Here is a 120,515-nt window from a genome sequence, read left to right as displayed (position 1 = left end):
TTTTACGAGGTGGCTAATTCGTACGAATTTATACGGTTTTTTGCTAAATCGTACATATTTTACGAGTTGACTTTTTGATGCACCTAAAATATTTACTGCATTGTTGTCAAATTGCTTCCATATAGGCTATTATATTGTAGACTATTGAGTGGATAAAATATAGAAATCCTTTTAATTAATATATATATATATATATATATATATATATAACCCCTCCCCCCATCATTCAGAGGCGATGCTTCTTCACTGTTGCTTTGAAAAGTGTATTGGGAGAACTCTCTCTGAACTGCACGCGCGGCACACACACACACGTCCAGCTACAATAATGTATCATATTAATTTGAAACAGCAACCCAGAATATTTGTCACAAGCATTGATTAAAACAATGATGACAATAATCACATAAAAAAAAAAATAATAAAAGAAAAACTTAAATTCTGGACCTTTGGCAGTGAACAGAAAAATAATGATCAATGATGCAAACAGAGTTCAATTCCACTGTAAAGCGCCTCTAAACAGAAAATAGAGTCATTGTTCAGCTGGCGACAGCTCAGTATTGATTCATTTCCATTCAATAATTATGAAATGAGTTCACTTCTGCTATAAGGAAGCTCTGGAGAAAGCAGTGAAGTCATCGGACAGTTCTGGGGTGCGTTTCCCGTACAATATACGGGATAAATTACGGACATGGCTTCTGAGGACTAACTATTATTTTTCTCAGTTACTCTTCAAAAACGGTGCTTAAAATCTCTTGGCAAACTAAAATATGTAAATGATATTTGTATATATTCTAAATAAAAGATATAGCCTACATTGTACTTAATGTCAGCTTGCTTATTTTGCTCAAGATAACGATTTATTACATGTCTGGAGAGCTGTCGTTCCAGCCACACAAGTTTGCGAATGTTCGTTTGAACGATGGTTTCAGGAAACACCAAATCCCTGAACTATGTTAGTAACGACAGAACTTGCGATGTTAGTTGGCTAACATGGTTGCTTTTGGGAAACGCACCCCAGTTCAGTTCTCATCTAATAGTGTCAGTGCAGTCAGACCAATAATATTGCTGAGTATTTAGTGTCAGAAATCAGAACGATACAAAGAGGCAGAATAGAGAATATTAAACACTTTTGTATGCATTCAATAAATATCTGTCCATTAAATTGGACATCATGCATCACTAGGCTATATATTTCAGATACAATTCATACAATTACTGTGACTGTTTTTTTAAAAATAATAATAATAATAATTCATCTGCAGTAACTTTTTTGATTGTTAATAAATGTATTTGTGTTATTAGAATGTAGTTTGCATTGACATCAAAAAAGTAATGTGATTATGTAATGTACATTACAAGTAATGTACGTTATTTGTAATGCATTATTTTGCTTGTTACATCAAAAAAGTAATCTGATTACGTAATGCATGTTACTTGCCTGCAGCTTTAAATACGTAAAGTATATTTGTGTAATTTAATATAGTTAATTATTAGGCCTACAGGTTTGTGTAAAATTCTGAGATTGCATTTCACTGTTTTTATTCATTTTGAGGAATACTGAATGTTTTCATGCAAGTGAGATGAGTAAATGCATGTTCACATTTAGTCTAGAACTACAAAAACCATCATGTTCACACACAACACCTCTGCACTTTATTTTTATTAACATGGGGACAGGAGAGCTGTCAGTCAATAAATGTGAAAAAGTAACTTGCGTTACTTTATTTAAAAAAGTAACTTAGATATTTTGTTGTAAATTGAAAAAGTAATGCGTTACTATGCTAGTTAGCTTACTTGAAAAGTAATCTGATTACATAACGTAAGTTACTTGTAATGCGTTACCCCAACACTGATCATTAGTGAAATGCTGCAATGTCCACAAAAATGTTGGAAATTATGCAAATGTGAAACATTTTTGCATTTTGAAAAGCAATTTCAGTTTCAGTTATTGACAAAGCAGTGTCGCAGATCTTTTGTGTAAAAAAAAAAAAAAAAAAAAAAAAAAAACCGTTTACCCTGATCATCCAATTCAAAAGGTTTATATCCCCAGCTCTTAATGCATTGCGTTTCCTTCTTCAGCATCAGTGAATGTTTGCAGGTTTTGTAATAGTTGTGTTTGAGCCCATCAGTTGTCCTCAGTGTGAAAAGATGGATCTCAAAATCATGTTCACTTTTGGAAAGAGTTCAAATATGCAGAAGATGCTAAAAAATTTACATGATCTGAAGGATCTAAAGAGCAGTAGGTAGTTTAACTGCTCTGGACAAACAAGCAACTCATGAGCAATTATCATAAACCTTAAAAACAGGCATTAATCATGTAATGCACAGTATTAAAAGGTCAATATGTAAACTTTTGAAATGGTTAATTTATGTAAATTCAGTTATTATTTTGTTGTAGACCATATGTAAACTGTTATGTGATGCAGCTTATTCAGAACAGTAGGCTAAATAAAAAACAACACATACGTTTTATGTTCCCTCTTATTTTGTTAACATCTTGCATATTCTGCTAAGGGGTATGTAAACTGGTTCTGTGTGTATTCTTAATAAGCTAACACACAATCAAATGCTCCGAAATTCTGTAAAAAGAGAAGCTGAAAGCTGGTTTTAGTTCCCTGTTTACTAAAATGAAATGGTTGAGAAAGCACATGAATGGAGAGGGTATATAAATGTCAGTAAAGTGAGGAAATTATAGATGAGCAGGACTGGTGAAAACAAGGTGTGAAGGATATCACATGCATAATCTAGTGGTGAGTAGCAGTTTTTGACTGGATGCATCTTTAATTTCATTGTTTAATTGTTAGTATTTGTTATGCTATTTTAAGTTCTTTTTATTGAGCTCAGTTTGTTTGTTACACCTGTGTTACGTGATCCTCGTTTTTGCTACCATTTCACATACATAGTCCAGCAACTGATATTTGCGGAATTTGTAAAATACTTTTAATAAGTTTATTGAATATGGGTGAGATCAGCATGGAGATGTTGTCACAAGGGCTATATCTCAGTAAACATAAGGTTTATGAGTTAAAAGTCCAATTACACAAATGTAGTTGTTGTAGCACCGTAATAAAAACAGACAAGTATACATTCAAGCAAGTGTCAACTATATAATGATGGTAGATTTTACCCAAAGTTTTGCCTGCAATCAGGTTGTAACAAAACGTTCAATGCATGTTTCATTTTTTTTTTTCTTTTCTGAGCAGTAACAGTGGAAATGTTCAATAGTTTTTTTGTAGGCAAGAATTTATTTAAAAACCTGAAAAATATTTAGTGAAAAGAGGTATCTAGACCATTACAAGTTTGAAGGGTTTAAGAACTGCAAAACACAAGGACAGCTGTACATTGAACCTCAAGTAAAGTCAAATTGTTTCAAATGCATAATATGTTTATTTTATTTGTTCTTTATAGTGACTTTTCTCCATATTGTTTACAAGGACTGCTCTTCTTTTTGACACCAAAGAAAAAAGCCATAAAAACTGACTAGTCAATTAAAAACAAAAGTTTTATGTTGTTTTAAGTTTTAAATTGGCTATCTTCACACTGATTCAAATTTCAGCTCATTTCCAACCTTAGAATGCAGTGCCTGTCAAAAGTTTGGAAACATTATAATTTACAATTGTATTTATTTAATAAAAAAAATACAGTAAAGCAGTAAGACTGCAAAATATTATTACAAATTAAAAGAACTGAATATATTTTAAAAATGTAATTTATTCCTGTGATGCCAAAGCTGAATTTTCAGCATCATTACTCCAGTCTTCAGTGTCACATGATCCTTCAGAAATCATTCTAATATGCTGAATTGCTCCTCAAGAATATTTATTATTATTATCAATGTTGAAAACAGTTGTGCTGCTTAATAATTTTGTGGAAATGGTGATACTTTTTTCAAGATTTATTGATGAATAGAAAGCTCAATGAACAGCATTTATTTGCATTTATTAAGATTATTTATTAAATGTTTAAAACATATAAATCTTTTGTAACATTATAAATGACTTTACTGCCACTTTTGATTAATTTATTACATCCTTGAAATTTTTTTTTTTTAATTTCTCCTTTTTTTTAATACCACAAATGTTTGAATGGTATCATTGTTTCCACAAAAATGCTTTCAACATTGACAATAATAATAATAATAATAATAAATGTTTCTTGATCATGATTTCTGAAGGATCATGTGACACTGAAGACTGGAGTAATGATGCTGAAAATTCAGCTTTGATCACAGGAATAAATTACCTTTTTAAATTTATTAAAATAAAAGACAATTAGGCCTATTTTAAATTGTTATACTATTTCACAATATTACTGTCTTTACTGTATTTTTGAATAAATAAATGCAGCTTTGGTGAGCAAAAGCAAAGCCTGAAGACATACAAAAGAAAAACACTTTATCTGCTAGACAACACTATAAATACAGGCTATATATAGGGCTACAGATATTGTTTACTTTAAAGGGTTCTCTTTTAGTTTCATAAATGAGCTTACACATTACACGGACTAAGGAATATGTTTAAATGTACTGTAGCCTGTGTTGCCATAAGGAGATATGTGGTGGATCAAGTTTGTGAGCCTCATTTCCTTAAAAGTATTCATGGACAAATCAGGAGGTTAGAAATACTCCCCCATTTCACTGCAACACCAGTGTATCCTTGCCTGTGGTGTTGGTATACTGTAGTATTTGTAGAACTGCATTTGGCCTTTACATTTCATATCTTTCATAGCCTTTACACAGAAGGCAGGTACTGTGTATCATGTTTCTTACATTCTCGCGTTATTGTTTTTTTCATTTAACAGGTTAATAGCTTGGTCTTTGGCTTGTACTGCTAAATTTGAGGTACATGTTTATTTACAGTGGGTACGGAAAGTATCCAGACCCCTTTAAATTTCTCACTCTTTGTTATATTGCAGCCATTTGCTAAAATCATTTAAGTTCATTTTTTTCCTCATTAATGTACACACAGCACCCCATATTGACAGAAAAACACAGAATTGTTGACATTTTTGCAGATTTATTAAAAAAGAAAAACTGAAATATCACATGGTCCTAAGTATTCAGACCCTCTGCTCAGTATTTAGTAGAAGCACCCTTTTGATCTAATACAGCCATGAGTCTTTTTGGGAAAGATGCAACAAGTTTTTCACACCTGGATTTGGGGATCCTCTGCCATTCCTCCTTGCAGATCCTCTCCAGTTCTGTCAGGTTGGATGGTAAACGTCGGTGGACAGCCATTTTTAGGTCTCTCCAGAGATGCTCAATTGGGTTTAAGTCAGGGCTCTGGCTGGGCCATTCAAGAACAGTCACGGAGTTGTTGTGAAGCCATTCCTTCGTTATTTTAGCTGTGTGCTTAGGGTCATTGTCTTGTTGGAAGGTAAACCTTCGGCCCAGTCTGAGGTCCTGAGCACTCTGGAGAAGGTTTTCGTCCAGGATATCCCTGTACTTGGCCGCATTCATCTTTCCCTCGATTGCAACCAGTCGTCCTGTCCCTGCAGCTGAAAAACACCCCCACAGCATGATGCTGCCACCACCATGCTTCACTGTTGGGACTGTATTGGACAGGTGATGAGCAGTGCCTGGTTTTCTCCACACATACCGCTTAGAATTAAGGCCAAAAAGTTCTATCTTGGTCTCATCAAACCAGAGAATCTTATTTCTCACCATCTTGGAGTCCTTCCATGTGGGCTTTCATGTGTCTTGCACTGAAGAGAGGCTTCTGTCGGGCCACTCTGCCATAAAGCCCCGACTGGTGGAGGCCTGCAGTGATGGTTGACTTTCTACAACTTTCTCCCATCTCCCGACTGCATCTCTGGAGCTCAGCCACAGTGATCTTTGGGTTCTTCTTTACCTCTCTCACCAAGGCTCTTCTCCCCTGATAGCTCAGTTTGGCCGGACGGCCAGCTCTAGGAAGAGTTCTGGTATGGCAGAGAGCAGGCAGAATCGTAGTCGAGGAACAGGCAAAGGGTCAGGGCTGGCAGATAACAATCGTAAATCCAAAACAGAGCAAGTAGTCCAAAGGGCAGGCAGCAGAGAATCGTATACGGGGATCAGGAACAGGATCAGGAACAGGATCAGGAACAGGATCAGGAACAGGATCAGGAACAGGATCAGGAACAGGATCAGGAACAGGATCAGGAACAGGATCAGGAACAGGATCAGGAACAGGATCAGGAACAGGATCAGGAACAGGATCAGGAACAGGATCAGGAACAGGATCAGGAACAGGATCAGGAACAGGATCAGGAACAGGATCAGGAACAGGATCAGGAACAGGATCAGGAACAGGATCAGGAACAGGATCAGGAACAGGATCAGGAACAGGATCAGGAACAGGATCAGGAACAGGATCAGGAAGACAAGATAACAAATGCTCGGAAATGCAACAAGTGTAAACAAGACCTCGCAAAGTGTGTGTGGAAGTGAGTGGCTTAAATAGTCCGGGTAATGAGCTGCAGCTGGGTGTGGTGATTATTGATTGGTGGAGTGAGTGCAGGTGATAGGCAGGGAGGATTGTGGGAAATGAAGTCCGGGAGTGACTGGAACTGTGACAGTAAGGTCTTATATAGACAGGTGTGTGGCTTTCCTAATCAAGTCCAATCAGTATAATCAAACACAGCTGGACTCAAATGAAGGTGTAGAACCATCTCAAGGATGATCAGAAGAAATGGACAGCACCTGAGTTAAATATGAGTGTCACAGCAAAGGGTCTGAATACTTAGGACCATGTGATATTTCAGTTTTTCTTTTTTAATAAATCTGCAAAAATGTCAACAATTCTGTGTTTTTCTGTCAATATGGGGTGCTGTGTGTACATTAATGAGGAAAAAAAATGAACTTAAATGATTTTAGCAAATGGCTGCAATATAACAAAGAGTGAAAAATTTAAGGGGGTCTGAATACTTTCCGTACCCACTGTATATAGCCTATTACACAATATAAGTTGTTATAGCAGTTATAAAAATTATAGCATGGTTGTTGTTCTTGCAGAGATCTTGATAATTCATCATTTCATCCTCTTCATCATGACGCTGCTTCTTCATGTGCTGATGCTGTTTCTTCTCTCCGGTGGTTCAGCCAAAGTTGTGCGGAATTTTGAGCATGAGTGTGGTCAATTTTTTGCAAATGGAAAATCCCCAACAACATTTACTGGACCACAGTACAGGCAGATCTGCCAAACTCGAAATGATGTTGCTTATTTTGCCACATATTATGATACATACAACAGGATCCCAGTGTACTCAGCCTACAAGTTTGAAGGGTTAAAGCACTGCACAAGACTTAATGAGTGGTACATTGAACCTCAAGTAAGTGAAATATTTTTACACTCTACACTTACACTCTTTCAGCTAAAAGACTTGGAATAGCACATAGTGGCATGCATAATAAGCTAGGATAAGAGAAAGTATTTTACAATCATTAAAGAAAATAAAAATCATAATACCATGACAATACTGGAAAAGTGCTATAATGACGACAAGAAGACGAATCTGTAGTGCTTCTGTGAAGTGCTATAAGTCAAAAGAAGTGACATTTAAGACATTTCAAGAAACGTTTCTGAAAACCACACACATAAGCAGTTGATTTGATAAACTCGGCTTTCACAGACAGGGCTTAGACTAAGCCAGAATTAGGCCTTAGTTGAATTATTTTTTATTTAAGTAGCTTTTATAAATGTGCCCTAGATAAAAAATAAAATAAAAAATAAAAACATTACTGGTGTGCATCTTGAGACAAAACTATGGCACTGACATATTTTAAGATATGCAAGTTGCATTCAGTTAAAACAGCTCAAACATTTAGTCTAGGACTAGCTTAAGCCTTGTCTGTGAAACAGGGGGTCAGTAGACATGATTTCAAGGTAAAGAGAGATTGCTAGTCTAGCATGAGTGCTTACACAAGTATGTTGTAAAGCAGGAAAAGGAATGCTGCCTGTGAATAGGGATTTACAGTTCTTTCTTCTTCTATCCAGCATTCTCAGTTGTATCTTTTCTATGTTATATAATATATAAAATATTATTGCAGCTTGATGATAATGAGGCAGGACTAAACATGGCATTCCAGAAGAATGTAAGATATTGTGGAGAACGTCAAGCTCTCAATGGAGATTATGTGAAGTCTGGCTTCCACAAAGGTCATCTGGCACCAGTCTATCACGCAGAATCACAGGACTGTGCTGACGCCACCTTCACTCTCACCAATGCTGCTCCACAAAACTCCTCTTTTAACCAAGGTCAATGGAGGAAGGTAGAAGAAATGTTGGCAAAAGATATTGAATTCAAATGTCAAATTCAACATGTTTACATTGTTACAGGGGTGGTACCAGGTAAAAAATTTTTACCAGATGAAAAAGTAAAAAGAGTGAATGTGCCTAGTCATTTCTGGACTGCATTCTGCTGCTTAGACCATAAAAACCGATGTTCACACTCAGGGGGAGTCATTGGAACCAATGACAAAAACTCCTTTATTGTGGGAATGACTGTGGCTTTTTTAGAGAGAAGGTTGCAAAACCTTTATAGAACAACAACATTTAGGGTGTTTCAATAAAAATATCAAAAACAGACAAAGGTTGCTTCAAAAGCCTTATTGAGCAAATTAAACTTTGCAAAAATTTTTAAAGGGAACTATTTTGAGTTGTGTTTTATGCAGATTAGTATAATTTCATTATAACAAATCACTTTAACATCCCGTGTTTGAATTTAAAACAATTACTTTCTAATGCTGACAGTAATACTGTAAACCTTGTGCTGGATGTCAGCTGATTTAGAGACAGACCTGGGCAAACTTAATGGAACAACACTGAAGTTGTTTCATTAAAAAGTTGTATTAAAGTTTGCAAACATTTTGGGGGAATCTATATTGAGTGTTATGTTTTATGTCTTAATCAAATGACAAATTAGAATGACAATCTTATCTGTAAAATTATAACGAAAATGATTATCATTTCTCTGTAACTATTATCATTATAATGTCTTAATTGTATTAACCTTTGATACCTCTAATAAAAATCATTCGGTTACACTTTATTTTACAGTGCCGTAATTACACTGTAATTACTCAAATAAGTACTGAGTACTATTAATTAACTACGTGTAGTTATTATAGAGTTACAGTTAAGGTTAGGGTTTGGTTTAGGGTTAGTTACTTGTAATTATGCATAATTTACTGTTATTACTATAGTAAGTACATGTAATGTGTAACTACGGCACTGTAAAATAAAGTGTTACAAATCATTCATACTGCAAACCTTGTATTGGATGCTTCTAGAAATATATATGTGCATTTGCACCATGTTTTGCACCTGATTACACACGCAAAAAAAAAATTAACACAGTTTTTGTGATATATTACAGTATCAGACAATCATATAGATCATACCTGCAGCTGTCAGTGACAATAGAGGCTCTGATACTTTAATGTCAATGGTGGAAAACAAACATAGACAAAAAGTTGTGAGAATTGTCAGTTTAGTTTATTAGAAGAATCAGTAAAGATTTCATTATAATGGGCTATTTTATTGGACTGAACTGGTCTTGACTCTGAACTGGTCACAGACAAGCTGCAATTATTTGGCTAAACAATCTTCAACAGAAACTTAAGCATAAGCATACGCATAAGCGCTCTCAAAATGACAAGCTCCAATCTTTTTCTAGCCTTTTTAAGACTTTTATTGTCAGAAACAGTGTAAAAACGACAGTAAATGATGGGATGATGAGGGGGTAAAGCTCCACGACCCCAACACAAGCAATGCAGCTTCCCAGGCTGCTACAATAGTTGCTGTATGTGGCAAAGTTTGAGAGATCTGTGGCATCAAATCTTTTGGGGCCATACACACAGAACGCATTTTACTATTTCACTGCACTACTTTTCCATAGTTTTTCAATGTAAACATGCTAGACAGACGTGTTTGACAGTTGCGCTTGTGCCTTGCATCTTTTGCAGCATCTTGTGCGTGGGAGTTAAAAACACTGCGTTAAAGTTAAAAGATCAACTTTTCCCCATTCCACCTTCAGATGTACCTGTCCCTTAAACATTACATCAAAAAAGCAAACAGTATATAGTCAATTTTACATGTCAGTCAAATGACATCTTCCTGTATCAGTGGGTGCTTTTTGTCCAGAATAAGACTTTTTGCGAATAATGAAACCTATCCTTGGTTTGAATAGGTGAAAGTGGAAGGTCATAAACTAAAACTAAGACACCAACAAGACTTTTTTCAACCAGTCATAAAGCATATCCATCTTACAGTAAATTACACATGGTGGCCGTACATTTAAACATGACAGGAACAGTCATACACCAATTTATTTAACAATTTGATGGGTTTTCATATAGTTTTGGATTATATGCAAATGGATATTTCAACGCACTTTATCAGAGCTAACATTCCTGATGAAAAAAACAGCATAGCTGTTCACCAGCATATGTTGTGTTTTGGATGCTGGTTCCCAGAATGAAATGCTAATATGCTGGTGTCCTAAATCAGAATACATAGACTTTTCAGGATACAGACTTTCCTTGCAAAACCCAGCCTGAACCAGTATGCAAACTCTGGTCTAAGCTGGTGTTTTTTAGCAGGGATAGAGTTTGGAAATGTTGTTTATTCTTACATAATTAACAGTGTACATGTGAGAGAGACACTCAGTGGCCAGGTATATAGCTGTGTAATGTGAGTGTGTTGTTGAGTTTCAGCGTGTGAGTAGTGTGTGCCTGTGAGGTCAGACTGTATGTGGAGTAAGACACTGCAGACCCGAGCATCAGTCCAGCCATATATGATACAGTCATGGTGTTCCCTGTAAAATAAACATTGAGAAAACAAAATTAGTGGAGAAAACAATCACAATAAGATTTGCTTCTCCAATTGACAGAAATGAGATCAAATGGAAAGCAAATGGAGAATTTTTCTCCCACTTCTACAATTATTGTCATGAGATAAAGCCTCCAACAATTCTTCCAAAAACAAATTATTTGAGCTATGCTATCTATATGATTTTTTTTTTATCTATCATAGATTTTTGAATACTGGGACTTTGGAAAATATGTGTGAAGGGATTATATTAAAGTTACACCATGTATGTGTGTGTGTGTGTGTGTGTGTGTGTGTGTGTGTGTGTGTGAAGCATAAAACTGCAAGCTGCTTGTGGAGGACGGGCTTTAGCTCTGCTCTTCTGTGCTGATGAATCTGATGGTTTGAGACAAACCTGTGTTATCATCTTATCAGAGTGAATGCCACTATGACGACTTCAACACTCTTCCCTCTCTCAATAAATATATTAATACATAACGGAAAAGATATAGATGTTTGAATAATATATCTTTAGTCTACTACCACAGCACACTTATCTTTATTTGCGAACATGGCCTAATCACACACGAAAGACGAAAATATGCAATTTCTCAGGAAATCCATGGCAAAAACTCTAAAATATACATGATTACTATTAGGCTTATTATAGTGAATCAAGGTAGGACAAAAACACATTTCTTTTTATGTAGGCTACTTGAATTTTGTGGCCACGTCTTAAAAACGTACAGAGTAGATTTAATCTGTTTAAAAACATTTTTATATATTAAGTATTCACATTTTGTGCAACCTACTGACAGAAAATGTGTCAACTGCATGCTTTATATTGCATATCACACATTTATTGAATACAGTAGCCATTTAGATGACTTATCGTGGTGATTGTGACAGAAAATATAAGCACAATTACTTAGAATTACTTAAAATAAATAAATAAATAAAAACTACCAAGTTTACCAGGGTATCTGTGCTTCAAGATTCTGACTTTTGACTTTGAAGGTTTTCAAAGGAAGGTTTTTTACTTTGGAGTGTTAACAAAGTATTAAGTGATGATTTCTGATCTGAGGACAGGTGGTTTTAGGGGTAGTGGGTGATAATGTCAGGACTTTGATAAAATAAAGAAATAAAGAGTTGGTATTAAGTTTGCATTTGTATTAAGTACATTCTAGTGATCATCTCTGACTAATTTTAAAGTGGAAAAGCTGCTGTTTTAAAACTAATCTGAAAAATTTCAAACTAACAGATCTGTACTCCTTTGCTATGTCAACAATTGCCTTTGCCTATTTTGTCAAAACATAATTAATAACACTTACAGCCCTATAAGTCTCCTGAGTAATAAAAGTTTCCTCTAGGTGTTTACTTTTTCGATGGCTACTGTGAAAGTAATTTTGAATTAATCATAAGTAACATTGGTTTTTCTTGCAGGATTAACATTTATATGCTTTTGAGAATGAAACGTCCCTCAACATTTGGGCAAAAGTTAGTGTGTGTTGAAATAACAAATGCAGATGGACAAGACTAGACGGCTGTCTGAATATATATATTGTCATGGGGAATCTCTCTGGTCTGAGATCATCCTGGCCGTGATTAAAAACTTCTTCGAAAGCATTGTCTGGTGTCTGTCTGATTAATTCTGCGCAGCATGCTAAACACTAGAGATCATATTTCCATTCCCAAGTGATAGTGTTCATTGAAGGCGAGACATCATCTGACTCTGAGGATAAATTTGGATTGGTGGTGCCAATCGTAGGTGTCTGGAAGATACAGGGTATTTAACTTAAGTCAAGTGTGCGTAGGTGATTATCTACCACATTACACATTTCTCTCACTCTATATGTGTGTCAGCCATACTCACCCGCCACTTCTCGCTGCTGAAGTGGCACCTTGCCGGCCGCCTGTATCATTGGTACTGAGCCGAGGTATCCGTTACTGATACCCAGCATCAAGGAGAGGCCGCAGGGCCAGGCTGGGTGCGCCAGCAGGGGGTGCTGCACAGGAGACACGCACATTACAAACAGGGGCAGGAAGAGAACACGCAAACATGACCAGACTAGCAGCTGAACACCACCCCACTCGTACGGACACGCTGCCAAGATCTAAAGAGAGTGAGAGAGAAATAAAGAGCTTTAAAGTCACCATGAAATCAAAATAACATTTATTGTTTTTTATGGATTACTGCATTGTTTAAGCAGTTTTTCATAGAAAACCATTATAAATAAAATGCTTAACCACATAACACATTGCATTCATATTCTGGGCTCATCCGCTCATATAGTAATAAGGTATATACTGAATTTGATCTTTTAATATTACTGTTTTAGTACAGTTTTAGGCACTTTAGGGGTTTTTGCACATTAAGTGTTCTGAAATGTCTTGCTGTTTTTAGTGATTGAAATACTGCTGCAGGTGCATTATATGGATTGCAAGTGCCCAAACTTGCAAAAATGGACAAACTCGTGCTACAGTTCTATGAATGTTTTGCCCTCCAGGCCTCCATGCCAGTCACGTGACTGAAAACTATAAAAAGCAAACCACAATAATCCAAACATCCAATCAATTCCCAAAGGACGAAATCAAGTCCCATCCTACATTTTTTCTTGTTCAACAAGCCATTTCATTCAGATATACACCGATCAGGCATAACATTATGACCACCTTCCTAATATTGTGTTGGTCCCCCTTTTGCTGCCAAAACAGCCCTGACCCGTCGAGGCATGGACTCCACTAGACCCCTGAAGGTGTGCTGTGGTATCTGGCACCAAGATGTTAGCAGCAGATCCTTTAAGTCCTGTAAGTTGCGAGGTGGAGCCTCCATGGATCGGACTTGTTTGTTCAGCACATCCCACAGATGCTTGATTGGATTGAGATCTGGGGAATTTGGAGGCCAAGTCAACACCTCAAATTCGTTGTTGTGCTCCTCAAATCATTCCTGAACCATTTTTGCTTTGTGGCAGGGCGCATTTTCCTGCTGAAAGAGGCCACAGCCACCAGGGAATACCGTTTCCATGAAAGGTTGTACATGGTCTGCAACAATGCTTAGGTAGGTGGTACGTGTCAAAGTAACATCCGCATGGATGGCAGGACCCAAGGTTTCCCAGCAGAACATTGCCGAAAGCATCACACTGCCTCCGCCGGCTTGCCTTCTTCCCATAATGCATCCTGGTGCCATGTGTTCCCCAGGTAAGCGACGCACACGCACCCGGCCATCCACGTGATGTAAAAGAAAATGTTTTCATCAGACCAGGCCACCTTCTTCCATTGCTCCGCACTGTGCACTGTGTATTCTGACACCTTTCTATCAGAACCAGCATTAACTTCTTGAGCAATTTGAGCTACAGTAGCTCGTCTGTTGGATAGGACTGTACAGGCCAGCCTTTGCTCCCCAGGTGCATCAATGAGCCTTGGCCGCCAATGACCCTGTCGCCGGTTCACCACTGTTCCTTCCTTGGACCACTTTTGATAGATACTGACCACTGCAGACCGGAAACACCCCACAAGAGCTGCAGTTTTGGAGATGCTCTGACCCAGTCGTCTAGCCATCACAATTTGGCCCTTGTCAGACTCGCTCAAATCCTTACGCTTGCCCATTTTTCCTGCTTCTAACACATCAACTTTGAGGACAAAATGTTCACTTGCTGCCTTATATATCCCACCCACTAACAGGTGCCGTGATGAAGAGATAATCAGTGTTATTCACTTCACCTGTAAGTGGTCATAATGTTATGCCTGATCGGTGTATGTCACAATAAGGAAGAAAAGACAGTCGCAACTTCCGTTTCACGTCAACTTTAAACATTTACCTTTTTAAAATGATATTATATGCTCATAAATGACATCGAACTGTTTCATTTCACCTTGCCCACAAAGTCTGCCATGTTGAACAGAGCCATGGTGAGAATAGGCAGCCATTCTCCCAGTGTATCGTTGCGTAACTCTGACTCCAAACCAGGGAACAGACACAGTGTGATAAAATATGTCACCAGGATTGAGAGCATATAGGGCCAGATCATCCGAGCAACAGCACACCTCCGACCTAGAAGCTCTGTAAAAAAACATCATGTTAGAATACTTCAGTGCTAAAAATGTGACATTAATTGAACTCAACTTTATTTTGTAGTCTGTACACAGAATAGCTACAGGCGGTTGTGATAAAAACGATGGCTCACCCTTCACACTAATCCAGGTTCTTTTGGTTTCTGGTTTGGGTACATCAAATCTGACGTATATTCCATCTCCATGGGAACCGTTACCAAGATTTACTGCATCAGCGTCATCAACTGTGCTTGACACCACTCCATCCTAATTTGTGGAAATGCCATGAGTCAATGTCAACTTTTTCTTTAAGCAAACCATTCTAAAATCTGGTGAACTGTCTGTTCTTACAACAAATGTTGGGGGAAATAAAACTTTTTATATTGACAATTGACCATTTTCTACAAAAAACGTCTTAGGAATGAATCAAAAATATATATTAATAATCAACAGTTCGCTAGACTATCCTTGTGAAAATAAAGCACACTTTAGCATACTTTTAACAGGAGTATATGGAAAAAATCTTTAAAAGTGCAAACTGGGTGTAATGGGTATGGATACTACAAAGGTATGTCTACTATCGTGGATAAAAGATAGTAGACATACCCATACGCTTTTGCTGAGATTTGTTACAATACATTGTTGGATTTCCTTGTGTCAGAACTGTGCATAAATCCAAAAAGGCTATCTAAGTAGGGAGCTCATTAGTTTTTGAAACACCTCATACACCTAATTTTTTGCCAAATAACTTTTCTTGAAATGTAAGAAGGAAAACAAACAGAAGCCTTTTAAAACCTGCCAGTAACCTCCATAACTCACAAAAAGTCACTAAAAGTCAAATTCAAACCAGTATATTGATGTGTGAATTTACCTCTTCCTCTGCACTGCTGTCGTAATGTATCTGATAGCCACTGTGCTTTTGTGTCGTAACATTATTAATCTGTCCTTTGAGCCAGCTGTGGCTGTGACGAGCTCTGTCGGTGTGATAACGGACAAAGTGGGTTTGTCGCACCACCACGTGTAGCAGAAAACAGAGCGTCTCTATTGAGATGGAGAACAGGAAGAAGATGATGGTGTTGTTCTTCTCGTCTTCCACCAGCAGCTTTGTAAAAATCCGACTCAGAGAGACAATAACTCCCGCAGTGCCTAAAACAACCATAATTGACAAAAAACACATCAACTGCAATACAAACAAACACCCACACATTATGTGTAAAAATCTTGTGAATTCATATTTCAAAGAAATTATATTTTCAAAAATGTTAAATTAAATTAAAAAGTATTTAAGGACCACTGAGATTTATTTTAACTGTGACATTATCTTCAAGACAAATAAGCACATTTCCTCCACCAATTCGAATTACCAAAATGCACAAAAATGACTGTAATATGAAAAATATATTATTATTTAAATTCTATCTTTAACATTTAAGATATTTGATTTCATTAAATATAATTTTCTTAAGTTAAAGGAGATATATGTAATTTATTTTAATATGTAATTGATTTTCATGTATTAAAGGATTAGTCCACTTTCAAATAAAAATTTCCTGATAATTTACTCACCCCCATGTCATCCAAGATGTTCATGTCCTTCTTTCTTCAGTCGAAAAGAAATTAAGGTTTTTGATGAAAACATTCCAGGATTATTCTCCTTATAGTGGACTTCAATGGCCTCCAAATGGTTGAAGGTCAAAATTAGTTTTAATGCAGCTTCAAAGAGCTTTAAACGATACCAGACGAGGAATAAGAGTATTATCTAGCGAAACGCTGTATGTCCTACACCTTCCCTATTCAACTTACGGAACAAACGTGGTGCCAGTTCCGTTTTTTCCATAAGTAGAATAGGGAAGGCGTAGGACATACAGTGTAAGCTTTTTGAAGAATACAGAAGCCGGAATGGCGAAGCACTTGCAAGGCGATCATTTGTGTTTATAAAGCATATACATTTGTATTTTTTTTAAGAAAATGACCGATCGTTTCGTAGATAAGACCCTTATTCCTCGTCTGGTATCATTTAAAGCTCTTTGAAGCTGCACTGAAACTGTAATTTTTACCTTCAACCGTTTGGAGACCATTGAAGTCCACTATATGGAGAATAATCCTGGAATGTTTTCATCAAAAACTTTAATTTCTTTTCGACTGAAGAAAGAAAGACATGAACATCTTGGATGACATGGGGGTGAGTAAACTATCAGGAAATTTCTATTTTAAAGTGGACTAATCCTTTAATCATTTTTATTACCAATGTGTGAACAGTTCGAAACGAAACCCCGATTTGCTAAGTTGTCTCTGAAAGCCTGTAGACTGGTTTTTATGTGAAGGACTCGTGACATTTTTGCCGGGAAAATCAAATGGATGTGACAATTACTCGCACCCCCAAGAGGATATTTTTTCATACTATAGCACATGAAATTAATGCTTCTACAATGTTCAGGATAAAAAAAAATTCTGTACTGTAATGTCAATGTGTCATGCAAAAAAAGGACTAATTCAAACTATAGTCTCACATAGCCAGATCTATGTGGTCTATAGCAGGGGTGGCGAACTTCGGCCCTGGAGAGCCACAGTCCTGCAGAGCTTTGCTTCAACCCTAATCAAACACACCTGAACATGCTAATCAAGGCCTGAAGGGTTGCTAGAAAGCTACAGGCAGGTGAGTTTTTATCAGGGTTGGAGCTAAACTCTGTAGGACTGGAGTCTCTCCAGGACCAGAGTTTGCCACCCCTGGTCTATAGTCTCAATATACTTTATAAACAAACTATCACAACAGTGTATAATTTAATTACCTCATCTATGAATTGCAAAGCCTGTGCAAACATATCCACATCGCAATGATCAGATACTTTCTTGACTGCCACTTTTCACCGCTGTCATTTTTGTTGTCTGTTTATTTTTTTACTGAAAATTAAAGGTAGGGTAGGCAATTATTTGTATAACCACTTTTTTTATACTGGTTGAAACTCTCTTCACATCCTGATAGCAATAAATAATAGAAGTGGTCTAAATATTAAAACATGTACATATATCTTCTGTGGAAGTCTCAGGATCAAAAAATGTTCTTCCAGCCGAATACAATGACGCAATGTCCTACCTGTCAGTCAACATATGTATTTGCAAACCTCCGCGCACCCTGTTCGCACAGACATCAGACGTCATCAGCGCATTCTGTGTAATGTTATGTGCTTTGAGACATGAGTTAGTTTAACGCCATCTCTCATTACGCTTTGCAGACTCTGCTGTGCACGTTCATGTCTTTTAAAGGAGGCGTGGTTTTAGGTGCTGGCTGCAGTTCAGTTAACGGCCACCAATGTCACTAATAACAAGGGTTTCTGAATTCTACATATAGCCCCTTTAAATAATATTTTTTTTCGTAAATTATCTGTATTTGTTGTACTGCCTTTAATTTAACCCTTGTAATACCATATTTTTACGATATAACTGGAAAACTTAATTTAAGAATTACAAAAAAAGTATTTTATTCTAACACAATGATTATAATTTCAGTCATGCAGTAATGGAAGTTCAGCTCACTCTCTCCAGTCATCACGCCCTGTGTGTACCTCTTGGGCAGCATCCCAGTGTAACCATAGAAACTGGACTGCTGCACTGCAAAGGTCAAAAGGACAATGTGATCACAAAAACACCATCTAGGCCAAATGCAAGAACATGGTTGCTTGTATATATGTACCTGTGCATCCAAATGCAACAATGGCAATTGCAGCCAGAGTAACAACATAGGACTGCTGAGTGTCAAACAGCTCCAACCAGACGTCAAACACACTCACAAACACCAAAGGTCCCAATGCAAATAGATATCCTATATACGCAAAATAAGAAATTTAGTGATATTGCAATCAATAAGTACAAACAATGTAATGTGCATGTAGAAAATGGTGCCTTTCATTGTTGTATTTAGAGGCGAATTCTGCATGTTCTCACCCACACAGATGCGAGTGTGCAAGCTCAGTCTCTCCACGAGTGCATTGTTCACAATAACAGCACTAAGAGCCACCAGTATGTACGTCAAACTCATGTCAAACACAATAGAGGTGCCTGACAATGGAAGAGAGGGGAATTTATATTTTGACTGTGCAATGCATATTTGTTACTTATCCACCCACAGCTCTGGGAATTGATGTGCAACAGGTTGGTTTTATCACACCTTTGAATTTGCGGTGGAGGTAGTCCACATCGGTGATGAAACTATTGTATGGCAGTAGAAAGCCGACACCAGCCAACAGCATGGCAAAGTAGATGCCATGGTAGCGATCATCAGGAATGGATTCCTCTGAGTCTGAAATAAAGACATGAGCTTGAAATAATACCAACCAGAATGACAGAGCAGCTTGATAAACCTGAGCCCCATTTTTAATTAATAGAACATAATCACCATTCTCAAACAGTAAAACATGGTGCTACAATGCCAAGGTCATGGGTTCCATTCCCAGGGAATGCATACACTGATAAAGTGTATGCCAAAGTGTCTGCCAAATGCATAAATGTAAAAGTAATGAATGTGTTTTTGTATTGTATATGACTAATGCAGTGTTTCTCAACCTGGAGTTTGTGAACCCCTAGTGGTTTGTGAGGGAACTGCAGAGAGTTTGAGAGTTAAAGGGTTAGTTCACCCTAAATTAATTTTCTTTCATTAATTACTCACCCTCATGTCGTTCCACACCTGTTAGACCTTCGTTTATCTTCAGAACACAAATTAAAATATTTTTGATGAAATCCGAGAGGTTTGTTTTTATCTCCCATAGAAAGCAATGTAATTACCTTCATTCAAGGTCCAGAAAAGTAGTAAAAACATTGTTAAAATAGTCCACGTGACTACAGTGATTCAACCTTAATTTTATGAAGCGACAAGAATACTTTTTTGTGTGCAAAAATAATGACTTTATTCAACAATATCTTCTCCCTGTCTTTCTGCTACGCTGTTTACGTCCAGCGCTTCCAGGTTCTACGTCAGAACGGCGACTCAGTATTGGCCGCCGTTACAGGTGTGCAACGACATCAGGGTAAGTAATTAATGACAGAAATTTCATTTTTGAGTAAACTAACCCTTTAATGAAAAGCAGATGATTAATTAAATCATAAAAATGTAAAATTAAAACAATTTTAAAATAAAACACTTACTAAAAAATGAAATGATTTTATTGTTTACCTGCATGTCATGTGACCATTAACCAACATCAAAGAACTGTGATGTGTTGTTGAAACTGAATTATTGAAAAATTAACTTAAAATCTCAGGGGTTACTTCAAAATACATATTTTAAATATTTTATGGGTTGGACTGGCAAAAAAAGTTTGGGAATCCTTGCACTATAATTTGTGCATTATTTCATAAATGCATGCGTCATATCCACATTTATACAAACTCGAAGACCTTAATGCATGCATCAAATACATCAATACACCCAGGCCATTTTGCATGTGCAATTTAATGCATTTTGTATGCACAGTTTTTATGGCATATTAATTCTGTGTGGTGCATATCTGCAACTCACCATGAGCGCTGTGATGTTTTATCCTACCCCTCTTCTCCTCCTCTGGCAGCTGACTAAAGCTGAAATTCGTGATCACAGCCTTCTCTCTACCCTGCCGATTCCTGCTCCACTCCTCAGAGTACATGACTGGAAAAAAATGTCAGAATTCACACATGGGTAAATTCATACTGTCAAGAGGCAGTTTGCCTTAAATTCTTTATACACTTACATTATATTATATTATAGCTCTTATATTATGTAAGTATGTGTGTGTGTGTACAAAATATATATATATATATATATATATATGTGTGTGTGTGTGTGTACAAAAATGTATCCTAATGTCCCTGAATATTGAATATTGACATTAAAAATACACCTTCTCTAAAAAATACTTACTGGAGTAGGCCTACTACAGGCGAAATACTGACAACTTGCCCCAGTATCCCTGGTATATTTATATGCTGTGGAAGAAAAATCAGTTATTTTATGCAACCAAGCACTGCAGTGGTTCTATGTTTGTTGAAGCATATGGGCATGAATGTTTCTCCCTCACCAGTTGAATTTGGACAAGCGCGCGCGGTTTAAATTTTACGGCGTTATAAAACACTGTGAGTCAGTTGGTCCAGGTGATAAACGCGAAATTAACATTGACACGTCGACGTCACCTGACAGATTCACCAAAGCTATTTTTAGAAATATCGAGCCTCAATGTCATTGCCTGTGAAATTTTAACGGCGGGGATATTGAATTGAAGTAGCTTATCACGTTAGAAAGACGGATCATTTATCTTTAAGGTCATTTGACATCTGAATGTCCTATAACGTTACATATTCGCAACTAATGCAATAGATTTATGCAGTATGATAATCAGAACATCAATCAGAGCTGTCGCGCGCTTTCATGAAAGGATAACAGGTCTCTTACCTGATGTACTAATGTCATTCACTCTCTCACAAGCGAATTATTTTTAATCACGATCCAGTGTCTCGTCTCCAAACGGTGTTATTTAAGGATGCTCGTTTTCTGCTCCTTCGTTCTCTCTCGAGGCTCACCGCCCTCCTGCGCAAGTCACGGAATCTTCACGCGCTTCACGATTGATCACCGGGGCTAGTTGTCACACTAAGGATGGGGTTCATTTGTATAGCCTATATAAACATACCTTAAAATATTTGCTAAAGAAAAAAACCCTATTATCGCCCATGAATAAAAGATTATTATGCGTATTGATTCACAAATCAGTTCACTGTTCAACAAACGCTGATAGCGGGGCATGTTGTCACAATGAAAATGTTTTTATTATCTGATTCGAAAAGAATTCCCTGAATTAATTAATTAATTAATTAATTAAATTTATTTATTTTAAGGAATAGGGTTAGAATTGAAGTGACTACACTCTAAAAATAATAGGCTAACTGTAAAAAAAAAAAACCGAAACAAATTTACACAGTAAAATACCGTTTTCCATCGAAACAGTAATATACCGTAAAAACAATGCATTCTGGGTAGTATTATTTGTTGTTTTCGAGAAAGTAACCTATAGGCCTCTTTTCTTAAAATGACAAATATTACCCAGAATGCATTGTTTTATTGTAGTATATTACAGTTTCAATGGAAAATGATATTTTACTGTGTATTTTACTGTTATACTTTGTATAGTTTTAGAAACTAACGTACAAAACCACTGCCAGTGAAAACATATTTGTGTAACTTTGACAATTGAAGTTACCGAGATACAACCACTGTGACAACTAGCCCCGGCCTCCCATATTTAATTCAAAGCCACAGATATGCAAATCATCACTTCTACATCTGGATTTTCACCATGTTCAGTTTATTTATTTACTTTATATGCACACATGAAAATAAAGGTTCTATTTTTTGGGGCAGTGATACTGTATAGAAGAACCCTTTTTGGTCCCCTAAATAATTTTTTTTGAACAGTCCTTATTTTTAATTACATATAAAGAGTGTTGAGCATTTGCATTTCAAAGAATGGTGTTGAACCGTTCTCTTTTCTTCAAAAACCAACATTTCTCTTCTTTTGTCGTTTGAAGTTCTTGCACTTTCCGATGGCTTGCTCCGGGGCAGAAAGACCTCGGGAGATTTTGGAAGAAATGCAAAGCTGAACCCTTAAATTATCTATTACCCTCATTTAGGTCACACTATAAAACCTCAGAGTTCTCATCTTTGTTAAAAAGAAGCAGAAGGGGATTCAAATGTAGGAAGGCAAACACATCTACACACAGACATAAAAGCAATTTTGGATGCATTGGAAGATACTGTTAGAAACATATTGTCTCTGATTCTGTCTTTTATTCCTAAATGCACAACACACAAAAGAACCACAAAAAGTGTCATTTCCATGGAAACATTGTGTGTGAGATCTCTCAGGAGATGCTGAGGAAACAAAACCCTTCGCCCTCGTCTTCTCTGCAGTATGTGGGTGGGTGCGCTCAGCAGTCTTACACGGGGGTTACAGTTAGCAATCCTGCACCGCAGTCTGTCATGGAAGATAAAGAGAGAAATCTACTGACACGATGAGCAGATACACACACTCTCGCACACATACACACAGCTCAGTATGTCACTATTACATTCATCTTGTTTTGGAATATACTTACATAAGCAGCAGCAGTGGGAAAGCCAGAGAAGTTAACCAGAAGTGAATTTAAATGTCATGAATGATCATTTCATACGCTGCAGCAAAGTGTCTCCATTTATACACATCTATGTCTGTAAACCCTTGTGAAAATTAAGTGCACTTAATTGTATTGAATGTAAATCCAGCAAGCAATTTTATGTCTAAAAGACGTCTAATAGCCGTCAAAACACAGCCCTGACGTCTAAGCTAAAATGAGGCAAAATTTGGGCTGTTAATGAAAATCTAATAGACGTCTAACCATAACCCAAGAGTAGTCATCAATTAGACCGCTATTGAATGACTACATATTTATGTCTAATAGACAGTGAATATGGGTCTAGGCTAAAACAAGGCTGAATTTGGGCTGTCAGTGAAAATTTAATAGACGTCTAACCGCAGCCCAAGAATAGATTAGTCATCAAATATACAGCTTATGAATGACTACATATATACACATGTTATAGACAACAAAATAATGTCTAAAGGATTCTTTTCACTTAAATATAACAGGTTCTCATAAATGACAATTCATTCAAACAAATTAAATATAAAGGTTTTATTTAGAAAAAGAACTCAAGATAATATAAAATGAAAAAGAAATAATAAATACAATTTTACAAATACAATACAATTAAATATATATATATTTTTTATAAATATGAAACATTTTACAACTTTACAAAAAAGACAAAAAAGTTAAATAAAAAAGGTTAACAATGTTTTTTTGGTTTATAAAACAATCTGATGCCGCTGGAAAGTTCATCTACCAAATAAATAAAAAAATGCATGAGAAAAGCATTGTTGACATAAGTAAGTCATTCTCTTTTGTTTGGATGCACACTAGGGCTGGGCAATATAGTTTTTAGGAATATATGGATATATTTTTCAAAGCAATATACAGGTGCTGGTCATATAATTAGAATATCATCAAAAAGTTGATTTATTTCACTAATTCCGTTCAAAAAGTGAAACTTGTATATTATATTCATTCATTACACACAGACTGATATATTTCAAATGTTTATTTCTTTTAATTTTGATGATTTTAACTGACAACTAAGGAAAATCCCAAATTCAGTATCTCAGAAAATTAGAATATTACTTAAGACCAATACAAAGAAAGGATTTTTAGAAATCTTGGCCAACTGAAAAGTATGAACATGAAAAGTATGAGCATGTACAGCACTCAATACTTAGTTGGGGCTCCTTTTGCCTGAATTACTGCAGCAATGCGGCGTGGCATGGAGTCGATCAGTCTGTGGCACTGCTCAGGTGTTATAAGAGCCCAGGTTGCTCTGATAGTGGCCTTCAGCTCTTCTGCATTGTTGGGTCTGGCATATCGCATCTTCCTCTTCACAATACCCCATAGATTTTCTATGGGGTTAAGGTCAGGCGAGTTTGCTGGCCAATTAAGAACAGGGATACCATGGTCCTTAAACCAGGTACTGGTAGCTTTGGCACTGTGTGCAGGTGCCAAGTCCTGTTGGAAAATGAAATCTGCATCTCCATAAAGTTGGTCAGCAGCAGGAAGTATGAAGTGCTCTAAAACTTCCTGGTATACGGCTGCGTTGACCTTGGACCTCAGAAAACACAGTGGACCAACACCAGCAGATGACATGGCACCCCAAACCATCACTGACTGTGGAAACTTTACACTGGACCTCAAGCAACGTGGATTGTGTGCCTCTCCTCTCTTCCTCCAGACTCTGGGACCCTGATTTCCAAAGGAAATGCAAAATTTACTTTCATCAGAGAACATAACTTTGGACCACTCAGCAGCAGTCCAGTCCTTTTTGTCTTTAGCCCAGGCGAGACGCTTCTGGCGCTGTCTGTTGTTCAAGAGTGGCTTGACACAAGGAATGCAACAGCTGAAACCCATGTCTTGCATACGTCTGTGCGTAGTGGTTCTTGAAGCACTGACTCCAGCTGCAGTCCACTCTTTGTGAATCTCCCCCACATTTTTGAATGGGTTTTGTTTCACAATCCTCTCTAGGGTGCGGTTATCCCTATTGCTTGTATACCTTTTTCTACCACATCTTTTCCTTCCCTTCGCCTCTCTATTAATGTGCTTGGACACAGAGCTCTGTGAACAGCCAGCCTCTTTTGCAATGACTTTTTGTGTCTTACCCTCTTTGTGCAAGGTGTCAATGGTCGTCTTTTGGACAACTGTCAAGTCAGCAGTCTTCCCCATGATTGTGTAGCCTACAGAACTAGACTGAGAGACCATTTAAAGGCCTTTGCAGGTGTTTTGAGTTAATTAGCTGATTAGAGTGTGGCACCAGGTGTCTTCGATATTGAACCTTTTCACAATATTCTAATTTTCTGAGATACTGAATTTGGTATTTTCCTTAGTTGTCAGTTATAATCATCAAAATTAAAAGAAATAAACATTTGAAATATATCAGTCTGTGTGTAATGAATGAATATAATATACAAGTTTCACTTTTTGAATGGAATTAGTGAAATAAATCAACTTTTTGATGATATTCTAATTATATGACCAGCACCTGTAGATTGAGACTATATCATTTATATCAATATAGCCTGATGTCACATTAAAAGAATTTATTCAACCAGTTCTTAAAAAAAAAAAAAGATAAACATTGTGTATCACCATTCAGCCTAAAAACAGAGATAAGTTGTCTGGTCAATGTTTGCACGCACACATATATCTCTAATGACCGAAAACAATGCAGTGTTCTCAAAAGCCTCCTTCTGCAGCGGACCACCCCCCTTCATATTGAATTTTGACATGAAGGAATTTTTTAAAACCCTAAAATATAATACAATTTAAGGTGGTTAACAGTTGCAGACAAAGACTGACATTTAAAAAATGACCGGTAAAGGACATCTTTTTTTAAATTTCTGATTTGTGTTGTGACCACATTAAAAAACACATTTCTGATCTTTTGCTACGTTATGAACCATCCAGACCTCTCAGGTCATCTGGGGCAGGTCTGCTTTCTATCCCTAGAGTCAAAACTATGGTGAAGCAGCATTCAGTCTTTATGTACCATATATCTGGAACAAACTCCCAGAAAACTGCAGGTCTGTTGATGTCGAAAAAAACCCCATCAAATTGACATCAATTTTTAGACGTCAATTTGATGTCCACACACTGATGTCCAATTGATGTCGAAAAAAACCATCAAATTGACGTCAATTTTTTGCCGTCAATTTGACGTCCACACACTGATTTCCAAGTGATGTCGAAAAAAAAACATCAAATTGATGTCAGTTTTTTTACATCAATTTGACATCCACACACTGATGTCCAATTGATGTCGAAAAAAACCATCAAATTGACATCAGTTTTTTTATGTCAATTTGACGTCCACAGACTGATGTTCAATTGATGTAGAAAAAAAACATCAAATTGACGTCAATAAGATCTGCTACAGGTAATTCATGTACGCTATATTGTACAGTAGCAGCATGTCTTACTTGCTCACAGCAGCGTGTTGTGTATGTATTGGCAGCATATATTTACATACTACAACTAACCTGACAGTCGTTTAAACAGATTTTGTAATGACAACTAGTCTAAAATTAAGAAACCCTTAAAAAAACAGTAAAAACATTGAGTTTACATGTGTTTCATTTAAAATACTTAAATGTGCTAGTCATCACTTATCAACATGGGTTTTAATTTAATGGCAATCAGCCCATGCTTTCAGTAATATCTCACCCCAAGAAAATAAAAAAAGCTTTTAAAAGGATAGTTCCCTTTCCCCAAAAATGGAAATTTTGTCATTCACCCTCAAGTTGTTCCAAATCTGTACGAGTTTCTTCTGTTGAACACAGAAGAAGATATTTTGAAGAATGTCGGAAACCAGACAGTTGACGTTAGCCATTGACTTCCATAGTAGGAAAAAAAATTACTATGGAAGTCAAAGGCTACCATCAACTGTCTGGTTACCGACATTCTTCAAAACATCTTCTTTTGTGTTCAGCAGAAGAAAGAAACTACTACAGGTTTGGAACAACATGAGGGTGAGTAAATGATGACAGAATTTTTGTTTTGGGGTGAGCTACCCCTTTAATATTAATACAGGAACAATGCATTTTGCAGTAAGAGAGGGAATTATTTTTTAATCTTCAAATTTGTCTATATTATTTTATTAGTTCTATTCAAACTGTGCAAGCAGGCCTCAATGCTTATAGAAACAAATTCATTTTGGAATGTAAAAAGAGTGGGATTTTTCTTGCATATATGTATTAACACACTTGTATGTAAGTATTTTGGCAAAATGACTTGTCCTTGTCACGTGAAATTTGTTATTTCCATACATATTTTCAATTCTAGTCACTAGATGGCAGTTCCATGATAAGCGGTGACATTGCTGCAGTTTCAGCAGTGTGAAGACGAACACACGATAAGTCCTACTAATCGATCTCGCTCATCTTCATAATTTATTTCGTTGGATAAAAGTCAGAGTTCGTTCGTTAAATTGTACATTTAGATCAAAATTGAGTCTCACTATAAAATACTCAACCGAATATTACATGGAATGTGGTAAATAAATATCTCGATTATGTTATTATCTATTAGTAATGCCTTGTTAAACTTACGTTATGGGCATCATGGCGACTTACTGTAGAAACATCATGTGTGGAATATAGCAGCGGTTTCTATCTATCGCCAGTGACCAAGAGAATAAGAAGAAGAAGCGGGTTCTATCACAGTTTATAAGTTTTGAAAGGGTGATAAATGGAGTAACTAGGTTTTCAAGGTTCAAGGTTGATGGCGAGAATGTTGCGTTCTGCACTTCTGAGATGTGTTTTCACACGGAACACCAGTGTTAATGTTATAAAGTGTGCGTCAGCATCCTCAAATGTGCGCAGATCAGCCGTCCGTCCTTCTGAGCGAGTGCATCAGGGACCCTTGAGATGTTTTAGTGAATCAGTGACTTTAACACCTCCGAGATGGACTGACAGCAAAACTACTAGTTCAGACGCATCTGATCATGTGAATGAGGAAGATGCCAGTGATGTGTTTGGTGATTATTCCAGAAATTTCTCCTCCAGACGAACCTTTCGCAAAACATCCCCAGAGCTGCTGGATACGAAATACAGAGATGCGGATGAGGAGGCCGCGCCGCTGGTGGAAAAGTTCAGGTCCAAAACGGGCCGGAAAAATACAACATACTGGTATTTCCTCCAGTGTAAAAGGCTTATCAGAGAGGACAAAGTACGTTGTCCAAAATACATGATTTTCATAACACTTATCCTTACTGTGGTGCAGTGACCGTCTCAGTACTGTACTCGTATAATGTTATACTATATTGATCAAATAGAAGTCACTTAAGTGTACTTAAAGAGACACTTTTATTACTGTTTTAAAAAGTGCACTTTGCAGAGGTTTTACTGTAAAGTTTATTTTAAATCATGTTCTAATAATGTCATGCTTTACAGAAGTACACTTATTTTTGATGTTTTGTCTAACATATTAAAGAACATATAGTTTTTATAATTTTAACTGTAATGTGATATTTTATTACTAAATTGCAACTGCATCATTATAAATGTTTAATTGCAAATACATTTTAATACATGACATACAAGTTTCAATAGAAATTGCATTAAAGTATATTTTAGTTGTCCATAAATGCATTCTCCAGTACTTTCGACAGTAAGCTTTAACCATATTTCAAAGACAAAAGAAGTAATTATGAAATTACATATAAAGATGTAGTCCTACTTAAAGTCCTACTTAAGTAGGTCCTACTCTTAAGTTCAACTGACTGTATTACAGCTAAAATCAATATTAAATGCATTTTCATCTAATTTCATTTAACATGCAATTAAGTGCCCGAAAGCATAATTTAGTTTGCACTTAAAGGGATAGTTCACCCAAATATGAAAATTCTGTCATCATTTACTCACCCTCAAGTTGTTCCAAACCTGTATGAGTTTCTTTCTTCTGTTGAACACAAAAGAAGATATTTTGAAGACTGTCGGTAACCAAACAGTTGATAGACCCCATTGACTTCCATAGTATTTTTTTTTCCATACTATGGAAGTCAGTGGGGTCCGTCATCTGTTACCCATATTGTTCAAAATATCTTCTTTTGTGTTCAGCAGAAGAAAATTTATACAGACAACTTGAGAGTGAGTAAATGGTGACAGAACTTTCATTTTTGACTGAACTATCCCTGTAAGTATGTTCCTTAAAAGTATATTGTTTCTATAGGTACTTTATTACACTATTGCCATGTTTTTTTGTGTGTGCCATGTAAATACATATCAGTGTGAGCATATGTCAAAGTATGTTTATCTGTGTCATATAAACCAGTACACACTTTATTCTTTTTTTGTCTAGCTGGCTGAGGCATTAGATCTTTTTGAGGCTGATATGCTCAAAGGTGAGAGGTTACGGCCTGAGGAGTACAATTACACCGTTCTCATCGGCGGATGTGGACGTGTGGGCTACCTAAAGAAAGCCTTCCAGTTGTACAATAAAGTAAGATGGCATTATGATGATCTTTAATGTCATTATTTATATTAGGTGCTGCTAATGATGTATAAATGACACACTTGATCTTAATTTAACCCTATTTCTATGTTGTTATGTTATGTTATGTTATGTTATGTTATTTAATGTTATGTTATGTTACCACTCAGATGAAGAAGCGAGGGATAGAGCCATCAGATGCTACATACACCGCGCTGTTCAACGCTTGTGCGGAATCACCATGGAAACAGTCAGGGCTGGACCAGGCAATGAAGCTCAAGCAAGAGCTTCTCAGGAAGAACATCCCTCTCAGTGCCATAACATGGCATGCTTTGCTCAAAGCAGTCGCTCTTGCTGGAGACCTGAAGTCGTGCTTTCAAATTCTGCGGGTACTAACTAATGTCACAAAACATTTTAGTTTTGCATTTTAATTCTTTTTGCACTAACACCACAGTAATATCATTTGGTTTGTGTCTAAATGCATGTATAGGAGATGCTTCAAAATGGACACCCCATCACACAGGAGACATTTCACTATCTGCTGATTAGCTGTGTGAACGACAAACAGCATGGGTTCAGGCTGGCTTTACAGGTACTTACACACAGCATTGGTGCACCGAAATAGTTTTCTAACGAAACACAGAAAACCAGAAATGAACATTTTCATTTAGCCAAAAACTGAAACTGAAGTTTTGGTAATTATGTTTGGGTATTTGAACTCTAAACTGTTCAAAACGTTGTGTTATCAGTTGATAAAATAAACCGGTCATAGTAAAGTTCTTCAGAAGGTAACGAGCTGTCTATCAATATTTCAGCTGAACAGATTTTATATACTGCTACTCTTAAGCCCTGTTTACACCTGGTATTAAGATGCGTTTTGATACATGCTAAATACAGGTGTAAACGGGCTCTAAAACATTTTGAGCTTGTCCACTTTCGACCATTTCCAGAGGTAGGTGAAAACGCATTCAACCGGATTGCTTACGTAGTGTAAACGCTCATGTGGTCGAACAGCCACGAAAGACCGCCTGCTCTCTGCCTACTGACCTAACACGTAAACATTATGAGAAGCGCGCTAGCCAGACGGGATTTAAACTTTGTTTGCCGAAGACCCAAGTTTGGTTTGAAAACGAAAAATGTACCAAGCACAATGTTCTCTCACCATTCCTGATTTCTAACATGCACTCACAGCATTTGGCTGATCTTGCGTCTGTCGGAGCAGAAACAAAAGCTGATGCTCCGTCATCACACTGGTTGCGTTCATGCGTAAATTGCACAAGCTTATTTCATCCATTAGATTGACAGATCTGAAAAAAACCATACATTTACCCACCCATAGACCCTTCCCTCAGAGAAATAAGGACAGATGTGGTCGAAAGTGGGCAAAAGAGACAGATTAAAACACCAGGTGTAAACGGATATGTGTCTTCCTCATCTACTTGTGATTTGATCGACCAAAATCATCTTAATACCAGGGGTAAACAGGGCCTTAGGGCGTTTTCACACCTGTAGATCATTTACTTTCTTCTGAAACAAGGATTAAAATTGTTACAATGTTGCGATTTCTTCTTGGTTCGGTTCGCTTTCACAAGGCAACTTTTCTAAATGGACCAAAATTAGTTAATACGAGTCAAGTGCGAGTAAACTCTCCTCTCATTGGTCAGTGCGCAACTGTTTATGTTCCAGGATTCGGCCGATAGCTGTCGTCTATCTATCCTGACTGATAACTTGCGGCTTTCTTTGTAGCTGTCATTACATTACTTTATCATTTTTAGCAAGACTCGAGACTTTGTCTATATTTTTATGTTTTGGACAGTTGTTCTGTAATATGTTCGTCCGACCAAATTTCAATAAGGCATTTCACTTCGTCTTTGCTCCAAGTTAACCCACGATTCATTTTAAGAGGCAAAACAAACACTGCTGCTTTTCATGCAATGTACGTACTTACCCATTATATATTGTGATATTATTATTATTTTGGTGCGGATCCGAGCGCGATTGCTTTGTTCACATACTGTATGCCTAAACGAACTGAACTAAGGGAGAAAATGAAACAAAAGCTCCAAACGAGCCAGGTGTGAAAATGCTCTTACATCATGTTTGGTCACGGTGAAGTGTCCACACTGCTGACATGTTTTATCTGTTGTAGCTTATCCACATGTTTACGAAATAGTCAAAACACGTCATCTGAGAAGAGCTAATAAAACGCAACTTTGGTCAATTAATTTTTTACGTATTATTGTATTGTTATTTGTTTTGTAGGTGTGGCACCAGATGCTTAGGATTGGAATAAAACCAGACACTCAAAATTACAACATACTCCTGCGCGTAGCACGAGATTGTGGAATAGGTGATCCTAGTCTGGCTTCTGCGTTACTGCTGAAGAGAACGGAAGAAGTGACCCCAAAACTCACAAGTGGAAAGAAAAGCCGTCGGACAAAAGTCAAAGTGGAGACGTCATGTCAGCCTTTAGATATAGATGCATTTGAGAATGAGCTGTTTGTAGACACACAGAGCCATGGACAAGCCAAAGAGGATGATTTCACCCTTTTAAAGGAAAAAGATCCATGCAGAATAGACACATCTCAAGATGAGACTCAAATGCTGCCTGTATTATCAAGTGGCTCTCTGACCTGTCAATCACAATTATCAACACAAAGTTCCCACCTCCCAAACCTTCTGGACCCCAGCACTTTCCACTCAGGTGTGGTTGCCTTGGGGCCTGTGAATAGTGCTTCGGATAGACTTGCTCTGATTGGAAACCTTGATGGTTTTTTGGAGAAAATGTCCAAAGATGGACTGGAGCCAAACATCAAAACCATCACACTATTGGCTGATGTCATGGAAGCTGGCAGCCAGTCAATGCAGAGTTTGATTAATGTGGCCAAAGAGAGTGGTGTCAAGCTGGATGTGGCGTTCTTTAACACTATGATCAGAAGGATGGCCAAAGCTGGAGACTTGTATGGGGCTAAGGTTAGAAACACATTTAATCATCTGTTCATAATGTTCCAGTAATGTTGCTTTTATAAAATATATTCCTGTAGCTCAAACAGTAGAGCATGGTGTTAGCAATGCAAAGGTCTTGAGTTCGATTCCTGGGGAACGCATGAATTCACATAAAAGCATCTGTCAAATGGGGATCGACAGTAGTCAGAGATATCGCTGATGCCTTTTGACGGTAGTAGATGGATTATAAAAATGAGGATTAGCTACTCTTCATTGAAAATGTTTTTAAAACAGGCTACAATCCCACATCAAAACTGATTTTCAAGGTGATAGACCTATATTCACAACCAGTGTTGGGGTAATGCATTTCAAGTAACGTGAGTTACGTAATCAGATTACTTTTTTCAAGTAACTAGTAATGCATTGCTTTTGAATATACAACAAAATATGTTACTTTTTCAAATAAGTAACGCAAGTTAATTTGTTTTCCCATTTATTGACTGACACCTCTCCTGTCCCCATGTTGAGAGAAATGGGAGTGCAGAGGGGTTGTATGCACTGTGTGAACACGATGGTTATTCCAGACTAGTTTTAGACTAAATGTGAACATACGTTTACTCATTTACTTCTTCTCCTGCATCCTGTATTCCAGAATTGCAGCACAGCTGAAAGACTTGTTTGTTTGAGCGGCGCCCTGTACTGTACAGGCGGGAATTTACATTTCCTTCAGCCTGAGTCTTATTTATTTCACTTTTGGTGTGAAAGGGCCTTTACATTTGCCAAAAATAGAACTTTTTTTGTTGTTAGAAAAACAAACGAACAGCCCAGCCCAGATGAGAAAAAGTAATGCAAAATTAACGTAACGTATTACTTTCTATAAAAAGTAACTAAGTAACGTTACCGCAATTAGTTACTTTTTTAGCAAGTAACACAATATTGTAATGCATTACTTTTAAAAGTAACTTTCCCCAACACTGTTCACAACTTATTTCAAGAGTGCTTGTTGTAAAAGGCACATTCTTACAGCCTACAGTTGTTGTTTGAGCTATGGCGAAATAATACATACATACAATAACAAATTGCTATTATTATATAATTAAAATTGCATAAATGTAAATAATAAACAAGTTAAAGTAAATAAAAGCATTTGCCAAATGCATAAATGTAAAAGTAAATAATAACTGCTTTCTCTCTTTAGGCTGTAAAAGCCCTTATGGTCGACAGAGGACTGGCTGCGAATACACAGACGTTCTGTAGTATTGCTCTGGCTTGCCACAGACAGAAAGATGCAATGCAACTTTTTACTGATATGGAGGTACTGTAGGAAAACCAATTTCATCTTTTTATTATTCATTTTCACTATTAATATGTCTAAGGACTCCTCTTATTACGATTATCAACTCTTTCCAGCTTTCTTTGAGTTCATTTTTTATTTTACTTTGATTCGCTCTTATTTTTTGTTTTGTTTTTTGCAGTCTTGTGGACTGGTGCCGAATGCTCATGTGTACAGTGCCCTGATCAGCCAGGCATTTAAGCGTTTGGACTATGCTTATCTACATGAACTTCTTCGACACATGCACAAACTGCAGGTGCCACCCAATGACGTCATCATCAGACAGCTGGAGTTTGCAGCTCAGTATCCTCCTTCTTATGACAAGGTTAGAAACTGAATGAGGCAATCTCATATCAAACAAGATTCAGGATTTGCATGTCACATGTTATATACAGAATGCAACTTGCAGTGAATATAAACATGGTCAGTTTTACAAAATAGCAATAAGGTAAGTATGATTACATGGTATTATTCTAAAGGTAATTTAATTAAATGATTATTTAATAAAATAATTCAAGTTTCAGTGAAAGGAGTTCAGTAAAATCAAATACATTGTTTTTCAGCATGTTATTAACCTATGAGCAAGATTCTATTATGGACTACCATGGATTAATTATGCCTGGTTCCTTTCTTTCTTCAGTTAAAATCACGGAACATATACCTGGACAAGATCGATGGTTTCCGTGGTTTTTACAGGAAATGGCTGGAGTTCATGCCTGGCCAGGAAACTCCACACCCCTGGGCAAAGTATCGATCCCCCAAACCAGAAGCAGAACAAGATGGAGTCACCTTACAAAACCAAGTTTCTGAATAAACCAAAGTCCTGAACTGTTTTGTAAATCTGTGTGTTCAAGTGTATGAGGATAATCTGAGGCTGATTTTGCATATGTCATGTAATAATTGTAGATATGGTTCATACATTAAATCATTGTATTTATTTTTGGTGCTGTTTGTCTCATTAAAATACTATTATAAAATCATCACCACACAATGACACAAACCTTTATTAAGAATGTATGTAAATTTGTGAACTAACAGGAGACTTCAGTTTGCTCATGCTTTAGCCTTGAAAGGCAGATAGCTTTTTGTCCAACAAAAAATTATATAAAAATATCAATTGCAAAAGGCTTGTAACTTTCAGGATTTTTGTAATTGCTTTCTCATTAGCTATAATAGAAGACAAATCTAATATAAAGATAGAAACTGCTACACTGAAAAGTCTACACTTGTAGTGCCTGTAAAGTTGTTTATAGATGGCCTTTATGTGGTGCTGTTCTGTTGTCATAAAAAATACATGCAAAAATATTACAGGTATGTCAGTTTATGCAAGTTTTAGTATTTTATTTTAGCATTTTCATTAAGATTATGTTAATGTAACTAAATGCAAATAATTTTAAGATGTATTGGGGCCCTTGTGGAAGTTTGCTGAGGACCCCAGATTGAGAACCACTGTAGGGGAATTTCACAGTTAAATACCAAAAAGACCAGATATGATGAATGAAGACCCAGAGTCAGAGTTTAAAAAAGAAAATTTTACTGAATAGTTTGCAGTTTCATCAGCAGAAGCCAGCTTCAAGTCTCACACGGAGTTTGTAGGCCGCTCTGCGTACATTCACATTTCCACAACAATTATACTCTAACAGAGTCCACTAACGACATAATTACTTCAGGTTGAATGATTCTAATTTGGCTAAGAAAAATAGACAAAATTAGTAAGCTTCCACACATGGACAGATAGTTAGAAACATATCTCTATTCGTCAGGATGCTGACGAGGGGACCCTGGATTTAGGTACTGGATGTTCTGTTGGGTCATGACATGGCATCTTCAGGTCTCCAGCCAAATGTCATCTGTCCACTGATACCAGTACAGGACCTACACACAGAACACTAGCACACATACACGGATACACTTGATTCACAGCGTCTTCAAGGTTGAAGTTGGTCTGAGCTCTGCTCTGAACAGGAAAGATTCCCAAAACATATACTGATAAGTTGTACTTTTCTCTCAGTGAGAGGTACACACAGTATTCATCATTATTTTCTAGTGTTTGAAAATGAAAAGGAATATTGTTTGGTTAATCATTGAACATGTACAAGTCTATCCACTGTATGGGGATATATTGCATCTGTATATGCTTATTTTACTTGTATTTTCTATCAGTATTGGGAACATTTGAAGTATAATGTTAATAAAAAAATAAAAAATAAAATAAAAAAAAATAGCTGTACATGTGCCACTATTACAATGAAAGAAAGAAGATAATGAAGTAACTGTGGCAAGTGTTTGGGAATGAACCAAAAAACAAAACAAAAAACAAAACAAAAACAAAAAAAGAGGAGGAAAACACCTGTGAATGAGGTCATTGATTATGAACTGTATAAAAATGGAAGCTGCGATTGGGACTGTTTGATGTTCTGAAGGCATCTCAGCTTTGTTGTCTTGACCAATAAAGTCTGAGTCTTGGAATCTGGAATACAGTATATATTTATTAGAAATATAGTAGACGTTAGATGAGCAAAACCAGGAAACTTTAACCTGTTTTCCTAGGGTACGAGGGTATTAGGCTGCTCTCTGGATTTAAATGTTGTATATGATTTTGGACATATCAGTCTACCTGGGGTAGCTACAATTTAAATGTTCTTTTGACATTTTTTTAATAGAGTTGGTAGTGTGCCACCATTAAAAAGAAGCTAAGAAGGTGGAGAAATAAGTGTAATGGGGATGGGCCAAAAAAGAAAAAGTGGAAAATACCTAAGTTCCCTATGGCAGAACAGGATGGAAAAACTGTATGAAATAGAGAGATATGACTGAGGTGGTCACATGTGCAGCTGGCATCTTGGCTTTGTTGACTGGAACAATATACTTTGGCATCTGGAAGTCAATAAAATCTCTGACATCTAGAATTTCTTTTTTTTCTTCTTTTGCAAAGAGAGAAGACTTTCTACAACAGAAGTAGGTAGTAATGCGGAAAGGTCTATTTTTTTCCTTAAACATTAAATTAATATGTTTTTTTCTAACGCTAGACATTTGCGGAGAATCATTAATTTGTTTAATTATTATTTTCGTAAATACATGACAAGATTCTGTAGATATACTGTACTGTAAGTATTTATTTTATCAACATTACTGGCTACCTGTTGTGTATTATTGTATTTATGATTTTGTAATATATTATCGACTGGGGGAGGGTAGGATACTGACAACATTTCCGATTTGTCAGAGTCACGTGATTCAGCGGAAGCGCCAAACTTTGAACGCGCGCGTCCAAGGGTTCATTTCGACAAAATATGTAAGTTTAATAATCAAAGTTACAGAACAATCGAATAAAGTAAATGTTAAAGTTTTCTTATACGAGACGCACGCAATGTTAGTTGAGTTAGGTTGTTATTTGAGGTCGTTTCTTCTCATTTTCTGTCATGTTCCGTAGGACGCAGCACAACATACCTATAATCATTTTGAGCGATGAAGATGATGATGAAGGTGACTCCTTGATGTCCCACAACGATTCCTCTGTGCTCATCGTTGAAAATGAGAGGAACGAAGCAGGTAGTCTGCGTTACGTAGTTTTTTTAAAACTTGACACTAACAAAACTAAAAGTTACTATTGTCATCATTCAAGTGTACCATAAAACAACCGTTTTTGGACACGTAGCATGGCAATACCATGTTTTCTTTAACATTAACTGTAGTAATGCAATGGGTTTTAAAATTTACCATGGTAATACGTATTTTTGTTTCATATACCATGTCAGTACCTCTTTGAAGCACCTTGGTATTCCATAAATACTATGGTTGTCATTCAGTAGCATTATCATCTCTCTGCTTCTCTTTGTTTTCTTTTGATCTCAGATATATCCAAACATATTGAGGAGCTGGATGAGGACTTGGCCATCACATACTCCCAAACTGCAACAGTGCTTCCACATGCTAGATACGACTGCACCCTGGCTTTCTGGTCAGTACAATAAACAAGGCCACTGTCATGTGAAGGACTTGTGTTTTCTGTGATTGTTTATGTGCCATTGTGTGTTTGCTTGTTCTAGGCGAGCAGAGCAGGACGTCTCAGGACCTCTACAAAATAATGCAAAGCACTGCGATCAGTGTTTTTGCTACATCTGTGACAAACTGGCCTCCACGGTGAGTTCGCTAGCTTAAAACCTAAATCAGACTCTCATCTATAGAGTTTGTTTGTTACTCACAAAAATGTCAGAGTGTTATGTCCCCCAAATCAGAAGGGGAAAAAAAGCTACTTATATTTTGCATACAGAAAGCATATTTGCATATTTTAATCCTGTTCAGACAGACAGAAATTATTATTATTTTAGAAATTAAAATTAGCATTAAAAACTGATATTACAGTTGAAATAATATACTATTTTTGCCGTATTTAGTTAACTATATATTCTAAAATAATTTAATAAAAATGTCACAATGCAAAAAAAACCTAATTTTTTTTAAATATTAAGTTTTTAATATTAAGGCCTGAATTGTTATTCCCTCTATACTAACTGATTTAAAGGATTAGTTCACTTTCAAATGAAAATTACCCCAAGCTTTACTCACCCTCAAGCCATCCTAGGTGTACGTGACTTTCTTCTTTCTGATGAACACAATCGGAGTTATATTAATAAATATCCTGATGCATCCGAGCTTTATAATAGCAGTGAGCAATACCAATGAGTATTAGCTGAAGAAAGTGCGTCCATCCACATCCATCAATCATAAATGTACTTCACATGGCTCCGGGGGGTTAATAAAGGCCTTCTGAAGTGAAGTTATGAAGTAAAATATCTAGCTTCCAACAGACAGAATGCATGCAAGAAAGTGTAAACTGGCATCACGTCAGTTAAGCTGTTTCTGTAAGTTGAATACGGAAGGTGTAGGATGTAGCATAAGCGTTTTAAACTGCGAGAATTTTCTGCGAGATTCTGGCGGAAGCTAGATATTTGATTTCATAACTTAACAATGGATATTTTATTTTACACAAACGCTTCGCTTCAGAAGGCCTTTATAAACCCCTCCGGAGCTGTGTGAAGTACGTTTAGGATGGATGGATGGATGTAGATGGATGCACTTTCTTCAGCTAATACTCGCTTTTTTTCATTATAAAGCTTGGATGTGTCAGGATATTTATTAATATATCTCTGCTTGTGTTCATCAGAAAGAAGAAAGTCATATACACCTAGCATGGCTTGAGGTGATTTTCATTTGAATGTGGACTAATCCTTTAATATATACCAGGATAAAAACAAGGCCACTTTTGTGTTTGTGAAGCATTGATAAAGCACCATGTAAGTAAATGAGGCTTGACTTGTGTTTTAAAGTGTGAGTTTTGGACTATCCCTGGCATTTGCCACTGTAATGCCCATAAGCACAGCGTCTACTGGAAGGCCCTCCGTGATAAGAGCCTGATGGGATATCTGCATGAGCTGAACTTCACCTTTGACCCACTGGATATGGATGCAGACCTACGACGTGCAGGTATGTTCTCTCATGTGATTAAACTGCAGATGTATTGTCTCTTTGTACCTTTGCCAACCTAAATCTTAAAATTGTTTGTGTGTGTTTGTTGTAGAGACTTCATTGCACAAATTTGCTGGTAGTTTGGCAATGAAATATGCAACTTTCTTGTTGGGGTTTGAGAATTCCAGCCGTCAAAAAAACTGTCGGTGCAGCTGTCACCACAACAATAACAGCACTATACAGAGTCAAGCCATCGGATGTAAAGGATGCCATAAACATCACTTAAAGATACTGGAGTACGAGTGAGTGGTCCTTCTTTTATATTACTTTTAGTATTATTTTGCAAACTGCTTTATAAAATTGGAAACTGGTCACAATTTGGTTCATTTAGATAATTTAGGTATAACTGATGAACTGTAAATTAATTTAAGAATTGTGTTTTGGGTAAGAGATTAACATATTACATGGAGTGTTATTATAGTAACTAGATTTTTTATCTAAGCATGACGAATAGTAATAGTGATTCTTAAGGCTGGAATACACAACACAACTTTAGCTCAGATTTTTGCCCCGATTTGCAGTCTAGGTGAGTCAACAATAGTTGCCGAAAGTTTGCACCAGTCTGCAGATTTTGGGCTGTCGGAGTTGACAGAATTCATAGAAGATAGTGTAGTGTATGATGGGTACAGACGTTTACAGATTTTTAGCTTCAGACTATGATTGTTTGACATGTTTCCATCCAAAGTTGTGAATTTAACTTGTGCGCAAAATTGGAATATCGCATAAAACATTTGCAAATAAAACACTGTTTCCATCCAGTGAGCTGAAGAAAACAAAGTCGTCACTTCCTGATAAACTGGCGCTAAATATCACTAAGAAAAATGGAAATTGCTGCAGTAGGAGAAGCTGCTGTATAATAATTTCGTATATAAATTACTTGCGCCTTAGAGTGTGCAGATGAAACGCAATAAAGTTATCTTGCTTTCGGAGGCAGATGCCTGGCGTTTTGGGAACACAGTCATGTAAGACAGTTCTGGGAGGAAATTATACTGAACTACTTTGACGACAGACTTTGCTCAGGCATTTCAGAACAACCAAAACAGCATTTCAGAGGGTGTGCAACGAAATCGGTCCACTGGTTGGTCCAGTTATGCCGTCCCATCGCAAAGTCACGTGTCTTTTTTGATGCTCATTGAGGAATTTATTTGGTAAAAGTGTTTCCATTGTAGTTTATTAGAATGTTTTCTTATCGGAACAAAAGTTTATCCGACTCAGTTGAGCTCATAATTTATTTATTTTTTATGCACATTTTTAGAATCTATGCGCATCTTGGTGTTTCCATCCAGCGTTCAGTATCCCAAAATGCGCATAAAAATAGGTGGATGGAAACAGATAGTTTTTCAACATAACACTGGTAACAGAACATCAGATTAGCTTCAGTATTTAATTGGACTCAGCACAGATAAAACAACTGACTTTGGTACCAAGGTACTGAAATTTAAAAAATGTGACGATATTACCAGCCATTTCCTCTAGTGTTTTGAGCACCGTTGAGCGGATGCTTAAACGCCTCTGACTGTCCATTGTGTTCGTGTGCTCAACAGATATGTCTGTGATTGGCTACAATGATCAACGCTTCAAAAACATGTTGTAAATAGACATCTTTGCCACTCATCACTGAGTGCTTATAGGATATATTAGGGATCTGCTGATAGACACCTGCGTTCAAACGCTCCCGTGTGTATCTGTGTAAGCTCTCAGTGAAGAGCACCAAAAATATCTATTTACAACGTGTTTTTGAAGCGTTGATCATTGTAGCCAATCACAGACATCTCCTAGCAACGAGGCTTGTTTCTATGTGCGTTTGTTGTGTTCGTAATGATTTGAAAGTCTGGAAGTGTGTGATCCTCAGTCGTTTAGTGTATGATGCCCAGTTTTTCCTCTGTAACCATTTACAAAGTTGGTAAGTGTATGAAGCCTAGTGTTTTAAAATCTGATCAGATTTTTAAAAGTTGTGTAGTGTATTCCAGCCTTTAGCAAACACCACCAATTATAATCACATTTTGTAATCAGTGCAACTTTGGAGTTGAGTATGTGCTATACTAAAGTTGTTTCTTTTCTCTATTTTTTTTGCAGTTACACTGTTGTGAGTCAGCATATCAAAATGTTTTTGAATGAAGCAAAGAAAGAGAATCCAAAGGCTTCTGTTGTGATGCTATTAGGGGCTATCAAGCTTTTCGTCACCCACACTGTTCCTGGGTAAAATACTATACACTATTACATATTCTGACTCCTATTTTCGGTATGTAATGTATAATTCTTTGTGTTATGTCTCCCTTGCAGAAATATACATGCTGCTAACACTGTATTTGAAACTGTGTCAATGCTCCTGTGGAGGTAACGCTACACACCTGTTCTTTTATGTGTTTACTTGGAGAGTGCCTTTTTGTTTTGTTTTTTATAGACTGTCTGTGTGTTTGTCTTTCAGATTTATGACGAAGGTGTGGACGCTTTTAGTTGACTTTGATTTTTCCAGCACTTTTATAAAGCAACTGGATTTTTTCTTCCAGAGGCTTCCTCTGCCTTCAACCTGCACACTGCCAAAAAGGTAACAACACATGTGCTGTCACTTGGGTTTGGAAAAGCCATGCACTTTTTGAAGAATATTTCATCCAAGATAATTTGTCATCCTTATGAAGTTTCCTAGTTTGAAGTTTTAGTTTTTAGTTTTTTAGAAATGTTTCACATATTTTGTTTGTTAATGCAATAATTGTTCAGTTGTGGTCTGCCATTGTTTTGTTGTTTAATAATTAAATTTTCTTTTCTTTGGCTGCAGTCTGAGTGTGCTACCTTGGGATGATCCCTTGCTCTCTAGTGTGATGAAAGGTCAGAACATCACTGGAGAGAGGCAGGTCAAAGGTCGAAAGCTTCAAGTCTTGTATGAACCTCTGAGTGTAATTCAAGCGAGAGTCTGTAAACTTCAACAACAAAACAAGTAATGGCCCTTCCTTAGTGTACTTTTTATGCTTTATTTACTGCTTATTAAACCTCTCTTCATTTAATGATATGTGCAATAAATCATATGGGCCTGCACAGAATCTGCACATGCAGAATTTCACAGGAAGAATTCATACATCTGGCATTCACAAAGTTTTATACATACTTAAAGGTAAATTTACCCAAAACTGTATTTTGTTTTTTTCCCACTACTCTGAAACATTATTTAAATGATCCAAAATATTTAACAGTGATCAGTAATAGTGTAGCACTGTGTTTAACACATTCTGCCCTATTTAAAGAGGACCTATTATGCTTTTTTACAATTTTAACTTTCTTTAGTGTGTAATTTTGCTGTTTAAACATCTGCAAATTTACAAAGCACAAATTTCACTTCAAAGGAAGTTATTCTCTAAATCAGTGCGCACTGTTTCTGAACTCCCTGAAACTCCTCAATTGTAGTCTTGAGTTTTCTTCCGGAAACGAACACGTCACTATATTCCTCATTTAAATAATTCCTGCCCAAGGCTGGTTTAGTTGTTTTAGTGATGTGTTGAAACTGTTGCTTATGGTAAGGAATGTGACATTTCTCAAACACGCTCAAAGCAGTTTACCAATCACAGCACACTGGTCCAGCCGACCAATCAGAGCACATTTTGCTTTTTGGAAGGAGGGGCTTCATAGAGACAGGAACTAAACAGGGCGTTACAGACAGACTGGGAAGAGAGGAGCTGCAACAATGTAAAATATGTGGAAAAATGTGTTAGACCCCAAAAACAAAATCAAGACTTTATAAAAGGGCATAATATCGCCTTTTTAAATCCTTTCTGGGAATTTTGTAAACAGCACAGAAAATGTAGGGAAATTTTGCAGATTCTGTATAGGGCCAATGATTATTATTTGAGTTATTGTGTTAAGTGTCATTGCTTTTGACCTTGCCGACCTTAATAAAATAATAATAAAATATACCTTCTTTTTTTTTTTTTAACACATTAGGTACCGTGAACTGGCTCGCTATCTGAAAGTTGTCAAAAGTACCAATAATCCCACGTGAGTGCCAGCTGCATATCATGAACATTGTTGTGTTATATAAGCAGAATATTATTATAATATATGGTACAGTCTTTCATTGTCTGTCTGTCTGTCTGTCTGTCTGGGATTTAGGCTGCAGAGAATGAGAGACTTGGTTCCCCTCTACCTGTGCAAGGTACATCGGAATAAAGCCTTTTCCTTCAGTGCTTTCTACCATATTTAATGTATTTCAGTTTTATATACTCACTTTGGACATTTAAGTCTGGACTCTCAGGAGTTTTCTGACTTTTTGATGCAGAGGATTTGTGGAGAGTATGATGATCTACATGCACCTACAAGGACACCCTTCTTAAAATTTAACCTTTCTTAAAAAAAAAAAATTCCTCTCAAAAATTGAGGAAAGGCAGTGGTTGTTAAATGACACATCATTTTTGCATATAATCAAAGATTGGAAAGGTAAATGATCGTGATGTTGTAAATGCCCCTTCTTAAATGTATTTATGTTTGTGTGTTTAGGTTGGCGACTACAGTGGTGCGGTCCACACAATGTTATCGCCGATGCTCGGTGTCTCTTGCCCGGCCTCCCGACTCACACCTCTACAATTCAGAGCTTACCTCAGAATTTTTACATCAGTCCAAGCCCCTGATATAGCACAAGAAGAATGTGATCCAGGAAATGGCCATATGATCATACCTGATCCTTTACTGAGCACCAAGTGGACACCCATCGAAGGTAGAGAATTGACAGTGTTTATCTTATTGACATCTGCTGAAAAGGTAACCAGGTTCTTGTTTTCCTGCATTTTTATGTATCCCCACTTTAACAGTGTCTGTATCATTTAAGCTCATCAACAAAGCAATGAATGCTTAAGCTGTATACCAGTGGCACTCAACCCTGTTCCTTCAATAAAGGTTCAAATTCGTTCAAGAAGATGGAGGTATTGAAGTTTGCACTGAGGGTTCTGGACTGTAACGGTGCTGTTTTTGCAGATGTAGGTAAAATAGTATATAATGTTATTTTATATAATTTAACCTTATTTTTAATGTAAGAGCAAGTGCAGCCATTTGTAACCTGATTAGGACCTTTCACACTGCGCTTAACCTTGGGTTATCATCGTTGTAATCTCACTTGTAATTTAGAAGCAGGGTTAGCACTGCTTTTTTGGTGTTAACCCCGCATTGCGGTGCCAAACTTGTACAGTGAGAAACGATGCAGTGTTAGAATGTTACAGCCAGACGCTTAGCAACAGACGACCAATCGCATACTCATATTTGCCTACTTTGGACAGTCACGGAAACACTGCGCGTTGTATATAAATTCAGCGTTTGAGAGGAAAAATGTCAAATGCTGGCAGAAAACATAACAATTTGATTGAAGATCATTTCATTCTTACCTTTATAGTCTGAAATGTCCATTCAGTATGAAGTCAACAGTACAGTCGACAATAATGCTAGAGCTATATAAACAGGTCGCGCGCTGCGTTTATCCAATCAATGACGCTGACACCGCAAATATGCAAATAACAACGTTAACCCAGGGTTTAGGAATGTACAATATGAAATATCTGACTATGAATACCCAGGATTAATTGTTAACCCTGGGTAAATTATGAGCAGTGTGAAATGTGAAGCAAGATAACCCAGGATTCCATTTACCCAGTTTTTAGAATGACCCAGGGTTAACTATTTCAAGTGTGAAAAGCCCTATTGTGTCTGACTGCTGGTGTCATCTGCTTCCAGTTACTTTACTCTGAATGTGTGGTAGTTCAGGACAGTATGATTTAGCACCAGATGCCACCTATCATAACTTAAAAACCCATTGTGATTTCATTCAAATGAAGTCTTCATATGTGTTTGAAATCTGTCAGTGTCTTTTCAGATCTGGTGTCTTTTATGACGGATGTCTCTTTGTTTGTAGTCAGAAACCTGGGTGTATCTGCTTGGCATTGTCAGTTCCAGTTTTATTACTCCAGATGGTCTTTTCATTGGTGCATTCTATCCCGAGCCTGACGTCACCTTTCAAGCGGTGAGAAGAGTGTTTATTTTGTGTCTGTCAGGATCATAGACTGTTAAAAAAGAAGAAAAAGAAAAAAAAAAGGACTATGCATCTCCACTCTCTTCCATTGTAGAAACATCACACCCGTTTTTATAGCATCAAATAACTAACTAAAACCAAACTTTTTTTAACACTTGAAATTACATCAGCGTGATTAAAAACTACATAAAATGACAGAAACCATCTTTGGAAAAAATTATTTGAAGTGTAATTTAAGTTTGTCTCACATACCAATAAATTACATGGAGAGGGTGAGGTTTATGACCTATACTGGGACCAACCATGTGGGGGCGATCGAGACGCTTGTGCGGCACGCTTCGTCAGGATGGGGAGAGGGATGGAGAACGTACTGAGATATTTTGGAGACATTATGTGTTTCTGTACAGGTGACCAGAGACGCTGCCAATGTAATTCTCAAGGAGCTAACGCTGACTTCCCGTATACAGATCCCCAAAACCTTTGAGAATGTGAGTTTAAATTAATTAGTTCTGTGTCTGTATATATATTTTTGTCTAAACCACCTTATTAGTGATTGTGATTTTTTTTTATTTTATTTTATTTTTTTTACAGTAATGATAGTAAATGGTATGCACAATTTAAAAAATGATTTCTTCCCAGGCCTCTTATACTAAATAAATGATAATAAATATATAATACTCTTTAAATGCCAAATGGGGCAGATCAAACCAGTTATATATTATACATTGTTTAGTCTTATTGGTGCTATGCAATGTTGTTTTACTTTTTTTCTCCATTAGGATTATCCTGACCAGGCTAGACTGCTGTTAGCCACTCAGGCTTTGGTGCTGCGCATTTTCCACTCACAGCTCAGCCCCATCCTCAATGTCATCATTTCTTTCAGGGTACTTATTTTCTGTAGTTTTTAGTCAATGTAGGCAAGTTCAGACCTTCAGTTAACAGCTATAAACAAAAATTAGAAATGCCGAAGTTCCCTGAGTCCTGTTATAAATTGAGTAGTTTTGATTCTGTGCAGATTCATGTGTAATTGTTTGTATGTGTAATTTAATTTGCCTTCAGTTCAACCACTGGGCGCTCCGTTGGTTCTTCAACAGTCTGCTGGGAAGGCCGGATGTGCTGCACTACATCCTGTGCTGTCTTCTGCAGGAACTGTCTCATGAGCAGTACCAACTCCTACAGGGGTAAGGTTGTGTGCTCACACACATACACCAAAACTGAACAAAAACCTTCATAAGCAATTTCATGCTATATATCTGTTTCAGAAAATGGAGTGAAACTGAACATTCCCTGGTTGCATCCTTCCTCTGCTTGTACTTCGTGGAAAACAGTGTGATTCTAGACTCCTACACATATCCCATCAATAGCTTGCTTGCCACTTGGAATGAGTAAGAAGCAGCAGTCAATCACTATAGTAAATTCATTAAATGTCATATGACTGAGGGATGTTTGTTATGATGCAGATGTGCTGTACATGCATGAATATATTAAAAGAGGTGATTTCTAATAGAATATTGGAATTGCATTGGACATTTTGGATATTCCTAATACACTTTGTCCAAAGGGATATAAAAAGGATGATTGGGAATAAAACAGCAATTGGAGAAATCAGGAATAATATTCAGCAATAGGATAATTTTGTTAACGTTAAAGGGATAGTTCACCCAAAAATGAACTTGCTCACCCTCAAGTTGTTCCAAACCTGTATGAGATTCTTTCTTCTGTTGAACACAAAAAGATATTTTGAAGAACGTTGGTAACCAGAAAATCGACGGCACCCACTGACTTCCATAGTATTTTTTTTTTTTCATACTATGGAAGTCAATTGGTGCCGTCAGCTGTCTTAACAACATTCTTCAAAATAGCATCTTTTGTGTTCAACAGAAGAAAGAATCTCATACAGGTTTGGAACAACTTGAGGGTGAGCAAGAATAGCAAAATTTGCATTTTTGGGTGAACTATATCTTTAAGTAAGTAAGAACATAGCATGAAATATAATTTGTCAACAATTTGCAAATGCACTCTATTTGATTTCAGATTGTACTGCCCTTGGCAACTAAGCTTGAGACTGCAACTTGAAAGCAACGTAAGAATCTTTTCCATTAATGACTTAGTGTAACAAAAAAATGTACAAAGATATAATTAGATCTCAATAACTCATGTGTTTTTAAAGTAAGCTGCTCTTCTCTCTTTTGCAGGTGGCCAGACTTACTCAAGAAAAGCGTAGAATCCTGCAACAAATGCAGCGCCAAGTAAAATAAGCCTGACCAACATCCTGAACAAATGAACATGGGCTGCATTTCATTTCTTGCAATAAGTCTGGATGAGATCAATGTTTCATTTATCCTTCATCTGCTAGGGAAATTGTTTTATCCCAGTGTTTTTGTTTGTGGCAAACTTAGCTGAGAGACATACTTCCTAATATAACTGATCTTGTTAATTGCACATTTTTCAGTCAATTCAGTTATTCAGAATTTTAAAGCTGTAAAAATTAAGAACTATCTTTATTATGTATATATTAACATTTGACTCTTCAAGATAAACAAACTGTACAGTTTTAATGTACAGAAAGAGTGCCTTTAACGTTTTCAAAGGTTATAAGTGGTAGTGGTAATTTTTTTCCATTGTCAAGTGTTTTTTCTTTTTTGGGAAATGACCAGTATTTTTCAACATTACAGTACTGTGATTAATACCTGGAGCATGTAAAGCACAATTATATTCAGAAACAGAACCATATACAAATCTTTGTAATTTAAATAAATTACAAAGTTTCAAATGCAACACTGATAAGCTGTTTAATATTGCTTTGTTACAGATCATTTAAGGTTGTGACCTATGACGGTTTTTAGGGATCTTTGCACAATATTACCGTAAATATTCTATTCAACTGCCTTTGTAAACAAAATTTCAAAGCATGCAGAAAATGTACAGATTATACTGTTATAGCCGGGCAAAAACAACTAGATGTGTTTGAATGCAATCAAAGCCAAGTATAACTACTGTACAGTGCCCAAATCGTTGACTAGTTTTTGTGAACGATTGTTTCAGAGTTTGAAAACGGAGGATGTGGTGTAGCTGAATCGGAGGATGTTGGGTGGAATCTCCATGAAGTTAAGTTTAATGAGCTCAGATAAATAGTTGAGTATTTTCTTATCGTCTTTGTGAAATTCAGAAAGAAAACTTTCTGTCCTTGTATTTTCCCAAGGTGGTCTTGCTGTATGGTGACCATGTAAAAATGTTAAAAGTAATGCTCTGGTGACAAGCTTGCTTTGCACACTTTGAGCAAACATGAAGTAGGTGTTTCCACGTTTGAAGTGGCTCCTTGGATCCACCAGCAGGTTGATTAGAGTACCACTGTAGGTTGGGCAGCGCAGTGTCTTTTGATCCACATCTAGAACACTGAGGTATCGGCTATAATGGCCCAGGCAGTGAGGCAAATTTGTAAAACCACACATCCTGTGTAAATATAAAAAGCAAAAATGTAGTCAAAGTGGCTTCAACTTAGCTAACAGTCTATACAGTGTTTATCTTGATGACATTGCTGAAAGGTTAACTAGGTTCTTGTTTTTATGCATCCCAAGTAAAATGCCCTTTTAACAGTTGCTATATCATTTAAGCTCAACAAAGCAGTGAATTAGTGTTTATGCTGTATACCAGTGGCACACAACCCTACTCCTGAAGAGCCGCATTGTCAAGTCATGATGTGTTGACCTTCCTATAAATGCTATTTCTGGGTCCAAGCCTCTACTCTTTCAAATGAGAATACTATCTCACAGCTATTTATGAGTACTTTTATAGCACACTTTTAAGCTAAGTTTTTCAGAACTCATGATTTCCAGGCTTAGAGTGACCAAGATACCAATATTGTAATGATTCAAAAAAGAATCACTGGCCACCTAAGATTTTAGTGAGGCAGTAAAGGTTATGATCATGATTTTTAAGTAGTACTACAGCCGCCCATTTGAGTATTTTAGCACAGTTTGTTTTTTGCTTTTTGTACCGGAGGAGTGTTTGGACCTGGAAACAGTGATGTGTGACGTTAGACCTAAAGGGTTAATTCACCCAAAAATAAAAATTCTGTCATTAATTTCTCACCCTTATGTCGTTCCAAACCTGTGAGACCTTTGTTCATCTTCAGAACACAAATGAAGATGTTTTTGATGAAATCCAAGAGGTATCTGACTCCTCCATAGACAGCAATTTAACCACCAATTTCAAGGCCATGAAAGGTACTAAAAGATATTATTAAAATAGTTGACGTGACTGCAGTGGTTCAACCTTAATGTTATGAAGGGAGAATTCTTTCTGTTTGCAAAATCAAAACAAAAATAACGACTTTATTCAATAATCTCTTCTGTGTCATTCTACGCTGTTTGCGTTAAGCGCTTCCAGGTTCTACGTCAGAATGTCAGCTCAGAATTGGCTGATGCTGTTCACATGAGCAGCATGACGCATGCGTGTGATGCTGACACAGGAGCCGGCCAATAATATGTCTGTGTTCTGACATAGAACCTGGAAGCGCTGAATTAAACAGCGTATGAGTATGACACAGAAGAGAAGATATTGTTGAATAAAGTTATTTTTGTTTTGTTTTTGCGCACAAAAAGTAGTGTTGTCGCTTCATAAAATTAAGGTTGAACCACTGCAGTCACATGGACTATTTTAACATTGTCTTTATTATCTTTCTGGACCTTGAAAGTGGTGGTTAAATTGCTGTCTATCAGGAGTCGGGTACCTCTCGGATTTTATCAAAAATATCTTCATTTGTGCTCCGAAGATGAACGAAGTCTTACGGGTTTGGAACGACATGAGGGTGAGTAATTAATGACAAAATTTTCATTTTTGGGTCAACTAACTCGTTAATTGGAAATCTTCCAGCAGATTTTACCCTAAATAAATATATCTGAACTAGATTATCGAGATATTTGAGTTCCCTTTAAAAACAGGCATTCAAACAAGATTGAGGCATAGTAAATGTTACCTATTAAAGCCGATAAGTTTCCAGTTGAGCAGGTCAGTAAGCTGCAGCGGCGTTGAAGTCCAAGGCTGAATGCTGTCTCTGTATCTACTCAGATGTGGCACATACACAGAAAGTGCTGTAACTAGTCGTCTCACTGCAGCCTCCTCGCTGCCTAGGACCACCAATGTTCGGCCACTTAGAAGGCTAAACACTGCGTGAACTGCAAAGGGAAACTGTCGCGAGAACTGCAATGCTGCCCGCCCTACTCTGCCACGCCTCCGTCTGGTCCCACCTTCTCTTTTTTCCCCGGGAAGACAAACAGAGAAAGGGCATTCAGAGGTTGTGGAGGCAGTGGTGCTCTGGTAGCTGAAGCAGTCTGACAAATCATCAGGTACTGTCCGACAGGGCTCATCTAACAATGAGAAAGGAAGTGATTCTGTTGCATGACAAGCATCTTGGGAGCTTGACCCACCCAGGGTCAAAGTAATAGGACAGTCAGGTGGTGTCAGGGTGACGGCAGGATAAAAACCTTGCGGCTCCACCAAACGGGCACCTCCATGATCTCCAGGAACATTGCCCACATCCAGAACACATTCAGCATTTTTGTTGTCTTGCACGTCTTTCTCATCATTCTCTTGCTCTGGGCTTTCCTCATCAATTGCGCAAGGGTATGAGGCACGCAGTTCTTCTGGTAGGATGGATTCTGTCGTGCTAAGCACCTCAATGCTGTCTTCACTGCAAGTCCGTCTGGTAGGTACCCTCCCTTGCCTTAGACACTCCAATGCAGCTGTAGTGGACAAAGGTGGTGGTCTTTGCATTGCTGTATCCATTGGTAAATTTGAACCCTGCGATCTGAAGGACTTCTCCGTCCCTAAGACCTCAATACTGTCTCCACTACTAATACTGGTCTTCATCAAAGCTGAAACATATTCCACATTTTCTTGACAATCCAGAGCTGAAACTGCTCCCTCATTTTCCATTTCAGCTTCTACTGGGGCGGTGTCGGATGTCAAGGGTAGGCTATCCTCGGAAGGGGTATTTACAGAGCTGGGTACAACTGGAGATTGGCTAGATCCACCCAACTCTAGTTTGATTGGCACCATTTCAACACAGGAGGCATATGACTCAAGACTGACAGGTTCACTTAGAATTGAGGGTGCAGGAAGAAAGGAGGGTTGTTGGACTGAATGTTGACCAGCTATTCCAGTCTGTAATCCAGCACCTTCCAAGTCACATGGATCCTCAAATAAGAAATTGGTAGATTTAAGGTTTCGGAGAAGATTACGGCAGAGTTGTTGTGTGTAGAGATGGCAAATATCTCCTCTGAATGTCCTCTCAATGGAGTACAGTTGCTGTAGAGCCTGTTGGTGGAAGTAGTCGTCACACAATTCCTCAAGAGTTTTCAGACGCTTGTCAAATCGGGAAGAATGCGAGGGTGTGTTTGTGTAAGTAAAAACACTGCTTTCTATCATTGGCCCAGCAAGCTGATCGTGCTTTAAATCATCCAGGTCAAGTTCCAGAGAGTGAGGGAGGTCATCTGGTTCATAAGGAGAGTACTCAGAGTTTCTTAGCTTCCTGATTGGGTAGCAAGTGACCTGTTTTAAAAGGCTTTTATAATCCTGAATTGATTTTTCTACAGTGGCCAACTCCTGTTCTTTGTTAGCCAATGGCATTGGGAAAGATATATTACCCTGCTTGTCCTTCCTTCGATCCCCAAACCGTTTATCTTTCTCATGTGTAATACATGACCTGTTCTCATTTTCACACTCTACTTCTGCCTTCCCTGAAATCCTACATCCGTCTTTCTGAAATTTTATTTCAGTTTCACACTCTTTGAGTTTTACATCTTCTGTATTTCTATCTAATGTAGGTATACCATTCATCATCCATTCCCTTTCATTGGTGCATTTTACAGATGCTTTATTTAACTCTCTCTCTATCTCTCTAAGTAACATGACTCTTGTATACTCCAGATTTCTTAGTTTTATCTCCAGTTCATTCGCAAAGTTCTTCCTGTTCCCCGTTTTCAGACATTCAGAGACTCTGGAGAACTCTGTGGAAAGCTGCTGGAATTGTTGTATGATTTTATTCTCATCAGACGACACATAGGCCAGGCAGAAAGGTCGCACAAATCCACGAGCCTCCAGGTCATAGAGCGTAAGGTGGTGCACATATGCAAATACTCCTTCTCTAGAATCCCCTAAAACTACCTTTGAGTCTTCTACAAAGTTCAGTTTCAAAGAGCCACAACCTGCTGGGCTGGCGAGGGAGGTCTGATAGTCCACTGACATAATTCGAAGGGAGAAGTGGTTCAAATCAAATGTCCCACAAGCCTTGGTTTCAGAAGGAACAGTAAGCAAAGGTTGGGGCCCAACTTGCTCCGAAAACTCTGATAAAAGGATAAAGTCCTTCTTAAAATTAGCACCAGACATCCTGGACCATGGGGTGATGTCCCCAGTGTAGGGATACATGGGTACAGACAGTTCCTCTGGAAGAGCTGATGGGTCTATTTCACTGAAATCTGTTTCTTTAGTGAAAGCCACCAAGTCTGGAGAACCAATCATGGTGGCAAAAAGTGTTTGAAACAAACCGGACAGGGGTGTAAAAATATTGTGAAATTATACTTCTTAAATTATGTTTCACACATTTAATTGTGATTTTATAGTCTTTAGTAAGGCTATTAAATGCCACAAGTGAAACTGATACCTGATAGTTAAACTTTACATTCAGCAACATCCGGTTTTATAGTTGTTTTACAGTACATGCAGGTATAGCTGTTTATAGACTGATCATCTACCGTATTTACATTTAACATACATTGCCCATTTTTCACTATGTTATAATTAAAGCTTTGTTTTAGGTCAACCACTATGTTGTGATAACTGCTAAAAATCTCTTCGCGAGAACAAATCGACATAACTGACCAATTCAGTGGATTTCATCAAATAAAAATTAAAGGACGTCAATTTGACTGGCTTGTTGCTTTACTGGAAAAACACATTTAAAAAATGTTTTAAGATGAAAAACTGAAGCGATTGTAACTTATGCACTTTGTTGTACACTGAAGGTCTAAAATTAAATTGTGGAAATGTAATTAAAAGTATAAGCATTAAGTTTTAATAGCACTAAAGTACTATAAATTCCATAAAATAATACTTAAAAAAAATGAAACTTGTCACTCACATACTTTACACCCCTGAAACCGGCATCTTCACTTCCCAGTACACTGTCTCCGGTCCAGTGCAGGAGAGAGACTACGTATATCCAAGTAAACTGTGATTTATCGCCGCACCAAAAGAGAATAACTACTTAAAAACCACAACAAGGCGTGAAATTATCCAGTTCTCGCCGATTTAAAAATGACATGCCTGAAAAAAAAATACGGACCATGACATAAACGCAATGTCATGAAAACTGACTGGTCAATTCAGAATAATATGTGTATAAATGAACTTGCCGGTGTTCGTTGACGGAAGCGCGAGTACAGCAATTCACGAGAATAGTTGCTGGCTAATTTTTAGAAGTCGTTGTTCAGAAGTAAACAAACATTAAAGCGCTTTCCGGATAGCAGTAACTGAAGCAGCCTTTGCCATAGTTAGCCATGTGACACCTCTGGTTGGGGGGGGGGCTCAATCTCTACTTGTTTCCGCCTTAAACCAATTCCTCAAAATAACCGTGGAAAATAAAACGCGCTCGTGCAGTTATTGCAATGTTGCGAGGTAGAATAAATATTACGAAATGTAATTCATTGATATGAACTTTCACCATTATTTTCTTCACATCAATGAAACTCCTGTTCATTTATTTTAGAAAACAAACTTCATTTTACCCAGCCAATCCTTTTACAACTTAAAAAAAAAAAAAGTATTTTTTGGATGAGAGCTCTTCAAAACAAATAAATCACTTTACCTTATATTAACTTTAAAAATCCTCTTTTCTCTGAGTCATTAAATGAAATGTAAATGTGAGTGGCCCAAAGAAAAGATTATAATAGAAGCCCTTAAAAATGTACCACATCCAATTTTTTTTTCTGCCAAATTAATACAGTTAACCTTTTTTCCAGAAACATTAACTTAATAAACTTCTGTAAGGGAGGTGCTGTTAACTATTTAGTTAAGCTCAGCATTTACAAATTTTTTTTATTTGACCTTTCATAAACTGTCTTGTGCTTATTGTTTTCACATGACAGCAACACAAAAACAGAAAGAGGAAGTTTCTCAACATACAAAAATCAGTGATAAATAGGCATGTAATTCATACTAATGAACATGAAAAGCAGAAGTAACACCAAAAAACAAATGTGAAAATTGTGAATAATTTTTTTATTTAGACATGCATCCCAATGGTAAAGAAGAATTCATATAAGATTTCATGTAACCTTATTAGCAGAGTAGGTTTCACCAAAGTATGAAATTTGACCCTACCAACGTTTTTATTGTTTTTTCAATATACTTTTTAGCCAAATTTGTTGGGCAAATTATCATAGGATGCATACAGGGAACCTGCTTCACATATTAACTATAGTTTAATTATGTCCTTTTTAGCCATTTATGCTGGTACTGACAAAAGGGAAGAATGTGAGTAGGTAGGAAAAAAAAAAGCCTTATAAAGGTTTAGACAACACTCAATGCACATTTTCCCCAATCAAACTACTTTGTAATCAAGACTGACAAAATTGTATATAAAAATATTTTTGCATTACTGCTTTATTGTCTTAAGTACTTGCTTCTTCAAAGTCAACATAGCTTCACACGGTCTATGATTACTGCTCCAAAAAGGAAAATAGTAGAACAAATATAATCATGGTTAACGCAGAGCTTCTTAAATCAGACACATGGTCTAAATACCCATACACACACTAGCAGAAGCTCAGAGTGAAGACGTTTTATGAAAATTCTCTCTCAAATCTACATCTAAGCAAAGTGTCTGACTAGGTAAGTGCTGCATAGATAAATGGTGCCTATGTCACTTCAAAACCCCCTTTAAAAGGAAGTAGATAAGCGGAGATTCACAACTGTGAAGAGACACGTAATATGTAATATTACATTCTTTGTTTAAAGATGCATTAATGCCTGTAGCCATAGAGATAGAGGTTTGGATAAATGTAATACTCTATGCACAAGTATAGGAGTGAATCAAATCAGTAGTATCTCAGGTTCAGTTACGGCACAATAGAGCATGAAGCCCATCTCGTCAATGTCATCCTCAGTAAAACCTTGAAACAGATTCACATTAGGTTTGAAGAAACTAGGCAAGATTCCGATCTCCAGGTATCCAATTAGCTCAGTGATCGCCTGCAGGAACCTATCAGCAAACGCAGATTCCGACCAATCAGTTTCTTTTTCACTCATGTGTAGAACGACGTTGCTAATATGGCTGCCGTTGAGCTTGCGTAGTGCAGGGCAGTTGCGGCACACAGCCTTTAGTGTTTTCAGGCACTTCCTTCTGACCCCCAAGTCTGCTTTGTCAAGCGCTGCTAGTCTAGTTGTTTCATTGGTGTATAGGCTCTGGTACCAGACGTAGTCGAATGACCCAGTGATCTCCCGTTGCGCCGTAAGCGTCATCTCACCAAGGCGCACTGTTGGCAACACGGTAATATAGAAGCTTTCTCCACTGCTTTGGGTTAATCCTTGAATCTCCAGTTTGAGCTCAGGAGACCCAAGCACCGGTCGCACCTCACACTCCAGGGTTCCGGTCAGCGATGGCCAGTTCATTGATTCCATCACCGCCTTGCCTAATTGCTCAGAAGCAAGCCGTGACGACAAGTATCCACCCAGTAAATGTCGATCCCAGTAGCTCCGCCCCCTTGGGAAGTACTCAAGGTTTTCACGGCGCACCATGCAGTACTGAGGGTGACCCAAAAATGTGTCCTCTCCGGCAATAGGCGCCCACAGACTGGACTCCAACTGTATTAAACACATTTGGAACAAATTCAAATACAGCTTAAATCTAAGTCCAAAGATCCAACTGGTGACATTTGAGAACATTAGTTTGAATATGATCTAAAACAATTTGTGAACAATTGACAAATACTGTAGAAAATTCACCAAAATTGTATTATTATTAAATTATATTATATTATCTCCTGAACTCTGCATGACCCAAAATCAAAAGAAGAATTTTATTTAAAAAATTGTGAATATTGGTCTAAATATGATCTACACCACATTTAAAAATGGTGGAAAGGCATATAGAGGACCAAGAAGAAAAAAAAAGAAAAAAGAAAAAAAAAAAGTATATAATAAAAAGTATATAACATTATTAGAGTTTTGGACATTTTATAGAGTAACTTTTTTTAAGGTGACAGTTACATGTTATGTGCTTACTATAGTAATAACAGTAAATTAATCATAATTACAAGTAACTAACCCTAACTCTATAGTAATGTAGCTAATTAACATTACTCAATACTTATTTGAGCAAGTCTAAGTACAATGAAGCTACATCTTTTTTAATATATTATTGAATAATATAATACATAATATAATTAGGGCTGTCGATAGGGCTTTGTCGATTTAAAGGCTGTTCTTATCTGAGCAGTTCTTATCTGAGCTGTCAGCGGTCGTCAATGTTAAAATATTTGAGATGATCAGTCAAATCATACTAGGCGGGATTTATGTTCACGGAAGCTGCTGAGCGAATTCCAGCGCGACACTTCAGTTAGTGGTCATAAAGTGCGAGATAAGATGCAAGTAGTTAAACTACCCATTTCTTGATAACTGTTTTATGCTTGAAATGTTAAACGACCGACAAAAATAATCAGGGATGCAAACTAAACTTAAGTCTGATTTCGCCATTTTTAATAGTAGTTATAATTTACTTGATTAATGTAATAATTGGTAGTATAGCCTAACTGTCAGTGTGAGGGGTCAAGAAACAATAACGAAGCCGCTTCCATCATATATTAGGCATATGATTATTAATAAATGCACATATTGTAAATTAATTTATTAAACTTAGCTTAAACCTAGCTTTCCTGGTAGCCTTCAGTAAATTAACTTCTCTAAGAAAATGATTTATAAAATAAATTTCAATTGACCCTATGTTTACTTTCTACATTGATACAGATGAAAATGAAAATCTCAGCTTTAGGAGGGGAAGAGACAAAGATAAGGAGACTGAGGGGAAAAAAGAAAGTGATGATAGAGATGACAAGGAGAGATTTTAAAGCTATTATTGTCCAATTTTTTGGCCTTCAAACGTCTTAAAATGCATATGTAGATCAGAGAAATCTAAATTTTAATAAGTTAATATTGTGTTATTTTAGACAATACTTCACTCCTGAATGAATCAGCTGTTTGAACGAATGGAATAAAATAGACATTTACCGCCACCTACTGGCAGTTTTAGTTTCTTATTTAGAGTATAATTTAATTTAAAAACCATCATTTCCATATTAATAAAAAATAAATAAAGATATAGTTCATCCAAAAAATTAAAATTCAGTCATCAAAAGTTTGTGTAATAAATTCTATATTGAATCAAAAATGTTTCTTTCTGAATCTGTTTATTTGATTCTTTACACAATGACTTCAAATTATCTTTTGGGGATAATTTCTCTGCCAGATTTGATCTGTGATTCATTTGCGATTAATTAGATTAATTAATCGCCACATCATGTAATTAATTAGATTAAAAATTAAATCGCTTGACAGCTCTAAATATAATAATATAATATAATATAATAAGAAAATCTCAATAGAAAATATATTATATTATCCACTGAACTTTACATGACCCTGGGAATCAAAAGAATATGTAAATATCTTGGCGTGAAAATGTAAAAGAACATTTGAAACGTTTAAGATAGAAAACACAGAAAAATACAATAAATATATTAATGAACAAAACTGTAAGCTAGCTCCTGAAACTTAATGGGTCTTTAAGATGTATGGAATAGAAACTACTGGAAATGATAGGATAAAATTTGTACACAAGTCATCCAGACAGAATCTTGATACCTGTAAAGGCACGATCAGGCAGGCATGGTCGGCTTTAACCACTTGAAGGTCGTCGAGCAGTGACCCCGCCAGCATCATGTCTCCCAGTGGCATGTCTGGGTGTTTGGAGTGCAGGAAGGCCTGGATCTCTGTGGCTATATCCAACGCTCGCTGCTGTGCGACAGACACCTCCTCCGCTGACAGACACACTCGTGTTCTGTAGTACAGTTGCAGACGCTCCGCAAACGTCATCACACACAGATCCAAGCGTTTCCGCCGTTGAGGTGGGTCAGCGTCACTCCGCTGGGGCTCAGGTGAGGGTAGGGGGATAGGTTGAGACAGTTCCGCTAAACACACAAAAAACGCTTTCTCCTTAAAACAGCATTCACAACCCATTTTACTTACATAATATGACGTATTTTTAGTGAAACGGGATGTTCAGTAACATCAATGCCTAAATTTCCATGAGACAAATGGGACAATAAAGTATATTCCATTCTTTTCTATTCATTAAATATCCACTTGACATTAACCAGAAGTTTGAGAAGTGTTTTATCAAAACACTCTGATAAAAGATTATTAAACATTTTGTTTGGACAAACATGCACTGATGAATTGTGCACAATAAGACAGTAAATAGGGTACATTTTGATTTCTTGTTGTTGCCTTTTAGCTAGATGGGAAATACCTTCATTTGGAATAAGTATGTACCTACCTTTCTTGGTTGCAGCTGCAATCTGTTTCATGACCACTCCTTCAATACCCTTGTGGAGCAGTTTGGGGGAGGCACTAACCAAGCTTAACTCCTCCCAGCTGTCCGTCATCTTCTTGTCAGGCTTCTCATCAGGAGGCCTGCCGGCACGTTCTATCAGCTATGATATCACAAGAAGATATAAGAGATAAAAAATAAAAATCATCAAAATAAGTTCTAAAAGAGTGTAAACGTTGGGTTCCGGAAAAATAAAAATCCCATTCATTTTTTCCATAGGGAAATTGATTTTCAACGATAACTTATAAACCGTTGAAGACAGACCTACTGTGAGCAACAAGGTTTTTAATCAATGGTATATGCTTCTGTTGAAGTCATCAGCCTGCATTTAAAAATTTTTTTTTTTTTTAAATAATCATGTTAAACAGTGAGATTCCTGGTGAAAAACTATATTTACTATGATCAGAGAATCAACCATGTAGGAAGACACATCATGGCCATATTCCAGGATAACAAAGCCAAGATTCATCAGGCTCAAATAGTGAAAGAATGTTTAAAGTGCCCCTATTTTGGATTTTTGAAAATTACCTTTCATGCAATGTGTAATGTAGCTGTATGTGAATGTAAACGGTCTGCTAAGTTGTAAAGCTGAAAGTACATCATAAATAAAGTTATTGTCTTTCAAAAGAAAGAGTAGACTCTGAACCGCAAAAACCGTCATTTGTAATTCGAATTCCATTTCCGTAAAGTTCACACATCACAAGTTAACAGATTTGCATAATGCCCGCCTACGTTCTGCGTGGACATCCCGTGAAAACTTGAACCCTCAAATGCTGTAGCTTGCACATGTGAATAACGTAGACAAGATGCTGTGTTCTGCACTGTGAACGTAAATTCGGTTTATTTTCACTTCCCAAGTATGAGTCTATGAAGAATCAGTGGTTAAAGATGGGACAGTACCCACATTATTTGGACCAACTTGCTCCTCAGAATCACAACCTGTAAGTATGATTAATCATTCATGTATGTATTTTATACAGAATGTTCAAAATACGTAGTTTTGGGTTTTATGTTGTGTATGTCTCTGGCTAACCTTACTGAAATACTTCTGCTAATCAGCTGTGGCCCACTGCTACCTAAAATTTTGTCCATTAATGCAGATTGTCTGTTGTTCTTACTACTCCGAGTAATGATAAAGGATGGTTTTGTTTTACAAACTTTGTTACAACAATCATTCACATTGGTGCTCGGCTAACGTTAGAACTATTATTGATACAGTTAAATGATACAGTTCCCACATGTGCACCGCAATGAATTAGAAATATACACATTGGTTTGTTGATGGACATACACTTGTAATGCTGATGTAGAGGAATTACAGTTGCAACATCTCATGATGAACGTCATACTGAGTACGTATCACTGAGAAACGTCCTGCTCAAGTCGTTCTTGGGATGGAGGCTTGGGTTGAGTAACTAGTTCTTCCAATATTTCATTATCGTACTCACGCTCAGATTGATATGGTAAAATCGATGCCATCGTTACAGTCTTTTTTTACAGTGTGTACAATCACTGAGCTTTAGGAAGCCTCCGGAGCTGAATCAGTTATGTTAATGGGCATTTGTTTTCAATTTGCACTGTAAGCGGTAGACCAATCACAACAGACTGGGCCATCTGGCCAATCAGAGCAGAGCAGGCTCGTGGAAAAGAGGGATTTAGAGAGACTGATTCATCTGATGAATCATTTGAGAATCATTGAAAAATGTGATGTGCAATGTATATTATAAGAAAATGAAAGTGTTTTTTGACCTTTAATGCACATAAACGTGTTGTAGGAGACATTCTAAACAGAATTAGGAACCTCTCAAATAGCATAATAGGGGCACTTTAAAATCCATATAGGAAAAATTAATTGGAAATATACTTCGGGAAGCAAGGTCTCTGAAAAAGTAGATGGGCACTGATGCAATGTTATTTTTGACCCATCAGAATTGTGTTGTGCAGGGGTGCCCAATCCTATTCCTGGAGATCTGCCTTCCTGCAAAGTTAAACTCCAACACAACTTGATAATTACAGACTGGTGTGTTGGATCTGAAATCTGCAGGTAGGAAGATCTCCAGGAATAGGATTGGGCACCCCTGGCGTAGTGTGTAATAAACTAAAAAAAAAAAAAAAGAATGATCACCCGTTTCACAGCTAATGTGGCAATGCCCAGCATTGCAGCTCCGCCCACCCCCAGAACCAGACGGGCATTGGACAACAGGAAGTCAATGACAGCAGCAATTCCATCTTCTCCTCGCCTTTTTCCGGAATAATACATCACTTCCTCTGTGAGAGTGTCTGAAAATGTCAATAAAGAATCATAATTGTAAGAATGTGTTATCTACGATTTTTGGACATGTATCATGATATTCATGGTACTAAAAATACCACGTGGCACTTTGGTGTACCATAAATAAGTATTAAAGGATTAGTTCACCCAAAAATTAAAATAATTTCATTTATTACTCACCCTCATGTCGTTCTACACCTTCGTTCATCTTCGGAACACAAATTAAGATATTTTTGATGAAATCCGATGGCTCAGTGAGGCCAGCAATGTCACCAAACTTCTCAAGATCCAGAAAGGTACTCAAAACATATTTAAAACAGTTCATATGAGTACAGTGGTTCAACCTTAATATTATAAAGCGACGAGAATACTTTTTGTGCTCCAAAAACAATATCTTTCAACAATATCTAGTGATGGCCGATTTCAAAACACTGCTTCAAAGCTTTACAAATCATTTGATTTGAATCAGTTGTTCGGAGCGCCAAAGTCACGTGATTTCAGCAGTTTGATACGCGATCCGAATCACTGATTCGAAACAAAAAGATTCACAAAGACTCGAAGCAGTGTTTTGAAATCGGCCATCACTAGATATTGTTGAAAATATAATATTAATAGTATTAAGGTTGAACCACTGTAGTCACATGAACTGATTTAAATATGTTATGAGTACCTTTCTGGATCTTGAGAAGTTCGGTGGCATTGCTGGCAATAGAGGCCTCATTTCATAAAAAATATCTTCATTTGTGTTCCGAAGATGAACGAAGGTCTTACGGGTGTGGAACGACATGAGGGTGAGTAATAAATAACATACTTTTCATTTTTGGGTGAACTAACTCTTTAAAGTGCTATTATTATTGCTTTAGACATTTGATACCATTCGAGTCATGATGAAACAGAATTAGCAACAGATCTTTTCTTCTATATTGTGACAATGGATTATTTTAAGATGTGAGCGTTGCACTCATAGGTGGAGGCATGAATGCAAGCTTGCAGGGGTGGAGTTTAATCGGACGAAATGATTGGAGAAGTCCTGCATACATCACCAGAGAGAAGCATATCGTTTTCACTGAAAGGTTCAGTTATGACATTTTGATTAAACCCTATGAGGTCAAAACATTTAAAAAAAATAAAAATAAATAAAACATATGCATGGATGAATTGTTCACAGTAAGATCTATAACATGCATTTAGAGATTGAAAGGGTAAATTTACATTTAATTCTGGCTTTAATGTACCATCACAGCACTCTTTCATGAAGGTTATTCCTAAGACATATGGTGTTCATGTGTGCTACGTGACAGGCCAGGCATCTGAAGCTTCACTTGCCACTCACTCTCTCTGTGGATCAGAAATAGCTTTGGTAGCTTCATAAACTGGGCACCAGCAGGGTGGTTTACCAGGTCTAATTTTAGACCCATGTGGCCTAGTAACTCTCCATTTATTCATATGATAATTTTGTGATCCTGACTTATACTTCAGTTTGCAGCCGTGATCTACAGATTACAGTAGTCTAAACGCTTGGGCATGGATGGATACAGTATCTCATAGACACATTTTAGGCCTAATATTTTTATATTGCAAAAGACTCATGCTTGAAAAGTAACAGAATGTTCTTGGCCAGATCAAAGAAAATGTTAAACAAAACAGCTTACATATGTACAGTATATTCCTGGTTATTTGGTAAAAGGCCAACTTTTAGTACACATTACATTACACGAGGCCTGCATACAGATGGACTTTAAAACCCAGATAACATTAATTGTGTTTTCACAAAAGATAGCTAATGTATACAAAACTGATTAACACTATCAGTGTACAGGCGTGCTGTTTAACACGTATAACAATGTATGGCGTTTTTCCTTGCTAAATATAACATTAAATCACATATAATTGCCAAATAATCAAATACTTACTTTCAGTAGTTCACAAATAGTATAAATTAAACTGAAAACAACAGTGTTTCGCTTTGTTAGCGTTTGCTAACTTAACCAGCTGTCGAATGCAGAAAATCAACAAGCTTGGGAATATATTAAGCAGTCAGCAATTTATAAACACGAGTTAAACATCTAACTTACCTTTTTAAGGTAGTATCAATTCAGAGCCATTAGCGTAGAGTATCGAATTCAGTACTTTTGTCTACTACGCATTTGCCCTCTTACCTATAACAAACACATTCTACGCCACTATCCCGCTGATTGACGTACATTTAGACCAATGAGATGGCAGTATCACCTGACGTCAGAACTTCAATGTGATGGATATGGAATTTCTCTGTGTGGCCAAAAAAAAGGAATAAGCATATCTTACAAAAATTTTTAATTTTTAGCGGGGAGGATCCACATATAATTTTTTATTTGCATAAATTATTTTAAATGCTATTTTTGTTACATGTAAATGCGAAAAGTTATTATTTTGATAAATTATATCGTTTCGTATTTTATTTTCTTACACTGTGACTTATTTTTTTATGCTTGTGTATTTGGTTCTATTTCATTTATTTTCTATGCAGAAAATAAATGAAACGTAGGTGGTTCTTGAAAATAGGATAATAAATATGCATTCGCATTTGAAGAAAGAACCAAAGCACATCAGCACTTGATTATAATAATGTATTTTGTGATATTCCGCAAAATATGCCATATTTCCCAGCAATTAGTGACCAAGCTAATATTGTTTTCTGTGAAGAATTGGTGGAAAGTTCTCTAGTACCATCTAGTGGACAGTCACACTTTAAGAAATAACCTGTGGGACTTTTATTGGGTAAAGATCTGATGGCATAGTGGCAGAGATGCAGCCACACGAAATATTTACATTTTTATTTCTGAACCAACTAAAACACATATCAGAAGTGGAGCAAAAATTCACTTTCTGATGCATGTTAAATTAAGTGTAGCCTGAAAACGATGTTCCTATTCCATATTAATGGACAATGCAAATTGAACTGAAGAAAATGAACTTTCTCACAAATAAAAACCAACATGAGTAGTAAAGGAATTTGAAGGAACATTGATAGAGAATGTTTGGTATTTAAAGGTTAACTACAAAAAATACAACAAACATGAATCATCTCCATTTCATCAGTAAAACTAGAAAAATAAAGCATGAACATATAATCTTCCAAAACACACAGAACATCTCTTTTAATCTTTTATGCAGTCAAATCCACTCAGTTTTCAACTTTTAAACAAAAAGTCTCGCATGTCAGCCTCTTGAATACAAAGTATATAGTCTTTTGTAGCCAAATGCATTTTTCTATTAAACACCTGCAATGGGACATTTTATATTTTAGTGCATGTCCTTCAGCTCCATTCAATCTCAGAACCGTGAACATAAAAAATAAAACATGAACTGTTGCCATTATGACAGTCTCATATAGCTCTTGAACGACAGCTGTAATGTTGGCATGAATGAATTCTTTCCTTCAAAAATAAAGAATCAAAACAGCATGGTTGCATGGTGGTCGAACAGAACTAGTTACCATGGCTTTACCACACTTCACTGGGGGAAAAAAGCACTGAGAAGCCACTGTGTGGAAATCAAAAACACATTTTATTATCATGGCATTAACTTAAGTCAGTCTGTCAGCATTAACAAAACTTGCGATTTATTTTCCCTCTCGCTTTTTCTGTGACTTCCGTAAAAACAAAACATTTATGTAAATTATTTGATAGCCTGTTCGAAGCTTCTGTTTTAGAATTTATCCAACAAAATTCTTAAAACCAGAAAAAAAAAAATCAACCATGTTTACTCCTCAAAAACCTACCTTTGAAAAAGTGGACCAATACATATTTGTATTTGATATTGTTATGTAAATGAGCTATATATGCATAACACTGGCACATGAACTGTTGAATTATGATTGAATTCCACTAGTCAGTTTAGATGTCTTTTTATTCCATACATTTCCTTTAAATCACACAGAACAAAATATAGTGGATCTGTCTGATATGTCTGAATAGATAGATCAAGCCTTTTAATAAGTAAAGCAGCCAGCGTCAAACGTCCTTGAGGCCACCCACTCCAGAAGCATCTCTTCTACTGAGTCACTCTGTTCGCTTTCCATCTCCTTGAGCAAACGAAAAGACGTCAGAGGAGAGAAGCAGTGAGTTCTGATCGCGTCTCAATGACGTCTCATTTTGACTCGTCGCGTGGGTGCGTGGTCGTGTGTGTAGCGGGAGCCCGGCTCTCTATCTTCAGCTCTCCTCCAGGAGTTCTCTGAACTGCTGTCGCCGTGACGTCTCTGTCGGGAGGAGAGGGAACGCCTCTGCAGCTCTTTGTCCATCTCTAAAATACGAGGCCTGAGGGAAGACAAGAGGACAAAATCTTTTAGCAAAAAGCATGTGTTGAATGTGACAATTTTGTTAGTCTTGAAGGATCAGTTATAATATTCGATACCACGGTAAAAATATATAAAAATACAAATAAAACAATGCTAGATATTTTTTTTCCAGGTAGGTCTAATAGTAGTAAGTAAAAATACCACAGAAATTGAATAATCAAATATAAAATAACTCTGCATAGTCATAACTGTATAAATTAAATATAGATGAATCCTTATTAAAGCTTTTCTTTTGGTGTTTGATTATCATTTATAATACAGACAGCCAATAGTAGACAGTAGCATGTTTTAAAGGCTGCTGTCACTAAGACCTAATGGACGGAGACAATATGCTGTTACACGCTGTTCACATTCACATAACCAGCGCGAATATACGCCAAGACGGGCATTTTGACATAACTGTGTGTGTATTTGAACGTTTATGTGTAATAAACCACGAAAATTTGACACTCGCGAGAGGCGGCTATGTGTGTGCGCTTTGGCTGAGAGCGCACTGACTGAAGACCGTCTCTCAGAGAGCGCATGCAGTTTTTTCATCCTAGGACATAGTTTACATTTTACCGCAATGTTCTTGCCTACCTGTGTCAAAAAAGTGAAGTAATTGGAGTATTTCCATTCTGCAAAACAGCCACTCGCTTCTGCTGACATCTTCAGACAGCGACTATGCAGCCAACTGGTCACGCGCAACTGCACTACAGCTAACGATTTTAAAGAGGCAGTGTTCACTTTTACCTTTAGATGACAAATTTAGATTTTAAATTCAAATTTGAACTTAAATTCAAATTTAAACAGAACTGTTGAACTAATTTACAGTATGTAACGCAAGTACATTATAAGTAACTGTAATTAAATTACCTAAAAATGAACAGTAATCCCTTACTTTAATTTTTTTAGTGGATAAGTAATTTAATTACAGTAATGTGTTACTTAGTAACGTGTTACACCCAACACTGCTTTACAGGTGCACTAAAGCAATTTTAATGCAATTTTTTTTTTTTTTTTAACAGAAGCTTGTTTCCGGCACAAACAAAACAATTTAAAAGATATTTGCGACTTTATCATCTTAATTTTGACTTTTGTCCCCTCGCAATTGCAAGTTTACATCTCGCAATTCTAACTTTTTTCCTCACAATTTTGACTTTTTCCTCGCAATTGCAAGTTTATATCTCGCAACTGACTTCTTTTCTCAGAATTGTGAGAAATGCGAGTTATAAAGTCCAATTGGAAAAAAAGACGACTTTTTTCTTAGAATTGTGAGTTTCTCAATTCTGACTTTATAACTTGCAAATGTTTCAATAAACTCACAATTGTGAGTTATAAAGTCCAATTCTAAGGGGAAAAAGACGACTTTTTTCTCAGAATTGCGACTTCATATCATGCAATTCTGACTTTATAACTCGCAAATGTCGCAATAAACTCGCAAATTCCAGCTATAAAGTCCAATTCTGAGGGAAAAAAGATATAAAAGATACTGCATCTTGCAAAAGCAAAATTCTACTAGTCACACTGCAGAAATAACCTACATTCTATCTCTCTTCTACACTAACGTTTAAAAGTATGGGGTCGTTAAAATATTTAAGACATTTCTTCTGCTCATCAAGGCTGCATTTATTTGACCAGAAACAGCAAAATTGTGAAATATTATTGTAATTTAAAATAACTGTTTTAAATTGTAATTTATTCCTGTGAATTTCAGCATCATTACTCCAGTCTTCAGTGCCACATGATCCTTCAGAAATCATTCTAATTGATCCTTTTCACATTTCCAGGTTTCTCAGAAGCGGAAGTCGTCATAGTTGGGTAAACTTTTATAGCGGTGAATGAGAGAATACATTAAATATATTTGTGTGTGCCCATTTGCTCAAATAGCAAAAGAAAAAACTCAGCAATAGTGTTTTCACAACTTTCAAAAAGAGGAAAAAAATAGAGATTGATTGATAACAGCAGTCAGCAGAGAAAGATGTCATTTTTTCCGTCACTCCCACAGCTGCTGCATTAGAAACACCCTCACAGCAGCGTTAACTAGTTTTTTGTAATCTGATGCAAAGGTAATATAATACGAAAAATTTACATATATTTTAAAAAAAAAAACAAAAAAAACTGTTGCAGACCATTAAAATGCATCATCACAGTCTGTGAAGAGTCCATATGCTGATTTGCTGCTCATTTATTTTAAATGGAAATAATTTATAACAATCTAAAAGTAACTTTTTAATGTAATGCATCCTTGCTGAATAAAAGCATTAATTTCATTCATTCAAACAAAAAAACTCTTACTGACCCTAAACTTTTGATCAGTAGTTTATGATTTAATTATTTGGCAGATAAGATAAAAATTAGCCTTCATATGGTCATGTGATCTCAAGATGGCCGCCTCCATTAGGGGGGTCCCTCTTTATGCAAACAAAACAGCTTTTCTACACTATTCTTTATCACATACTAGTGTAAATCAGTTTAAACATTTGTCATATTTACTTCTTTAGGTGTAAAAGTAATTGAATAAAGTAAATAAATTACATTTGTGCACCTTTAATATTAGAAATAGGAAGAAAATCCAGCCCGATCAACTCTCCTTAACAAACCACAATTTTAAGTATCTATCGTGTATACAACACAAATGAAGTGGGATGAGTTTTACTTAAATTTTAGTGGGGTTACACTTTATTTTAATGTGTCCTTGATACAGTGTAATTATACATTTAAGTAATTAGTAATATTAATTAACGACATGCACTTACTCTAAGATTAGGGTTTGATTTAGGTTTAGTTGCATGTAATTAAGTGTAATTTACTGTTATTATTACAGTAAGTACATGTAACATGGAAACTTTGCAAGTTTTTGCAACTTTTGCAAGTACCTGTGTGCAGCATCTGGGTCAGCCTTGCGGTGTGAGCGTTTGGCTTTGAGTATGTGTCTTCTCTCAGAAGAGTGGATGGATGGGCTCCGTGAATTGGAGTCTAAGCGAGGGGCATCCGGCCTTGTTCTACAATAAAACAGAGCAAAACAAATTATACACCCCCACACATGCTTCAAGATCTTCCAAGAACAACTCTGACTCAAAAGCAGAACAACAACTCACTTTCTCAGAATGATGACAGCTCTCCTCTCCTTGATGTCCTGTGGGCGGATGCAATGCGTGATGTCATCGGCTGCGTAGCCACTTAAAAAAAAAAAAAAAAAATCAAAACAGTGAGCATGAGCAAGAACTAAATATTTTACTATAAACATGGCAGTACTACGGTACTTTGTGAGTTTTATCCTTTCAAGTACCATGTTAACACCATGGTATATGAATATGGCAATTATATACTACCATAGTATAAATCAAGGTACTACCTTATCGCACATAACACCGCAAAGAACACAAAAAAAGAACTAGTACCGACCTGAGGACGGTGACGCTGCCGCGCCTCACGGGCAGGTAGAGCACGGGCTCGGACACGCGGATGGGCTTGAACTGGAACTTACAGCCGAAGCAGAGCGCGCTATCGCTGAAGAACGACACGGACACAATCGGCCGCTCGAAAATGTGGATGGGGTCCACGTGGGACACGATGCAGCCCCCGGGTTGGTAGTCATTGATCACGGCGCTATTAACGAAGCCCTCCGGTATGACGCCGTGCGTCACGAGGCGATCGATGACCAGCTCGTGCACCCAGTCCGGGATCTCGTCCACCTCGCCTTTGGAGTACAGCCGCTCCTGCCCGGGGCCGCGCTTCTCAAGCTGCGAGCCGTATGTGTAGCCCTCTCCGAAGAAGTACTTGTTCCGCAGGGGCGCCCGGTCCACCGTGTGCTCCCGGTAGAGCCCCTTGTCCCCCTTGGCAACCACCTCATCTATCTTTGCCTCGATAAGCGCGCACTCCTCCTGCGTGAAAATACTCGCTTGCTTAATGCCGCTCTTCACTTTGCGCGCCTCCGCGTCCCGCCGCTCCTCGTACTCGCTCTCATCGTCATCCGACTCGCGGTATTTGCGCTTCTCGCCGTTGCTGTGCTCGAAAACTGTGTCCCTGTGCGGTGTCATCGACTTCAGCTTTTCCCGCAAATCCGTAAAACCGGCCATTTTCAAGAACAAAGTCCAAAATTTCGCGGCTAAATATTGTTTATCCTGAATTCACTTCAGGTCCCCATGTTATACTGTTAATGTCGGTCACCGAAGTCGTGTGCGACGTGACCGAAGGCCTGGAGCGTTGCCGCCTGCTTCCTCTGCACTTGTTGTTGCAAATTAAACCAACCAAAGTTTCCACTGCCCCATTCCACGAGCAACCACACTGAATGTGTAACGCAACGCAGAGAGTAGGCTGTCAATCACAGGCGGCGTTTTCCTGCGGTTCAGTCCCATAACATTAGCACATAGCACAGCTGCGCCACCACTAGCTTCCAGTGGACACAGGTTTACAGCGGCATGTTGTTTGAATCGCACGCCTTCTGGCCACTACAACCGCTGTGCTGATCAGCTTGGTATAATGTATCCAAGAGTATAATGTATAGTAGTTATTCTGCTTCTGCAGGGTTGTACAGAGACGTAAAGACAACGTAAACTCGTGTAACCAAAACTGCTTGGCGAGCTGCGCATGCGCGTCATGCCTTGCACGTAGGCATGCATGAGGGTCTGGTCCAGTGACAGCCAATGAGCGACGCGATCAGCTGTCAGCGAACCCCTTCAGCTATATAAGCTATATAAGGCGTTTTCAATGTAATGAAAGTATTGCCATATTTACGAATTATTATTATAACCTATAATAATAAAAATAAAAATTCGTAAATATGGCAATACTTTAATAACAATAACTTTTTTACAGCAACGTGGAGAGTAGACAGGAAAGTACGGGTGAGAGTGGGAATGGGATGACCCAGAACAAACTCAAACCTGGGTCCTCAATAGCTCTTACATGCCCGGAACATGTGCTGACAGCATTATTGTATTTTTATAATTATTTTGTTTTTCAGTTACAACAACAACAACAAAAACTGTTGTTCCATAAAACTAGAACTGCGTTTAATTATTTTATTATTATTATTATAACAAAAATAGAATTTCCAAATGTCACCTATAATAATATTAATAGTCTACTGTGTAAAAGATGTAATGTGGTATATATTTTTCATATATTTTACATTTCATTGTATTAGCTCTACCCCTGATTATGCAAATTTAAATAAAATACATCTTTAGTCGTGGTATATGTCAGCATTTTTTATTTTGATGAACAACTTTTGTCATAAAAAGGTTATGTAACAAAATAATTGATGTGCAAAAGTTGCAAGCCAGATAAAACCCATCATGTACATAAGATCATTATGTTCCAAATCTAACGGGGGTTTCTTAGTAATCTCATTTTGCAGAATGAAAACAAAATAAAAATTTTAAAACAGGCAGCTTGCCAATTTGCTGTATTTTAATCTTATTCATTAATTAGATCATTATAGATAACACAAATGTCAACTTCATATTCCAGTTTCTCCAAAATACTGAGAGTTATGGACAATTACAGTAGGACAATTTATAAACTTAGCCTATAATCAATAAATTTATTAAGAAAACTATAAAAATACAAATTTAACAAGCCACAGGTCCCATATGTTAACTAATAGCTAAATATACAAAGTTTGACTGAAAAATTTTCATTGCACTAATTCAAAAACTACCATTTCATTGTCAGTCTTTGTGAGAAAATGAGAATGAAAAATATTACATTCATGCTGTGTTCTCCTGAGTAACATCTCTCTTCCTTCTAACTGATATGTGCATGTGTTAAAAGTTTTAATATAAAAACATTTATACCTCGATTACTTATCTGAGGTATTAAGGAACAATTTTGCATTACATGTTTTGATGCACAAAAACAAGGCAAATAATAATCATCTGTATAAATATTACACATTCAGTACAAAAATAATGCGTTTCATTCATTGCGTGTCTTCTATACATAATCTGAACAAATCTGAACAAATACACATGATTAGTGCAAACATTGCATTGAGAGGTTTGGTTTAGATATGATGAGATAATCAATAAATAGAAAATTACACATACAAAATGCATAGAAATGTGTTTTGTTACAGCATGGTGATTTCACTGGGTGGCAGCGTCAGCCTCTTCTCTCGCACAGAGAGCATATTCTCAATGTGCATGGCGATAACCCGACACAGCTCCAGACCCTACAAACACATATATGCTCATAAACCACTCATTCATACTTGTCATACATGGTTCTCGTGGTGCTGAATGTGTGTTACCTGTTCCAGCTGTAACTGTGTGACTCTGTGGTTGGTTAAGTCTCCTATCAGGATGTCTACATAAGGGTAACTGGATCCAGCGCTGGGCCGCTGTGTGTGAGCTGACTGAACCAGTTTCAGCTGGAACTTCACCTGCACCTCCTGCCAATAGAAATGTAAAGTGCTCCTATTATGCTATTTTAAAGGTTCCTAAATTTGTTTTGGAGGTCTCCTACAATAGGTTTGCATGCATCCAAGGTCAAAAAACACTTTAATTTTCTTATTATATACACTGCAGCATCACCTAATTTCTCAAAGAGTCTGAAAACGGTTTGTTCGAAGATTCAGGGTGTGTTCACACTTGTCATGTTTGGTTCGATAAAAATGAACCCTGGTGTGATTGCTCTGTTAGTGTGGTTCATTTGAACATGTGTGAACGCTGCCATCCGAACCCTAGTGCGCACCAAATAAGCGGACCAAGACCCATCTTTTCAAACTCTGGTGCGGTTTGAATGATATATGAACACAACACGGACCAAAGACATGTAAACGAACCAAAAACAGGAAGATGAGACCCTAAAAAGGACAGAATCCTCACACATAGGCCTATCGGTTTTTCTCGTCATAGTCACAAGTTTGCCCATCAAAGGCATCAGACGCGTGTCTCCACGCAGCAGATCATTTGTGTGTGACAGAGGGATTCCTGCCACTGTTTTGACTCCTTGACACATTTTATAAACTCTTCACAAGTTCCCAGCTGGCCAAAATACCATCATATGCAGGATACGCACACACACCAAGCACATTTATCTCAGCACATAGCATTGTTTTGGATGTTCGGTAAGTTCAGTCTCAAATAGGCAATACGACATAATCCGACCAATCATGTTGTAAACATATCCCTATTCCTTTAGGTTCGGTATCTTTTGGTTTGGTAATAAAATTGCCAATCTGAACGCTAATCAGACCAGGACTAAATTTTTTCTTTTTTGGTCCGGACCAAACAAACCGAACTACAAGTGTGAACGCAATCTTTACATAACCTTTAAATCATGAGAAAATGTCATTTGTTTGTTGACATATAGATATGTGTGTGTAATCATTGCATGTATTGAAAACAGATTTTTTTATCCTTTATTGATTTTAAGGTATGTCGTTTCTGACAGAGGGAGTTTTCAAAAGAGTGCTAACTGTCTAAGAATGTAAGGGGACGAACCGAAGGTTTGAAGCAGGTCGCTGCCCAACGGAGGTTATGCCATACATGTAAGGGTTAGATTTTGATTGATGAGCACGGAGATATACATGTTACCTTTTATTTTTATGTCTAAGTATTGGGTCACTTTCCTGTCATACATTTGGTTAAAAACTCAGATATATTGTTTTGTATGCTTTTCTATCTTTCTTTGATATTGCAAAGCTAATCTACAAATGCTGTGAGAAGCAACTTGAGAATAATGACTCTTTCTGCCGTCAAGGTCAGTTAGCTGGGAAGAAGTTTAGGGAGTTAGATAAGATGTTAAAATATTTACACACTTCAGGTGGGCACAACTATTATGTGATGTCGACAAAGCGAGACCATAGGCTGGCATTATGCAAATTTGTTACATTGCTGACTACTCGTTTCGGCACTTCAGAATCGATTCTTTCTTTTAGGAGACAATAACTTTATTTGTCATGCACTTTGATCTTTAAAACTTTACAGACCTTTTACCTTCACAAACAGCTATATTACACACTGCATGGAAGGTAATATTCAAAAGCATAATAGGGGCACTTTAATGTGGAAAACTGAAAACATTAGCTTTGGAAGTCTCTCTGTGTGTGTAATACGCACATGAGTGTCTTTGTGCAGGAAGTGCAGTCCGTTCTGATTGACAGCGAGGATGCATGGTGCAGAGATGGTGCTGTTGCTGCTGCTTTGGATGTAAAAGAAGGACGATCCAAACATGGGAAATGCACACACCAAACCTGAAATACACACACAAACACAATCCAGCAAACTGCTTTTTATCATAGTATTATCTGATTTAAAAAAAAAGGTGAAAAGTGAATGAGGGTGTTCGGGCTGATGAGAATAAAATACCCAGGAACTGGGATCTGGCCTGGTGAGGGTTCAGGCTTTGGACGGCATGTACATGTTGGGCAACCAGTTGCATCCACTGCTGAGGCCCCTGTCTGCCAAAGATCTCAACTGGGATGTACTCTGTCAACTCATGACTACAGAAAGAGAACATTTCAAGTCATTATGCCTAAATTGAATATATGTGAAAAGATTTTTGAGTGAGTGAGTACCTAACAACTAAAACAACAATGGCGGACTACAGGACTGCGTTTGTGCTGCTCAAGATACAGAGTTTATTAACGCTTCTCCAGCAAAGTGTAGATTTACTGCATTACTACTACGACCAGCGGAGATGCATTATTTACACACGCCAAATTCTAACATTTGTTTAAATGTTTAAGTTGATACTGAAATTTCTGACTGCAGATATTAACGTTGAATATTCTATATCAGATTTGGATTCTGATTTCCAGACTTTATTCATAGGGTGAAAATTAAGTCAGACTTAAGTATAGGTAAAAGACTGTTCATACAAATAAGTTTGGGTAAAGAATAAAGGATGTTTAAAATTGAAACATACATAGTAGGTGTGTAGAGGCTGTCTTTGGCTCTGTGTTGAAGAGCAGCAAGTTTGGCAAACTGGTTAAACTGCTGTTCACTGATCTTTCCCTGAGGTACAATATTCAGCAGACCCTTCAGGTAGTCTGGCAGAACCTGTGCAAACACAAACACATACAATTATGAAGAAATTATAAGTGCAGGTACATTTTAATTGGGATATAACTGAAAATTTCAAGAACATTATTCATAAAATGTGCTCCAGCAATTGATTATTTACACTTCCGTTCAAAAGTTGGTAAGATGTTTTTATTTTTTTTATTTTTCTTATGCTCGCCAAGGCTGCATTTATTTCATAAAAATACAGTAAAAATAGTGATACTGTAAAATATTATTAAAATTTAAAATAACTGTTTATGAATAATATGAATATATTTTCAAATGTAATTTATTCTTGTGATGCAAAGCTGAATTTTCAGCATCATGACTCCAGTCTTCAGTGTCACATGATCCTTCAGAAATCGTTCTAATATGATGATTTGGTGTTCAAGAAACATTTCTTCTTATTATTAATGTTGAAAACAGTTGTGCTGCTTAATCTATTAGTGGAAATATTTTTTGTTTTTTCAGGATTTATTTGAAATAGAAATATTTTACTGTCATTTTTGATCAATTTAATGCATTCTTACTGAGTAAAAGTATTAATTTATTAATAAATTTTTTAATCTTACTGACCCTAGGCTGTTGAACGGTAGTGTTTAAGTCATTCTGCATTCACGCCATGTTGTAAATACCATAATTACAAGACAACAACAGGAGATGTCCTTGAAATTATGCGTGTCACTGGCAACACAATCAACATCAAAGTGAATCTGGTGGTACAGGTGGTACAAGTCGAAGCTTCTGAGTTTACAAGTTGTAATTACGAGCACTACGAGGACGTGAAAGCTTTTTATATGTTGGAAACTTATAATAACGGTAATCCGACATGGCGTGAACAAACCTTAATGTACATTTTCTTAACACTGTGTCCTGGCCAGATACAATGCCTGGTGGTTTTTTAGCATCAGTAATTTTTCTGTGCTCCCTGAAATCCAAATACTGTCAGTACGAACATGGAAATGACAGGATTGCTGGTTTGATGTTTTAGTGCATTGCAGCTGGTTAGGACATGTGATTGATGGCATACGATAAGACAGACATGTCATACCTGGTTATAGTGCATGGTGACACAGAGCTCGTTGTCAAACTTCAGCGGATGGGCCCAGATGACTCGTCTGAACCAGAAGCTGTAGTTGGTATCAATTTGCTCCGCTTCTGTTGCGATGTCTAATATGTACTCTCTCTTATTGAGGGGCCGCACATTCTGACCTGTGTGACATCAAAAATATATGCTATATGCTATTTTCTGAAGTATGCATAGTTATATACCAATTGCTGAATTAAAAATGCAAAATGAGGTCATGAAATAATAAAGAATGTGCCATGTGTTCTAACCACTAAACCACGGGATGGACAATGCAGTATATAGCGTGCAATATTCAGTGAACAGTTCGCTAGTATTCCACTCTGAACATAGTCTTATAGAGGTGTAAGGACATCAATCTGTACCTCTGTTGGTGACTATGAAAATTGTGTACTCATCCATTGCCTCCAGCCTTTGTAACGCCATTTCATAACACAACTCCTCTATGACATCCAGTGCCACCTGCACACGCAACACATCAAAATCTATCTTAACTTACAAATATAATCACATGCAATAATGGTATGAACTGTCAAACAAGAAAAGAGACATACGGAGCAGGTTTTGATCTTCAAATGTCTCTCAATCCCGCCTGGAAATAGAAACAGCTGCCGTTTCGAGCTTCGACCAGCCTGAAAACACATTCATTGTAATTCATACCATATACTGAACAGATGTTAAGAATTTTTTAATGTTTTTACAAGCAATCTCTTCTGCTCACCAAGACTGCATTTATTTGATCAAAAATACAGTAAAAACAGTAATACTGTGAAATATTAATACAATTTAAAATAACTGATTTCTATTTGAATATATTTTAAAATGTAATTTATTACTGTGATCAAAGCTGGATTTTCAGCATCATTACTCCAGTCTTCAGTGTCACATGATCCTTCAGAAATCATTCTTATGTGCTGATTTGGTGTTCAAGAAACATTTCTTATTATTATCAATGTCGAAAACAGTTTGCTTAATATGTTTGTGGAAACTGTTTTTTTCAGGATTCTGTGATTAATAGAAAGTTCAAAAGAACATTTATTTGAAATACATATTTTTTTGTAACAATTTAAAAGTCTTTACTGCCACTTTTGATCAATTTAACGTATCTTTCTTGAATAAAAGTATGAATTATGTGTAATATTGGTATTGACCATTATGGCTTTGAGCTCCATATTACTGGGGTAAACACTCCTGCCACCGAACTGAAAGGTCTTTCTCAGATTCTGCTCACAAGCTTTAGCAATTCCTGGAGATCACACATTAAATAATGTTAGATCATCAAGGTTCATAAAAATATTATTTAGAGACTAACATACGTTAAAAGTGTACATGTGTGAAGTATAATTACCATGAAAAAGCACTTCAGGACTTCTGCAGACGTCTCGTAGGAACTTGAGTAAGAATGGTTTGAGCACTTCAGAGCAGCGATAAAAAGCAGTCAGAATGTAGAGCAAGCGCCAGCCCTTCTGACAGCTGTCACTGTGACACAACACAACCAAACACTCACATATAGACCAAGAAACCATCTGACACACAGATTCCTATCAAACAAGCCAAAAAAAACCGAGGTATCTCACGGTTTAGAGCTGGTATTGGCTGTAATCTGTTTGAGGACTTGACAGTACGCCTCATCCTTCATCAGTCCATATTCACCCGTTAACTACAAAAACAATGATGAATTGTAGTCAAATTAAAGCTAAAACTAAAACATACGTATATCAAACACAACTGGGGGTCTATGTGCCTTATGGGTAACAGTACAGCTGGTCCTACGGATGAGAGGTTGTGCTTTACCTTAAGGAAGGTGCAAACCACAAATTGCTCTGATTGGCCCCTGAGTGGATGATCTCCCATGAACTTCATTATGGCTACACACCAAACAATGACAGAAATACATCTTGAGGTATGAAGCATTCCAAAAAAATTATAAACAAAAGTAAATTTGAGTGGCTGTAATTTATCTCTCATCTCACCTAGGAAAATTTCAGAAGCAACCCGGTTCATGTTGGGGTCAGTGAAGTCTATGAGGGACTCTAGGATAGGGTTCTGGAGAAAACGAGAGATCAGCAGTTTTATATGTGTGTGTGTGTGTTTTTGGTGTACATACAGTATATATATACATTTTTATACGTACATGTACATGTATTACTGTTCAAAAGCTTGGGGAATGTAAGATTTTTTAAATGTTTTTGAAAGAAGTCTCATATGCTTATCAAGCCTGCATTTATTTGATCAAAAATATGGTAAAAACAGTAATATTGTAAAATATTATTATTATCATTTAAAATAACTGTTTTCTATTTTAATATATAATTTATTCCTGTGATAGTAAAGCTGAATTTCCAGCATCATTACTCCAGTATTCAGTGTCACATGATCCTTCAGAAATCATTCTAATATTGTGATTTGGAGCTTAAGAAATATTTCTAATTATTATCAATGTTGAAAACAGTTTCGCTGCTTAATATTTTTGTGGAAACCGTGATAAATTCTTCTTCAAGATTCTAATGAAAAAATTTCAAATGATCAGCATTTATTTGAGATAGAAATCTTCTGTAACATTATAAATGTCTTTACTGTCACTTTTGATCAATTTAATGTGTCCTTGCTACTGACCCCAAACTTGCGAACTGTAGTGTATATGTATATGCATTTGCACATGTATATGTACGTATATGTTTATGTATGTATTCATAGTGGACACAGTACCTTGCTGAATTTCACCATCTCTGCAGGATCTTTGTTTCCTTTACCTCTTTTGGACTTATCTCTGAATGAATCACTAGTAACATAAAGAAAAGTACAACATCTTTCTTGACTCAGTCCCGTGTTTAACTGCGATGGACTGACTTTGAATAAATAGCAGGATTTTTTGTATTATACAACATCCCTTTTACCTCTTGTTTCCATTTGATGTTCTGAAATATTTCTTGGCAAACTCCACCATGTTGTACTGGCTGTCCAAAATAACATTCCCCTCAACTTCAGAGTCACCAAAATCCCCGAATCCATCAGACTAGCAATCACAAAACAGACACAAAAACCAGTACATAATATTAATAATATATCATCAGACATATTATGTGAAACTCCAACTCCAATATCTACTAACAGCCTTGTAGTAAATAGGAAATTCATATTTTTTTATTTTCAAAGATAAAGAAAATATTTAATGCTGCATAAAACGTAATACTGCACTTATTTGCTAACATTAAATAATATGACATAATATACTGGCATTATATTAGCGATCAAGTCACATTTATTTATTTAGCGCTTTTTACAATGCAGATTGTGTCAAAGCAGCTTTACAGTGATAACTGGTATATCATTTTGGCTGCACAGCAGCTCTTAAAGAAAATGGTGTCATTGTCCATCTTAAGTAAATTCAGTATTGATTCATTCCGTTGTAAGAATCAATAGTTATTAATTTAGTTAATTTATCTATATCAGCACTGGAGTAAACAGTGATGTCATCATCCAGCTCAGTTCAGTTCGCATACAATGGTGTCAATGCAGGCAGATCAAAACATTGTTTAATATCAAATGTCAAGTGTCCCCAACTAAGCAAGCCAAAGGCGATAGCGGCAAGGAACCCAAACTCCAACAGGTGACATCAGGTGGCAAACAGGTGTTAAAATGGAGAAAAAAACCTTGGGAGAAACCAGGCTCAAAGTGTTTATCAAAGTGATATCAGCATCAGCATTTGTAAATACTACATGTAGTGATAGTGTTTATATACCTCTAGTGAGGGGTCTAGTTCATGAGCAGCCGCAGTGGAGGCCACGGCGAGAGCGATAGCTCCTGATGCTGCCACTCGGCCCTGTCTATCTCTCGGCTCGTCTCTTCTCTCTGCCGGGAGACTCAGGAAATCAGGAGCAGCTACAGGAACCACACACTCCATGGGGAACGCTCCACTCCGACCCTGCACTGCTCCAAACCTCCAGCCTGAAAAGCATTCATAAGATTATAACAGCTTATTATTTCTTTATTTTTAACATCTTAAAAAATAAATGGAATTTTCATCATGTGACAAAATATATGAAGACTTCGGATGCAAAAGCCTCTAGGGTGTGTTCACACTTGTAGTTCGGTTCGTTTGTTCCGGACCCAAAGAAGAAGAAAAACATTTAGTCCCGGTCCGATTAGCGTTCAGATTGGCAGTTTTATTACCGAACCAAAAGATACCGAACCTAAAGGCATAGGGATACATTCACAACCTGATTGGTCGGATTTTATGACGTGTTGCCAATTCTGAGACGGAACTTACCGAACATCCAAAACAATGCTGTGTGCTGAGATAAATGCGCTTGTTGTGTGTGTGTAGCCTGCATATGATAGTATTTTGGCCAGCTGGGAACCCGTGAAGAGCTTATAAAATGTGTAAAAGAGTCAAAACAACGGCGGGAATTCATCCGTCACACACACAAACGACCTGCTGCGTGCAGACGCGCGTCTGATGCCTGTCATGGGCAAACTCGCGACTATGACGAAAAACCGATATGCGCGAGGATTCTGTCATTTTTAGGTTATCATCTTCCTGTTTTTGGTTCGATTACATGCCGTTGGTCCATGTTGCGTTAATATATCATTCGAACCGCACCAGAGTTCGTTTGGAAGCGGACCGAGACCCATCTTTTGAGAGGTCTCGGTCCGCTTGTTTGGTGCGCACCAGGGTTCGGATGGCAGCGTTCACATATGTTCAAATGAACCGCACTACCACAGCAATCGCACCAGGGTTTGTTTTAATCGAACCAAACATGACAAGTGTGAACGCACCCTAAGTGCCGTCTGAAATTTTCTTCTAAAATTAGTATTTTTTATCAAGCTCGTATGTTTAGGTTCATTAATTCACTTTAATGGCAATTAATATGTCCTTTTCATTGCCATTGAAGTTTTTGGCTTTTGCATCTTAAGTCTTCATATCTAATTTCAAGTTTAGTTACACAATTTAAAGCATCCTATAAACAAAATAATATAAAAAAAATCATATTTTAAATGTCGAACCAAAATCTGGTGTGCCTCTCTTTAGCTCCTCGAGGTAAATGACCTTTTTCTTCACCACACAGCCGTAACTCTGACCTGAAACACAAGCGCACATGCACAACATGAAAATGTCACAGCTCTTCCTCTAAAATGCATGCACAGCAGTTTAAGGATAGCCATGATCATGCACTGTATGAGTCGTCGTCCCCCTACCCCCCCCAAGGACAAGCCTTTCCCAAGGTTAACTGCTGCTCCTCCTGTGATGGAATGCAAATATTTTGAGCTCCATTCTAAAATCTTTCCCTGCAGACTCATTTCCTAATCTTTACTGACCCAAAACTAAACAAATCAATGTATACAAAAAAGTTTGGAATCTATCGTTCAAAAATGTAGGGTTGTACGATTTTGTGCTCTTGTGCTCACCAAGGCTGATTTATTTGATCATAAATACAGAAAAAAATTGTGAAATATTATTACTATTTTAAATAACTGTTTTCTATTTTGATATATTTCAAAATGTAATTTATTCCTGTGATGGCATTACTCCAGTCTTCAGTGTCACATGATCCTTCAGAAATCATTCTAATATGCTGATTTGATGCTCAAGAAACATTTCTTTATTATCACTGTTAAAAACAGTTGTGCTGCTTAATATTTTTGTGGAAACTGTGATACGATTTTTTTTCAGGATTCTTTAATAAATGAAAAGTTCAAAAGAACAGTATTCATTTGAAATATAAATCTTTTTTCATTATAAATGCCTTTACTGTCACTTTTGATCAATTTAATGCATACTTGCTGAATACAAATACGAATTTCTTAAGAAAAAAACTTTTTAATGGTAGTGTTCAGCAAAATCTTGTATCCGGGCGGCAAATATTTCCCCCTGCCTAAAACTGCATGACATCTCTGCTTGTGGGAAAGACCTATAGATTTGAATGTGCATATTTGAGTGCATTTCTCACCCTCCTCTAATCCATCCATGGCCTGCAGACGAATTATATCTCCTTTATGGAAGTTTAAAAGAGCTCTGTCCTCTGTGATGAAGTTTCTCTCTGCTACAACATACTCAGAATCCTGTCGGAGGAAGTCAGAAGAACAGAAGCCATCTTTAGCAGTGTAACAGCACCTTAAAGTCACCATGAGCAAACCACAAACATCCAATCAATTCCTGATAGAAAAAATCAAGTCCCGTCCTACATTTCTTCTTGTCTGAGAAGCCATTTCACTCATATTTCCATTACAATCGGAAAGAAAAGACAATATCGCAACTTCAGTTTCATTGCAACTTTAAGAAATGATGAGAAGAGAAATCAAAGCCTCTTCTGTACCTTCTTAAGATGAGAGATGAAGAGATCAATCATCTGTTTGATCTGAGGAGCTTTGGCCGAAAACAGAATCAGTTTTTCATTCATCAGATTAAACTCTAGCATGTTCTGAGATGGAATGGTCACAAACAGGATATCTGTGTAGCTGTGGGAGAGAGCGAGAGTTTTGGTACTCAATCTTTACGAGATTTAAAGGGGACCTATTTTGCCCCCTTTTTACAAGATTGTAATATAAGTCTCTGGTGTCCCCAGAATGTGTCTGTGAAGTCATGCAGTCAAAAACATTTATGTCCAAACACCACGTAAAAGTGAATTTGCATCCGATGTCCCCTTTAAGGTTGACAGATGGTTAAATGGCTGGATGGATGACGCACCTGTACGGACGGAGCACTCGGAAGTAGTCTGGAGCTGCAGTGCTGCTTTTCACTGTCTTTAAAAGTTTGATCCCAGAATGAGACACTGCCAACACCTGCACTCCAGTTCCCACACTGCCCTACAAACACACACACACACACACACACACACACACACACTGGTGACATATCAGCCAAAAGCAGCACTGCATTCATACTAACAGTCTGCCAGGAAAAGGAACTCACAGAGGCAGGAAAAAGGCGAGAAAAATAAATCTCCCATGACTCCCTGGCAGCAGCAATCACAGCTTTCTTCACACTCTCATCCTGAACATCTGTGTTCGGCTCGATGCCATATTGAGCTATGAAACAAACACACATTTCATATTAACAGAGTCAGACCAGTGTTGTCATCAAAAACTGTTAAACTGAATATGCCCTGGGAAACAGGGCCATTTCTAGCCTTTTTGGCACCCTAGACGAGATCCCCATTGCCCCCCCCCAACACACACACACCGCAATATGTTAAGTTATTAAGTATTATTATTTATGTTAAGTATTATTATTCAGTAATACACAATTCCCACTTTTCAATAAAAAAACTATGTACTACACAACCAAATCACAATGCCTGTCTGTCTGTGACTTCAATTGCACTATTACAGCATAAAGAAATGCATTTATTTGATATTATATGCTATAATATCCCAGCTAACAATTTTTGGTTCCCAGAACGTTCCGGGAACATTAGTTTCTGGTTCCCAAAACGTTCCCAGAACAAAGATTCTAACGTTCACTGTTCGTTTGCCAGGAAAGTTTTCTTTACGTAAATAGAACGTTCCCTTTAGGTTACAAAAAACAGGAACCAATAGAGAACGTTCCCAGAACTTTCTTATTTGGTTCCCAAAAAAAATAACCAAACGGGAACCAAATTGAAACGTTAGGGGAACGTTCTGTGTTTACTGGGACTCTGCTGCGTGACGTATCCGTCCTGTGCTAATAGGCAGTGTCATGTTTCGCTCATGATGATGGACCAACTAGTTTGTAGTAGAACAGAACAATTAACCAATTAGTAACATACCTGTATATTTCGCTTTCTTTTTCTCATCCTCTTTTTTATTTTTACGATACTGAGCCCCTGATGGCTTTGACCTTTTCATGATGATAAAACTAAAACACTTAATCCAGGTAGAACGAATGACGAACGAATGTTTGCGCCCTAGGTGACGAATGTTTGCGCCCTAAGGTAGAACGAATGTTTGCGCCCTAGGCGACCGCCTAGTTTGCCTATGCCTAGAAACGGCACTGCTGGGAAATAATTCCACATAGAAAATAAATTTAATTGTAAATAATTCCTTCCTCACCAAACAAGGATTTCATCTTCTGTCTCTCCTCTTTAGTAATGCGCACACAGGCCTCTGTAAATGTGTCATTAACAATCTGAAAAACATCATTTAAAGGTGAGAAATAAATGACAAAACTATGGAATGATGAATGAAGAGAGAAAAGCAATGTATTTGCCAAATTAGTAAGTTTTTTTAAAAAAGTTTCATGCTTTTATTCAGCAAGAATGCATAAAATTGATCAAAAGTGACCTTTACATTGTTACAAAATGTATTTCAAATAAATGCTGTTCTTTCGAACTTTCTATTCATCAAACCATCCTAAAATGATATTATGAAGGTGCTGTGTGGAGTTCGTCTCACCTGTTTGAATATGAGGTCCAGCACTAGCGGATGGTTCCAACTGTCTTTGGGATAGAAGACCTACAGCAATTTGTACAGCAGCATTAGTGCTGAAACTGTGCTGTGCTCAAGATGATCTACAAAATTTTGGGATGCACACTCATAAACAACAGATACATTGATACAGACACACACCTCTTTTCTGAGGTAGATTTTCCAGGGAACGTTTGTGTAGGTGTAGTGTTCCTCTGTGCTGCTCCTCTGCAGCTGTGTTTGGATGCTCTCTGATTCCACTGGAAGATCTCTGGACACTGGTGTATGTGTGTGTGTGTATGACAGATGGAGAAATAGAGAAGGTTGAGGACATACAGTATGCATTTGGGGTCGGTAAGACTTATTAATGGTTTTGAAAGAAGTCTGTTTTGCTCATTTATTTGATCAAAAATACAGTATAAACTTTAATACTGTGAAATATTAGTACAATTTAAAATAACTGTTTCTTATATAATAATATATTTTAAATGTGATTTCTTCCTGTGATGGCAAGGCTGAATTTTCAGCATCACCATCCTTTAGAAATCATTTTAATATGCTGATATATAGATCTTACTATTATCAATGTTGAAAAAATGTGTGCTTTTGTGAAAACCATGATATAAAAGAATAGCATTTATTTGAAACAGAAATCTTTTATAAATGTCTTTACTGTCACTTTTGATCAATAAATAAAAGTATTAATTACTTTAAAAAACAAAAGAAATCTTACTGACCCCAAACTTCTAAACAGTAGTGTATATCCCTTACAAAAAGATGGTTATACTATGAAACTTTGTACCATTGGTACTATATCATTACTTTACCATATTAATTTACTATAGTATTTACATGGTACTCCAGACAATACCATGGTAATACCATCAAGGTTGTGTTCAAAAAGAGATAAAACTGTGATAATACCTTGAAATTTGTTGTAAGCGATATGTGTGTTTGTATGTCGTTTACCTGGTGGTGGTAAAGTCAGTGGAGGTTCCGGTGCTTTCTTCTTGCTGCTTTTAGTTGGTTTGAGGCCTCCATCTCTGGACACAGCAGCTGGAGTGGGAGGCTTTCTCTACACAAACAGTTATCACACAGCGCAAGATATTATGTGTTTGCGAAGACCAATATTTTGTGCACAATACGGCCAGGAATGTGTATAAAGAAGGTCAATTTTTTATTTAATGTTGATATTAAGTCCTTGCAATTAATAGGTTTAAACAAATTTCTAGTTAGTTTCAAAAAAGACCAATACATCCTGAGATTTAAACACAGCTCTACATGAGGGGGCCACCAAGCGCCCCCTTGTGGAATATAACTTTGTGTTAATTACCATATTTTTAATGATTAAAGTCCCCCTGCAGTCAATAATTTTATCCCTTAAAACTCATCTTTGATAATCAAAATGACATATTTAAATTTTCCTGTGAAAATAATTTCTTCATGCCTTAAAATAGCTTGAATGTAACTCTACACCCTTGTTTCATTTAGTAGATGTGGAACCATGAATATGAAGTGGGAGAGGTAGAACCATATAGGAAAACATACACACCTCTGGAGGAGGTGGATTGTCCATCTGTGTTTTTAGGATTTGCATTGCCTCATCATGTGGGTTCAACTTCTTGACAAAACCTTTACCATCTCGCCTGTCAACAAACGCATGGCATTCTTTGAGTTAAGAGGAATAATAATAAAATAATATGACTGCATGATATGTAGGAGCAAATACACAGGTAACACACCTCTGTATCTGCGGCACAGGTTCTGGGGCCGGAGTTTGATATTGTTTAATGATGTCTTTAATGTTGTGGCTGGGAACGATGTGCTCGGAGTTAGAGACAGAATATTTCACCACCTCTGTGCCAGGAGCCGGAGCAGAACGCATGGGACCCGTGACCGCAACAGGAGCTGAGAGGCAGAAAGAAAAATGGGGAAGGGGTTGGAATATATAGAAGTTACAGAAAATGCATTTGTTTCAATTGTTGGACATAATTAGGCTTGAATACACAGATATATGATTAAATTCAAAATCACACCATGTCTTTTAGCAGGCCTGCTGTCAAGTTTAATTGGTGCAGCGGGGGCTTGTTTCTTCCCTAATGACCCATTAGATGATGCAGCCTGAAAATCATTTAGCCAAAGGTAATAAATCATCATCAACAAAAAACAAAGCAGTTCTTATATTAAAATATACTCAGCAGTTAAACAGATACACACACTAGATAAATATAAGTGACTGAAAATGAACTATAGTCAATGAAAGTGCAATTAGAAGCACTTTAGTTGCAGAGTAATATGAAAAAGTTACAGTATAAATGAGAATCAATAAAAACAAATACAACAAATAACTCTATTATCTACAGCACAACACAACACAACACAAAAATAAAAAAGCAGCACTGTCAACCATATTATATTAAATTTCATGTACCAGTTTTTAAAATGTATTTAATATAGTCTATAACTAAAATAAAAATATAATATTAATTACACAAACTGAAATCACGCTATTGTAAGTTCATACACTACAGTCCAAAAGTTTGGGGTAGGGATTTTTAAAAATGTTTTTGAAAGAACTCTCAAATGCTCACCAAAGCTGCACTTAATTGATAAAAAATACAGTAAAAACTGTAATATTGTAAAATATTATTACAATTTAAAATAATTTTCTATTTATATATACTTAAAAATATAATTTATTCCTGTGATGCGAAGCTGAATTTTCAGCATCATTCCTCCAGTCTTCAGTGTCACATGATCATTCTAATATGCTGATTTGCTGCTCAAGAAACATATTCTTATTATTACCAATGTTGAAAACAGCTGTGCTGCTTATTAGTTTTGAGGATTCTTTGATGAATAAAAAGTTCCAAAGAACAGCATTTATTTGAAATCTTAATATCACAAATGTCTTTGCTGTCACTTTTGATCAATTTAATGCTTTCTCACGGAATAACATTTCTTTAAAAAAAAATCTGACTGACCTCGAACTTTTGAATAGCAGTGTATTTATATCAAACAATATAGAGCCAACAAAAGAGCCAACAATATTTTTAGTACACAATGTCAAGTTTACAGTATAAACTAGATTATATCAACACTTGGGCACCTGTGTCGTCTTGGTGTTCCGCGGCTGCGGAGTTGGGGGGCTGTTCTTCTTCAGTGGCTCACGTTGCCCTTTTGATGTGCTGGGGGTGGCGTAGATCGAGGTGGAGGCGACGGCTGGGTGTGGGGTCATCGGGGGGCTTGTGTACGCGGACAGGGGAAGTGGGGCATAAGGGCTGGGGGGGATGTTTGCGTAAGGGCTGGGAGGGATGGCGGGGTACGGGCTGGGTGGCAGAGTGCTGTAAGGAGTGGGAGGAGGACTGGTTGGGGGGCTGGTGAGGGGAGACATTGGTGGACTGGACACTGGACTGGTCACCATAGCCATCGCCTGCATGGTCATCTGCTGAGCCTGAAGATGTAGGGAGAGTCAAGAGACACAGGGTGACTTGAAAACCAGTTCACACCAAGAACGATAACTATAACAATCAATAACTATATTAGCGTCCACACCAGCGGACGATATATTTTTATTTATTCTAAGTGCACGCTGCAGTTTTGTCGTCTGCCACTTTAAATGTTTGAGCTCTTTAAGGTAGGAAGGATTTTGATTGGCTGTCATTGTTTTTATCGTTACCTAGAAAAAAATGTTAAAAAGTGATTCCAAAGAGACTGTTTCCCTGTGCTGTTATTTTCATAGTTGCGAAGTGGATGTGTGATGGGGCTATTCTTTTATATTTAGAATGATTTTTAGAGCATATAATTTTACATTAAAAAACATTTTATTTGACATCAAATAAGTCAAAATCTGTAATCAAACATTCAAAGTAAAATTAATAATATTAAAAAATAAACAATAAAATAAAATTAAAATAAAAAATTATAAACTAAACCAGTTTTAATTTAGTATCATTGATATACTATTATAGTTTTTGTTAATACTTTTGTTAAGATTCTATTTTTTAGATAATTTTGTTGTTTGTTTTTGTCATTTTTATTAGATTTAAAAAAAGCTGTCTATATAGTTTTTTATAAATTTATATTTATTAGTTTTAATTAATTTAGGTTTAATTATTTTAGTACTTCAAGTTCAACTAAAATGATAAACTAAAATGTTGAAACTTTATTCATTATTTCAGTTAAAATTTATTTTATTTCAAGTAACAAAAATGCTTTTGTTTTTGTATGGTTTCAGTTTTAGTTAACAATAATAACCCTCAACTAAACTAAAAACTAAAACTAAAAATATTTTTTTTCCCCACAAAAAAATTAAAGTTCTGTCATAATTTACTCACCCTGAATTTATTCTTTAAAACAAAAGCATCACTTCAAAGAAATAAAGTCATATAGTTTGAAACAACATGAGGATGAGTAAATGAGAATTATTAATTATTAACAGAATGTAGTACCATAATGACGGCTTGCTGGTTGATGATGGTTTGTTGCTGTTGGGCCAGGACAGTTTGCTGTTGGTCTGAGGGGCAGAATTAAAAGACAACATTGAAACACTGAATTCATCACATCAAGCCCTTTAAAGCTGATGGCATTTTAATTAGAAATACCTGGCACTGGGGGCACTGCTGGCATACTGGGCATGACTGAAGTGCCTGGTATGGGTGGCAGAACTCTCACTGCTGCAAAATACACATAACAGAAAAATATCACACATACACATGGCCCATCACATCATTAAATTATGTTCAGTATGTGGGCATTCATAATTGACTCTTTTTTAAAAGATCAGCATAGCTGGTCCTCAGGATGGGATTCTGGTGTGCTGGTGTCTCTACCGGGTTTCTTAACTGTACTGCTGCTTGACCAGATTCATTAGTCAAGTCAAATTTATTTGTATAGAGCTTTTCACAATACAGATTGTTTCGAAGTAGAATGTTTATCATATCTTAATAATCATCATGCCTTATAGTCGCATTTTAGTAGAGCTGGGTGATAATAGTTTGCGACAATCAACCAGAGCAATCAACCAGATAAGATACGCTATATAGAATATATTGCCCTATACGAATATACTACGCGTATGCAGAAAAAGTTGGGCATCTTTAAAGATAGAGTTACATTTTGTGACAGCTGAGATAAGTATATATATCACTTTACTTGAGTGTACTGTATGTATGCAGATAAAATTGGATACGTTTTACATGCAGTCCAGCACTGAAACCAGCATAAACCAGCCTGGAACAGCAAAGAAATTCCTGCTTTTTTAAGCCAGACTTCTCAGCAGAGAGCATTAAGTGAATGTGTGTTTACCTCCAGGCTGAAGAGCGGCTGAGGGAGTGACTCTAGCAGGGGACTGTGCTTCATCTCCACCTACACCTCCTCCACCCTTCATCCTACCAGACAAAACTGATGCATCAAGGTCCTACATATAAAAGAACAATCCAGTTAGTTACTAAGACCGCATGCTTCAGAGTACTAAAGGGGAAAAAAAATAACTTTTGCGTTCCAAATTAAACAACCCATTTTTACTTTCATAATATCTTTCTGAGTGAAAAAAAAGTCCAGTTAGTCCAGCTACTGTGCATAAACAGCATTCTGGAGTAAACAGATCAGACAATGCTGCTTTCCAACAGCTGCCATATTGAGAATTGCATTACAGGTTATTTTAAGTTATAAGTCTCTTGTTTATGCTGTATCTGCAGATTCCTTAATTGTTTTCATGCTGTGAAGGTTAAACATCCACATTGGCTGACTAGGACTCTTCCTGTTAGTTTCATATTTTAGTTTCGGGTTCAAATTGTGAAAAAAAATTATTTTACACTTTAATATGATCTAAAATTAAATAAAAAAACCCCTAAAAGCTCCATTTGCGTTCCATGAAAGAAGGTAAACAACTTATTTTTACTTTTACATTATAATGTATTTCTTATGCTTTCACATATTTTATTGGGTAATACTTTAGTTTAGGGTCCAATTTTCACTATTAACTAGTTGCTTATTAGCATGCATATTACAAGGATGTTGGCTGTTCATTATATAAATTCATTATGTACACATATTAATGCCTTATTCTGCATGACCATATTCTAAATCCCTTAATCCCAATACCTACAACTTAACAACTACCTTACTAACTATTAATAAGCAGTAATTAGGAGTTTATTGAGGCAGAAGTTAATAGTCAGTTAATAGTGAGAATTGGGCCCTAATCTAAAGTGTGATCTTTTAATGTTTTAATTTGTTTCTATAACAGATTTTAATTTAGAGAAATCTCATTGATGTGTGTGTGTGTAGTTTGCTGCATGACTCTTGGTCTCTGTCTCTCTCTGCATGTGGGATAAGCCTCATTAAAAAATTACACCCTCATTTGCTTACTTTTTTCCTAGTGCTCTGTGTAAAACGATCATAGGAAGCACAGCCAAACACACACTCAAACCCACAATCAACATTCACATAAAAGAGACTGTGAGAAGTATAGTAACCCTGTAAAGCAATCTTTCATACTCTCGCTCTCTCTTACACACAATTGACATTTGTGTGTGTGAGTTAATCAGGTGTCACCGTACCCCAGTTCCATCAGACAGAACTGGGTCAAAGAGGCTGTCCAAATACCGGTCCATCCCACGCTGAGTGGCATCATAGGATGGCTCTGAGTCTGATAAAGACAGAAAGAGACAGAGGAGAGAGAGAGTGAGAAAAAATAAGGATAAAGTAGAAGTGGTAACACAAATTCATGTTTAATAATCATTTTGTTTTGCAGTAGAATTATTTAAACATCCTTAAAACAAGTTAAATTTACCTAAGAAGCAAGTACACCCCAAGATACACTACTGTTCAAAAATTTTGGGGTCAGTTTGCTTTTATTCAGCAAGGACAAAGAATCCTAAAAAATGTATTACGGTTTCCAAGAAATATTAAACAGCACAACTGTTTTCCACATTGACAATAATAAAAAATGTTTCTTGAGTGCCAAATCAGCATATTAGAATGATTTCTGAAGGATCAAAGAGTGCTGAAAATTCAGATCACAGGAATAAATTACATTTTAAACTATATTAAAATAGAAAACTGTCATTTCTGATAACTAAGCTGTAAAAACAGCAAGTTTTGAATTTTACATTGATTAATACATTGTCACATGACCATAAGCGAAAAAATGTTAAAGGGTTAGTTCATTATTAACTCACCGTCATGTTGTTCCAAACCCGTAAGACTTTTGTTCATCTTCAGAACACAAATGAAGATCTTTTTGATGAAATCTCAGAGATTTCTGTCCCTCCATAGACAGATACAAAATTGAAAATTTGACACTTCATAAAGTTTATAAAGAGATCATAAAACTAATCCATATGAATTGTGCGGTTTAGTCCACATTTTCTGAAGAGACTCGATTGCTTTTTATGATGAACAGATTTAAATTAGGCTTTTATTCACATATAAACATTGATCAGCGAACATAAACAGGAGCTCAACCGAACCTGAATGAGGCACGAGAACAAACCTCTTGCGGAAGCTCAAACGTGCTGTGTAACACATGAGAATGAATCTCATTGGTTCTCACACGTCAAGCAAACATGCTTGAGCTTCTGTTTACCACAACTGATGTGTGAGTTGATGAATGTTTACGTGTGAATATAAGCCTAAATTCAATCTGTTCATTTTATAAAGCGATCGTTTCTCTTTAGAAAATTTGGACTAAACCGTTCAAATCATATGGATTAGTTTTACGATCTCTTTATGAACTTCTTGAAGCGGCAAATTTTCAATTGCGTAGCTGTCTATGGGACAGAAAGCTTCATTTGTGTTCAGAAGATGAACGGAAGTATTACAGGTTTGGAATGACATGAGGGTGAGTAATTAATGACAGAATTTTCATTTTTGGGTGAACTAACCCTTTAAGAGGAAACAAAATGTTAAGAGGGTCAGAGAAAATTTTTCATGTGTTCATTAACCTAAAAATTTCATCAAATCAAAAAATGCCAAGTCAAGACAATAACACTGGTAGAACAAACCACTGCCTCAAAAACGTTAATGATCAATGACCTGAACATTCACCCCTGCAAGATCCCTAAAACCTGTATAATGTTACTCATCCTCTGGACATGCAAACAGAAAGGTTACATGAACACAATTGGGGTTAGTTTAGCTGTATGTAATCTAGCCATTCTGTGTGTATCTGATTCTACTTTACATGCAGGGCTGTAGATCTGCTACTGATTAAAGCAGGGGCTGTAGTTTAGTGTTTCTTGAGGTTATGCTCGGTTATTCATGACTCATGAGACAGACCACTAGGCCTATTGGTGGAATAACAATCACTGGCCAATCAGATTAGGAAGGGTCAATGACTTTATGTCTTTTCACTTAGGAACAAGTGTATGTTGTGCTTAATTTAAAAGACTGAAAAAGGAGGCTACCCAGACTGTAGTGGCCTTCAGAAATCGGTAGGCTGTTGGTTGCAATGGCGCTCGTTCGGTTGGCATATGAGAGTGGCCCCTCCTCATCCTCTTCAAATCCACTGCCAAAGAGACTTCTGCATACAAACATATGTATTAAACATCGTCACAACAATACACTACAGCTGAAACGTGGGAAAACAATGAAATATTTTGGGATGCATACATGCTCGCGTTAGGTCGTGCCCTGCTGGGGTCTTCAGTAGAGATGATGAAGTATGTTTTCTGTTTAGGGAAGTCTGGCAGCAGCTCCAGGTCGCACACCAGATCGAGAACATAGTCGTGACCCTCTAACTCCACCCACTGCGCCAGCTCCTTCATCAGAACGGACCAACCCCATCGACTTTCAGAGGACACACCCCTGCAGGATGGCCGTTAACAAGGTTACTGACACTACAGGCTGGAATACACTAGACAACACACTAGGCATTATATATTTGCCGACTTTGTAAATGGTTACAGAGAATAACTGGACATCTTACACTAATAAACGACTGAGGATCACAAAAGAACAGACTTTTCAAGTCATTCTGAGGACAACAAACTCACGCAGAAACATGTAACTCCTGGCTAGGAGATGTGTGACGAATGAAAACAGTATGTGTTCTGAAATCAGCTCAAAATATGAAACATATTTGAAATCCCCAGACTGGATGAAATTAAAGTTTGAAGCTAAAAAAAAAAAAAAATCTGAGTCTGTGCCTATCATACACTACATGATTTTCTGCAAAATCTGTCAATTCCAACTACCTAAAATCAGCACACTGGCAAATAGTTCAACTTGTCCAAACTGTGATTTAGGGCAAAAATCTGTGTGAAAGTCATGTAAAGAATTGCAGTATTAAAGGGATAATTCATCCAAAAATAAAAATTCTATCATCATTTACTCACCCTCAAGCAGTTCCAAAGCTGTATTAATTTCTTTGTTCTGCTGAACACAAAAGAAGATATTTAGAAGGATGTCAGTAACCAAACAAATCTCGTCCCCCATTGGTTACTGACATTCTTCCAAATATCTTCTTTTGTGTTTGACAGAAGAAAGAAACTCATACAGGTTTGAAACTACTTGAGGGTGAAATTTTTGGGTGAACTATCCCTTTAAGATGCTGTATTGTCAAGTAAATCTCTAAAAATTCAGTGAAAAAAATTCACCTGTGTTGTAGAATGTCTCCTGCAAGGCCCTCTCCATTGGTCCAGGAGTGGACAGGACACAGAAAAGAAGCTCCTATAAAGAGATAATCAAATAATACTGGCTCAAATCAAAAAAGCCCAAAACCCAAGTCTCTCTGTTATTCTGGTCTCTAGATACAGTCTGGCTTCATCATTCATTCTAAATCTATGCTTTTAGCATTTTTATGATCTTCTAGGTGAAAATCATAAGTCTGATTGCATAGAAAAGTAACACCATACTTGTTAACACATACCTAAACAGACTTTCCCTTTCTAGAAAATACAGATAGTACACAAATTGAGATACACTCATGTCACTTTCTTTCTTTGAATGAACACAATTATTTTTTGAAAAATAATCCATATCTGTGAGTCCATTTAACACGGAGCCCCACATATGACCCCCAAAAAAGAAAAAATTATGGCCATGAATTAAGAATTTGTTCCCACGGTTTATTATTTTTTTAGTTCAATCGTGGGTGATTAAATTATGAGAGTTATATATACATACCAATGAGTCAAAACACCTGCCTTATGACCACCTGCCTAATATGCTGCCAAAACAGTGCTGACCTGCCGAAGCATGGACTCTACAAGACCCCTGAAGGTCTGCTGTGGTATCTGGCACCAAGATGTTAGCAGCAGATCCTTCAAGTCCTGTAGGTTGCGAGGTGGAGCCGCCGTGGATTGGACTGTTCGGTCCTGCACATCCCACAGATGCTGAATTGTATTGAGATCTGCAAAATCTAGAGGCCAAGGCAACACCTTGAACTCTTCATCATGTTCCTCAAACCATTCCTGAACAATGTGTGCAGTGTGGCAGGGTGCATTATCCTGCTGAAAGAGGCCACTTCCACCAGGGAACACCATTGTCATGAAGAGGTGTACCTGGTCTGCAACAATGTTTAAGTAGGTGGCACGTGTCAAATTTACTTTCACATGAATGGCCAAACCCAAGGTTTCCCAGCAGAACATTGCCCAGAGCATCACAGTCTCTTCACTGGCTTGTCGTCGTCCCACAGTGTATCGCCATCACTTTCCCAGGTAACATACATGGCCATCCACGTGATATAAAAGAAAACAGGACTCATCGGACCAGGTGACCTTCTTCCACTGCTCCAAGGTCCAGTTCCGACGTTCGCGTGCACATTGTTGCTTTTGACGCTGGACAGGAGTCATCATAGGCATTCTGATGACAGCCCCATTCGCAGCAGAGTGTGACACATTCCTTCCATAACCATCATTAAAATTTTGTGCGACTTGTGCCACAGTAGACTTTCTGTTGGCTCGGACCAGACAGGATAGCCTTTGCTCCCAACACCCTGTCGCCAGTTTGTGGTTTGTTCCTCCTTGGACCACTTATGGTAAATTATCACCACTGCTGTCCGGGAGTAACACACAAGCCTTGCCATTTCAAAGATACTCTGACCCAGTCACCTTGCCTTAACAATATGGCCCTTGTCAAAGTCACTCAGATCTTTATTCCTGCCCATTTCTCCTGTATCCAGCACATTGATTATGAGAACATACAAGATGATCAACAATGTTCACCTGTGACTGGTCATAATGTTTTGGGTCATCAGTGCGTGTGTATATATGATCAACACACAGGAGAAAAATCTCCAATAAGAGGTCATTAATACCTGTAGCTTGTAATGGTTATGTAATTGTAAGAGAACTGACGGGTGGAAAGAGTAGTCAAGATAATGCTGACTGACTATCTTATCTATACCAGCAGCACACACACACTCATCCACATTCACAATCCACACACACACACACACTATCACATATCTACTAATCTGCTCCAGCCCAAACAGGCGAGGACAGAGAGACAGTGTAACTGGATGAGAGAAGGAGTGAAATAAAGCAGAGAGACAGAGAGAGCGAGCGAGCTTAGATGAAAGAGGAGAGGCTGAAAGAAAGATATAGGGAATGACAGAAGAAGAGATTAAATAGATGAGAGGAAAGGATGGACAGATGACACCAGTCCTGATTTGCATCCTGACCTGACATTAACATGCATTATCTGAGAGAGATAGCAGAAAGGGGGACAGGAAATTGAGGCGGAAGAAAGAGAGAGTGCACTGACACTATTAAAACTCAAACTGAATAGATTTATAACTGAATAGACTTTGTTTCACAATCAACATCTACACTGTTATTTAACTGATTTAAATCAACATTTATTGACCTGACTTGAGCTGACTATTGCCTTCTGTAGAGCTGCTTATAGCTGAATTGGACTAGATTCATAGTTGATGATCTTTACACAGAACTGAACTGAATCAACATTGAACTGACCTCAGTTCACCTTGTAGCTTTGTTTCAAAACCAAGTGAGCTGCCAAACTAGACAGCATTTATAGTAATCAATTGGAACTATTTGCAAAGATTTATTTTAAAATAGTCACACATTCACTCTTAATTGCATGCCTAATATGCTGAAAACAGCTCCATTAATATTTCTTGTCGTCACATTCAGTTACAAATCACGTATATGATAGCCTATATTTTCAATTCAAAATGGCAAAATTTGACAAAAGTAGAGTAGTTTGCATCGCTAGATATTATTGTCGGTTGTTCCATAACACAGTTTACCAATGTTAGTTTTTGCTTATTCTTATGTAACTTTGTTACTTTGAGTTTGATTAACCTAAACCATTTAAGGCAGTTGTTAAGACTTAGTTCGATTTGTTACCTGAATTTAAACTGAATGAGTGGAATAAACTTAAAATCTTAAAGTTAAGTTTACTCTAATTATTGACTAAACCAACACTAAAATATAAGTGAATTTAACTTAATCTATATGAGTTTACAGTACTCATACTTATTGGTTTTAAAACTTCAATGGTTTAAGGCAACCAGTTTTCTTCAAATGGTTTGAGTTACCAAAAACGTATTGGGTTTTACAGTGTGCAATTCATGCTCGGCTTTTGTGAACAGTAAAGCCATTCCTTTCTGTAAGTTCATTGCCATCTCAAACATTTTGACATTGATGAGTGCTGTTAGAATTTTTGACAATTTTGGGTAACGCTTTATTTTAACGTGTCCTTGTTACATGTATTTACTATAGTAATAACCATAAATTAGGCGTAATTACATGCAACTAACCCTAAACCAAACCCTAATCCTACCCTAACCCTAAAGTAAGTGGATGTACTTAATTAATATTACTCAGTACTTATATGTAGAATTACACAGTAATAGGGACACATTAAAATAAAGTGTAACCCAATTTTGGAACATATTTAATAATTGAGGAGGTATGTGTACCCCTCAGTGTCTAAGTTGGTTATGCCATACATGAAATACTAAAATACATTTTTTGATGCAGTAACATGTGATGCACTTAATGGAAAACATATTTAGTTTAGTTTAGTTATTTTAGTGTTATTTCTAATTTTAAGAGAGTAATTTTTGAGCCATATCATTCTTCGGGTTTAAAAAGCAAATGTGAAGTACAGTAATATGGCACCATCCTAAACGATTTTGCTCATAGTTTGTTAACTATGCTGTTTTGTTCACTGTGTACAATTATCCTCTTTACTTAGTTATACATGTAAGAAAACATTATCAGGGTCTTACCATCAAAACAGTGCACCTGGAGAACCATGTGTGCTTTCTTGCGGGTGGCAGTCCATTCCAGCAGGGATGGAGGGTATGTTCGAGATGCTTCAGGGACTAGGTAGGATTTCTGCATAGCTTGGAGGAGTTTGTGTTGGCACAGTGCCTTAAAGCCATTCAGAGCATAGTCTGACACAAATCTGACAGAGACAGAGGGAGAGACAGTTATTTAACTGATAAATCTCACATTGGCTCTAGCTCCATGTCCCTGAACAAAACTTGTACCTATTGCAATGTTGTATAAAATATACATCAGTGATGTGCTTTGATTTGGGTTCAGTAAGTTTTTTTTTAAAGAAATTAATACTTTCATTTAGCAAAGATGCATCAGATTGATTAAAAGTGAGAGGTAAGGCTTTTACATTATTACAATATATATATATATATATATATATATATATATATATATATATTTCAAATAAATGTTGTTCTCTATTCATCAAAGAATCCTCAAAATAAAAAAGTATCACAGATTCCAGAAAAATAATAAGCAGCACAACTGCTTTCAACATTGATAATAACAAGTAATGTTTCTTAAGCAGCAAATCAGCCTATTAGAATGATTTCTGAAGGATCATGTGACACTGAAGACTGAAGTAATGATGCTGAATGATTTAGCTTTGATATCACAGGAATAAATTGCATTTTAAAATGCATTAAAATAGAAAACAGTTATTTAAAATTGTAATAATATTTCACAAGATTACTGTTTTTACTGTATTTTTTATCAAATAAATGCAGCCTTGGTTAGCATAAGAGACTTCTTTCAAAAATCTTACTGACCCCAAACTTTTGAAGGGTAGTGTGTGTGTTTGTGTGTTCATAAGTGTATTCTCTCACTTTAGCAGATATTTCTCCATCTTCTCAGATGGGGCAAAGGAACTCAAACAGGCAGCCATCAACAGCCAGCCTCTCTCTGCATTTCTGCTGTTTTCATTCCGCCACACCTGATTGGCTATCTGCGCTAGGATCTCGTCTCTGATTGGTGGAGTGGCAAGGCCTCTCTGAATGATATAATTTCCAAACAGGTTTTCTTGAGCTCCATTCAGGTTTGGATCTCCCATGAACCTCAAAATCTGTCAACCAAAACAGATATGAAAATTTTCTAACAAACCAGAGTTACAAAGAGTGACTGATAATGAGACAGGATTTATGCTAAACGTAACATTACCAGTATAAACACATCTAGAGCATCCTGTTTCAGATCGTCTTCTAGACGGGTCAGTGAGTTCTCCAGCGGTGCTGTTAGCATCCCGAACTGCAATTCCTACTCACAAGAAAGAAAAAATATAGACAAAATTTACTGCATTATGTCCTTAATGTGAGTGAATTGTGAGTATTATGCATATGCGTCTGTGTTAGCATGCAGGACATTCACCCTGAAATGCGTGCGTATATATTTGGTCATCAAATAGTTGTTGATGTCCAGTGGAAGAGTGAGCTGGGGGTCTGTCTGTATTCTAGGAGCCTGAACCAGAGCCAAGCAGTCTGAATGACGCTCCCTACCAGCTAAAAACAAAAGCGGCAAAAGGTTTAATATTATTTCAAAATGATTAGGTAAAGTAATGCCCAGTTTTAATGTTCAAATGTGACAAATGTGTTAACGTTTAATTTTTGTCTTTTTTATTCTTTAAAAAATGTCTATTTTAGTTTTTTTTTTATTATTTTATTTCAGTTTTAGTTTTAGTTAACTTATATAACCCTGAGTTGCAAGGGTTTCTGGGTGGTTTCTTACTAGATCAATTCAAAAGAGCTGATTTTCAATTAATTTTTATCATCTCCTGGACAGATAAATCTGATCGCTCAGAAAAGTAATAGCACATCTCTTCAACCAGTGGCATGATTTGAGGTATCATTCAGATCTGTAGCATAAACAGTGCCATAGTTTGATAAATAAGGTTAAAGGTTTTAAGCAAAGTTTGAACACTGGTAATAATAGTGATGTTTGCCTTAGCAAATATCATTAATAATAAGGAAGACACACTGGAAATTGTGAATAACCTGCTGTGGCCTGTAACAATCCTCCCAACTCTGCAGGAATAACCAGCTGAGTCACATTTACCACCTCCCTGCTTGTTCGCTCCTATAGAAAAGAGAAAACACATAATAAAAATTCTCGTTAAGAAAAGTCAAAAATGTTTGGCTGGGTATTTAAAACACTAAGTTCTGTTAGTTTGAAAGTTTAATATATTAAAATATGAACTACAAAAGGGTCTTATGATACAACTTCAATCATCTTTAAGGTGATAAAATAAACATAATTGTTCCTTATTTGTCCTTAACTAATAATGAGCACAGACTGTTCTTTTACCAGTTCAATCCTTCTCCTCTCTTCCTCTGCTCTTCTTGCTAAGAAGATGTTGAGCTGTAACAAAGCCATAAGCCAAAGTTAAAGCATTAAAAATTTGGAAACCTGAATCTGAACTCATATTAATTGCATTACAAACTTTAGTATTAGTGAAGTAATGATTAGAATTTGTTATTAGGTAACGTACCCTGATGTATCTTTTGCGGTTGACAATGAGTCGGACCATTGCGCGGTGCCTGATCAGGTTTATACGCATTCGCAGAAACCGTCGCCTAAAAGGCACAAAGAGACATTGAGGGAAGTTTCAGTCATTTCAAAAACATATAACACTCAATTTAGTTGATATTAGTTGATATTTTCCCTTGCAGGAAAAAACAGATCATAAGGTGGTCAAGCTTTGGAACATGGTTAACCAGCTCAGCCAGTTTAATCAAGGTGGTCTACAATGATAACAATATTATATAAGATGATCAGGTCTGCCAGATTGACTTTATCCTTAATAGCTAGTTGTCCAACTGATTAAGCACCTAAACTTAGCTAATGATTAGTTAATGACCAGTTTCAACCAGCTAGAAACCCTGTGAAGCAGCTACAATCAAAGGCTGCATTTACACTGCAAGGCTTAATGCACAGATCTGATCTTTTGAACATATGATTTTTTGACTCGTATCCGATGTCTGCGATTACATTAATCCTCGCCCAACTATAGAGAGATTCTAATGGTGATCACTTTCAGCAACATGGTTGAATGGCTGTATGTAATTTTTTATATATAATTCAGGTGGTTCTTTTATACCATGACAATTTAAAACTGCCATTGATGTTTGCAGTGTAAAATTTGACTGAATGGATAAAAATATCATTAGCTTTCGTTTTTTTGGTATTTTTGCCTTTATTATGACAGGACAGTAAGTTGACAGGAAGCGAAATTAAAGAGAGAGAGGGGGAAAGGATCAGGAAAGGTCCACAAGCTGGGACTCGAACTCAGGACGCCTGAAGCACAACTGTGCAATTTGTCAGTGCTGCCCACTAGGCTATTGGCGGCACCAACAGATTTAGAATTCTGAAGAGAAATAATTTTTGTGGGTAAATGTGTTCCCCCTTGCCTTGTAGTGGCTTGGAAATTTAATGGGAATTGGATATAACAAAGTTAACCACAATTTTCTGTATTTGCAAATGATACAGCATTGAAGTCACAGGCAGTAGTAGTAGTTTACCTGGCCAGGTAGCCCTTGCAGTGAGCCTGAAGCTTTGTCATGTCTAAACGGAACTTGAGGAAATTCTTGCGTACAAAATACATCCGTACGTAACGCTGAAGGGTCAGTGCAGCTACATGCATCATACGATCACGTTTACTCTCCAATAACTGATTCACTTCCTCCTTTAGAAAGATCTAAGAGTAAAATCACATTATTAAAACAAACATTATACAATGTAAAATTGTCAGTTTTTTTCGAGAAAGCAAAATTTTGGCATCTTTAGAAGTGCAATGTTTTATTATTCTGCTTACCTTTGACACACCCACTTGATAATCTCCTTTGTTGATTGGGCAAAGCTTCATTAACATAATGACACAGTTATCTCCATCTGGAGGTGGTGGCTTCTTCATTCCCAGCAGGGCTTTGTACCTGGGGACACATTGGCAGAGATAATTTATTCTAAAATTTGTATTCTATACACTGGCACACGCCTATTTATAGCACTAGACTAGATTACACACCGTACGTCACAGCACCCATAAGTAATAAGCACCAGCTGTTGAGTAGGATACCTGTTTAAGAATTTATGGAACGGCACTCTGACTGGATAGCCCTCCTTCCTGATACGGATTGTGTCCAAGATTCCTGAATATCTGAGCTGAGTAGCAACCAACTCAGGGTCAAATATACCAGGTTCCTGAATGGACACACAAATACATTTATTTTAATTACACATTAGAGCAGTAACACAGAAAGTCAGTATGTATAAGCAAAAATCCACTTAAAAATGCATTCTAAATTGAATTAACCACTAAAAAGAGTTTTTTAATGATCTGAACATTAAACATAAATTATTTGATCAAATACAGTAAAAACAGTAATATTGTGAAATATTGTTATAATTTAAAATAAATGTTTTCAATTGTAATATATTTTAAAATGCAATTTATTCCTGTGATGCAAAGCTTAATTTTCAGCATCATTACTCCAGTCTTCAGTGTCACATGATCCTTCAGAAATCATTCTAATATGCTGATGATTTGCTGATGATTTTTTATTTATTTATTTTTTAGTATCTATGTTGAAAACGTTGTGTTGCTTAATATTTTTGTGGAAACTGTGATATACTACCATTCAAAAGTTTGGGGTAAGTAAAAAAAGTAGTATTTTTATTCAGCAAAGATACATTAAATTGATCAAAAGTGATCAATGTTTCAAAAAATTTTCATTTTAAATAAATTCTGTTTATTTAACTTTCTATTTATCAAAGAACCCTGAAAAAAAGGTATCACAAAAATATTAGGCAGCAAAAGCTGTTTTCAGCATTGATAATAATAAGAACCATTATTAATAATATTATTAATAAAATTAATAATGACTTCTGAAGGATCATGTGACTGAATACTGGAGTAATGATGCTGAAAATTCAGCTTTGCATCACAGAAATAAAATACATTTTAAAATATATTAAAATACAAAACAGTTATTTTAAATTTTAATAATATTTAACAATATTACTGTCTGTACTGTATTTTTGATCAAATAATTGCAGCCTTGGTGGACATAAGAGAGTATTTTCAAAAACATAAAAAAATCTTAATTATGAGTAATGTACAATAAATTGTCTGAAGGAAATGTGGGTGCTGCAGGGAAGTTTAATAGTTAGGGTTAAGTGTTTTTTCACATCCCTAACCTAAACCTAAGTCCCTAATACAACAGTAATAGTGATGCTTGCCTAATGTCTGCTCATACCTTGTTATTATTTGGCTTTATGCAACGCACAAAAAATGGGTTGCACCTGAAAAAAAGTGAGAAGGACAGGAGATTTAACTGACTAAATCAAGTCCGCCAAAGAAACATAATCAGGAGAAACAAATATATGTATGTATGTACTGATATACATGTGTAATATTGTACATCTCTTTGTGTATATGAGTATATAAGACCTCTCCATTTTGTCTAGGAGCTCCTGTAGTGATTGCTGGAACTTGGCAGCCACAGTAGAGGGCTGATATTTCCGAGTCACTGTGCTGTTCCTGTTCATTGCTCCTTTTTGCTGATTCAGCATCTCAGCATGCCTTATAAAGAGATTGGACACCATCTAGAAAACACACCCACGTATGTATATTAAAAACTTAAATTCACATTCATACTTGAGGTTCACAAAAAAACAAAAACAAAGGAAATTGTGGCTTCTAATTCATACTGTCTTTTAGAGATGAAAAATAGGATATGCTTTCACATACACACACAAACACTTGCATGCATACAGATATATTGACTCACTCGGTTCTGGCTCTGCATAAACAGATCCAACACTTCCTGCCGAACCTGATCGTAGTTCTTATCCAGGAACTTATGGACCTAAAATCAGTATATCCCTCTGTGAGATTCTCTTTCGACAGGCTGGTAACATTAAAACCTCAGTTACTAATGGTAAATTAATTAAAAGTTACTAAAAGCATTAGAGTAGAGCTATGACCTCTGACCTTTGGCATGACATAATTGTCTAATTAAAATACTGCCTGTGCATTTTGTGATTTCTACTACCTGGTAAGTTACACGGCCAGCGTAGTGATAGACAGTAAACTCTGGCAGTGGCATTTTTGGCTTGGAGTAAAGAGGGTTGTTTCCATGATGATAGTGGCACTTCTGAAGGAAGGTGTTGTCAGTGGCCTGTCAACAAATGTTAAAACGTGTGGAGAATATATATTAGGTTTCTTCATTTATCCCCATGCAACAATAAAATTCAAGTGTATAACCTGTGGAAAGCCACTCTGATCATCAAGGATGCGGAGTATCCCATGGGGCTTTGCAGCGATAAGGTCTATGCATGCCTGGTTGTCAGTGAAGGTCAGTTCTTTCCAGTTGATTTGCTCTCGAATGTACTCTTCCTACAGAGGCGTGCAGAAAGAGAGTGTGCTGTTTTATGTTTGGAATAAATATTTCAAAGAAATCACAGTATCAAAATGTCTACATACACTGTGTTGGCTCTACAAAAATAAAATAAAATAATGCAACAGTTTGCATACAACTTTGAGTGAAATTACTTTCAACCAACAAGCTACATTGAGTTAGAGGAACTTAATAAGGTTGATTACTCAAAAAATTAGGTTGCTCCAACTACCTGAATTGTAGCCCTGGAACCAATTAATTTTAAGAGAAAGAGCTATCAATCTGTCAATCCTTTCCGTGTCCCTGGAACCAATCAACAGCTAACATAGCACATTCTAACATAACTTATTTAACATGTATATTTAATGAACAAGTAAGATATTACTCATCACTGGCATTAGCACAGTCATTGCTTATAGAGTCAACAGTGTTCACCTTCGTGGATCTATTCTTTAGCACAATAGTAACCACAAAAACATCAACATTACAGAAACTCTTTTAAATGTCAAACATAACAGCATTAAACACTAACAGGTCTTTCCCTTCACTAAAAACACTTAATTTCAACACTGATTCTCCTTATCCAGTCCTATGCAAAGCATGCTGGGAACTAGAAATCCACTGCCTAATTTCCAAAGTTATCAAGACAATTTCATTATGTTACTACAACTTAATTTAAATAACAGAAGAAGTTTAAATAACAGAAGATATTAAGTTGATGTAATGATCAACATTATGTCAACAGAACTCAACAAAATAATGTTTTCAACTTAAAAGATTTAATTAAAACAATAAATTAGAATTTTTAACTTGCAACCATGCATTTATTTAAGTTGTGGTAACAGGTTCCCTGAATTACGTTTTAGACTGCATTTAAAAAAAAAAATTTGGGGTAGTAAGATTTTTTTAAAGAAATTGATACTTTTATTCAGAATTGACACTTTAAATTGATCAAAACTGTCAGTAAAGATTTCTATTTCAAATAAATGCTGTTCTTTTGAACTTTCTATTCATCAAGAAATCCTGAAAAAATGAAGCAAAAATACATAATCATTACAAATTAAAAATTAATGTAAGTTGCGCAACCGTTTTCATCACTGATAACAATAAGAAATGATTCCTGAGCACCAAATCAGCATATTAGAATGATTTCTGAAGGATCATGTGACACTGAAGACTGGAAATTCAGCTTTGCAATCACAGGGATAAATTACTTTTCAAACTATATTAGATAGAAAACAGCTATTACTGTTTTTACTGTATTGTATCAAATAAATGCAGCCTTGTTGAGCACAAGAGACTTTCAAAAGCACCCTATGACCCTAAACTTGATAATGATGGTGTAATTCTCACCTGCTCCTGTTTGAAAATAATTTTGCTGAAGAAGAACTGCAGGGTCTCATTGGCATAGTTGATACAGAGCTGCTCAAAGCTGTTGAACATCAAGCTCTGGACAACACAGACCAAGATGACATGGAGATAGATGTAATTTAAATGCAATTTAGAAGGTCTAAATTCCTAAAAATAAAAAAAAACTGCACATTTTACCTTTAAGGTAAAAATGTATCTAATATAGGATTAGCTTCCGTGTTTGTGGGAGTGCATGGGAGTGTCACTGCATACCTCAAACCCGTATATATCCAGTAAAGATATGGACAGCGCCTCATTCCTGGGGTAGACCCGTCCATTGATACGTTCAGTCAGCCAATGAAAGAGCAAGGAATAAAGGATCTTGGCAACTGCATCTCTGTGATTGGAGTAGAGAAATACATACTTAATATGCAATGAAAAATCAAGTTTTTGCAGATAATAATAAGATGTCTCGTAATGTGTACCTGGCATCCACAGCACTTTCTACTGAGAGGGGAGTGTATATCTTCTCTCTCATTGCCTCCTGTAGCAAAACCGAATAACACACCGCTTAGGTACTGTATATGTTTAAATAATCCTTTAATCTTATAAATAGTCAGAGAAAGCAGAAAAGCTAGTATTTAAATGGCTGAGTAATTGCAGCTCTATGTCACTCACTGCCAAATTATGTGTAAAGATAGCCACAAAAAACTGTAGTAAAATATAAGTTCTGTTTTGATGAGAATTTGGTTCTGAGAAAATTCAGTATCTAATCAGCGACTTCATTTGCGCATGAGCAGTCTAAAGAATTTGCACTGTATTTCAAAGTAGATCTTTTGATAATGTGTCCATAAATATCTAAATTTTGGTATGACTCATCTTGCCCGGAAGTCAAGAAACAGACTTGGATACAGTTTCACCGTCACACACACACACACACACACACACACACACTGTCACTCACACTATCACAGTCAGCATGTGCAATTGATACAGTGTTATGTGACAGCTGATCCAAGTAAAGTGGTGGTGTAAACACAAACCTGTGAGCTCTGGATAGCACAGCTTTATTTATTAAATGAGCAAGATGCTCAACATGACACAAAATACAAACACACTGGCAATCACACTGTTTGAGTAAAGAAAAAACTCTGTTTGAGTAAAGCTAACATAAAAAATGCTTAGAACGTGTTAGAAATGACAAAATGTGTTAGGGTCAATCTCAACAACAACAACAAAAAACCTACATGTAACATTTTCCAAAAAAATAAATTATATATATATATATATATATATACACATACAGTTTTTATCTATTTTTAGGACTATGAATATTTTGATCACTCTCATGCATCCAAATATATTACTTTGTAGTGTTTTTGGGATTCCTATTACTGTAAATTTGCATTCTTTCATTACTATTAATCATTTTTATTTATTACTATTATAGTCTTGTATTTTTAATAAAGCAAAATACAACATTCTGCATTTATTCCTGTTTTTTTTTTTTTTTTTTTTTTTTTAAATCAGTGTAAATTAAAGGTAGTATAACAAATACTACCATGGTGTATGAATATTTTACTTTTTTTTTTTTTTTTTGCATTACAATAATGACAGTGTTTTTTTTTTGTTTTTTTTTTTTTTTGCAAAATGTGCTCATAAAGGGTATTAATTTTCTATTTTTTATAAATACAAAATGTATTGTGAATAACCATACCTTTCAAAACGGCGAAAAACGACTAGTTTTGGTTCAGCACACATGAACCAATCATCTCTTCTGCTTTACTACTAGTTACAGCACAAAATAAACATTAATGAACATCAGAAGGTATGTTGAACAATACAGTACAACTTACCAAAATCAATATAATGGGGTTCCCTGTATAGTTTACAGCATTAGTTGAGATATATTTTTTTTTTCTTTGAGGAAATTTGCCATGTACCTGATAGGCCCCAAATTAATCTTGTGAATTAAGCTTGTGAATCGAAATCTATTCGAATTGTGAAATTTGTGTCAATGCCCAGCCCTAGTGTCAATAAATGTTTTTTTTTTACTTGAAGCAAATGTTGTCTTTTCCCTTTATTTTCTTGTCAGAGTGCACCAGAATGCTTTGTTTACATGTTAAAAACACAAAAATGTTCTTAAGGGGGACGATGCCCCCAGACCTCCCTACAGGGATTTAATTCGTAAACGTCACCTTTTTCACTTCTTGTGAGATTGCAGGTCTGATAATGCTATAGAAATACAACTGACCTGCCTTTATCTCGTCTGTCCTCATTAACCTTCACTGATCTTTGTATGATGTAATGTTAAGCTATCCTGGCAGTGAGCAAGCTATTAGGTGTTAAGATTACTCAAGCCCTGAGTAACCCTTGATTAGATTACCGTGGTTTCCATAGAGCTGAACTCAGAATAATTAAATTAGGTTACTGGAACTCATTAACAGCAACCTGCTTACATGTCATTACAATGTTTCTTTTTCTCTTTTGCCTTTTTCTCTTTCTTTCTGCCCCAGGTGTTTGCAAACATGTCAGAAATTCTGAAAATGTAGGATCTATGAGCTAGAGGTTAGTGCATATACTCTGCCCTCTGGAACACACAACAAAGGGGTTGAGGCCATGTTGGGCTGCTTTAGAGAAGAGGAAGAGTTGTTGTAGTAGAGTGTTGTTGCCATGCCGTTATTTTACGCCAGACTGCTTCACAAACGAGGGTCAATTCAATGCTGGATTTGCACAAAAGACTAACATGACGGCACATGCTAGTCGATGAGTTGAATCAACTCCACAGAAACTACATAAATTTATCCACTAACCATTCAGAAATATCCAGTTGCATTCTAAAAGTTGTAAGCCTCTTTATCAGTGTCCAACTCTGGTTTGAACAATGTAAGGCTGAACACTGTTACTGACAATCCTCATTTTGGCTGCATGAGATTCTCCAGCTTTGTTGTTGTTGAGCAACCAAAGCGCGAGCTGTTAAAGCTCTGCCCTCTTCTGGAAATGGGTCCGGAAGCAGCAGCTCATTTGCATTTAAAGGGACACACACAAAAACTATGTGTTTTTGCTCACACCCAAATACGAGCAATCTATAATAAATGATCTGTGGGGTATTTTGAGCTGAAACTTCACAGACACATTCTGGGGACAACAGAGACTTATATTACATCTTGTAAAAAGGGCATTATAAGTCCCCTTTAAAGTTTCTTCATGGAACCACAGATCAAACAGTGTACATGCTGTTTTATGGATTTATGTTTGTGTAAAATATATGTACCGTCACTTTGAAGGTGATGGCTTTCTGCAGACCCTCTGGAGAAATTAGCAACAGATCGGCTACAGCACGAATCTCCTGAGTGCTCACCACACCAGCTGTCTCCTGCACTTCTGTCTGAGACAGAGAACCCAAAGCACACGGTCCACAAGACTGTTTACTTTGTCCATATATGTTTGCTAAATTTATATAAAACTACTGTACAATCAATAAAACTGCTATATACAAGGTAAAATATTTCATCTACAAACATCTTTGATGTGTGACAACTGGGAAGAGCTGGAACACTGTCAAATTCTTAAAATCATGCATTTTTTATTTAGGCTTGGTGTGCAAACAAAAGTGAAAGTACATTTTCAAATGTTTAAGTGCACAATACCTCTATTCTATGGAAAAAGACATTGCCCAGATGCAGTATGGATGACAGCACTCTGAATATGCTGCTCTGGTCTTCAGGACTGAAGTGGAGAATGTCCATGGCACTCTGTAGCCTCCTAAAGTCCTCCCCATCATCTTTCCCAATGATCTCACAGTTACCACCCTAACATGACATGATACCATGAGCCATGATAAATGACATAAACATGACATAATTATACAGTACCTTAGATGTGAACCTTAAGTGTGTCTTGGCAACTTGCATTTGTAAATGTCTGCATTTACCTGGTTCAGGTAGTAATAGGTTTCGGCCTCTTGTAGGTAGAAAGCCCGTTTCATGTGAGTAGGAAGTCCAGCCAGCATCTCATAAAAGATGTGGTAGTTTCTCTCATCTTTGGCCTGCACAAACACACAGACACAGTTCAGATAAGGTCCCAAATGTCAGTGATCACTAAAGGGCTCCTTTAGCCTTTTCCAAGTTAATAGGAAAAGAAACAACCAACCTGAAAAACGATCCTGGACTTCTCCAGTAGATACTGCGAGGTTATGGCACCACTGATCACCCCTCTGATACGAACAACAATACACACAGATTGGTCATGTGTATGAACTTTCTTTGGCCTTACCTGTACCTGTTCAATTCTCCTTCCTTCTTTCTTCCTCTCTTTCAGAGATTAAATAACAACCTTAATGTCCTACTTTCACATGAGGTCAGGCGGTACAGATCTAGTTTCCTTACAGTGTCGCCTCTCAAGCAACAATTTCAGGCTTAAGAGACATTAAAGAGTTAAGCAATGTAACATTCAAACATTCTATTCAACATAGCTTGAAACAGTTCAGAACAGAAGTAACAAAAAATACTCACTCCTCCAAAAAGACCTCCACAAATTTTCCAAAGCGACTGGAGTTATCATTTCGGACCGTCTTTGCATTCCCAAATGACTCCAACAGAGGAGTTGCCTCTAGAATCTGAATGTTAAGAAATTAAAACATACTTACAAATGTATTCAGCAATGTTTACTAGGTTAAAGTTATTAAGCTACCAGCAAAAACTAAATTTATCACATTTACCTCAATCTGTATAGAGGAAAGCATTAAAAAGAAAAACAAAAAGACTGATTATACAATTATTAACAAACAGTGCATATATCATAAATGTACATTGATTCAAACTAAATTTTGTGGAAATGTACTCTATAATACTCAAGTATTTGTTGCCTATGATTTTGTGAAGTAGGACTGGATCAACATCTTTTGTTGGACCTGGAACAACATATCTACTCTATCACTATCAGTGTTATTTTAGTATCATTTATATATCTTTATAGTATTTATTAACACTTTCAATTAGTATTTATTTTTATATCTTTTTATTGTAATTTTAGTTGAAGTTTTACTAATTTTGCTCTACGCTTGTCATTTTTATTCTTTTTTTTTTTTTTTTTTTTTTTAAATATTTCCATTTAGCTTTAAAGGGGACCTATTATGCACAAGATGTAATATATATGTCTCTGGTGTCCCCAGAATGTATCTATGACGTTTCAGCTCAAAACATCTCACAGATCATTTATTATAGCTTGTCAAATTTGCCAGTATTTGTGTGTGAGCAAAAACACGCTGTGTTTGTGTGTGTCACTTTAAATGCAAATGAGCTGCTGCTCCCGGCCCCCTTTCCAGAAGAGCAACAACAAAGCTGGGCTCCAGGGCCAACAAGGATGTGGATCCAACAACAAATCCTACCTGGCAAATTCCCAGCAAGTGTACAGAGGTGTATGTGGGTGATCACTGTCTATGAATAAAATTAAGTGTATACTTTATAGTCCTACACATGTACCTGTTGTGTAATGTTCCTCTTATGGTGAATAGCAGTGAGGTACCTCAGAACCAGTTTTGTCGCCTCTGTCTTTCCAGAACCACTTTCACCACTGCAATACAAAACACTTTACTAATACAACATTACATAGACATGCAATAATATATACACACTTCCACATCCTCTGCAAATGACACACACATACTTTCACCTGACCTGATAATGATGCACTGGTTTCGCTTGACATCCATCATTGTTGTGTAGGCAATGTTTGCAATGGCAAAGAGATGACTGAAAACAAACATGTATAAGAGAGGTCTACATACTGTACATTTTTGGAGCTAACAATAAACACAAAGTATTGTAAAGGGACAGAGGATAAAAACTTCATCTTAATTTTCTCTCCCCTTGTTTCTCATTTTTTAAATGTACACTACCATTCAAAAGTTTGGGGTCAGAAAAATATTTTTATGTTTTTAAAAGAAGTCTTTTATGCTCACAAGGCTACATTAACTTGATCAAAAATACAGTAAAAGCAATATTGTGAAATATTATTACAATTTAAAATAACTGATTTCTGTATATATATATATATATATATATATATATATATATATTTGTTTTTTTTGTTTTTTTTTAAATGTGACTTATTCTTGTGATAGCAAAGCTGAATTTTTAGCAGCCATTACTCCAGTCTTCAGGGTCACATGATCCTTCAGAAATCATTCCAATGTTGCAAACAGTTGTGCCGCCTAATATTTTTGTGGAAACCATGACACTTTTTAAGGGTTCTTTGATAAAAAGAAAGGTCAAAAGAAAAGCATTAATTTGAAATAGACATCTTTTGTAACATTATAAATCTTTATAAAATCTTTAATGCCTGGGTCTTGTGTAGTTTTGTTCATGGTTTTTGAGAATGAAAGCATGCCATCTGTCTAACTGGGCAAGCTTCTACCAGGACGCATGAAGTTGCGCTAAAATACAAATAATAATGAAAGATATGGGAACCTTTTTCTTCTCCTTTTAAAAAGTTGACAAACAAGAAAATTTGTTGAGAAATGTTGTGATTGTGTTGTTGTGACTCACGGTGGGTTATCTCCCAAGCCATGGCCTTCATACTGCAGAACCATATCTGTGCCATAGATGTTAAATAGCTGGTATGGATTCACAGATACCAGAATACTGCCAATGTATGTCTGCTTAGAAGACAAAGGAAATTGATAATGTAGTTAGGTTCACAACAGATTTGAATAAAAGTAAAGTAATATAAGACATTTGGTGTATGCTTACTGGGACATGAATGCAAGACTCACATAGATAAGCTCTTGATCAAAGCGAGTCTTCATGTTTATCAATACTGTTGCCTCAGTAAGCTCTCTGCAAGAAATGGAGGAAGAATGATTTATTTTGAATCTAATGGTACACTTTACATATACTATGTATATTTATGTTGACGTACTCCATTTGTGTCATGTCCTCAACTCCATCCCCTTCCCTTTTCACTCTGTAGCTGACAGTAGGCAGGCTCCTTATAGAATACATCTGTTTGAAAAATACTTGTGTTCAGAAAAAAAAGCAATCTGAGAACATTCAAAGAAATTTGAGATGTCATTTTCAATTCATTAAATTACATTAGAGAATATCTTCTCTAATGAATTAGGTCAAGTTGTCTATTCCAGTGCCGCACTACAATAATGCAGAGATGATTATCACTGGTCAGCGAGGTAACCTGAGAGGAGTTATAATCGGCCTTGTAAATCTCATCTGACATCCGATGTAGTTGCGGACTGCAGCTTAAACCTGATGAAGATAGGTGAGCTTGGCTGGACTTTTTGTTAAGGCTCAAAGCCTAATAGACTTGTTAGATCTGACAACTGCATCACTGTCTACTTAACAACATTACTACTCAAATTAAACTGTCTGTTCCTTCTTAATATAAACATTCAGATATAAAAGTTTTAGCGAATTGTATAAATATGATCCACAAGCAAAATTATGAATTCACTGTTGCATTCCAGTGAAGAGAGACATCTCTCAATGTTATTCTATATTTATATGTTTCCAAATTAATATGTACAACAGCAAAATTTGACGAAGAGAAGAAAACGAAAGCATGACATAGAGTTAGTGTCTTTGGGGCAGAGAAAATACAATGCATTTGATAACTTCTTTTACCATTAGTTGAATAAGAAGTCTTACATGTAAAGATTAAAGTATTATGTCTAAAGTGATTTACCTTGTCATACCACTGTCCTTTCGGCTCCCCTTCACGATCTGGTACCCAGTACAGCTCTGTTTCCCCTGGCCTAAGACCAGCGGGTGGGGGGGTAAGGAATTCCATCATTTTTTCATCACGATACATAGACCATTTGATGAGGTTCTGTACTGTATCATGAGGCAAGACTTTTTCTGCAGCCCACAGGTCCTCTGCAGTTTGCCCCTCTCTGGAATTCTGAGCCCAGTGCTCTTCTGGCCCACCTGGACCTTTCCGCTGTGGTGGAACCACAGCATAACGGCCATCTGGCCCAATAATCACTTGCCCAGAGGATATCATATAGTTGGAGATCCCTGAAGGTAGTTGGTAAGAGGCTTTCTTCAGGTTAGGATTCTTTAGAGCATCCATTAATTGTGGCGAAGTGGGAACTGCAAATCCTTGAGTGAGGACTGATCCATCAGGTAATCTGTATTTGAGGTTGCGGAGGTTTTGATTTAGAAGTGCCTGCGATAAATTTGGACTTCTATGTCTTCGAGGATCTGCTGAAATAACAGATCCATCTGGTAGCTGGTAAGTGGCCCTGCGAATGTTTTCATTCTGTAAGGCATTTGCAATGTTTGGACTACTTGGCCCATATAAAGCTTGTGAAATAACAGATCCATCTGGAAGCCTATAGGAGACATTTCTCAGATCATCATTTCTCAGGGCAGAGAACAAAGTTGGGGATGTAGGTTTATAACTTGCATCAGCACTTATTATGGAGCCATCAGGTAACCTGTAGGTAGCATTACGAATATCCTGATTCCGAAGCGCGCTTGCCAAATTTGGAGACTTAACTTCATAACTTGGTCCACTTATTATTGACCCATCGGGTAAACGATAGCTGGCATTTCTCATTTGCTGGTTCTGAAGTGCTGCTGATAAATTTGGGGAAGTAGGTTTGGATTGCCCATAGCCTGTTGTTATTAATGTGCCGTCTGGCAATCTGTAAGTTGCATTTCTAATGTTTTGGTTTTGGAGTGCATTGGCTAGATTTGGAGATGTTGGTTCCATTGGCTGATCTGTTGTTATTAATGTGCCGTCTGGCAATCTGTAAGTTGCATTTCTAATGTTTTGGTTTTGGAGTGCATTGGCTAGATTTGGAGATGTTGGTTCCATTGGCTGATCTGTTGTTATTAATGTGCCGTCCGGCAATCTGTAAGTTGCATTTCTAATGTTTTGGTTTTGGAGTGCCTTGGCTAGATTTGGAGATGTTGGTTCCATTGGCTGATCAGACATTATTATTGTCCCATCTGGCAGTCTATATGATGCCTTCCTAATATTCTGATTCTGAAGTGCATATGACAGGTTTGGTGAGGTTTGCCGTTGTTGTCCTGCTGTTACAAGAGTTCCATCTGGAAGTCTATAAGTTGCATTTTTCAGATTTGGATTCTGTAAGGCACTGGACAGGTTTGGAGAAGAAGGTTGCTGTACATGAGAGTCTGGGTATATTATTGTTCCATCTGGAAGTCTATAAGAGGCATTTCTTATGTTTCGGTTTTGCAAAGCACTTGAGAGGTTTGGTGAGTAAGACTGTTGCTGTCGTGGGTCCATGCCTATTACGGACCCAGCAGGAAGTCTATATGAAGCATTCTGGAGCTGGGGATTTCCAATCGCATCCACAAGCATTGGGGAAGAGTTTACATTTAGTCCCTGATTACCATATACTAATGTCCCATCAGGCAATCGGTAAGTGGCACCACGAAGTTGGGGGTTGTGCAGTGCATCAGACAGAAAAGGAGATTTTCGAGGGTCCTGCCTAAAACCTGGCACAGGTGCATAAGGGGAGACCATTCCCTGAACAGGTCCTCGGTATGATGCTTTACGAATATTTTGGTTCTGCAAAGCTGTTGAAAGAACTGGAGATCCTCTTGGACTATAGCCAGGGGGAACACGGGATCCCCTGCGACGTAAATGTGTTCGGTAAGAAGCATTGCGGACATTCTGATTTTGAAGAGCATTAGAGAGAAGGGGGGCAGCACCTGGCTCTTCAATGTAATCATAGCCTGTTTCCACCTGAGTATAGGGTGAATGTGGCATCTGAAGAGATGATCTGTATTGTGCATTGTGAAGTTGTGGATTGTGAATTGCATTGGACAGCAAAGGTGATGCTGGTTGACCTGGAACTTGTTCAAATGCTTCCATTTGAGGAACATATGGGGAAGAAAAAGATGGTTGTTCAGGGATCTCACCAAACTGAGCCACTTCAGGAGCATAAGGTGAACCTGGCCTTTGCAAGGGCGACATGTAAGAAGCTTCTCGGAGCTGAGTATTTTGTAAGGCATTTGACAAAAGTGGAGATGCCATCTCTGCTGTATGCTGATCCTGTGCAACCATTTCAGGATTATATGGTGATTGTACTGGTTGCAATTGTGAGACCTGTGCAGCATGGCTTAGATTAGGGTTTTGCAGGGCAAAGGAGGAAACTGGTGAAGGTGGTTGACCAGGAAACTGTGGAACATTAATGATTTCAGTAGCATAAGGTGACATAGGCTGTTGGAATTGTGAAGTATAGGTTGCATTATGGACCCTTTGATTTTGAAGGGCACTTGTAAGCATTGGTGACTGAGGTACACCACTAACCTGATCAAATTCTACAGGGACCGGCTCTGCACCAAAGGGAAAAGGAGATGCAAATGAAGCATCATATACTGGAGGACCAGAAAGTACAGAAGTAGGCAGAGCCCTAGGGGAACTGGGACGCATTGGTAATGGGGAACCATGTATGATAGATGGATGAGGAGAGGCTGGTCTGGAGAGATGTCTAATGGAAGGCTGAGGAGATGGAGGGGGCATGTGTTTTTGAGAAAGCTGTGGTGAAGGGGGCATCATGCCTGGTGCACGCCTAAGTGACTGTCTGGCCATGAGTGGACGGCCACGACCAATGGGTCTCTGTGGGTTTCTCATTGCATTAGGTGTTCCTGGAGGATTGAAATGACTTTGTTCCCTTATGCCCCTCCCAATATGATGACCTGAGAGTTGTGGGGAGGCTGTGAAGTCCTGTGGCATAATGGACCTGTTACTACGTATGGATGATCTAAATGGCCGTACATTTTGTGTTGGAGTTCCAGAATGACCCCCTCGGCCAGGATACGGTTTCACAGCTCCCATGGGGATGTTTGGACGTCCCCTTCCTCGCAGTCGTCCTCCAGGGGACCCAAAAGGTGGAGAATCTTTCATAAGGCGAGTGGACCTGCGGGAGAGGGTGGGAGAGGGGGATCTACCTTGCACTGCTGGTTGCTGGGAGCCTGGTTCCACAGTAAAACTTCTTCGAGAGGGAGTAGGTGATGCTCTTTGTGGCATTAATGGTGACTGTGGTCTGTAAAGATCCCTCTGCTGAACACTGGCCATGGTTCGCATACCCATCTGAGGAGAAGAAGGAGGACTCATTCGTCTAAGTGGAGATGGAGAGGCTTGAAATTTCTTGCCACCAAATGGACGATGAACTTGTGAGGGTGAAGAGGGTGGACTGGGTCTCCTAATTGAGGCACGAGGGGACTGTGGTGGGCTTCTCCTCCGAATAGACGCACGAGGTGAAGCTGGAGGACTGGTATAGAGAGATGGAGCTCGTGAGGACATACGGCCAGGCATTGGCTGGGGAGATGGTGGTGCCTCTCTAAAGGATGCCTGAGGCTGCAAACGCCTACGGAATGTTGGTGAAGCAGGTGGACTTTCTCTGAGTTGAGCCTGAGGCTGCAAACGTCTAGGGACTGTTGGTGAAGTGGGTGGCCCTTCTCTAAATGGAGCCTGAGGTGGTAAACGTCTTGAAAGTGCTGGAGAAACAGGTGGGCTCATTTTGCGTCCAATTGGAGATGGAGTGTGTTGAACATGACTTATTGGAGAGGGCACACCTCTGGCTAGTCTTGGCGATGGAGGTGCTCCCATGCCTCCAATGCCACGCACAGAGGGCTGTGGGGATGGGCTTCTTCTCATTGGGAGTGGACCAGCAGGATGCATGGATAGCTGTGGGGAGGCATGGGGGCTTGGTCTGCGTATAGGTACAGGGGAACGTCTTACTTGCATTACCGGCTCTCCAAAACTTGCCATGGGATCCATGGGTACCATGGGTGACATAGGCCTATGCAGAGGGGAGGCCATCCCTGCTATTGACCTCCTACTTGGTGTGGGAGATGGTGGAAAACCACCAGCTTGAGCCATATGTGACATATGTTGACTGACAAATCCCTGAGGATTATTTGCTTGCTTAATTAGCATGGCTGTTGGTGTGGGCACTTGAGGCATTGTGGGATGAAACATTTCTTGCTGATGCATTGCCTGTGAAAAACCATCATTCATTGAGGCTCCAGGTATATATGCATAATTTTCATACTGTATGTCTGACATTTCTTCAAAATCATATTGTGGAGGCAAAGGAGGAAGCTCAACATCAATCCTTTCCTTACCAAAAAGCTTAACCTGTGGTCTTGGGACTCTGAACTCCATGTCTCCGTGAAAGGGCATAGGCTCCATAGAAAAATCCCCATACTTCTCACCATACATTCCATAACCTTCTTCACCTTCCATAATATCTTGCACTGGATAACTATATGGATCATACATATTGTAGGAAGATTGCAGATATGGATCAACATCTGATTCACTGTAATTAACCTGATAATCCTGAAAATAAAGATCACCATAATCCTCATAAGCATCCATATATGGATCACCTGATATTTCAACTTCATATGGGTCACCATAGAACCCCTGAAGATCATCATAATATCCAAACTGAGCCTGGGAATACAGATCCATTTCATTCCCATATTGATCATAGATGTTCCCCATTGGATACTGACTATCATCATAGTACTCAATGCCATCATCGAAATATGGATCCAGTGGATGCTGTTGAGTATAGTAGCCCATTTCCTGTGGGTAATTGCCCATCTGCTCCTGCGCTCCATAGGGGTCATTGTAGTCCATACCATCATCATAAAATTCACCCTCATCCTGCATGGCTGTGTGAGGGTCATAGTATTCATCCTGCAACTCATAATAGCCTTGATCGTGTGATTCCATTTCATAATAGTTATTTGGTTCCTCATATTGAGTGTATTGCTGTGGAAATGAAGAGTGTCCCTGCATGTGCGCATACTGTTCATTATACCTATTAGAATGCCTCTGGATTGACTGTCTGTGAAATGCACCCCTATCCACCCTGCTCTGGTTATTATAATCATATCCTCCAGTGTCATGTTCATATCCATAATTGTGATACCCTGGAGGAGCTCGGATGCTAGCTTGGCGACTGTCAGCAGAAAATGGATATTTTTTGTTGTTTTTTCGGCTCCAGGCATCACCCTTTCCACTCTGACGCCCCTTAACGGAGAGGAACCTCTTGGTCAGCCAGTTTGTTGCCCCAGCAATCTTACCTAATAATTGACCCCTATATTTAAAACCAGTCCCATCCCCTGCATTCTTTTTCCCAAAAAGCCCTTTAAAAAATCCCGGTTTCTTCTCTGCTGCTTTAGAATTGCCACCTAATTTAATAAGCATATAGGTTGGCTTCGGCCCTGATGGCTCTTTTTTTTCCTTCTCTTTTTTCTTCTTTTTGCTGTTTTTGAAACGCATCATGAACCTTGGAGCATTTCTCAAGAGAGATTTTCTCCTTTTTTTCTTAAGCAAACGATTCTTCCTTTTGCCAAGTCCAAGAAACAGCTTGGAAGTGCTCTTGAGTCGCTTCTTTGAGCTCTTCCTTTTCTTAAATCCAGAGAACCTCATAAAGAGTTTTGAGGTATTTTTGAGTCCTCTTTTCTTTTTCTCTTCAGGTGGTGGCTCAGGTGGAGGCTCTTCCTTCTTTTTTGCTTTCTTCTTCTTTCCATCTTCCTCAGCTTTAGATTTATGATGATCTTTTGATTTCTTCTTTCCTTTCCTATCCTCCTCTTCACTTTCCTCCTCATCTTCTTCATCATCATCTTCATCATCTTCATCATCCTCATCTTCATCAGAATCAGGCTGTCTGGATTTGGACTTTCCCTTTGCAGCTTTACCTTTGGCATCTTTTCCACCACCACGCTTTCTTTTGCCTCCATCTGACTCTTCATCCTCATCCTCCTCGCTCAAATCTTCATCCATCAACTCAGCATCTGAGCCCTCATCAGATTCAATAACCTCTTTCTTTCCTTTGCCTTTATCCTTTCCCTTCTTACCATCATCTTTCCCTTTACCCTTGGGTGGTTCTTCTTTTCCTTTCTTCTTATCATCTTTTCCTGCCTTCTTGTCATCTTTTCCACCCTTCTTGTCATCTTTCGCTCCTTTTTTGTCATCTTTTCCTTTCTTTTCTTCTTCCTTTGGTTTGCTTTTTTCTGGTTCAGGTTTTCCTCCTTTCTTGGCTGCTGATTTTAAGTCTTTTTTGGGTGGCATTTTATCCTTCTAAAACCATGCTAGTCTACCGCCTTTCTGCCAAATCACAAATAAAAATATGATTAAACACAAAGAAACACAAGTAACAATTTAAAACTTCTGCTTTGTACAAATTACATTTAAAGACTGAAAATTACACTAAAATTATTTCTTTCTCTACAAAACCAACATTAAACAATATAGGATCTTAATACACACTTCACTATCTTTTCTAAATTCTCTGTATTTAAGGATGATAAAGGAAGAAAATAGTCTTACCTGTAGGTGAGTTCACTTTGTCTCTTCTCAGTACTGTCATAGATGAATTCAACACAGAGAGCGTATAAATCTCTGTTCACATGGTTCCACACGCCACAGCACCAGATGTGGTCAAGAAAAAGGATCCCTCTAGCAGACGTTCTTAGATAGAGATCCTCTGTTGAGGTATGTCTGTATGTTTCTATAACCTTACACACACTCACACACTCCTCTTCTCTTCTTCTGTTGATCATCAAGATAGAGAGGCACACCTACCTGTACTTCTCAGCAAATGAACAAACAAATAATTCCAGCACATGCAGTCATCACCTATGATATGCCATCCATGAGTGACTCAGACAAGGACTGTGTGTCTGTGTAAGTGAGAGGATGTGTGTCAGGTTTTTAGTTCTGTTGCAGCGCTGTAGAAGGAACCTTAATTTGTCAGCTCTACTTGCCTTGGTGTAACTTAAGCTTGGGTCTCATTCCAGCATAAATAATGTAAGCACAGAGGCCTGTTACTACACAAGCTTGCACACACACTGTCACACTGTCAGACACACACACACACACACACACACACACACACACACACACACACACAAATCTATGGTGGTGAATGCAGGCATGAATGCAAGTGTGTACTAACTTGTGATTGGGCTACACTCCCTCAACATTTGAAGAAAATAACAAACTTAAAATTTGGTTACATCTGTTTAAACTAAAATTACCCTTAATAATGGTTAAGTGCAAGAAATGGTTAAGTGATTTTGACTTGAAAACAACATAAACAAAAATTCTAAAACATGCTTAAAAAAATATGATTAGAAGTGATTTGTTTCATAGAAATTAGCAAACACACACACACACACACACACTTTTTGTTTTCATTTTTTATCGAGAATTTTTTTTTATATAATTAAATGCAACATTTATTTCATGCACCTGTTAGAACAACCATGTAAGTACTAAGTAATAAGTAATGTGGCAGTACCGTGGAACAGAATACCATGGTACATTATCCAAAAAACATGTCATTACTATGGTACTATGACCAAAAATATATGCTAACACTGTGGTACTTTTTATGTGATAAATATTATCAAGAGTATTTAATAAACAGTTCTGGACCAGATCCAAATACGTTTGTCGAGATAGTGATAATTAGGCTATTCCTCATTTGATGGTAATTCACTTTCAATGATACAGATACACAACCTG

General features: G+C 37.1%; 8 protein-coding genes across 13 annotated transcripts; 3 read left to right on the top strand and 5 right to left on the bottom strand.

The window, feature by feature from the left end:
- Window positions 1-7,017: 7,017 nt before the first annotated feature.
- Window positions 7,018-8,545, top strand: LOC127511504 (endonuclease domain-containing 1 protein-like). Its single transcript, XM_051892344.1, has 2 exons — window positions 7,018-7,305; window positions 8,024-8,545. Exons 1-2 carry the CDS (start codon window positions 7,024-7,026, stop codon window positions 8,543-8,545), a joined length of 804 nt encoding a protein of 267 aa, XP_051748304.1. The 5' UTR covers window positions 7,018-7,023.
- A 915-nt stretch (window positions 8,546-9,460) lies between these two features.
- On the bottom strand, window positions 9,461-21,422 carry slc29a4b (asolute carrier family 29 member 4b). Its single transcript, XM_051909435.1, has 12 exons — window positions 21,253-21,422; window positions 20,725-20,789; window positions 20,347-20,472; window positions 19,000-19,131; window positions 18,777-18,890; window positions 18,526-18,654; window positions 18,369-18,443; window positions 15,706-15,980; window positions 14,969-15,101; window positions 14,657-14,844; window positions 12,658-12,898; window positions 9,461-10,791 (listed from the first exon to the last, which is right to left on the bottom strand). Exons 3-12 carry the CDS (start codon window positions 20,468-20,470, stop codon window positions 10,640-10,642), a joined length of 1,563 nt encoding a protein of 520 aa, XP_051765395.1. The 5' UTR covers window positions 20,471-20,472; window positions 20,725-20,789; window positions 21,253-21,422; the 3' UTR covers window positions 9,461-10,639.
- A 5,989-nt stretch (window positions 21,423-27,411) lies between these two features.
- On the top strand, window positions 27,412-34,639 carry ptcd1 (pentatricopeptide repeat domain 1). Its single transcript, XM_051906531.1, has 8 exons — window positions 27,412-28,160; window positions 29,292-29,432; window positions 29,594-29,812; window positions 29,914-30,015; window positions 31,686-32,396; window positions 33,568-33,684; window positions 33,845-34,027; window positions 34,343-34,639. The coding sequence occupies exons 1-8, from the start codon at window positions 27,714-27,716 to the stop codon at window positions 34,514-34,516; spliced, it is 2,094 nt and encodes a 697-aa protein (XP_051762491.1). The 5' UTR covers window positions 27,412-27,713; the 3' UTR covers window positions 34,517-34,639.
- A 1,854-nt stretch (window positions 34,640-36,493) lies between these two features.
- zgc:112980 (uncharacterized protein LOC503706 homolog) lies at window positions 36,494-48,010 on the top strand. Of its 5 annotated transcripts, none has more exons than XM_051889913.1 (22): window positions 36,517-36,657; window positions 36,926-36,994; window positions 37,133-37,251; window positions 37,555-37,660; window positions 37,749-37,842; window positions 39,030-39,186; window positions 39,281-39,470; window positions 41,305-41,427; window positions 41,512-41,565; window positions 41,657-41,776; window positions 42,005-42,163; window positions 43,162-43,215; window positions 43,330-43,372; window positions 43,714-43,930; window positions 44,110-44,189; window positions 45,116-45,223; window positions 45,640-45,720; window positions 46,012-46,116; window positions 46,292-46,413; window positions 46,495-46,617; window positions 47,267-47,315; window positions 47,428-48,010. In XM_051889913.1, coding segments are annotated over exons 2-22 (2,169 nt in total). In that variant the 5' UTR covers window positions 36,517-36,657; window positions 36,926-36,992; the 3' UTR covers window positions 47,491-48,010. The 5 variants fall into 5 exon arrangements, with proteins under 5 accessions (XP_051745859.1, XP_051745878.1, XP_051745873.1 ...); XM_051889904.1 differs by having other exon boundaries at window positions 36,558-36,657; window positions 36,898-36,994; XM_051889916.1 differs by lacking the exon at window positions 36,517-36,657 and adding an exon at window positions 36,788-36,806.
- On the bottom strand, window positions 47,712-53,947 carry smcr8b (Smith-Magenis syndrome chromosome region, candidate 8b). The gene is made up of 2 exons (XM_051889888.1): window positions 50,211-53,947; window positions 47,712-48,685 (listed from the first exon to the last, which is right to left on the bottom strand). Exons 1-2 carry the CDS (start codon window positions 52,751-52,753, stop codon window positions 48,274-48,276), a joined length of 2,955 nt encoding a protein of 984 aa, XP_051745848.1. The 5' UTR covers window positions 52,754-53,947; the 3' UTR covers window positions 47,712-48,273.
- A 545-nt stretch (window positions 53,948-54,492) lies between these two features.
- Window positions 54,493-63,404, bottom strand: mief2 (mitochondrial elongation factor 2). 2 transcript variants are annotated; one of them, XM_051889926.1, is made up of 5 exons: window positions 63,246-63,404; window positions 61,024-61,178; window positions 58,845-59,001; window positions 58,151-58,476; window positions 54,493-56,095 (listed from the first exon to the last, which is right to left on the bottom strand). In XM_051889926.1, the coding sequence occupies exons 2-5, from the start codon at window positions 61,156-61,158 to the stop codon at window positions 55,325-55,327; spliced, it is 1,389 nt and encodes a 462-aa protein (XP_051745886.1). In that variant the 5' UTR covers window positions 61,159-61,178; window positions 63,246-63,404; the 3' UTR covers window positions 54,493-55,324. The 2 variants fall into 2 exon arrangements, with proteins under 2 accessions (XP_051745886.1, XP_051745895.1); XM_051889935.1 differs by lacking the exon at window positions 63,246-63,404 and adding an exon at window positions 63,084-63,211.
- A 900-nt stretch (window positions 63,405-64,304) lies between these two features.
- On the bottom strand, window positions 64,305-70,101 carry alkbh5 (alkB homolog 5, RNA demethylase). The gene is made up of 4 exons (XM_051899644.1): window positions 68,897-70,101; window positions 68,590-68,670; window positions 68,368-68,493; window positions 64,305-65,468 (listed from the first exon to the last, which is right to left on the bottom strand). The coding sequence occupies exons 1-4, from the start codon at window positions 69,568-69,570 to the stop codon at window positions 65,291-65,293; spliced, it is 1,059 nt and encodes a 352-aa protein (XP_051755604.1). The 5' UTR covers window positions 69,571-70,101; the 3' UTR covers window positions 64,305-65,290.
- Window positions 70,102-71,014: 913 nt separating this feature from the next.
- Window positions 71,015-119,119, bottom strand: myo15ab (myosin XVAb). The gene is given in 66 exon segments (XM_051892330.1): window positions 71,015-71,669; window positions 71,748-71,888; window positions 73,561-73,694; window positions 73,810-73,943; window positions 74,369-74,502; window positions 75,557-75,717; window positions 75,958-76,054; window positions 76,147-76,224; window positions 76,744-76,838; window positions 76,941-77,071; window positions 77,170-77,252; window positions 77,387-77,460; window positions 77,566-77,638; window positions 78,302-78,374; window positions 78,490-78,608; window positions 79,335-79,540; window positions 80,600-80,674; window positions 81,544-81,655; window positions 81,910-82,051; window positions 82,281-82,399; window positions 82,506-82,621; window positions 83,624-83,699; window positions 83,966-84,025; window positions 84,140-84,255; window positions 84,947-85,052; window positions 85,530-85,623; window positions 85,720-85,885; window positions 86,014-86,098; window positions 87,087-87,431; window positions 88,429-88,485; window positions 88,541-88,653; window positions 89,285-89,396; window positions 90,541-90,629; window positions 92,389-92,504; window positions 92,594-92,788; window positions 93,580-93,652; window positions 97,185-97,363; window positions 98,064-98,299; window positions 98,395-98,490; window positions 98,602-98,732; window positions 99,225-99,306; window positions 99,719-99,803; window positions 100,749-100,924; window positions 101,042-101,159; window positions 101,303-101,427; window positions 102,483-102,528; window positions 102,677-102,831; window positions 103,017-103,094; window positions 103,281-103,406; window positions 103,493-103,624; window positions 104,979-105,074; window positions 105,249-105,372; window positions 105,461-105,519; window positions 108,250-108,363; window positions 108,626-108,787; window positions 108,910-109,023; window positions 109,128-109,191; window positions 109,490-109,593; window positions 110,453-110,549; window positions 110,654-110,728; window positions 111,524-111,633; window positions 111,751-111,814; window positions 111,897-111,979; window positions 112,674-113,322; window positions 113,428-115,728; window positions 116,947-119,119. Coding segments are annotated over 66 exon segments (12,294 nt in total). The 5' UTR covers window positions 119,058-119,119; the 3' UTR covers window positions 71,015-71,567.
- Window positions 119,120-120,515: the final 1,396 nt, after the last annotated feature.

The sequence above is a fragment of the Ctenopharyngodon idella genome, chromosome 1 (genome assembly GCF_019924925.1).
Source record: "Ctenopharyngodon idella isolate HZGC_01 chromosome 1, HZGC01, whole genome shotgun sequence".
In the NCBI taxonomy this organism is placed as follows: Eukaryota; Metazoa; Chordata; class Actinopteri; order Cypriniformes; family Xenocyprididae; genus Ctenopharyngodon; species Ctenopharyngodon idella.
The sequence above is the reverse complement of the archived record's forward strand: the minus strand, read 5'-3'. Positions and strand labels throughout refer to the sequence as shown.

What these genes read in the sequence shown, in the direction of transcription:
- LOC127511504 (XM_051892344.1), top strand. Translation starts at nt 7,024, where the DNA reads ATGACGCTGCTTCTTCATGTGCTGATGCTGTTTCTTCTCTCCGGTGGT. An exon ending in AGTGGTACATTGAACCTCAA is followed by an intron (nt 7,306 to 8,023) that starts GTAAGTGAAATA and finishes ATATTATTGCAG; the next exon opens with CTTGATGATAATGAGGCAGG.
- slc29a4b (XM_051909435.1), bottom strand. Translation starts at nt 20,470, where the DNA reads ATGTACTCTGAGGAGTGGAGCAGGAATCGGCAGGGTAGAGAGAAGGCT. An exon ending in CCTCCACCGCAAATTCAAAG is followed by an intron (nt 18,891 to 18,999) that starts GTGTGATAAAAC and finishes TTCCATTGTCAG; the next exon opens with GCACCTCTATTGTGTTTGAC. An exon ending in TCAGCAGCGAGAAGTGGCGG is followed by an intron (nt 10,792 to 12,657) that starts GTGAGTATGGCT and finishes TTTATTTTACAG; the next exon opens with GGAACACCATGACTGTATCA.
- ptcd1 (XM_051906531.1), top strand. Translation starts at nt 27,714, where the DNA reads ATGGCGAGAATGTTGCGTTCTGCACTTCTGAGATGTGTTTTCACACGG. An exon ending in GGCTTATCAGAGAGGACAAA is followed by an intron (nt 28,161 to 29,291) that starts GTACGTTGTCCA and finishes TTTTTTGTCTAG; the next exon opens with CTGGCTGAGGCATTAGATCT. An exon ending in CCTTCCAGTTGTACAATAAA is followed by an intron (nt 29,433 to 29,593) that starts GTAAGATGGCAT and finishes GTTACCACTCAG; the next exon opens with ATGAAGAAGCGAGGGATAGA.
- zgc:112980 (XM_051889899.1), top strand. Translation starts at nt 36,509, where the DNA reads ATGACTGAGGTGGTCACATGTGCAGCTGGCATCTTGGCTTTGTTGACT. An exon ending in TTAAAGATACTGGAGTACGA is followed by an intron (nt 39,471 to 41,304) that starts GTGAGTGGTCCT and finishes TTTTTTTTGCAG; the next exon opens with TTACACTGTTGTGAGTCAGC. An exon ending in ACGGTGCTGTTTTTGCAGAT is followed by an intron (nt 44,190 to 45,115) that starts GTAGGTAAAATA and finishes CTTTGTTTGTAG; the next exon opens with TCAGAAACCTGGGTGTATCT.
- smcr8b (XM_051889888.1), bottom strand. Translation starts at nt 52,753, where the DNA reads ATGATTGGTTCTCCAGACTTGGTGGCTTTCACTAAAGAAACAGATTTC. An exon ending in AAACTTATCGGCTTTAATAG is followed by an intron (nt 48,686 to 50,210) that starts GTAACATTTACT and finishes ATATTTACACAG; the next exon opens with GATGTGTGGTTTTACAAATT.
- mief2 (XM_051889926.1), bottom strand. Translation starts at nt 61,158, where the DNA reads ATGTATTATTCCGGAAAAAGGCGAGGAGAAGATGGAATTGCTGCTGTC. An exon ending in CCACATTAGCTGTGAAACGG is followed by an intron (nt 59,002 to 61,023) that starts GTGATCATTCTT and finishes GTGATATCATAG; the next exon opens with CTGATAGAACGTGCCGGCAG. An exon ending in TGCAGCTGCAACCAAGAAAG is followed by an intron (nt 58,477 to 58,844) that starts GTAGGTACATAC and finishes TTGTGTGTTTAG; the next exon opens with CGGAACTGTCTCAACCTATC.
- alkbh5 (XM_051899644.1), bottom strand. Translation starts at nt 69,570, where the DNA reads ATGGCCGGTTTTACGGATTTGCGGGAAAAGCTGAAGTCGATGACACCG. An exon ending in GCTGTCATCATTCTGAGAAA is followed by an intron (nt 68,494 to 68,589) that starts GTGAGTTGTTGT and finishes GTTTTATTGTAG; the next exon opens with AACAAGGCCGGATGCCCCTC. An exon ending in GACCCAGATGCTGCACACAG is followed by an intron (nt 65,469 to 68,367) that starts GTACTTGCAAAA and finishes GTCTTCCCTCAG; the next exon opens with GCCTCGTATTTTAGAGATGG.